General features: G+C 38.2%; 1 protein-coding gene across 1 annotated transcript; it reads left to right on the top strand.

Moving 5' to 3' along the window:
* Nucleotides 1-13,889: 13,889 nt before the first annotated feature.
* LOC121375855 (zinc finger protein GLIS3-like) lies at nt 13,890-102,897 on the top strand. Its single transcript, XM_041503527.1, has 11 exons — nt 13,890-13,993; nt 37,877-38,256; nt 60,102-61,687; nt 73,075-73,236; nt 77,420-77,530; nt 88,046-88,181; nt 92,423-92,570; nt 93,436-93,590; nt 94,924-95,112; nt 101,217-102,293; nt 102,338-102,897. The coding sequence occupies exons 2-10, from the start codon at nt 37,881-37,883 to the stop codon at nt 101,372-101,374; spliced, it is 3,021 nt and encodes a 1,006-aa protein (XP_041359461.1). The 5' UTR covers nt 13,890-13,993; nt 37,877-37,880; the 3' UTR covers nt 101,375-102,293; nt 102,338-102,897.
* The last annotated feature ends 489 nt before the right edge of the window (nt 102,898-103,386 follow it).

Here is a 103,386-nt window from a genome sequence, read left to right as displayed (position 1 = left end):
GGGGATGTAATGTTTAAAAAAGGGTACCTCCAGTATTCAGGGAGGGGGTGTCATGTTTTACAAAGGTACCTCCAGTATTCAGGGAGGGGGTGTCATGTTTAAAAAAAGGTATTCCAGTATTCAGGGAGGGGGTGTCATGTTGTACAAAGGTACCTCCAGTATTCAGGGATGGGGTGTCATGTTTTACAAAGGTACCTCCAGTATTCAGGGAGGGGGTGTCATGTTTTACAAAGGTACCTCCAGTATTCAGGGAGGCGGTGTCATGTTTAAAAAAAAGGTATTCCAGTATTCATGGAGGGGGTGTCATGTTTAAAAAGGGAATCTACAGTATTCACAAATACACTAAAATACACGGTGAAACCTGTCTAAACCGGACCCTGAATATACCGAAAACCTGTCAAAACCGGCCAAATTTCGTGGTGCCGAATTGTACATGTACATGTATTATTCATATGATAATTTTGCTAAAAAAAATGTCATGTTAACCACTAAAACCCAATAAAGTTACAGTTTGTTCTGGTTAACGACACCACTAGAGAAAACTGATTTATTAATCATCGGCTATTGGATGTCAAACAACTAAAACCCAATAAATGCATTATACTAGTATATTTGAATCATACTGATGACACCCAATATCCGATCTCTATTTTTGTGCTGGGGTGTCGTTAAACATCCATCCATTCATTCATTACTAGTATATTCATCTGCTAAACACTGTATTTTTTCAGGACACTTCAAATTTTGAGGGGGATGAGTGCACCCCAGCACCTTCGCCTTGGGTCCGCGCCTGCCGTAAATAGTTTAAAGTGTGTTTTGTTTAACGACACCACTAGAGCACATTGATTAATTAATCATCAGCTATTGGATGTCAAACATTTGTTGATTTAGATACGTAGTCATCAGAGGAAACCCGCTACATTGTTTCTAATGCAGAAAGGGATCTTTTATATGCACTGTTCTCATATAAAGGAAAGCCTTTGACCAGTTGTTGTGCACTGAATGGAACAAGAAAAACACAGTCAGTTGAATGGATCCACCCCTATGATTCGATCCTGCGACGCAAGTACCTCAAGCGACCGACTGAATGAATGAATGAATGTTTAACGACACCCCAGAGCGAAAAATACATCGGCTATTGGGTGTCAAACTATGGAAATGCAAACAAATAAGGTGATAATCAACATCAATATAAAAATTGAAGATTTAAATAAAAAGTGTAAAGAACTGTACAAAAATACAAATATCACAGATAGATACTGACTTTTACTCAAAATTTCAATTTGTGCTGTATTGGCCATTCTCAAAGAGAATGTTACACCCCTGCACCACGGTGAGGTTACAGCACGCGCAGAGGCGACCGACCGAGTTAAATCCCGCCGTAAATAAAAACAATTTCTTCATTTGTTCGTTCCTTGCAGGAGAAGATGATTTTTTTTTTTTTAAATATTCGAAATTAAGATAGATTTTCGTAAATATTTTTTGTTTACCCCTGCCCCCAACCCCCATAAAAAACCCCAATAAAACCCCTAAATAAACCCAAAACAAATAGAAAAAAAAAAACCAGAAAAAAAACAAAAAAAAAAAAAAAACCTCAACATTAACCAAAACAAACAAGCAGTAAGTGAAGTGTGTGTGTGTGTGTATATATATATATATACCTGTATTGACGCTGTCCATAGGACCATGCCCTATATTGTGGCACCACGTTAAAACCCCGGTTGTTTTCACTAGACTGGTTTAAATGCGCTTCACGGTAAACGAAATGGCCATGTCGGGAACCAATCAAATAGTTCGCGAACGTCTGCCATAAGCCCCCCCCCCCCCCCCCCCCAAGGAGCCCGTACGTCTATGACGTTAGCGAAACGTTCCCTGGCTAAAGTTGGGTCAAATATATAGCAGCTGCAGGCAAACTTTTAGACAGCGAATACGTCATAGATATATAAATGTTCAAACACCTCATCCTTAAAATAAATCATAGAAACAGGGATGGGTGTTCAGGCTGCTTCTTTCGGAAATAACAGAAATACATTTTAATGACACATATACGATTGATAACTCTGTGGCGTATATAGGTCATCTTGAAACTGGGTTTTTTTTACACACCCCGTTGGTGAGAATATACTTCTTTATTTTCGATAACCCATACCAATAACACACATACGTATGATAACAATTTAATGACATACGACTGGCAGCTCCTTGGTTATGACCAGGGCCCCGTTCCACGAAGAGATCATAGTGCTCACAAAGAACACCTTAAGTGGTTCATTTACTACAAGGATGGTTAATTGCTACAGACACCAAATATTGAATTCTCAAAATAATATAGATTACTTGCCCCGTGTTAGACCGGCCTCGGTGGCGCAGTGGTTAAGCCATCATACTACAGGCTGGTAGGTACAGGGTTCGCTGCCCGGTACCGGCTCCAACCGAGAGTGAGTTCTTAAGGGCTCAATGGATAGGTGTAAGGCCACTACACCCTCTTCTCTCTCACTAACCCACTGTGCTGGACAGACAGCCCAAATAGCTGAGGCGTGTGCCCAGGACAGCGTGCTTGAACTTTAATTGGATATAAGCACAAAAATAAGTTGAAATGAAATTAATACCCCATGTTCAGCGACAGCGAGCGACGATAACGTTCGCAAATTATTTGATTTGTCCCCGATATGGTCATGTAGTTTAACCGTGAAATCAATTTAGCAAACGTTTTTCTGCTCGGTCTGGCTGAACTGAAGTCCATAAATGGAAGGGATATCACGATACACCCACCTCACGATACGATACGTTACACGATACACCCACCTCACGACACGATACGTTACACGATACACCCACCTCACGACACGATAGGTTACACGATACACCAACTTCACGACACGATACGTTACACGATACACCCACCTCACGATACGATACGTTACACGATACACCCACCTCACGATACGATACGTTACACGATACACCCACCTCACGATACGATACGTACCACGATACACCCACCTCACGATACGATACGTTACACGATACATAGACCACGATACGATACGTACCACGATACCTGATTCACAGCGTTTGCCCCCAAAAAATCTCACGATACATAGACCACGATACGATACGTGCCACGATACACCCACCTCACGATATGATACGTTACACGATACACCCACCTCACGATATGATACGTTACACGGTACACCCACCTCACGATACGATACGTTACACGATACACCCACCTCACGATACGATACGTACCACGATACACCCACCTCACGATACGATACGATACGCACCACGATACATGATTCACAGCGTTTGCCCCCAAAAAATCTTAAACGTAGGTGAAATGATTTCAAAATAAGAAATAAACATGATAAAAAACCCCATTGACTAACACAGTTTTAGAGTAGAAATACCACATAATAGACATACACATATAAGCAGTTACATAATATTATTTCTCCACTTTTCTGTCTGTCTTTCCTTGACGGAAATAACCTGTCAATAATTACATCTCAGTTAGTGTTAGTAAATATATACGAAATGAAAATAGGAATATGTACATGGTCAAAATAAGAATTGATACATAAACAAGGGTATCGTATATCGTATTGTCAGCAGTAGTATCGTGATGCATCTGTACATCGGTGTATCGTGACACCTCTGATAAATAGTATATTAAATCACATGATACCTGCATGTGCTGTAACGACTGTGGGGAAAGTGCGTTTACCCAACCCCATAATCAGCATATTGTTGTTTAGTAAAAGTAGTCTATATAATTTTATGACAACAGCCAGTTCCTGTCAACCCATTTATGTATTTTGTAATGGGCGGGTAGTCAGGTAAGCTCGAAATGAAATCATGATGATAATTATCATCATGATCATATCACTTACGTCGTCAGCATCATAATCATTATAATTATAATTACCGCCATCACCACCATCACCACCATCACCACCACCTTAAACATCATGATCACATCATTATTAATATTATAAAATGATCATCATTACCACCATCACCACAACCATCATCATAACAACCACCACAACCATCACCATCATCACAACCACCACAACCATCATCATCATCACAACCACCACCGCCATCATCATCACCAACAACACAACCATCATCATCATCATCACAACCACCACAACCATCATCATCATCAACACCACAACCATCATCATAACCATCACAACCATCACCATCATCAACACCACAACCATTATCATCATCACAACCACCACAACCATCACCACAACTATCATCATCATCATCACAACCACCACAACCATCACCAACACCACAACCATCATCATCATCATCATTATTATCACAACCACCACAATCATCACCATCATCACCACAACCATCATCATCACAACCACCACAACCAATATCATCATCACCACCACAACCATCATCACCATCATCACTGTCATAATCGCCATCATCTTCATTATAATCATCATCACCACCGTTCGTCATCATTACCTACACCATCATCGTCACTGCCATCATTATTATAGCACCATCATATTAATCAAACGGTTATTGTGATCGGCTAGGTGTGTCAGATATTATACGTTTCAATCTTTTGTCTGGCTGGTGGTGACACGTGCGCTTCATATTATTTATTACAGGCGTTGCACAAATCAGACTATTGTGGAATCGCTACGCTATACCGTCAGTTCCAATATTCAGTAACATTACGGTTCCACGCCCCTGCCCGATAGTATCAGCATGTCTAATGCTGTTGTAATCGCCGAGAGAACATAATGACTGGGGCTTTGTTTTCCGCCGATGTTTCACACTTCACAACCTGGGACTGACAGCCTCAAGTCGCAGACAGAGGGTGGGTGATGCACGCGCGATTTCGCGGTTCACGTCCGCTGCACAACAGTCGGTTGTTGCAACGCAGGCGTGCGCAAAATGAAGCATATTCATGCATTATCACTACGAACGCCATACACGTTAATCGTTTGATAAACGTCAGTTAGGCTATTTGATTCGATTGAAAGCGCGCAAAACGCAAAAGCAGGTGATATTTTTTTTTTTACACAAACAACACCCCCCCCCCCCCCCGCCAAAACAAAAACAAAATAAAAACAAAACAAAACAAATCATGTTCGTTTTGTTTAACGACACCACTAGAGCATATTGATTTGTTTATGATCGGCTATTGGATGTCAAACATTTAATAAATCTGACAAGGAACCGCGACATATTTTTTCCATCAGTAGCATCGGATCTTTTATATGTACCATCCAACAGACAGGATAGGGGAAAATATATAGTACTCCCGGCCGACGCACTATATGTATGCACCATCCCACAGACAGAATAGCACATACCACGACCTTTGATATACCAGTCATGGTGCACTGGCTGGAACGAGAAATAGCCCAATGGGCTCACCCGATGGGAATCAAACGTAGACCGACTGCGCATCAAACGAGCGCTTTACCACTGGCCGGTCCCTTTAATTGATAATGAAGTCTCTGCGATGCGTTTGCATTCGAACTATGCAATATCTGGCCCGGTCGGCGGAATATTCGCTGAAGGTTTTTGGGTCGTATGTTCGATCCGCCTCGGTGTACCCACTGGAGTTTTCTAATCTCAACAAGTGTCTCGTGTCATGTATATCAAATGTCATGCATATGGTCCGTGCTGTCATATAAAAGACTCCTTGCTGCTAATGGGAAACCAACAACGACGGCTACCAATAGGTTAGATTCCAATATGAGCTACCATTCGACAAACTAAATCAAAATTAAACAGTAGCTCTCATTTCTGTTTCGATGAATCATTTCAAAATGTGCCGAAATTACTTTAAGAAATTTGCGCACAATTTTATCTTTTTGACTTAATCCTTAAAATTTTCAATAGCACCAAACATTTTCCCGCCCGCTACCAACCCCGGTCGGACTGCTGGTGCTCTTTTGCACCTGCCAGCGCGGGCGGTCCCTTCATCCCACTCACCCCAACCCTCTTCCTGTCCTGGACGGAGGTGCCGGCCCAGGCCAACACCTGCGCCCATGACAGACGTGCTCTACAACAGCTTGTTCCGAATGTGCACGTTGAACCCTATGACCTGACATGATGTGAAAAATAGCAGATTTTAAAATCAATAGAACACGCTGGTGATCGGTTTTGGTTTTTAAAATTATCTTTAACAATTTTATTTAAATTTTATCTTAACAATGCTAGGTATGTGTAATGTAGACAACAGCTATCTGTTATTATTATCTCTTTTTTCTAAAACGTTTACAAAATGTTTTCCACTGAAACCATATTGAAATGAACATAAAAACATTTAAAATATTCGACGTTTCGTCAGTGTAACATTAACATCCTCAGGAGAACAAACAAACAAAATGGTCGGTAAAAAGGGGATGCGAACCTTAGCCCCCCCCCCCCCCCCATGCCTGACCCTCGAATATTTTATACGTACCATCCAACAGACAGGATAGTACATACCACATATCCATTAGTAGCAAGGGATCTTTTATATGCACCATCCCACAGACATGGTAGTAGTCATGGTGCACTGGCTGGAACAAGAAATAGCCCAAATGGGCCCAGCGACGCGCGCTACCATCTTTAACGTATTTTTAAAAAGACGACGAAGCGCCTGATACGATCATTGTTATTTTTTAAAAGCAAACGCATTACTTGAAGCGTGCCACTGGTAATAGACACCCTAATTCTTACGTCCTGGACAAAGAGGTACGCATTTGATAAGTATTGAGTGCTATATCGTGATTTATTGTGGCCATATAACATAACAAATAGGACTTGGCGTTCAAAGGGGTCTAAAGTACATATACTATAGCTATACATATTGCAAAACAGAATCGGCTGACACATAGGTAAGCACTATTAAAATTGCTAACAGTAAAAGTGGATATATAGAAGTTTACATTCATATTCCTTTACGTATATATATATATATATATTTGAAAGCACATAAAGTATATATATATATATATATATATATATATATATATATATATATATATGTATGTATGTATGTATGTATGTATATATATTTATTTATATATATCTAATATTTTATGTTCTTTCAAATTCTTCCACGAATGTGGACCACAATATTTGTCAAAACATTGATGTATATCGTCATATATATATAATATTTCAATAATTAAATAAATAATATAAAATGTGCATTAAAATTTCTGTGTAAATGTAATGACGGCAACCTGTTTTGAAACATGATCATAGATATTTAATAAATGCATTTTATTTTCGAACTTTATTCTTTAACATTCAAAAGCCGCAATGTCACATTCGTGAAAACATATGAACTTGTAATACTATAGCAGCAAGATTTGTAGTTGTAAAAATAGTTACCTAGTAAATCCATGATATCCAAAAACATATACAAGTATCTTTATTTTACATATACTTAACCAAAAGAAGAAAGTATAATTGTAATGATAATATATTGGTTTTACCACCTGACGAACTCCAACGATGGATGTTTGGGAAGTGCACCACCACGAAGGAGGTTTGTGTCATTACATGTGACTTTGCGGGTCTATGTCTCCAATGATGGATGTCTGGGAAGTGCAAGTGCACCGCCACGAAGGAGGTTTGTGTCATTACATGTGACTTTGCGGGTCTATGTCTCCAATGATGGATGTCTGGGAAGTGCAAGTGCACCGCCACGAAGGAGGTTTGTGTCATGAAATGTGACTTTGCGGGTCTATGTCTCCAATGATGGATGTCTGGGAAGTGCAAGTGCACCGCCACGAAGGAGGTTTGTGTCATGAAATGTGACTTTGCGGGTCTATGTCTCCAATGATGGATGTCTGGGAAGTGCAAGTGCACCGCCACGAAGGAGGTTTGTGTCATGAAATGTGACTTTGCGGGTCTATGTCTCCAATGATGGATGTCTGGGAAGTGCAAGTGCACAGCCACGAAGGAGGTTTGTGTCATGAAATATGACTTTGCGGGTCTATGTCTCCAATGATGGATGTCTGGGAAGTGCAAGTGTACCGCCACGAAGGAGGTTTGTGTCATGAAATGTGACTTTGCGGGTCTATGTCTCCAATGAAGGATGTCTGGGAAGTGCAAGTGCACCGCCACGAAGGAGGTTTGTGTCATGAAATGTGACTTTGCGGGTATATGTCTCCAGTGATGGATGTCTGGGAAGTGCAAGTGCACCGCCACGAAGGAGGTTTGTGTCATGAAATGTGACTTTGCGGGTCTATGTCTCCAATGATGGATGTCTGGGAAGTGCAAGTGCACCGCCACGAAGGAGGTTTGTGTCATTACATGTGACTTTGCGGGTCTATGTCTCCAATGATGGATGTTTGGGAAGTGCAAGTGCACCGCCACGAAGGAGGTTTGTGTCATGAAATGTGACTTTGCGGGTATATGTGTACCTCACAATGATCGTCAACACCACTACACCCCCCACCCCTCCCCCACCAGAAAAAAAATCACAGTCCTCAGTAACTGTTGCAACAATCCACACACTGTTAAAGGGACTATCCAGAGTTTTCCGCCCAAGCAACACTTCCGTTTTATCCCCTCCAATAAAATAAACACACATCCAGCTTTCTTTCTTTCCTTAACCCCCACAAAAAACAAAACAAAACAAAACAAACAAACAAAAACTATCTATAGGCGTACGGGCTCCCAATTTTGTAGGGGGCTGGGGTGGGGTGGAGAGCAGGCTGGTGTTAACACGAATTAAATAAAAATGCGCCAAAAAAAAAATTAATATTAACATTACTACCAAACAACTATATACGGTTGCAAAAGAATCACCACGGAGTTTTACATGGATTACAACTAATTTTGCGGGTAGAATACAATGGTAAAAAGGCCTCATGTTAGCACATTTCCCCCAAATAACTCTATATTTTTTGCCCAAATTTTAGGATTTGCTCCACCACTACCTCTCCCCCCCTAAAATACTATCTTACCGTAACATGTTTTAAATATAAAGCATTATACGAATAAGTACGTTTGAAATCACCTTTAGCCGAATTATTAAAATTTTCGTTTGTCAAACATTTGGTAATTCTGACTCGTAGTCATCATCCATTAGCAGAAAGGGATCTTTTGTATGCACTTTGCCACAGACAGGAAAACACATGCCACAGCTTTTGAGCAGTTGTGGTGCACTGGTTGGAATGAGAAAAACCCAGTCGGTTGAATGGATTCACCGAGGTGATTCGATCCTGCAACGCGAGCGCTCAGGCAACTGAACTAACCCCCCACCCCCACCCCCGCATGTGTCAAATACACCGTGATACAGGGGTGACAAGCGTGTAATGTTTTTATTTTCTTGAGATAATACATCACATATTCGTTCTCCTTTATCTCGTAAATTATTTTTTAATTAGTTCTGTAATAACGTTTTCAAATCTATACGTTTTTCGGTTTGTACTGATAGTTGGGTGCAGTACTGGTTTATATTTACACAGACCCATGGGACGTTTCCATGGTTAAACAATGTTTTACTTTTGTCTTTTTGAAGATTTTATTTCGAGTATGTTATAATGGTATGCGTCATTGTCCTTTCACAAACGTGACTCTCACAGCTGTTTTATCCGTTATTGGTGTTTTTCCTTTTAATGGTGTATTGATGTTGATCCTCATGTTAAATAAACTCCACTGAGTTTGCTGCCATTGTAATAAGGTTACAACTAACAGATTCTTGTTGATGACTAAAATTACATATTAATTTATTTTTTTCTGTTTAAAATATCATTATCTGTATTTACATGGTCTTTGTCATCTGAAAGTTTGTAATAACTCAAACCAGATCTTGCCTTAAAAAAAAAAAAAAAAAAAAAAAAAAAAAATATAATATATATATATATATATATATATATTACGAAGTAAAATGAAAAGTGACTGCTAGAGTGATTAGCACACCAGTTGCCCGTCCAGTTGCTAGCATGTTAGATTGGTCACTGACATTCATTCATTCATAGTTATCTTCGTGTTTATATCAAATTAAGGTTAAAACACGCTGACCTGGGCACGTACATTAGCGATCTGAACTATCTGGATAATATGTTAGTAGTTTATGAGATAGAAATAGGTGTAGCGATTTACACCTACCTGAGTGTCTTTTATATTAATTAACCATTTAAATCTACACCCATGATTAATAGTTTCACATATCATGATTCTGTATAATATTGCTGATATTTTAAAGGTTTTTCCAGTTATAAGCGAGGCCCACAAATTTAGCATCCTGGTTTTAATCTTAATACTTAGGGGGAAAACTCCCAATTCACCATAAATCATAGGGAGTGGGGTACTCTTTCTAAGTCTTAGTATGTCTTTTCTGTTATATAAGGTTCAAACACCTAGGAACACACCCTATACCTCTCTGGGTGATCCATCCAAGAGAGTTGTTAATTGATTGTTAACGGTTAGGTACACTATCTTATATACAGAAGCAAAATTCGGTTTAGTTGTCTACGAACTAGGAGTGGTTAGTACCGAAATTGGGGCGTGGGTTTCACGAGGCCAAGAGATTCAGGTAATTTAACAGAAATAACTAAAATGAGTATTTGTGCATAGATTACATACTCAAGCTGTTAAGTATAAAATATTGAAAGGATAGTGGGGCAATGGACGCAGCTCAGCGCAAGAGTGTCTGCGATTCGAGAGGTGGAAGGATCGTGTGTGCTATCCTGAATGTTTCCATAAAATAGCCCTTGCTGCTATTCGGTACAGCAGCATGTATGGGGGTAATTGGTGTCTTCTGAGTAGTGTTCAGTGCGAATATTTGAATATTCGCTCGCTTATTTGCTATTCGAAATATTCGAATAATATTTTCAAGTATTCGAATATCTTAAGTTTTTAGGTCGTATGGGGAAAATTACTCTTAATGAATTGTATAATGTGGTTTCTTTTAATTATAAGATGGGTTCTGTATGCCGCTTGTCTCATGCATTAAGTCGGGAACATAAAGTATGTCTGACTTTCACAATCGAGTATTAGTAGTGACGTCATGCGGGTGGCTGAAATTCAGACACAAAAAAGTATTTTCAATAACACGGGATCGGGGTTCATCTACACTAACCAATATGTCGATTTTAAATCGCATAAACAAGAAATAAACCAAATCTCTGGGATCAATAGTACAACAGTAGTTTTTCGGAGAGTATACACTTTTCTAAGGGCCAATTTCACACATTATTCAAAGCAAAATTTTACTTCGAAACTTATTTGACGAAAGTATAGTGCCAAAATAGACACTATCACTAAATGACCAACGTCAGATTTAACATTACCACTATAAACGGGTTTAACATTCCTTAGTGTCGTGCTTATATTCAATTAAAGTACAAGCACGCTGTCCTGGGCACACATCTCAGCTATTTGGGCTGTCTGTCCAGAACAGTGGGTTAGTTGTTAGTGAGAGAAAAGAAGAAGTAGTGGTCTTTAGGTCGTTAAAACTCGCTCTGGGTGGGAGCCGATGCCGGGCTGCGAACACTGTACCTACCAGCCTTATACCCGATGGCTTACATATGAAACCACCGAGGCCGATTTAACAGTCCTAAAGAAAACATGCTAGGTAAACTTTGTAAATAGCGTTGCGAGATATGTAGCAATTGGCGTTGCGACTTTTATGGGTGAAACATTTGTGGTCGTGTGACATTTGTCGATAATTAAAGTATATGTGGCAGTGAAATTGCGACAGTTGTCGTCAAAATTACATTTGTCAATTTTGCGAAATTTGTGGACACTACATAAGTACACTATGTGATTGGGGATGCGTTTTATTTTTATTCTTCAGTGTCCATGATAAGAAACATTAATAAATAAATAATTTTTAAAATGTACCTCCCCCCCCACCCCCCCGAAAAAAAAAAACCCAACAAAAACCCCAAAACAAAACAAAACAAAAACAAACAACAACAACAACAAAGAAACAAACAACAAAAAACATCCTATTTCAAACACCTTAACACTAATCCAGATGTCGTTCCCACGGGCCAGCACCAATCAGAAATGATCAGTTCGATATTACACTATACTGTAAATTATAAAATATTAGCAGTGTCAGAATGTAGCGGAATCTAAATAAATGACATATTAGTGACCAATGTTTTTAAAAGGTCGTCATAACCGAAACTAAAGGCAAAAAGTTTAAGTTGTAGGGTCAGCTGAAATACAGACAACTTAAATATAGTAGAAAATTGCAATAATAACTGCTATTGTTTGCTATCCTTTTGGTTTAATCACAGTATGTATCCATTGGTTTGTGTTTGGTTAATCACCAACAAAACAATGTCATACATTTTTTTCGGAACGATCTAGTGTACGTCTCTTTAAATTTAGCGTCATGACAAATCAGTATCTTGTATAGCCTCGATAAATTCGCTGAAATTTTATGCTCATGATTTACATACATATATATACAGTCAAACCTGTCCTAGCGGCCACCTGTAATCCACGGTCACCTGCCTTAAGCGGCCACTTTTTTCCCTCCCAAACGATTTATAATGTAAATGCACCTGTAATAAACGGTTACCTGTCTAACGCGGCCAGCGGCCACCTAAATCGGGTCCCAAATCGCTAAAATACCTGTATTAAGTGGCCACAGTAAATTTTTACTATTATATAAAGGACTCCTTGCGGATTTCCTCTAAGACTACATTACCAAAAATTATCAAACTAACTTTTTTTGTGTAAAACTGTTTTTACAACTGTGGACACAGATGCAGTTAAGGACTATCCTATCGCCTGATGGATATCGGTGATTTAATGATAACGCTGGTAATTATATAGCATATCATTTTATTTTGCAGGAAAATGTGCAGGGGGGGGGGGGGGGTCTGCTCATGCAATTTATGTTTTAACATATAATTTTCATGGGAACATGACTCGACCCCACTAGGAACTTAATTCGCTCACCACCGTTTAGACTCCTAAACTCACGCCTGTTTTGTTTACTATTTTATTACCTTTTTTTTAGCTTAAATATTCCTGGATAACAATAGTATATATATATATATATATATGTAAAGACAGAAAAAAGTATATTGTGAATGTATTTTAAGTCAATGTACCTTTCTTTATTTTGCATATTATTATCACATGGTACACAATAAACTGTTACACAATTAGCATGGTCCGCGGCCGTTGCGGTTTGTAAAACTGATATCATCATATTGAAGTAACTCTGATATTGCAACTTGCAATAACGAAAACATTAAATTAAAATTAAACTAATGGTAGCTGAATTTATTTTATTCTCATAGTAAATTATTATAGAACGCTTTGGTTGTTTCTCAGTGTATTTGTAACTGACCTTCTTGAAGTTACATCGATTGTAAATACATCCATAAACTAATTATTATTATAAATTAGTTGATAGGTAATAATTTATATCAATATTAATATTAAAGACATTAATAAGTGTCACACGGAATTGATCTAAATCGATAGTAAAAACCTTTCCAAGCTTGTCCAATATATGTCATATGTCACTCCCAACCATGCAATAATCTGTATACCAGACAAAAATTAACTTTGTTGTAATCTGTATATATCAATACGTCTTTACAACAATAACAGTTTTTGAAATAAACAGTTTTCAATGTTTAATATAATTTTGGGAAAACTAGTTTGAATATTTAACATTTTGTAACAAGATATTAAAAAATAAACTAGTTTGTATCCTATGCGTCTTTAAAATGCAAATTATTCTACTTAAAAGCACGGTGTTTTGATTTGCCGCCTCCGGTATCGCGTTTAATCTAGATCAAAGTAAACGAATAGGAAGCCGTATTTTGATACAGACCATAACTGTCTGAACTGACAGCACCACCTAGCGGGCAACATTTCTTCAATGTGGTAACGGGAGACTATACTACGCGGACTTGGAAACTTCACAATTTCGCTATCAAGGATTGTTATTCAACGATGATTATTATTCCAAAATGTGAGAGATAACGTAACAAGAAGAGAAGAATTTTCGGTAAGAGCTGTTTCTCTAGAGATGTACTGCTGAATGTCGGTGTATATAAATAAGTCGTCTGCCTGTCAACAAGCGCAGGCAGGTTTGTTGTCTATGACATCAGAACACGTTCTCGCGCTATCCAGGAAGTGGCAACGGGACACCAAAGATAATGTGTACCGCATTACAAGTTTCGTTTACTAAACAGAGCATCAGTTGAATTCTATTATTTATGCAATACGAAATGTTACGTTTTAAACACAATGAAATTGTATCTGCCACTGAATTTGTTTTCTTATGAATGTGAAATATTTACATATCGAAATATGGCAGATTATGAATAAATCAAAAGATAAACGGGATGTCTAAAACACCTTTAATTATCTTTATCATTTCTATCTTCTCCCAATTTTATACATACACACATTAAATAAAACAACAATCGACAGTAGTAACCCAGTTTTCCAATGTGGTCCTATTCATACATTTAATTTTAGTTTCATTGCATAATAAAACTTTAAAAAAATTATTATTATCATAGGCTCAAGCAATCAACTAACAAAAAAGTATGATTCATTGACAGTTGTTTAATTTTAAATTGTGTATATAGTTATACATAATCTAAAAAAAAAAAAAAAACTAATTTTTTTATTAATAAAGCAGCAAAATTTGAAATTGAAACAAAACCAAAACCAAACAAATCAGAAAAAAGTCATGTAAAACTTTATTAAATATCGAGTCCACTTCTTCGTAAAAAAAAAAAAAAAAAAAAAAATGTTGCTGTGGGTTGGTTTTGTTATTTTGTTTTCTTTAAAATGTTATGCTTTAAATCCTATTTTTGACTTGAAATAATCACAGGTGAGACTGAGCTCAGATTTAGAAGATTTATTTCACTATAAACCAACAATTTAAATATTATATTAATTAATTAATAAATAAATAAACAAGTTATTTTGCTAACAAAAAATATCCAAGATATTTAAGTTTCAAATAATCTGTTTTGATTGATTCAGACATACATTGTAGCAGTTGCTTTGAACTAAATGTAGAAGTGAAGAGTGATCTACATTCATAATGATTAAATATTGATCAATATGCATGTTAAGAAGTTAAAACTTTGTTTTCCTTAAGGACACCATTAGAGCACATTAATTTACTAATCATATGCTGGGCTAAAACTACCAACTGTCACGATGGTGTTGTCTAACTCACTGATCTCACGACTTCTATGACTGTCCAGTTGCTAGTCTAAGCACTCTTACAACTCAGTTCTCATTGTATACAACTTCTACGACCAATATTATAGTTGAGATGTTAAAAAAAAAAACGAGAATGGGTCCACCTAAGGGGTTAGATCCATCAACCTCAATACCTCGGTGAGCGCTGTACCGATTTAGCTAAATCCAGCCACTAACAACACTTGGCTAACTTGTATGTATTCATGTGCATGCACCAAAAGCAACTGATAATGACAGGTATGGACTGGCGATTTATTTGTATGATTATATCCTGTTAAAAACAGGATCTTCAGTAGGGTCTCATAATCTGATGGGATTGGCAGGGCTCGAAACTCACCAAAACATATGGTGACCCAAAAAATAATAATGGATATTGGCAAATTAAGGAAATTAATGAACCATGAACCACGAGCAAGATTTTAATGTGGAATAAATATATGAATACAAATATTAATAATGGCTCATATGTTATAGCTCTAAAGAAGATTGCCCAAACAATATTATTTGGGCAAGTAACCATTAGGACATCCTAGGTGGCAGCACCTGACATTTAAATCTTGAATGGCTGATAGACGTGCTATGGATCGAATTTGAACATTTTATTACTATGGTTTTTTTAATAAAAAGGGAGGTTGGTGTGATATCATTTTAAATGGGCTTGTGGGAATGATCACCAACAAATGTTTTAAGTGGCCAAATATAATACTTGTATTATATTTTTTCCAAAAAGATAAAAATGAACCTTAAAATTAAAGCCTTAAAAGCAGATTTTCACAAGTTATGGTCTACTTCTACAGTAGCTAAATGTACATGTAGTTACTGTCGATTAGGACAATCTTAATATGCATTTACCAGTGAACATGACCGCACATACCTAGAGTGTTTGATGTTTCTATATCTGTATTGTCATCTAATGTGTGTGCAGAAAATTGGGGGGGGGGGGGGGGGGGGTCAAGACTGTGGTAAGCAAATATTTTAGTTAGTTTTGGGTTATTATATTATATGCTCCCTCAGAAAATACATTGAAAAAAAAAGGAAAATTCATTTGGAGCAGGAGGGGGGTTTCCACCTGGTCACGTAGGAAGCATATCTGTAACATTAATATGTTCATGTATTTCTCTTATAGCAAGATAGGAGAATATATATATACACAGTAAAACCTGTGTTAAACAGCCACCAAATAAAGGTATGGAAATGTCCTATTAACACAGGTGGCTGCTTAATACTGTTAGCTGCTAAATAAAGGTTTGTCTGTATATTGTACATTGTACTTTGTATGGTGTGTATTCTGCAAAATTAAAAATACATTAAAAAAGTGTTTCCAGAGTTTTAAACTTTCAATCACAAACTTTAAGCTCACTGACATAATGAAACAAAATTGTTCCAGCATGATACAGGCTCATAGGAATGGTATGTTCAGGGATGGGGGAAAAATTTCTAGTGGAGGGGACACAGTCTCTAGTGGTGGGGTGGGTGTGCAGAAAACCATATTTTTATCTTTATTCATAAAGAATAGGACAAAACCCCCCCATATATTTTCATCCTCGAGTGGGTGGGGCACAGACCCCTCCCCCATTCCCCGATTCCTATGGGCCTCTGGTACAGCCGTAACTCTGCTAGTATTACCATACCAGAACATGTTTTGCTATTCACATTGAAAAGTGTTTGTATATGCACGGAAATGCCAATCGAAGTAGCCTGAATCAAGCTGACAAGTTGACGATAACTGGAAGATAATTATCTTTCCATGCCAGGTCATTGGTCTTGTCTCATAACGTCAAGCGGGCTGTTTCCTTGGCGACATCTCCCGCTTGACATAGGGACATGTTCCCAACTTTAAAGGAGCCTAGAGACATCCTGTGAACAAAATCCTTTTATCTAAATACATGTGTACATGGTCGGAAAATTTGGAAGCATGTTTTCAAGTAGGTTTCAAAGTCCTGTATGATAAATTAAAACTGTAAAAGTGTGTTTTATTACACAAAGTTTTAATTTATATTTTCTGTTTATTTATTTTTTAGCAGCAGCTATATGAAAAATATGCAGTATAATATGCTCTATAGGAAACCAAGGCAGGGGGTGGCACACATGCACACACACACACACACACACACACACACATACACACACACACACACACACATAGACACACAAACACACACATATAAAGTAATGTTTTGAATGACACCCACCCCCCCTCCCCAAGCTCACACATGTTTATTAAATTAATGTAGTAATTGTGATACATGTACTTGGTCTCAAAACGACTAGAAGCTCATTGCTACCTTGCACTAAACACTGGCATAGGAAGCTGGCGGTGGGGGCATGTGCACCTCACTTTTCTTGATCCAGTAGCAGCAGCGATGGTTTATATCTATATCTATATCTATATCTATATCTAAATATATATATCTATATATATATATATATTTTGTGTGTGTGTCACCCCCCACTTTTTGACACCTTCCTGCACCACTGCTAAATCATGGACTTCAGGGTTGTAGCAGGGTCTATAATTTTATTTTCCCTAGTCTCCTGTATAACCTAATGTTGCTTTATATAAAAAATATTTTAGTCTCATCGCAGAAGACTAAACCCCCTCCCAACATATACCCCTGGACTCTGCTGTCATGAAGTAAAAGCAATTTTGATTCTGTGACCTGTGGTACTCGTTATATATTTTAAGTGTTTTTCCACTAAGCTTTAGTACATCTTACACCATGGATAACTACATGCTAGTACATGAATAAAAGAATGTCCATTTTGTTATTAGATAGAAAAATATCTTTTTTCCCACTTTCCAGTACAGATTTGCCCACAATAAAGATACACAGAATAACAATGTATTACATTTATTCAAACATGTAGATACATATTTATTATTTATTGGTTCATTTGATCCTTCACCATGTGTATAAAGTATAATGTAAGACTGACAGGTTTTTTGTTCTGATTAACAAAGTCAGTATCTGTTCATGACATTGCATTTTGAGAACAGATCACGGCTACATGCCACAAGTTCAGCCGGTTTTGTAATACAGCAAGCTTGTATACATGCACATTATATCCTTAGCATAATGCCTGCAATACATTTAGTGTTACAGTTACATACCCATTTGCAATACACAGGCCACTTGGAATGATATATGGAGGTAGGGGTGGGGGGTAGGGGTGGGTGGGGGTTTCTGTAGTCAGGGGGCCAATCTAGTTTTTATAGGGTAGGGGGGAAAAAACCCTTAAATTTTTCGTCCTCATGTATGTATGTGTGTGTGTGTGAGTGGGTGGATGGGTAGGGTAGGGTGATTATTGCAAAAACATTTTTAAATAACCTGATGTAGTACCATAACAGTGTTTCTGCCAGAAAGAAATTTTTGGGTATGGTGCTATGGAAAATGCAACCACAGTCAGCAGGGGGTATGGGGTGGGGGCCTCCTCCAGAAAGAAAATGAGTTACTTTAGGGTTATAGTTAAGAAAATCATACAGTAATGATAAGAGTAGTTAATTTTGTCAAACAGTTAACTTTAAAAACAAAATCGGCAAAAATAATTGGGTATGGCGCTATACCCATTTTACCCTCTGGCAGAAACCCTGCTGATAATGCCCATTGTTTTCATGAGCATAGTGTGATCTAGACCTGGGGGAGACGTAGTGTGATCAAGACATGGGGAGACATAGTGTGATCTAGACATGGGGAGACGTAGTGTGATCTAGACATGGGGAGACGTAGTGTGATCTAGACATGGGGAGACGTAGTGTGATCAAGACATGGGGAGACATAGTGTGATCTAGACATGGGGAGACGTAGTGTGATCTAGACATGGGGAGACGTAGTGTGATCTAGACATGGGGAGACGTAGTGTGATCTAGACCTGGGGAGACGTAGTGTGATCTAGACCTGGGGGAGACGTAGTGTGATCTAGACATGGGGAGACGTAGTGTGATCTAGACATGGGGAGACGTAGTGTGATCTAGACATGGGGGAGACGTAGTGTGATCTAGACCTGGGGGAGACGTAGTGTGATCTAGACCTGGGGGAGACGTAGTGTGATCTAGACCTGGGGGAGACGTAGTGTGATCTAGACCTGGGGGAGACGTAGTGTGATCTAGACCTGGGGGAGACGTAGTGTGATCTAGACCTGGGGGAGACGTAGTGTGATCTAGACCTGGGGGAGACGTAGTGTGATCAAGACATGGGGAGACGTAGTGTGATCTAGACATGGGGAGACGTAGTGTGATCTAGACCTGGGGGAGACGTAGTGTGATCTAGACCTGGGGGAGACGTAGTGTGATCTAGACATGGGGAGACGTAGTGTGATCTAGACATGGGGAGACGTAGTGTGATCTAGACATGGGGGAGACGTAGTGTGATCTAGACATGGGGAGACGTAGTGTGATCTAGACATGGGGAGACGTAGTGTGATCTAGACATGGGGAGACGTAGTGTGATCTAGACATGGGGAGACGTAGTGTGATCTAGACATGGGGGAGACGTAGTGTGATCTAGACCTGGGGGAGACATAGTGTGATCTAGACATGGGGGGGGGGAGACATAGTGTGATCAAGACATGGGGGAGACATAGTGTGATCTAGACATGGGGAGACGTAGTGTGATTTAGACATGGGGAGACATAGTGTGATCTAGACATGGGGAGACGTAGTGTGATCTAGACATGGGGAGACGTAGTGTGATCTAGACCTGGGGGAGACATAGTGTGATCTAGACCTGGGGGAGACGTAGTGTGATCTAGACCTGGGGGAGACATAGTGTGATCTAGACCTGGGGGAGACATAGTGTGATCTAGACATGGGGGGGGGGAGACATAGTGTGATCAAGACATGGGGGAGACATAGTGTGATCTAGACATGGGGAGACGTAGTGTGATCTAGACATGGGGAGACATAGTGTGATCTAGACATGGGGAGACGTAGTGTGATCTAGACATGGGGAGACGTAGTGTGATCTAGACCTGGGGGAGACATAGTGTGATCTAGACCTGGGGGAGACGTAGTGTGATCAAGACATGGGGGGGGGGGAGACATAGTGTGATCAAGACATGGGGAGACGTAGTGTGATCTAGACATGGGGAGACGTAGTGTGATCTAGACATGGGGGAGACGTAGTGTGATCTAGACATGGGGAGACGTAGTGTGATCTAGACATGGGGAGACGTAGTGTGATCTAGACATGGGGGAGACGTAGTGTGATCTAGACCTGGGGGGAGACGTAGTGTGATCTAGACCTGGGGGAGACGTAGTGTGATCTAGACCTGGGGGAGACGTAGTGTGATCTAGACCTGGGGGAGACGTAGTGTGATCTAGACATGGGGGAGACGTAGTGTGATCTAGACATGGGGGAGACGTAGTGTGATCTAGACATGGGGGAGACGTAGTGTGATCTAGACCTGGGGGAGACATAGTGTGATCTAGACATGGGGGAGACGTAGTGTGATCAAGACATGGGGGGGGGGAGACATAGTGTGATCAAGACATGGGGAGACGTAGTGTGATCAAGACATGGGGGGGGGGGAGACATAGTGTGATCTAGACATGGGGAGACGTAGTGTGATCAAGACATGAGGGAGACGTAGTGTGATCAAGACATGGGGGGGGGAGACATAGTGTGATCAAGACATGGGGGAGACGTAGTGTGATCAAGACATGGGGGAGACATGTGATTTAGACATGGGGGAGACGTAGTGTGATCTAGACATGGGGGAGACGTAGTGTGATTTAGACATGGGGGAGACGTAGTGTGATCAAGACATGGGGGAGATGTAGTGTGATCAAGACATGGGGGAGACGGTGAATATGATTATGAACCTAGCAGACCTTTTTGTCTACTTTTTCCCTGGACACATATATGTATATGCATGGCCTAATATTGCACCATAAGAACATTGTTTTAACCTCAGTGGGGAGGGGACATGTGTCCGAATCACCCCCAACCCTCCCCAGACTACATCCCAGTGTCTGAATCACCCACAACCCTCCCCAGACTACACACCTGTGTCTGAATCACCCACAACCCTCCCCAGACTACATACCTGTGTCTGAAACGCCCTCAACCCTCCCCAGACTACATCCCTGTGTCTGAATCACCCCCAACCATCCCCAGACTACATCCCAGTGTCTGAATCACCCCCAACCCTCTCCAGACTACATCCCAGTGTCTGAATCACCCCCAACCCTCCCCTGTGTCTGTGTCCCAGTGTCTGAATCACCCCCAACCCTCCCCAGACTACATCCCTGTGTCTGAATCGCCCCCAACCCTCCCCAGACTACATCCCTGTGTCTGAATCGCCCCCAACCCTCCCCAGACTACATCCCTGTGTCTGAATCACCCCCAACCCTGACTACATCCCTGTGTCTGAATCACCCCCAACCCTCTCCAGACTACATCCCAGTGTCTGAATCGCCCCGACCCTCCCCAGACTACATCCCTGTGTCTGAATCACCCCCAACCATCCCCAGACTACATCCCTGTGTCTGAATCGCCCCCAACCCTCTCCAGACTACATCCCAGTGTCTGAATCGCCCCCAACCCTCTCCAGACTACATCCCTGTGTCTGAATCGCCCCCAACCCTCCCCAGACTACATCCCTGTGTCGGAATCACCCCCAACCATCCCCAGACTACATCCCTGTGTCTGAATCACCCCCAACCCTCTCCAGACTACATCCCAGTGTCTGAATCACCCCCAACCCTCCCCAGACTACATACTTGTGTCCGAATCACCCCCAACCCTCCCCAGACTACATCCTTGTGTCCGAATCACCCCCAAACCCATGAACAATGAATAATAATGTGTAAGTAACAAAACATTTATTTTTAATTATTGTTAACTGCTTATTTTTATTGGACTTTTAACACATTTTGTTTAGAAGTTAGAACCAAGTATAACCGACCTATCACTTCATATGCATGACCGCGCTTGATGTGATTGTTACATTTCCTGTCATCACTAATTAATAAAATGATGGGGTTTTTGTTTGTTTGCCTATTTCAAGTCAAATAAGATACAAGGAAAAAATAGCATGTAAAAATCGTGATACACAAAACTGTACCACGGTTCATATCTAGCTGATCAATTATCGCGATATACTGGTTTACCGGTTTATCATTGCAGCACTAACCAATACTAAGTAAATGACCCCAAAAATACCGATACTGATACTGAACCTCAAATTTCAATACCGCCCAGCTCTACTACATGTAAAACTTTGTGAAACACTGGTTGGAATTATAAGTAAGTCATTTCCAAATGGGTCGTTGAAAGCAACTTACAGTACAGTACACCTCAGTCAGTTTTTTTCATAACCACAAACCCACCAATATGTCCTACTCATAATCCTGGACAATTAATTGTACGGCATTCTTGTGTATTTCAACAGAGCTTGACGTCATCCTTGAACACTTATTATATTATTATTGAGCATACAGGAATATCTGCGTTGAGAATGTTTTTAATTGTTTGCTATTGTGCCGGCCATATTCAAGTCAGATTTGTAATAGGTGTACCTACGTATACATTTGTTTGATTAAGCTCGCCAAGGACCCAGTCAAACATAAAAAGCATGGAAAGAGTTTGGCACGAGTGTTTGGAGTACCGTGTACACTGTCCACAACAAGTTCCTTAAAAAGACAACTCATCTCAGGTGTTCATAGTTAATGCTTGTTATTTATTTAATTTTTTCGGTTGGGTACAAGTCTGTCAATATTTGTTGTTCTTCAGGGTTATATAAATGTGTTATATCTGTTAATTTAAGAAGGTTTGATGTTTGTTTTATAGTAGTGTTTATTTCCTTGATTGATTTTTGGTGATAGAAGAGGAATATTTGGTTAACGACTGTAATAATGTTGTGGCTTAGTGGTTAGAGTGCATGCCTGAAATGCTGATATATATATAGGTCATAGGATTGATTACAGTTTTACTCAGGTTTTTAAAATGTTTTTGTTTTTTAATTAATTATTTTTTTTTTTATATATTTTTTTTAATTTAATTTAATTTAATTTTATTTTATTTTATTTTATGTATTTTATTTTATTTATTTTATTTATTTATTTATATTTATTTATATTTATTTATTAAATTATTAATTAATTAATTAATTAATTTTATTTATCAGTATTAATTAAATCTAACTTAAAACTATAAATATATGTCTGTATTAAAAAATTAATGTTTGGGCACAACTTGGGAAATGTCACACCACTCTAGTTTTAGAAAGCTGTTGAAAAAGCCTAATTCTAAGACACTTTTAAACAGCATGCATGTCTTATTTTCTCTTCATATTACTAAACAGACAGCATATTTTGGCTCTTCAAGAAAATTGCATGGAGAGGCAACCATATTATGTATTTAAAAGTTTTAACCTACTGAGGAAACTGTTTTAATTATGTAATTCTCTAAATGAGATGGTCTTATGGAATATAGTATGAAATATTAAAGGAATCTGGTGTTTGACAAATGCTTTTTACCAGGTTTGAAAAAAACCCTGTCTACCAGTTATATGGATTGATTATGTTTTCTCTATTAAGCATTTGAAAGCCATCATGGCTTTGTCATTCTAGTTAATTCTTTAATGGTCAAATTCCATTCATGTTTATAAATAAATACCCCACCCCCAGTTACATGTTTTCATGTTTCTTCTCGATTGCGGTCTGACCCTGCAAGTCAAGTTTATTATCTTAATTACCAATCTGTTAATGTTTGTTTAAATTGCCATTAATTAACCTCTCTTTCAATGTTTTAATACAGATGGACCTAGTTTCATTCTTTAGAGGTACATGTAGAAGGAAGGAAATGTTTTATTTAACGATGCACTCAACACATTTTATTTATGGTTATATGGCGTCAGACATATGGTTAAGGACCACACACAGATATTGAGAGAGGAAACTCGCTGTCGCCACTTCATGGGCAACTCTTTTTTTGATTAGCAGCAATGGATCTTTTATATGCACCATCCTACAGACAGGATAGTACATACCACAACCTTTGTTACACCAGTTGTGGAGCACTGACATCTTTAGAGGTAGAGTGCTTGCCAGAAGACTGCATGTGTGCGGGGGGGGGGGGGGGGGGCTCGAAACTCTGCTGCACCATGCACATTTTCTTCCTTTTTTCTCTCAATGCATTTTGGTAGGAGCATGCATAACCTGACCCTCCTAAAAAACACAGTCTGGACCCCCTACACAATTTCCTACACACACACCTTTGAAGTGCAGTAGGTCATAGGGTTGATCCTCATCAGTGGACTAAAATGTTCACCCGTCAGTGTTTCTTCCAGAAAGAAACTTTTGGGTATGGCGCTATGGAATTGAATGCAACCACAGTCAACTCCCTGGTATGGGGGACTCTCCCAGAAAGAAAATGGGTTAGGTTTAGGGTTATGGTTAGGGTTAAGAAAATCGTAGTTATGATAAGAGTAATTAATTTTGTCAAAAGGTTAACTAAAAAAACTAAATTTGCAAAGCAGTTTGGGTATGGTGCCCTACCCGTTTTACCCTCTGGCAGAAACCCAGCTGCCCCTATGCCAGTTCCCCCATGAATAAAAAAAACCATGGTATGTGTATGTTCTGTCCTGTCTGTGGGAATTCGTGGGCACACTGCCCTGAACAAACCGAGAACTATAGTGCTTCCCACATGGAACGCCATTCTTCATACTATGGAATTTCAATTTTATTTTTCAGCTGATTGTTTTCTAAATTGCACACAAAAATAGTAAAAAAAAAAAAAATTATTTACAAAACATATTTACTGTTTCTTCTTACATCAAATCAAACTGAAATTATTAAAAAAAACATTTTGTAGGAGGATGGGATGTTCTGAAATGCATTTTACAGTATTAATGCAAAAAACATTCATCATTATACAAATGCTGACAAATACAACACTTTGTAATGCATTGTTTCACAATGTCTAACATTTGTATACATGCTGAATGTATAAACACTGCAGTCATGTACCAAATAGTTGGATCAAGTGAAATCATTACTGAAATCAGTGTTCGAGATTAAAATTTTTGGCCAGTATCCCAGTTGGATACTAACATTTCAAAATCTGGTATCCCACCTGAGAATTTAGTATTATATGGCATCCCAGTGGGATACTGGGTTCTTGAAGTCTGGTATCCAAAATTAAATTCTGGTATCCCCGGGATATCGGATACCGTTAATCTCGAACACTGACTGAAATGAACAACTGTATTTTTTACTGTTACAATTGCAAATATCATGAATGTAAACAAACAATCTAATTACTGTGTAGAACTTTGTATTAAAAATCTTCAGCTGAGCAGTTACTGTGGTCTATTAAGGATTGTCTGTTTACATGAATGTAAAAGAAATAACAGGCAATCCTTAAAGGGACATTCCTTAGTTTGCTGCATTATAAGATGTTTCTGACTAATAAAATATTTCTACGATTAAACTTACATGTTAAATATATTTTCTTGTTTAGAATATCAATGTCTGTATATTCAATGTGTTTCTGGTCATCTTAATATTTGTAAGAAGCCCAAACTGGATTTGGTCTTCAAATATTTTTTAGGAAATAAAATGAAAATTAACCTAGTAAAAATATTAGAATGATCAAAAACTAATATTCTAAACAAGAAAATATATTTAATATGTAAATTTAATCGTAGAACTATTTTATTAATCGATAACATTTTAAAACTTTGCAGCAAACTCAGGAATGTCCCTTTAAATGAATTCATTATCGAGGTATGAAAAAAGGAAAATCATCTGCAAACTGTGAATCTGCAAAGCCATTCAAACATACTTAATGAGAACAGGGGTGTAGCCAGAACATATTTTGCATTACGCATGCAGAAGGCATGCCCGAGCGGGGAGATTCGGGGGGTCTCCCCCCGTTAATATATTGAAACTCAGGAAGCCTGTAGATACATTCTGAGCCTTTTCTGAGGCATTTTTTTCTATCTTTTTTCGAGTCAATTTTAAGAGGATGTTTTATAAACCAATTACTGACAGTCTCGACCTATTCCTGGATTTTTTTTTGCATTACGCACGTGTACTGTGTAATGAGTGCTACGCCTTTGAATAATAACGCTAAAATTTCATATTTTATTTTGAATTTTTTTTTTGGTTCATAAACAACAACACCCAATAAGACCAAGTACCAATAAAAAGTGACATCATCAGATATGACAGTCCTTGACATTATATTTTTGTTCATCAAGGAATTAACGAATTCACGTTGCTGCAACTGGACTAAGAGGATGACTATATATTGTAATGACCGGCCTCGGTGGCGTCGTGGCAGGCCATCGGTCTACAGGCTGGTAGGTACTGGGTTCGGATCCCAGACAAGGCATGGGATTTTTAATTCAGATACCGACTCCAAACCCTGAGTGAGTGCTCCGCAAGGCTCAATGGGTAGGTGTAAACCACTTGCACCGACCAGTGATCCATAACTGGTTCAACAAAGGCCATGGTTTGTGCTATCCTGCCTGTGGGAAGCGCAAATAAAAGATCCCTTGCTACCTGTCATAAAAGAGTAGCCTATGTGGCGACAGTGGGTTTCCTCTCCAAATCTGTGTGGTCCTTAACCATATGTCTGACGCCATATAACCGTAAATAAAATGTGTTGAGTGCGTTGTTAAATAAAACATTTCTTTCTTTCTTTCCAAACCCTGAGTGAGTGTTCCGCAAGGCTCAATGAGTAGGTGTAAACCACTTGTACCGACCAGTGATCCATAACTGGTTCAACAAAGGCCATGGTTTGTGCTATTCTGCCTGTGTGGTGACAGCGGGTTTCCTCTAAAAAACAGTGTCAGAATGACCATATGTTTGATGTCCAATAGCCGATGATAAGATAAAAAAATCAATGTGCTCTAGTGGCATCGTTAAGTAAAACAAATTTTACTTTTTTTTAATATTGTAATGAATGTAACAGAAATTTAATTATACTGCCTTGGCAGGACATTCTAGAGGGGTTCAGGGCATGATTCCATGGAAACGTTGAAAACTTGATCTTTTAAAATGCAGTTATACTGGCACCCCCTTTTCCCGTCCTCCCGCAGACGCCCATACGTCATTTTCCTCTGTCTATAATACTTCAAAATACTTCAACAGCTAAGCCTTATTTCTCTACCAGGGTGGCATTTAGCTTTGTCGGTTGAATGCTCGCCTGAGGTGCTTGCGTCGCAGGATCAAATCACCTCAGTGCATCCATTCAACTGATTGGATTTTTTCTCGTTCTAACTAGTGCACCACAACTGGGCAAAGGCCGTGGGCATGTGCTTTCCTGTCTGTGGGAAAGTGCATATAAAAGATCCCTTGCTGCATTAAGAAAAATGTAGCGGGTTTCCTCTGATGACTGCGAGTCAAAATTACCAAATGTTTGACATCCAATCGCCGATGATAAATTAATCAATGTGCTCCATTGGTGTCATTAAAGAAAACAAAGTTTTTTTATTTCTCTACCATTGAGATCATGTAAATATAATTTAGGACGCTATCCATTAATACTAAATTAACACTTAATGTATTCATTTATACCATTTATATAGGACGTGATATATATGTCTGTATTGTACAGGTACACATAGGCTTCCATTTAATATTTTACCTTTTGTACTGTAACTTATTGATGATTTATGTAAAAAACAACAAAAAACATGGAATATGGCAAGCAAAGATCCTTATTTATATACCAGCACTAAAAGGTTGTTTTGCGAGTTCAGGAGATAATGATCGCTTTACTTTTCGTTTTTTATGGTCTTGAATTTATGAGAAGGAATTAAAGTGAACAGGCACTGAAGGGAGTGATCATTGGGTATTGTAACACAATTTGTCAGTCGCTTTGACGTCAGAGCATTGTGTTCCGGCATCGACGTTTCCAGGACCAGGATTGAGCGGCTTAGAATGTGTCAGAATATTGTACGTTGACCACTGAATGAAGCGGCCACTCGGATGTCTTGTTATTAATACACCCGATCATATCTTCTAGTCCTGTCTAGTCACCTTGTACACAGCCCAGGTATTCTAAACACATTTTGATTGGGAGTTCAGATGTAGGGTATCACACTGACACTTCACTTTAATCATATATGAATATGTATATATAGCTGTATAAAATTAATGTACTTTAGGATTTAAGCTTTTTATTTCATAAATTGCAACTGGCGAAATGTGAATTGAAGTTGATTTGGCAATCATATTTTAAAGTTGCCTTGACAGTATAAAACAAAAACAACAACACACACATATCACTGAAAAACTCTACGGATCCCTGTTGGTGGGCCAATTGGGCTATTTGTCGTTCCAGCCAGTGCACTATGACTGGTATATTAAAGACCATGGTATGTCCTATCCTGTCTGTGGCATGGTGCATATAAAAGATCCCTTGCTACTTTGGGAAAATGTAGACTGTTTGACATCCAATAGCCAATGATTAATAAATCAATGTCCTCTAGTGGTGTCGTTAAACAAAACAAACTTTCTTTCCAATGCCAATTACAATATCAGTGTTAGCCACCAGCAGCAAATGTAACAGATCAATATTCGTAGATGTTATTATGACAGTGACCATTGTTTCTAAGGTACACATGTACTTTTTTAGTCCCACTAAAAAGCACCAGGATGAAAATTTTACAAAATTTTAAATTAAATATTATGTACTAAGAAGTTGTAAGTATGTGTTAATTACAGGTTTTTTTAAAATTCATTTTGAAAAGGCTATGACAATAACTGCAAAAAATATACTGAACTAAAGAGAAGTGAATATTAATTTACTTTTCTTATATTTATATAAAATTATTCACTTTCTAGTTCCATTAGTTTTGTGTCTGTTAAAATTAGAAATGGTTTGTGAACTTTTAAAGCCAGTTTTTACAGTCTTTTTACCAAATTATTTTTATCACAAAAAAACCCCCAAAAAACTAATAAAAATTAAAAATTAATATATATATATATATTTGTGTTTCTTTAGTAATGTTTTTAAAGTATATTTTATATTGGTTAATAACTATAGTCAGTGCCTATCAACGCACATTGATTTTCTGAATGCTGCAGTTAATTATAATTGTGTGTGAATGGACTTTGACACTGTACACTGTGAACCAAAGACAGGTCCTGCCTCGGTTAACCCTTGGTCATGGCCGTAACATGAGGTCAGAGCTCACCCACTCAAAAAAGTTTGATTTCATTGAAAAGCCACTGATTTATTGCTATTGAACTTGGCACGGGTCCTGACATAATGGCTATTTTCAGTTCTGCCCTGCACATGTACTTCGATAAGGTGATCAGAATTAAAAAGTCGGCTGATCTACGGCCTGATCTACGGCCTGATACACGTGTCATTACAGCTGGATTCTTGATGAAGTCCGGTTTGTCAAGTGTTTGTCTATCAAATGGGAAGTACATATAGCTGATTGTCATGAAACGTGTGTCCCGTAACTACAACTAGTTTTGTGGAAAATACCATGGATTGTGGACCAATACTCTGTCAGTCTTGGGTCACTGGTTAACTTTTTTATCAGCTACCTGTGTACATAATATGTAAATAAGATTTTTGTTATTAAAGGTGCCATTTCGAGTATATTTTTAAAAATTGTGTAATTATTTAGAGTAGACCATTTACATTAACTGTTTTACTGTCAAGCAGTGAAAGTTTGTTTTAGCAACATCTCTAAAGCACATTAATTAATAAATCATTGGCTGTTGGATGTCCAGGGCTAGCTGTGGCAATTGTCAAATTAAACCAATTGCAAATTTCAAAAACAACTGACAAATTTTATTTTACATTCGCGAAATAATTTCAAGTAATAATTGATATTTTGTTACAAAATAATTGGGTTTCTGTAATTGTTTTAATTTAATAGATAATTTGGTGAAATGCTCTGCTTACCGAGAGCTAGCTCTGATGTCACACGTGATAGTACATTCCATGGTGATTGTCATACCAGTTGTGGTGTTATGGCTGGAATGACAAATAGCCTAATGGGGATCAATCCCCCTCCCCCTTCCCGTCACCTTTCATGCGGTTCAGTTTGAAACCTGGTATATAATTGAACAACAGCAACCCCCACAAAATGGTTTATCAGCCGGTTTCGACTCTCTTGAACACTACATGTCTCACTTACAAGTATCAAGCTGATAATTAACAATGTGCTGGGGGCACACACATACAAATGTCAATGCCAGTTATACTGAATGGTTTACCATAAAATTTGTTTTGTTTCATGACACCACTAGATCATATTAATTTATTAATCATCAGCTATTGCATGTAAAGACATTTGGTAATTTTTGACATATAGTCTTCGAGAGGAAACCTGCTACATTTGTCATCAAGGGATCATTTACAGGGTTTCCGCCAGAAAAAAAATGATGGGGGGGGGGGGGGATCAAGAAAGAAGTGTTTTATTTAACGACGCACTCAACACATTTTATTTACGGTTATATGGCGTCAGACATATGGTTAAGGACCACACAGATTTTGAGAGGAAACCCGCTGTCGCCACTACATGGGCTACTCTTCCGATTAGCAACAAGGGATCTTTTATTTGCACTTCCCACAGGCAGGATAGCACAAACCATGGCCTTTGTTGAACCAGTTATGGATAACTGGTCGGTGCAAGTGGTTTACACCTACCCATTGAGCCTTGCGGAGCACTCACTCAGGGTTTGGAGTCGGTATCTGGATTAAAAATCCCATGCCTCGACTGGGATCCAAACCCAGTACCTACCAGCCTATAGACCGATGGCTTGCCACGACGCCACTGAGGCCGGGGGGGGGGGGGGGGGGGGGGGGGGGGGGGGGGGGGGGGGGGGGGGATCAGACCAGTGGAGGGGGCGAAGCCCCTGACCGTGCGCCATAGGCTAGATAATTAACATTTGCTAATTAACATATTCTCTCTACCTAACATTTTCTTAGAAAATGTTATGCTAAGAGCTAAAAATGACCTTAAAACCCCCACTGCTTTGCAGATTGATGGGTGGGATATCCCTCCCATGTCAAAATCAGGGTTCCCCTCTGTATGAAACCCTGATTTATGTACACTTTCCCTCAGACAGGGCATCACATACCACATCCTGTGATATACCAGTTGTGGTGCACTGGTTGAGATGAGAAAAAACCCCAATCAGAGAATGAGTCCACTAAGGTGATTCGATCCTACGATGCAAGCACGTCAGGCCAGCTTGAATGGTTTACCAGCGCTTGTTCTCTTAACAGTTCCTGGTGGCTGTGGCGTCTTCTAACGTTCATTGATACTTCTTAATTCATCAATAAATATCTTCCTGGCTCGACTCGACACACTTGTCAGGCAGCAATTATTGGTGTGTGGTATGTTAAGTCTGAAACGTAATTACTCACATGTATCACCTGTTTATTTGTCAGGGCATTGACCACCTCTGTTCAGCGGAGGGTGGAGGGCTGGGGTGGATCTAGCTCAATTGGTAGAACTCTCCTGAGGTGCCTGCATGGGTCATAGGATCAAACCCCCTTGGTAGATCCATTCTTTATTTGTTTTTTCCCATCCCACCCAGAGCCCATTGACTGGTATATTAAAGGTTGTGGTATAACATGTCCTAGCTGTCTTTGACAAAGTGCAAAGATCCTTTGCTGCTAATTCTAGTAAATGTAGTGTTTTTCTTCTAAGAATATTTGTTATCAAATGTATATTATCAAATATATTATCAAATGTTTGACATCCAATAGCCATTGGTTGATAAATCAAGGTTCTCTAGCAGTGTCGTTAAACAAAACAAACTTTAACTTTTAAATGTTAAGCAGAAACAGAATGATCTGTATTCATATACCCCAAACCCATCTCTTTCATTTCTTTCAGCTAGACCTGCATTCATTTATGCAGTATTGTGCTCATGATTAAACATGCATTTATTCCAATTTTTTCTGTCCTAACAAATATCCCACGGATGTAATATCAAAGGCCATGGTATGTGCTGTCCTATACATGGGAAAGTGCATATAAAAGATCCTTTGCTGATAATGAAAAAAATGTAGCAGGTTTCTTCTAAAAGCTATGTAACTGAATTACCAAACATTAACTCATGATTAATTAATCACTGTGCCCTAGTTTGTTTATGTACTTATTTTTGTGCTTATATCCAATTAAGGTTCAAACATGCTTTCCTGGACACTCACTTTACCTATCTGGGTTATCTGTGTCTGGGCTCTGATGATGTCATCAACAAAACAAATTTTATCTATAATTCTTTCTTACTGCCATCCTAGAATAGCTGCTGTTAAGCAGGCATTCATTTCCATCTCATAGTTTTACACCCAATAGCCGATGTATTTTTCATGCTGGGGTATCGTTAAACATTCAATCATTTATTTCCCTTTTTAAATATTGATTGCTGTAGTGTACTGTGTACGTGAGACTTATATTAGTACCAGTACCTATACGTGTGTCAATATATAATTGATGTTTATTTGTAGCCTGTGTTAATATTGCCTTCACAGTAGAACATATACAGTGCTAGATGCTTGTTTACCAAAATGCTATTGTTTTAATCATTGTTTATCAATATATCCATTGTATTTTCCTCAGATTTTTTGTTTATCAACACTAATATTACATAATGATACATAACCAGTATTCTTATTGGTTGAAAACTAATCACATGACCTTCCTTAAATAAGGATATTGCTGTCAGTTGGTCCTATCAGTCCAATTAAAAGTGATATTGCCCTTGGAGATTTAAGAGAAAAACATTTCTATTCAATTAATGATTAGGTAACGTAATGCAACATCAACTGCTAATTCTAATGTAAACAACCACAAACTTGTAACAAAACGCTTTGCTGTCCTTCAACAAAAATATAACAACATTATTCATGCTGAGTTTAATTCCAGGCCAGGTCAGTACTCGTCACATTTTGTAAGGCATATCTCGCAGATTTAGAAACGTACATTGATACTTCAAAACACAGTTGGATTCGGCACTCCCTGGATTTTATGTTATAAATAAAGAATGCATTTGGAGGTAGTAACTGTTCAGTATAACTGTATGTTCAGATTGATCACATTTCATTTTGTTAATTTGTTATTACATGTAGTATGATTTTGACATTATAGCTGGTCATAGTGTCTCTAATTTAATTTTTGACTTGGTGATGTTCCAACTGTTTATTAACACATTACTCTGCTTGTCATACAATGTCATAGCCATTAACCTCGGTCAGTATCAATTTCTTTGGTGTATAAAACCTGATTTTGCCCTCATTGATGGTCAATAATTGATAAATATCAAACAACAACATTATGTACAAAATGTACATGTATACAATAATTACTATATCCATTTTGTTTTTTGTTTTTTGGAAAATTAACTTGTTTTTAAACTGCCATATAGACAATGTTTCTTCTGTTATTAGGATGGAATATTTTTTTTAGAAATCAGCAATTAACTTAAAGTTTATTAATTCTGTAGATACATATGTGTTCAAAAAGGTTTACTCACAAACATGTGCTAATTTACCGGTCAAATATGTAGGTACATCCTATAGTATACATGATGATGATATATCACACAAATATGTAGGTTTACTCACAAACATCCTACGGTAGTAGTACAGTGCATACATGCACATGTACACGCACTATATCACACAAATATGTAGGTTTACTCACAAACATCCTACGGTAGTAGTACAGTGCATACATGCACATGTACACGCACTATATCACACAAATATGTAGGTTTACTCACAAACATCCTACGGTAGTAGTACAGTGCATACATGCACATGTACACGCACTATATCACACAAATATGTAGGTTTACTCACAAACATCCTACGGGTAAGCATAAATACACGCACTATATTAATGTAGGTTTATACATCCTACGGTAGTAGTACAGTGCATACATCTTGCCACAAATATGTAGGTTTACTCACAAACATCCTACGGTAGTAGTACAGTGCATACATGCACATGTACACGCACTATATCACACAAATATGTAGGTTTACTCACAAACATCCTACGGTAGTAGTACAGTGCATACATGCACATGTACACGCACTATATCACACAAATATGTAGGTTTACTCACAAACATCCTACGGTAGTAGTACAGTGCATACATGCACATGTACACGCACTATATCACACAAACAACGGTAGTGTACAGTGCATAATGCACAGTACACGCACTATATCAAACAAATATGTATACTCACAAACATCCTACGGTAGTAGTAACATAAACATGTACACGCACTATGTCTACTGTAGGATGGCGAGTACAGTGGGTGCATCACACAAATTTAGGTTTACTCACAAACAAGGTAGGACAGTGCATACATTGTACACGCACTAACAGCAAAAATTACTATATACGGTAGTAGTACAGTTTACATTACGCTATATTAAGTTCAATGACACCAGCACTATATCACACAAATATGTAGGTTAAAACGGTAGTAGTTGATACATGCACATGTACACGCACTATATCACACAAATATGTAGGTTTACTATTAGTATCAGCATGCTGTTGCATATATGAAACATCCTTAGTAGTAATTCATGCACATGTGTCACACAAAATGTAGGTTTTACAAAAGTACAGTTTTTACACGCAAATCCCATGAGAAGGGCATGCATGCAACACATCACACCTGCCCTGTGTGTGTATGAGTGTGACATAATACCAAGTCACCATTGTTTTTCAGCAGTTTGATCTGTTTTACAAAATAGCACACAAGTGGGTCGGACATACCTGTATATAGGCTTTCTATTATACATGTAGGTGCATCATAACATTTGGTTAACAAAATATATTTTTTTAGGGAAAATGTATAAAGCCCCTTTTTTAGAAAAAAATATTAAAAGTATGAAAATGCCATGTAATGTTTTAAAAAGAATTTTTAAATATTTTACCTGCCCTGTTTTATGATGACATAATAAAGAATGTCTATTGAGAGTATTTTATTTTACACAAGGTGGATGATAGATACAAATTATTTTATTTTAATGAAAAACAATATTTTATTTTACACAAGGTGGATGATAGATACAAAACAATATTCATTCATTCATATTCATTTTTGATGAATTTAAAAATAACTTTTCTTTCTTCATATGATAATTTCTATAGAAAAGTCCGTACAGGGCAGGATGTGGCCCAGTGGTAAATCGCTCACTTTATGCGAGTTAGGATCGATCTCCATCAGTGGGCCCATTGGGTCATTTCTCGTTTCAACCAGTGCACCACAACTGGTATATTATAGGCGTGATATGTGCTATCCTGTCTGTGGGAAAGTGCATATAAAAGATCTCTTGCTACTAAAGACAAAATGTAGCAGGTTTCTTCTCTAAGACTATATGTTAGAATTACCAAATGTTTGACATCCAATAGCTGATGATTAATAAATCTAGTGGTGTCGTTAAACAAAACAAACTTTAACATTTAACTTTTTCTCATATGATAATTTCTATACAAGAGTCATTACAGTTTAACTTTTACCCGTTCATTAGTTAGTGTGCTGTGACCAGCCAGCACCTCACATATACACCTGAATCGTCGAAGACACACACAAATCAATAATGGCCGTCTCACACGCCAGATCGACAGTCATTGATCATCATTTGGCAATCAATGAAAATTGAGCCACTCTGATTCAGGCTAATGTTTACGGTCTTGTAATAGCATAATATCCGCAATTACCACTTCACAGCCTTGATGTAAGCAGCCTAGATCGCAGAGAACAGTCGTATCAAAACGTCATGTAGGTAGAAACAAACATGGCTGCCACGTACAACCACACAGTACATAATATCCTCAATTACCACTTTACAGCCTTGATGTAAGCAGCCTAGATTGTAGCGAACAGTCTTGTCAAAATGTCATGTAGGTAGAAACAATTACCACTTCACAGCCTTGATGTAAGCAGCCTAGATTGCACTTCACAGCCTTGATGTAAGCAGCCTAGATCGCACTTCACAGCCTTGATGTAAGCAGCCTAGATCATAGCGAACAGTCATGTCAAAACGTCATGTAGGTAGAAACAATTACCACTTCACAGCCTTGATGTAAGCAGCCTAGATCGCAGAGAACAGTCGTATCAAAACGTCATGTAGGTAGAAACAAACATGGCTGCCACGTACAACCACACAGTACATAATATCCTCAATTACCACTTCACAGCCTTGATGTAAGCAGCCTAGATTGTAGCGAACAGTCTTGTCAAAATGTCATGTAGGTAGAAACAATTACCACTTCACAGCCTTGATGTAAGCAGCCTAGATCGTAGCGAACAGTCATGTCAAAATGTCATGTAGGTAGAAACAATTACCACTTCACAGCCTTGATGTAAGCAGCCTAGATCGCAGCGAACAGTTGTGTCAAAATGTCATGTAGGTAGAAACAAACATGGCTGCCATGTACAACCACACTGTGCAAAATACTGTAGGAATCACCTGCTAGTCAAATGTGGAAGGAAATAGCATGATCTTTGGTTTTCTTTTTGTTGATTTGGTTTGGTTTTTACTATTTTGATACTGGAAATAAATTAATAATTTAGGGATGAATTTACAAAAGCTGTTTTTTGTCTCATACATGTGTGACTACATATATATGTATATTTACAATACTTACAATACATCTCCTGCATTTACAATTATTTATACAACTCATGCATTTAAGAAAAACAAGCTTCATAAATGTGTGTTTTAATGGAAGATTTCATCCCAAATGTGTATGTATGCATGTAGAGTGCTGGCCCCTGTTTGTAGTCCAGTTTCACCTACATACAATATTGTAGCCCAGTGGTAAAGTGCTCACTTGATGCATGGTCGGTCTAGGATCGATCCCCATTCGGCTATTTCTCGCTCTAGCCAGTGCTGGTATATCAAAGGCCATGGTATGTGCTGTCCTGCCTGTGGGACGGTGCATATAAAAGATCCCTTGCTATTAATGAAAAAATGTAGCAGGTTTTCTTTTTAAGACTGAAAATTACAATTTGTTTGACATCCAGTAGCCGATGATTAATAAACCAGTGTGCTCTAGTGGTGTCGTTAAACAAAGCAAACTTTAATATGATAACACACTGTAAATAAATAGTTTTACTTGTGTTATTTTCTCCTTTTTTCATAAATAAATGAATGTCTCAGTGGGCAGGTATATGACTTCTCTCTCATGAACCACTAACAACTAACCACTAACTCACTGTCCTGGACAGACAGCCCAAATAGCTCAAGGTGTGTACCCAGGAGAATGTGCTTGAACTTTAACTAATTGGATATATGCACAGAAAGAAAGAGAAATGAATAAAATTAATGTTGTAATGATGTCATTAAGGTTATAATTTGGCGACGTCATCCAATCAGAATCTAGTAAACCAGTATATCAGCAGGAGGTTTGTAATTGTAATCTGTTTACTGTATTTTCCCATGTGATATATAGGTCTATGTACGCAAGTACCTAACTTAAATTTTGTTTCTCGAATATACCGCTGCTTTCGCTTTTAAGTTTGATGACAGGTGGAAAACGGTACATCTTGCATTCACCGTCAATTTTGTGGTTTAAAATAATGGTACGCATTATATTGTGGTTCATGTTTTTTTTCTTGGAATAAACTTTCAAAGTGGGGGGGGTGCACATTATACACCGGTGCGCATAATACACAGTATTTAACACATATTTGTTTTACTATTTCAGGAGAATGAATGGACAGAATTCTAGTCGAAACCAAAACAGCCACAATGTGCCACAACAGACTAAGGGCAGTCACATGGATATACCAACCTTACGTATTCAGGCCGAAACGCCTGTTCCTTCTGCATCGGGGAACACTCCAATCCCTCAACAGAACTCTACGACACACAATGCGGATAAAGTGAAAGGCGTGTCGCTTCCTTCTATATCACCAAACCCATCGCTGGTCAGTGGGGTCAGCGGAGGCAGCCCAGCACTGCGCCGACCGGGGCCCGGCTTTGAACTCAAGACCTCATTCAACACACCACGCACAAATGTTACACAAAATCGACAGCCGCTTTCTGGAATTACGCACGGCATGGTCAACCTACCTCCTAAACATGGTAAGTCATTCAGTGGACTTCTATCTAAGATATTGGGATCGATCTCTGTCAGTGGGCCCATTGCTCTATTTCTTGCACCATGACTAGTACATCAAAGGCTGTGGTATGTGCTATTCTGTCTATGGGATGGTGCATATAAAAGATTCCTTGCTGCTTATTGAAAAGAGTAGCCCATGAAGTGGCGACAGTGGGTTTTCACCCTCAATATCTGTGTGGTCTTTAACCATATGTCTGACGCCATATAATCATAAATAAAATGTGTTGAGTGCATCATTAAATAAAACATTTCCTTCCTTCCTTCTATCTAAGATATGCAGAGTTAATGGGTCACATGGGTCACAAATATGTACCTTTGATGGTATAATATCCGCCCGGTCCCCTCCATTATTATTTTTAGTTAGGGTTGAGGGTTAGGGTTAGGGTTAGGGTTAGGGTTATGGCTGGGGTTAGGACTAGGGTTGGGGTTGGGGTTGGGGTTGGGGTTAGGGTTAGGGTTAGGGTTAGGGGAAGGGGGGACCGGGCGGATATTTTTCCGTGAACTTCTCTGGGTCAAAAATATGTACCTCTGATTATAAGGCTTGGTCAAGCTACCTCCAAAACATGGTAAGTCATTGAGTGAACTTCTCTGGGTCAAAAATATGTACCTCTGATTATAAGGCTTGGTCAAGCTACCTCCTAAACATGGTAAGTCATTGAGTGAACTTCTCTGGGTCAAAAATATGTACCTTTGATTACAAGGCTCTTTTAGTTTGTTTGTATATTTGTTTTGTTTTAACAACACCACTAGAGCACACTGATTAATTAATCATCGGCTATTGGATGTCAAACATTTGGTACTTCTGACACGTCATCAGAGGAAACCCGCTACTTTTTTTTAAAGGGATCTTTTATATGCACTTTCCCACAGACAGGAAATCACATACCATGGCCTTTGACCAGTTGTGGTGCAGTTCTTAGAATGAGAAAAAAATCCAATCTGTTGAATGGATCCACTGATGTGGTTCAATTCTGCGATGCAAGCACCTCAAGCGAGCATTCAACCAACTGAGCTGAATCCTGCCACCAAGGCACTATTAAGTCTAAGAATTAACATTTTTATAGACTTCTATTAAATTCAACTGTCTACTGATTACATTCAGTTTGGTTGGTGTTTTAGGCCTATTAGTACCAAATTCAAACAATCTTTGTCTTGCCTTTACGAAGTAAAAAGGCAAGATTTAGGTATTACTTTTTCCAATGGCGAGGATGGCAACTTTTGTGTTAAAGTTTAATATTAAAGTTTCAAGTTTAGAACAGTTTCTCTCAAACTATAAGTCCTAGATCAGTGAAACTTGGTTTATTGTTGATCACAGTGCACCATTTGTTATGTTAGGTGAGACGTTTAATTGCACAGAATTCTTGTTCACCATGCCTATATCTTATTACAGTTCAGGCATGTTCCTCTCCCTTCATACTTCCTCTGACATTGCCAGGGGTGAGACGTTTAATTCCACAGAATTCTTGTTCACCATGCCTATATCTTATTACAGTTCAGGCATGTTCCTCTCCCTTCATACTTCCTCTGACATTGCCAGGGGTGAGACGTTTAATTCCACAGAATTCTTGTTCACCATGCCTATATCTTATTACAGTTCAGGCATGTTCCTCTCCCTTCATACTTCCTCTGACATTGCCAGGGGTGAGACGTTTAATTCCACAGAATTCTTGTTCACCATGCCTATATCTTATTACAGTTCAGGCATGTTCCTCTCCCTTCATACTTCCTCTGACATTGCCAGGGGTGAGACGTTTAATTCCACAGAATTCTTGTTCACCATGCCTATATCTTATTACAGTTCAGGCATGTTCCTCTCCCTTCATACTTCCTCTGACATTGCCAGGGGTGAGACGTTTAATTCCACAGAATTCTTGTTCACCATGCCTATATCTTATTACAGTTCAGGCATGTTCCTCTCCCTTCATACTTCCTCTGACATTGCCAGGGGTGAGACGTTTAATTCCACAGAATTCTTGTTCACCATGCCTATATCTTATTACAGTTCAGGCATGTTCCTCTCCCTTCATACTTCCTCTGACATTGCCAGGGGTGAGACGTTTAATTCCACAGAATTCTTGTTCACCATGCCTATATCTTATTACAGTTCAGGCATGTTCCTCTCCCTTCATACTTCCTCTGACATTGCCAGGGGTGAGACGTTTAATTCCACAGAATTCTTGTTCACCATGCCTATATCTTATTACAGTTCAGGCATGTTCCTCTCCCTTCATACTTCCTCTGACATTGCCAGGGGTGAGACGTTTAATTCCACAGAATTCTTGTTCACCATGCCTATATCTTATTACAGTTCAGGCATGTTCCTCTCCCTTCATACTTCCTCTGACATTGCCAGGGGTGAGACGTTTAATTCCACAGAATTCTTGTTCACCATGCCTATATCTTATTACAGTTCAGGCATGTTCCTCTCCCTTCATACTTCCTCTGACATTGCCAGGGGTGAGACGTTTAATTCCACAGAATTCTTGTTCACCATGCCTATATCTTATTACAGTTCAGGCATGTTCCTCTCCCTTCATACTTCCTCTGACATTGCCAGGGGTGGGACGTAGCCCAGTGGTAAGCGCCGGCTTGATGTGCGGTCGGTTTGGGATTGATCTCCGTCGGTGGGCCCATTAGGCTATTTCTCATTCCAGCCACTGCACCATGACTGGTATATCAAAGGTTGTGGTATGTGCTATCCTGTCTGTGGGATGGTGCATATAAAAAATCCCTTGCTACTAACTGAAAAATGTAGCGGGTTTCCTGTCTGTGAGGGGCAGGATTTAGCTCAGTTGGTTGAGTGCTCGCTTCAGGTGCTTGTGTCACAGGATCGAATCACCTCAGTGGATCCATTCAGTTGATAGGGTTTTTTTCTTGTTCATACCAGTGCACCATAACTGGTCAAAGGCTGTGGTATGTGCTTTCCTGTCTGTGGGAAGTGCATATAAAAGATTGCTGCATTAGGAAAAATGTAGCGAGTTTCCTCTGATAACTACGAGTCAGAATTACCAAATGTTTGACATCCAATAGCCGATGATTAATTAATCAATGTGCTCTAGTGGTGTTGTTAAACAAAACAAACTTCTGACATTGCCAGTGATTGTGTCCAGGACAAACTCCTCACTTGGTTTTCAATTTTTTAGTCCCCTACCAGAGAGAATTATAAGTTTTGTATCTATCTATTCATCTATCCATCCATCCATCTGTCCATCCATCCATCTGTCCATTCCCATGTCTTTGTCTCTGCCCATCCATCCATCCATCTGTCTGTCTGCCTGTTCATCCATCTATCCATCTGCCTGTCCATCCATCCATCCATCCATCCATCCATCCATCCATCCATCCATCCATCCGTCGATCAATCCATCTGTCCATTCCCATGTCCGTCTCTCCACCCATCTCTCCATCCATCTGTCTGTCTGCCCATCCATCCATCCTTCCATTCATCCATCCATCATCCTTCCATCCATCCATCCATCCATCCATCCATCCTTCCATCCATCCATCCATCCATCCATCCATCCATCCATCCATTGTGGCCTATTAGAGTGCACATTGCAGCCAATACCTCTTACTAAACAACTCCAGGTTTTCACCAATCCAGCTTCGGTATCCCTAGCAGGAGCCGAAACTCCAGTCATAGCTCTTTGGATCATTGAGACATACAAGCTTCATCACCAGATCAAGGAATGGACCATGAACTCAGTCAGTCATCCCCCACCCCCTCACCCCCAATGTTCACTTGCTTTCACTGTATCTGCCTTCAAGAACTCGATTCATTTGCCTTTCTCAAATTTGAAATTGTCCTTTTTACAATTTTGGGATAGACCCCTAATAGATTTTAGGCCTGACCACTCTCAGTTTTCAGGGACTGATACACATATTTGTAGATTTATTTACGATATACATGCATGGGGTTGTGATTTACACCCATTTTTACAAAGCAGTTTTAAGTTCATGTACCTATTGATTGACTTCTATGACATTCAGAATTAAAAGGTCACAAGTCTCTGTCTCGAGACAGACCGGCCTCGGGACAGACATGCTCGAAGCTCTAGTGGCATATGAGCATGTTTAAAACGTACCCAACCCAAGGTCACAAGTCTATCCCCTTACTTACAGGGTAGTTTAAGTCCAAGCACCTGCTTATAGAATCTTGTTACATTCAAATGTATGGAATCAAAAGAATACATCCTTGATTACAAAACTGGTATGCATATATTTACAGAACTTTATATGTACCTGTTGTATATTTATAGACCCTAAATTAAATTCTAGACCCACAATTGTAAATCGATCTTTATACAAATGTTTAGATTTGTATATTGGATTCATTTGTTTGGGATTAATATAAACTAAATTTGAGGTCAAAGGTTAGGGGGATTAGATCTGCCAGAACATTTTTATGTAAGTATATATATATAAAATTAAGGCTGGCATTGGCATAGTCATGCAGGCTCCCATTTTTATTGGAGGGCAAGCTGATTTTTTGCCTGAATTAAATGAAAATGCCTGAATCTGGATAACAATGTTTAAGCCCATTCATACCAAATAGATATATAGGTTTTGAAATGAATCAGTGCATTCTTACATGGATTACACCTAATATTGTGAGTAGAATGATGGAAATACATGGTGAAAACATTCCAAGCCGGTTCATTTTGTCTGAATGTCCCCATTATTTTTACCCAAGTGTGAAGTTTTGCTCCTGCACTAGGGGGGCAGTTCATCCCCTTGACCAACCCCCATCCCCCAACCACCCCATTATGTATGATTATGGGTAATGGCAGGACATAAAGTCTTCGACAGAAAAACTGGTACATTGTTCCATTAGGAGCAAAGGATTTTTTTATGCACCATCCCACATACCACGACCTTTGATATGCCAGTTGTGGTGCACTGGCTGGAGTGAAAAATTGTCCAATGGGCCCACCGATGGGGATCGATCCCAGACCGACCGCACATCAGGCGAGCATTTAACCACTGGGGTACATCCTACCCCTAACCACTGACAAATGTCCTAGACAGACAGGAAATGTTTTATTTAACGACGCACTCAACACATTTTATTTACGGTATCGAAGATATGGAAGGTGTTTGTTCATGACAATATGCCTGAACCCTAATTGGCTATATAAGCAGGGAAAAAATGACAGTGCCTGTAAGTGAGAACACATACATGTACACAACAACTCTTCTGCTCTGATCTCATCTCCATTATTCATTTATATAGATCTCTGCTACATGGCGTATGTACTGTAAACATATACACTTGTTAAATTGATCTTGTTTTCAAGTGAAGTTTTGTCGTCGATGTTTGTACCTGAAGTAAGCCATTCTTTGTGTTCGGTAATCACCATGCGTTTGTTGTGACTGATAGGCTCAGGGGGCAGGCTGTGTCATGTCTGATGTGTAGACATTATATTGCTATGCCAGGCATTGTGTCAAAATTGTCTTGTTTTATATTCCCTATCTGATCAGAGCTGTCTGTATTTATGTGGGTCAGTCCATGGCACACACTCTTGTGTGTGTGTTTGTTTATGGGTGTTTGTGTGTATGTATGTATGTATGTATTGATGTATGAATATCTATATATTGTATGTATGTCGAGGTTGACTATTACATACATAGATATTAACGCACTGGCGCAGGGGATAATTAAATCCTTTCTGGCCTAAAAAATTGTCCCATGCTGTTGCTGGGACTCGAACCTGTAGCACCGATTCGCCCGCAAATTGCAAGACTAACCATGATATGCTCTGAGCTATCGAAGCTTCTTTAACACAACCATATGCATGGGGCCTACAATCTACGCGGTCGATCCCACTTACGTGCATGAAACAGTGGGCAGACCTGGCACTGGCTAGTATGTACTGATGTATGAATATCTATATATTGTATGTATGTCGATGTGTATGTCGATGTGTATGTATGTGTGTGTGTACATGTGGTGTGTGTGTGTGTATGTATGTATGTGTATTTTTTGTGTGTGTATGTGTGTGTGTGTGTATGTATCTGTGTATGTCATGTGTGTGTGATGTATATTGTGTGGTATGTGTGTACATATGTACATATGTATGTACGTTTGTGTGTACATATGTATGTTGTATGTGTGTGGTGTATATTGTGTTCTATGTGTGTACATACATACATTTGTGTGTATATGTGTGTGTGGTGTGTGTGTGGTGTGTATATGTGTGGTATGTGTATGTTTACATGTATGTGTACGTGTGGTGTGTGTCCATGTATATATGTGTGTGTGTGTATGTATGTATGTTTGTGTGTGTGTGCTTGTGTGTGTGTATATTTGTGTGTGTGTGTGTTAAATTGGAGGATCAAAAGCTGCGAGCTTAATGACCTTCCTTACAAACATGCAGGCAAAAAGTAATAAAACATCAATTTATATTTGAAGTGCATGATTTGATATTTTTATAATAAAATAATAGTACAGCACATTTTGTTTACAGTACATATATATATATATAAATATATATATGTTCCTGTAGTGTTCACATGTATATACGGGTGTATGGCCATGTGTCTGTTTATATAGCATATATGAAGTATAAAATAGTGGAAATTAGAGATAGCCACTAAGCCATATAAAATTCTTAAATATGGTTAAATATGCACAGTAGTTGTTCCAAGTGGGATACATCCTTGTGGGTTTTTTGGGGGCGGAACGTAGCTCAGTTGGTCTGGGATCAATCCCCATTGGTCGGCCCACTGGGCTATTTCTCATTCCAGCCAGTGCACCACGACTGGTATATCAAAGGCCATGGTATGTACTACTCTGTCTGTGGGATGGTGCATATAAAAGATTCCTTGCTGCTAATCAAAAAGAGTAGCCCATAATGTGGCGACAGCGGGTTTCCTTCCTCAATATCTGTGTGGTCCTTAACCATATGTCTGACTCCATACAACCGTAAATAAAATGTGTTGAGTGCATCGTTAAATAAACCATTTTCCTTCCTTCCTTGTGTACTGTTGATATTAAGCAGAGATGAAATGAAGTCATAATTGTTAGAATCATAAATCATTGTTTTGCTCAAATTGATGTCTTATGGACTTAAAAATATGTTTCATATCGAAGTCTCTCCATTGCTCACTATGCAAGAAATTTCAAATATATATAGAAGAGAAGTTCCCCACATCTAAAATGCCATGTATTTATAATATAATATCATCTGCACTGCCAACTGCCTTTAGGTCTTTTCATCTGCACTACCAACTGCCTTTAGGTCTTTTCATCTGCACTACCAACTGCCTTTAGGTCTTTTCATCTGCACTACCAACTGCCTTTAGGTCTTTTCATCTGCACTACCAACTGCCTTTATGTCTTTTCATCTGCACTACCAACTGCCTATAGGTCTTTTCATCTGCACTGCCAACTGCCTGTTTTGCACACAAAGATTAATTCCATTTATCCTATAACTTGCCCATGATATCCATGTCATAAACCCATATGATAATTTAATGTATTAACCCAGTTAATAATGGTATGCAAATTTAATAGTATACTCTTCAAAAGAAGAAACGCAAAACCACATTGTCGTAACATTTGGAGAATTGATTTAATTATTGAATGGTGAGTCCGATAATAGTTATTGTCACAATTCATTCTAGTCAAAAGTGATAGGACACAATCGTCAATAACCACATGTGTTTGTAACATTGAAGCAACCAGAGTAATTGATGGTGGCCCACTTGCAATGCTAGGGTCTGGGGCTGTGGTTGTCGCTGTTGAACTCGTCCCATAGATGATCAAATCCGGTGATATCGATGGCCAAGGAAGGACATTAATGTTGTTGTTCTGTAGGAAAGCCGTTGTGAGACGTGCTGTGTGAGGCCTGGCGTTGTCATGTTGGAACACTGCGTTGGCGTTGGCCATAACTGGAACGATGTGTGGCCGGAGGATCTGGTCAATGTAGCCCTGTGCATTCAGGTTGCCCTGCACGTGGACCAGGTCAGTTCTGCCAGTGTGTGAGATGGCTGCCCACACCATGACACTACCCCCGCCGAATCTGTCCACTTCCTGCACGCAGTTTGCCGCATAACGTTCACCACGACGCCTATACACGCGACATCTTCCATCATGATGTCGGAGCAGAAATCGGGACTCGTCACTGAACCACACCTGTCTCCATCGCAGTTGAGGCCATTGTCGATGAATCTGGCACCACTGCAGTCGGAGTCGACGGTGTTGTGGTGTTAAGATGACACCTCGAACTGGACGTCTGGCACGAATTTCTACCTCACGTAGGCGGTTCTGTACGGTCTGGTCGGATATCCTGCGCAAACCTGATATTGCTGCGGCTGTGGAGGTGGCAGTAGTCAATCGTTCCCGAAGGTGGCGTACCCGGATGTAGCGGTCCTGCCCGGGGGTAGTGACCTGTGGTCGACCGGATCTAGCGAGGTCACGTGTTGATCCATGTTGCTGGTAACGGTCCCACAGTCTGGAGATGGTGCTTGGGGACACATGGAATGCCCTGGCAACGGCCGTTCTGGATTCGCCTGTGTCTAGTCGGCCGATGGCATTGTTTCTCTGCGGTTCACTGAGACGTGGCATGTCCTGGATTGTCAACTGTCGGCCAGATACAGAGGCCAGGCAAGCGAACACCCTGCACTTTTATACTGTCGGTGTTCATGTTGCACGTGCAGACAACGCACGTGCAGTGGTGACATGGTTTGCACGTGGCTGCGTTTTTGCGAATATTCACATTTTGGAACTTTATTGTACAGTAGCTGCGTTTTAACGAATGTAACCGTGGGAATGTGTTTGGGACATGCAATGACCTTATATTCACAAAGCATGAACCGGTAGGAAACATAAAATCGGAGTTATAACCCATTTGTACCCTTTTGCGTTTCTTTTTTGGAAGAGTATATATGCAAATTTGCAGGGTCTGTAGTTAATACAGTTTTGCTGTCAATGGGTCATTTGCTTACAAGCCAACATGACCTGTATACCTGAGCGTGATGTTTTCATAAGATTTAATTAAAGTGTGACGTCACAGTAATTTGTGCTAATCGAGGTGACTTCATATTACCGATGGAGGCCACTTTAGTAATTTACTAAATATTGAATGAAAATGTTATTTTAGAAGTGTTATAGGATAAATGGAATTCGCTACTCATGTTTTTTAACACATAAACATTTTTCTTGTCTTGTTAATTGGTATTTGTCGAGGCTCTGTAGACTCGGTTGATATTTTCATGTTAGACAATCATTTGTGACGAATCCTCTATATATACAACTGTAACAGTTATCAACACTCTGGTCTAGTGTAAGGCCAGCACACCCCATCTAAACATTTCCATACGTAGAACAAAATGAAAGGCATGTAGGGAAAGACTAACCACTTTCCTTCTTTGAGTGAGTGAGGTGAGCTGAATGTGAGATGAGTGTGAGTCATTGCATGCTCACCTGTGAGTATGGGTAATGTTTGGCATGCTTCCATCATAGAAGTGTCCAAGCATGCCTGTCATGGACTCAACCTCAGAGTTTGCCAGAGAGTTCTGTCCAAGACATTTCATTCATTCATGTATAGGAATATTCCTGTATATATCCATTTATGGCACGCTGTCCTGGGCACACACCTCAGCTATTTGGACTGTGTCCTGAACACACATCTCATCCATCTGGACTGTCTGTCCAGGACAGTGGGTTAGTGGTAAAGTGAGAAAGAATTAAGTTAGTGTAGTGGCCTTACACCTACCCATTGAGTCCTTAAAACTCACCGTGGGTGGGAGCTGGTACCGGGCTGCGAACCCAGTACCTACCAGCCTTATGTCTCATGGCTTAACCACAGCACCACTGAGGCCAGTGTCTACGACCATCAGCCAGTGGTATTTGAATTAATCACAACAGCTTCGGTGGTGTTGTCATTAAGTCATCAGACATCAGGCTGGTAGGTATTGGGTTCGCAGCCCGGTACCAGCTCCCACGCAGAGCGAGTTTTAACAACTCAATGGGTAGGTGTAAGACCACTACACCCTCTTTTTCTCTCACTAACCACTAACAACTAACCTGCTGTCCTGGACAGACAGCCCAGATAGCTGAGGTGTGTACCGAGGACAGCATGCTTGAACCTTGATTGGATATAAGCACGAAAATAAGTTGACATGAAATGAAAAGATAAATCATGTATGTCGAGTATTGCTTCTTTGACCCAGTTGACCAATTAACCGAGTACATGTTTCATGGTTGACTAAACCTCGGTACAAAACAGTTACTTCTCTTCTAACCGGCCTCAGTCGTGTCGTGGTTCAGCCATCGGACATAAGGCTGGTAGGTACAGGGTTCGCAGACTGGTACCGGCTCCCGCCCGTAGCAAATTTTAACGACTCAGTGGGTAGGTGTAAAACCACTACACCCTCTTCTCTCTCACTAACCACTAACAACTAACCCACTGTTCTGGACGGACAGCCCAGATAGCTGAGGTGTGTGCCCAGGACAACGTGCTTGAACCGTAATTGAATATAAGCACAAAAATAATTTGAAATAACTAAATACTTCTCTTCTAGTCCAGTGATCATTGAATGATACATTAATGAATAATCTTACGTTTATAAGGACAGAACAAATATATATTGCTGGTCTCTGGTCAGTGCACATCAATTTTAACCTTGTATGTTAGTATTTAAAAACAAATTTCAAATGTTTTTTGTTAACTACAGCAATGCCATCTATGCCAGAAATAACACTGTGCCACCTTATGTAGTAATATTGTGATGTCAAATGTCCCTCGGTAACTACAGCAATGCCATCTCTACCAGAAATAACACTGTGCCACCTTATGTAGTAATATTGTGATGTCAAATGTCCCTCGGTAACTACAGCAATGCCATCTCTACCAGAAATAACACTGTGCCACCTTATGTAGTAATATTGTGATGTCAAATGTCCCTCGGTAACTACAGCAATGCCATCTCTACCAGAAATAACACTGTGCCACCGTATGTAGTAATATTGTGATGTCAAATGTCCCTCGGTAACTATAGCAATGCCATCTCTACCAGAAATAACACTGTGCCACCTTATGTAGTAATATTGTGATGCTTAATGACATTTTGGGTTGAAATGAGGTCAAAGTTGAAGTCAAAAAAGTTGCCGTGACTGTGTGGAAAGCATTTATGGTACCAAGGCAGATGGCGAGGACAAAACACAAAATATATTCACGTTTTCTGTGCAATCCATGCTTTTTAAAAATACCCCCCCCCCAAACCCCCACATCACTGTATCATAGTATGTAGCTCAGTCTTTCTACAGGCGAGAGGCGGGACCTAGCCCAGTGGTACAGCGCTAGCTTGATGCGCAGTTGGTCTGGGATCGATCCCCGTCAGTGGCCCCATTGGGCTATTTCTCATTCCAGCTAGTGCACCACGACTGGTATATCAAAGGCCGTGGTATATGCTTTCCTGTGCATTAGAAAAAATGTAGCGGGTTTCCTCTGTTGACTACGAGTCAGAATTACCAAGTGTTTGACATCCAATAGCTGACGATTAATTAATCAGTGTGCTCTAGAGATGTCGTTAAACAAAACAAACTTCTTCTACAGGCGAAGTAGGAACTATAAATAGCCTTTTGGGAAGTGGCAGTCCTCTTAATGGCAGCTGACAGTGATTTGTAGGTGCAGTCATGATATTGTCAAAATATCCTTTTGATTCTGTCTTTATCTAAATGCTAATGCTTTACACGATCAGATGTTCAAAGTGTATGGTCATGTGGTTTTCATGTTCATGTACACACAAACTAAACATTCACACGTATACATAACATTTGGTGTGTGGTCATGTACACACAAACTAAACGTTCACACATATACATAACATTGGATGATGGTGTGTGGTCATGTCCACACAAACTAAATGTTCACACGTATACATAACATTGGATGATGGTGTGTGGTCATGTACACACAAACTAAACGTTCACATGTATACATAACATTTGGTGTGTGGTCATGTACACACAAACTAAATGTTCACACATATACATAACATTGGATGATGGTGTGTGGTCATGTCCACACAAACTAAATGTTCACATGTATACATAACACTGGATGATGGTGTGTGGTCATGTACACACAAACTAAACGTTCACATGTATACATAACACTGGATGATGGTGTGTGGTCATGTACACACAAACTAAATGTTCACACGTATACATAACACTGGATGATGGTGTGTGGTCATGTACACACAAACTAAACGTTCACACGTTCACATAACATTGGATGATGGTGTGTGGTCATGTACACACAAACTAAACGTTCACATGTATACATAACATTGGATGATGGTGTGTGGTCATGTACACACAAACTAAACGTTCACACGTTCACATAACATTGGATGATGGTGTGTGGTCATGTACACACAAACTAAACGTTCACATAACATTGGATGATGGTGTGTGGTCATGTTTAAAATCTGAGTGTTTTGTTTAACAGTGCTACCAGATGACATTGATTAATTAATCACCGGCTGTTGGAAGCCAAACAGTTGGTCATTCTGATACATAATCTTCAGAGGAAACCTGCAACATTTTTACATGGCAGCAAGACATCTTCTATAAACAGGACAGCATATTCCATAGCCTTTGATATACCAGTCCTGGGGGGAAGAGAAAAAGTCCAATAAGTCCACAGAGGTGGTTTGATCCTTCCATCTGAGCACCTTAGGCGAGGTCATGCAGGGTCTTCATACACATCAATATTCATGCACATACATACAGTGTTCACATATATAACATACAGTGTTCACATATATAACATACAGTGTTCACATATATAACATACAGTGTTCACACATATAACATACAGTGTTCACACATATAACATACAGTGTTCACACATATAACATACAGTGTTCACACATATAACATACAGTGTTCACACATATAACATACAGTGTTCACATATATAACATACAGGGTTCACATATATAACATAGTGTTCACATATATAACATAGTGTTCACATATATATCATACAGTGTTCACATATATAATGTATTATGGGGTATATGTAGTATATTCATACACATACATATGGTGTTCACATATACATTTATAACATTGTATTATGGGGTATATGTAGTATATTCATACACATACATATGGTGTTCACATATACATTTATAACATTGTATTATGGAATATATGTAGTATATTCATACACATCCAATGTTCATGATAAATTAACACTTGATATATATAATTATGTGATAGTCATGTTTTCATGTGCATACTAAGCATTCTTACAGATAAAATACACTTGCTTATTTATGAGCATAATAATATTTATTTTTAGTTTAGTGACAGACCCTAGTTTTTAAATGCTACGGTATATTTTTCACAGTTAAAGCCAAAGATTTTTATAACTAAAATCAGCCATTACTCAGATGTTATTGTTTAGATTGTCCATGTCCATACATTCGAAGTGTTTCTGGTCATCTTAATAACACAAGATCCATTTTTCATATTTTATAAAATGTGCATATCTCTGAGAAGTAACAGTTATGGAGACAAGCTGTAGCCTATTTTTTAAGGGTATTTCCCCTTTTCTACATCACAGACTCTTGTTTCACTCTGTTGATGATACAGTTGTTAACCAAAGTTAAGTGTCGATTTCCACAGGTTGAAACTAGTGTCTGCGTCTTTAAGATCGAACAGCATGTTCGTACTGGAACCGACACAACAATAGGACACCAATTGTGTTCATGTGACATGTTTTAAAAAAACACAACTCTAGCCCTTTGTGAACCTGTCTTCTATTTGCAGTTAAAAGCGTGAACATTTATTACATCTGTATCAGTACAGTGTAAATAATGGCCGTTTTGCATTGCAGGCACCTCTATTAAGTCTTTATGGTATACTGAATGCTTCGTTGATTCCCACTTGGTTTTTATGCTTGTTTTGAAGCTCTTTTTATGACAATATTGTAATGTCACAGACATGTAATTAACTGTGCCTGCTATTGTTGCCTGTCAGAATAGACTAGAAGGAAGTGGTATTTTGTATGTGGTTAGCTTGCTATTTGTGTAAGAGTTTTAATATGCTAATTACCAACCAGCTCCAGTTACATTATACATACACTGTGTAGTACACTAGTGACAACCACCGACTAATACAAAACACCTCATCATTATTTTAATAGTTATTTATATACAGCGTATTGAATCAATTTTGCATGGGCCTTGTAATAATATATATTAATATAATTCCTTAAACAGAAGTATCCAACCATTGTTCTATATATTTGGTTGATTGGTTGGTTGGTTGGTTGGTTGGTTGGTTGGTTGGTTGGCTGGTTGGTTGGTTCATTCATTCATCCAATCAATCCATCCATCCATCCATGTACCTTGTGGATTACCCACTGATATATTCATCAATTTTTCTTTTCTATTCAAACAAATGCATCCATCTGTCCATTCTTCATCTGTCACATTTCTACTCGAACAAATCCATCCATCCATCCATCCATCCATCCATCCATCCATCCACCTGTCAGTCCACCTGTCAGTCCATCTATCCATTCATCCTTCTGTCTATCCGTCAGTCCACCCATCCATCCATCAATCCATCCATCCACCTGTCAGTCCACCTGTCAGTCCATCTATCCATTCATCCTTCTGTCTATCCATCAGTCCACCCATCTATCCGTCCATCCATCCATCTGGCTGTCTGTCAGTCCGTCCATCAATTCATTATCCATCCATCCATTCATTATCCATCCATCTATCCGTCTGTCCATCTGTCTGTCCATCCATCCATCCATCCATCCATCCATCCATCCATCCATCCATCCATCCATCCATCCATCCATCCATCCATCCATCCATCCATCCATCCATTCATTATCCATCCATCCATTCATTATCCATCCATCCATCCAACTACCTACTTTGCTTGATTACTTGTCCATCCACCTATCCATCCATCCATTTGTCCATCCATCCATCCACTTATCCATTGGTCCATTGGTCCATTTGTCTGTTCATCCATCCATCCATCCATCCATCCATCCATCCATCCATCCATCCATCCATCCATCCATCCATCCATCTATCAACCTACATGCACCTTGATTACTTGTCCATACATGTTTGTACAAACCCACATATTTTATAACTTGATAATTTATAACTATATAATAATGTTTGTTTGTCTTGGTAGTCAGAAGCTTAGAAAATATCATCACCCATTGCACTGCCATACCAGAACATTTTGTTTTAAAAATTGTGATTTAAATTTTTATCATGATTGCTGAAACTTGCATTCATTCATTCCAACTTATTTTCATGCTTATATCCAATTAAGGTTCAAGCATGTTGTCCAGGACAGTGGGTTAGTTGTTAGTGGTTATTGAGAGAGAAGAGGGTGTAGTGGCCGTACACCTACCCACTGAGTCATTATAATTCACTCTGGGTGGACCGGCCTCGGTGGCGTCGTGGCAGGCCATCGGTCTACAGGCTGGTAGGTACTGGGTTCGGATCTCAGTCGAGGCATGGGATTTTTAATCCAGATACCGACTCCAAACCCTGAGTGAGTGCTCCGCAAGGCTCAATGGGTAGGTGTAAACCACTTGCACTGACCAGTGATCCATAACTGGTTCAACAAAGGCCATGGTTTGTGCTATCCTGTCTGTGGGAAGCGCAAATAAAAGATCCCTTGCTGCCTGTCATAAAAAAGAGTAGCCTATGTGGCGACAGCGGGTTTCCTCTAAAAACAGTGTCAGAATGACCGTATGTTTGACGTCCAATAGCCGATGATAAGATTAAAAATCAATGTGCTCTAGTGGCGTCGTTAAATAAAACAAACTTTACTTTCACTCTGGGTGGGGGCCAGTATTGGGCTGTGAACCCAATACCTACCAGCTTTAAAACACGACACCACCAATTTTGAACAAAATGTTGCCTGCAGATATCTTCACAGTTTAGACGGGGCAAGATGTGGCCCAGTGGTAAAGAGCTTGCTTGATACGCGGTCTGTTTGGGATCAATCCCCGTCAATGGGCGCATTGGGCTATTTCTTGCTCCATCCAGTGCACCACGACTGGTACATCAAAGGCTGTGGTATGTGCTATCCTGTCTGTGGGATGGTACATATAAAAGATCCCTTGCTGCTAATCGAAAAGAGTAGTCAATGAAGAGGTGACAGTGGGTTTGCTCCCTCTATATCTGTGTGGTCCTTAACCATAAGTCCATCACCATATAACCGTAAATAAAATGTGTTGAGTGCGTCGTTAAATAAACCATTTCCTTCCTTCATCAGTAAGTTCAGCTTCCTCAGTGGAGTGCAGTGAGTGCAATGCTAACAATTAATGTTCTACACCACAGAGATCAGATCTGGGATGTTTTGATGGTTTCATCATTTTGACAAAACCTTGTGGAGAATATTTAACCAAATGCATGCAGAGCACCATAGGATATCTGCTGGCGTGGGGCTTTTCATGTTGGTGATAATGATGAAAATTACACTGATATTATGACTGTGCGATTGATTTCTACCAGACATTCTTGTCGCTTCATGTATGAAAAAAGCCTAAAATACCTAGCTTATCACTTGATCAGAATCTGGGTGTGCAATTTTAGACCACACAGTAAGATAGGAGGCTGTACAGTAAAGCCCCTGTCACACTGTCAAGGATCAGGACACCGGGTTAGCCACGGATACGGTCCGGCATCATTTGTCACAATCCGTTGTGGTCCATAGAGGTCCGTAGCTGTCCGTATTAAATCCTTGATCAATCTTAGTAGTACTTTTATGTCCGTAAATTTTTTGAACATGTTCAAAAATTCATCACGGATCAAACAACCATAGTATATCTTTAATGATCCGAAGAAGAACGTAATAATCCGTTCTAATCCATAATAAACCGTACTTAAACCATATCTATTCGTACTTAATTGTAGTAATCCCAGGCCTCAAGCCCCGGTCACACTGTCAAGGATCAGGACGCCGGGTTAGCCACGGATATGATCTGGCATCATTCGTGACAATCTGTTGTGGTCCGTACTAAACTGTACTGATTCTTAGCGATCCGTAGCACTCCCCTTTGTTAACTAACCCCTATCCTGAATAATCCATAGTTAAATTGTGGTGCATCTGTAGGGGACCGTGGATAGACTACTATCCAGGGTCATCCATGAGGTTTTCATCCATCGTGGATACGGCCGGACAATTCTTGTCAGTGTGACCAGGGCTTAACACACTCAGTTCTCAGAGATCTGCATAGAGAAAATCCAGTAATATCAGTCAAATTATGTCAGGGATCATGTGTGTATGTGGAGAGAGGGGTGGGGTGGGGGGGGCTATTGGTCAGTGTTAATTTTAGAGAGGGGGTGGTCTTAGTGCATGAAAGAGAGGGTATAAAAATGTCAGATTTTGCATTACATCATTGTTGAAAGGCCCGTAAGAAAGAATGTAAGCAGTATTCAAAGATGAAAATGTTACAGATTTTTCAATATATGGTTGTGGATGACATCCTTTCTTTAATTCAATTAAAATTGCTATTAATATCTATAATTTCACCACCCAGGGCTCAAAATAGGAAGTACAATAGTATGGCCTGCGGTTATTTTTTATAATTAGCAGGCTAAAAAATATAGCCTGCTAAAACAAATATGGTCTGCCGAAAATAAGACAACACGGGGTGAGTGGAGGGTCTGAGATAGAAAGAAAGAAAGGAATGTTTTATTTAACGAACACATTTTATTTACGGTTATATGGCGTCAGACATATGGTTAAGGACCACACAGATTTTTTTAGAGGAAACCCGCTGTTGCCACATAGACTACTCTTTTACGACAGGCAGCAAGGGATCTTTTATTTGCGCTTCCCACAGGCAGGATAGCACAAACCATGGCCTTTGTTGAACCAGTTATGGATCAATGGTCGGTGCAAGTGGTTTACACCTACCCATTGAGCCTTGCGGAGTACTCACTCAGGGTTTGGAGTCGGTATCTGGATTAAAAATTCCATGCCTCGACTGGGATCCGAACCCAGTACCTACCAGCCTGTAGACCGATGGCCTGCCGCGACGCCACCGAGGCCGGTGGTCTGGGATAGTGTGAGGAAAACTAGGATGTAGATTTAGACCATTATAAAATTAAAATATAACAGATTCACAAGCTCAGCTTCAGCTAAATAGAAGGTGAGATAATTGTACGTACGTCTCTTGAAAAATAACCTGCAATTGCTGATTGCATCTTTGTTTTAGGAAGGAAATGGTTTATTTAACGACGCACTCAACACATTTTATTTACAGTTATATGGCATCAGACATATAGTTAAGGACCACACAGATATTGAGGGAGGAAAACCGCTGTTGCCACTTCATGGACTACTCTTTTCGATTAGCAGCAAGGGATCTTTTATATGCACCATCCCATTGAACATCTCCCGATTAGTCCATATTAATGTTGTGTTTTAGTCTAACCTAAACACTTGCCTCTCTTTGTTCGCTGAGAGGGTGGGATGTAGCTCAGTCAGGAGAGGATGCGCCGGATATCTTTGTTTGAGTTTTCCCCCATCCCAATTGGTGCCCCTTGACGTATATATCTGTGGAAAACTATGTATAACAGATCCCTTAATACTAATAGAAATGAGTAGCAGGTTTTCTGTGAGGAATATGTGTCGTAATCACCAAATGTTTAAATTAACACCTGATAACTGATGATTAATTAGTCAGCGAGGTCAAGTAGTGTTTCTAAACTAAACAAACTTTTTAACTTTTCATTTATTCCAACCATTCAATGAAAATTGTTATCAGTATGTAGAATTTCATCTATTGAAATGAGAATTATAGTTTTTGCTGGTTGAATTTTAAAATCTACTGATTTTCTCATACTTGCTGATTTTAGTGTTATCTGAAAGTTGTTTCTCTCTTTGTTCTTTGACACCATAACTGGTATATCAAAGGCTGTGGTATGTACTATCCTGTCTATGTGATGGTGCATATCAAATATCACTTGCTACTAATGGAAAAATATAACCAGTTTCTTCTCTAAAATTTTACATCTAATAGCCATTGATATATAATTACAAACTTTCCGAATTTATACGATTTACTGTATTCTGATTGGCTGACGTCACTAAAAAACCAAGCGTTATCCTTCCATAAACCTCATAAAAATACGTCATCACGGAAGACCAAGATCGATTGAAACTATTTTTAGCTGAATGGGCGAGAAGCCCAATGACCCAGTTCGGTGATCGTTTTAAAAATAGAACAAGGAAGTGACCTGTTTTCTCGATTAAAAAAATAAGGGAAACTGGATGAGATATTCATGTTATAAATAAAAAAAAATTACAATATATTTTTTATTTGTTTTTATTCTGTTAAAAAAACCAAACCCAAAACATCCAATAGTATGTATACATGTATTCCTACGCTTATTTACAGAACATGGTTGACGGTAATAATGAAAGAAATTATTTTTGAGTGTTTTAAGGTACACTTCTTGTACTGTTTGTAATTATAAGAATTGTTTCTCATTTTTTAGGAATTTATCGATGTATAAAAGTCACAAATGTAGTATAAAATCGCTTCGCTACGCTACGCGATTTTATACCATTTGTGACTTTTATACATCGATAAATTCCTAAAAAATGAGAAACAATTGTTATATAAAACAATGTGCCCCAGTGGTGTCACTAAACAAAACAAACTTTATGATGAAACAAACACTCACAGTAGCTACCATTTCTGAAGTCCTTGAAAACAGTTCCACATTTTGTGTCAGTGTTATTTTCATCTTGAAATATAATATATAATATTCAGTTTTGCTTAAACTAGAGATAATAGAATTTGTATAGTATTTATTATAAGCAAGATGTGTATAATTATATTTGGTTTTCTTAAGTTTAAAGACTGATAAGTTAAATGTACATGTATATATGGAAGTAAAATAAAACCCAAAAACAATATTTTCTTGAGTGGATACTAGTAAACATAACCACTACTTCATGTATTGACTTAAGTGTCTATGTTACCACATGGTGTGCACCAAACATAAACCGTGAGTTGTGCACCTATAATCCCCGAGTCCTCTGTGGAGAGAAAAACACGACTCTAACTCTTATTGGAACAAAACACTCTGAGAACAAAACATGTCTTTAACCCTTGTGCGAACAAACAGCACTATATTTTTCACACTTGGGCTTACGCGCTAAGCCAAATGTGTTACAAACGAAGGTAAATTTAAGATTCTGTTTTAACTGTCGCCATGATAAGGTTTTCAAAATGATTGCTTAAGTGGCAGCATGCTTTTCATCAGTTCTCCCACCGAGCTGATAAGCATACACCTGGCCACAGGGATAGAAACTTATATAGGGTATGTTTTATTTACAATGTATACTCCTGTTGTTACTCTTGTACTTCTATAAAGTTTAGCGCTGTAATCTCACCACTCACACTCCATACACCAGGGACCTACCGTAAATCCTTGGGTAGAAGCCCAGGCTTGCTCTTTTTGTGTGACACAGACTTAATTCTATTCTTTTCAAATTGTTATCAATCTGTAGAATTTCATCTATTGAAATGGGAATTCTAGTTTTGCTGGTTGAATCTTAAAATCTCCAGATTTTGTCATACTTGCTGATTTTAGTGCTACCTAAAAATTATTTCTGTCTTTGTTCTTTGATACCACGACTGGTATATCAAAGGCTATGGTATGTGCTGTCCTGTCTATGGGAAGGTGCATATAAAGATCCCTTTCTACTAATGGAATAGTGTAGCAGGTTTTGTCTCTAAGTCTATATGTTGAAATTACTGCAAGTTTGACATCCAATAGCCGATGATTAATAAATTAATGTGCTCTAGTGGTGTCATTAAACGAAACAAACTTCTTCTTCTTCTCTCCCCCACCACTTTCAGACATTGCTGTATGTGCGGGTGAAACCTCTGTAAATTGGACACCCATGGGACCAAGTCAAAGGGTCAGTTTTAAGGGATATCTGGTTTAGAAAGTTTCTGTTCTGCACTGATACTTGAAAAAGGACCATTAAAAATATCTGGATTTGGGAGAATTCTAGTTTACCGAGGGTCTGTATTTGAGAAGTTTCACTGAATTAATTATTTATCTTCTAGAATGATGTTAATTCAAGAAAGGTTTGAATATTTTCAGCACCAAAGATTCAGTTGAATCAGTTAATGGATCAATTTAACATAATCGTAGAGTCTGCACACATTTGATGAAAGACCAGTTCGGTGTGTAGGCCCCATCTACATTCAAGTGCATGCATTCACTAAATTAATGTTGAAAAATAAGTTCTCAATAATAATTCAGAAACAGATGTTAATTTTTTATGAAGTATTTATATAGATTTAAGAGTTTTGAAATCTTTTGTTCACACCATTAAATCATTTATAGGATATTAAAAAAGCTTCCGTTTTGCATCATGTTTACGTCCCGAGTGAAATAATTTTCAAGAGCTTTAGCAAGTGACAATGAAAAGTATTTGATGAGGGACATAAACATTATACAGAATGGTAGTGAGTTTAATATCCTATTTATCTATTTATTACCCATAATTGATTTTAATTTATATCACTGAAGTTGTTTGAATTACACTCTGGTAAGGTTGCTGTGTGCCGGTAGTATGATGTTATCATAAGATGTCGAAGTGTTACGTCCCACTTGACATTCTGTACCAAGATATTTTTTAACCATATGGGTAATAATACATGTCATAAACCAAATAAACTACAAATCACTGAAGTCCAGTGTATGAACTATTTTCGAAATGTTTTTGTATTTTAACTTTTATCATTTAATGTTTCTATTTTCACAGAACCTGGCGTCCAACATGGTGGGTATGGGCCTCAGTGTATTGGTATTGGCACCAGTCGAATCTTCAGCCAGAGCTTACGGCACCCCCAGGTATCGAAACTACAAAATGGCGGCTCCCACCTGCACCTTCCGAACCGCCTTCAAACGCACACCCCAACGCCGAGCGAAGTGTCGAGTATCCGTTCGTCCAACAGTCCACGACACAGCCTGCACACCCCGACACTGTCCATTGTCTCCAACGAACGCAACATGATTGGAACGCCCAGCGGCTTCAGCACGAGTTCCGACAAACATGTGTTCCTCGAGCCATTCCCCAAACAGCAGGACTGGATGCACTACAAACCGTTACCGAGCGTCACTCCGACAGGGGGTGCCAGCACGACGGGGGATAATGAGGACAGCGAGATGGCAGCCGAACAGAGCTTCGCGCCATCGGGGAGCGCAACGTCCCACTACCCAGACAGCTCCAACCTGTCACCCTACCAGGCAGCCAACATGTCCCCGTACACATCCTTCTACACGAGTCCTCATAACTCGGCCAATATGCATGGGCGTGGGGCGTCGAAGCGGGCGCTGTCCATATCGCCGTCCATCTCCGAGGGTCTGGATCTGAACCAGATCATCCGGATCTCGCCCACCTCCCTGGTGGGATACCTGAACAACTCGCGCGGCTCCTCGACCAGTGTGTCTCCTCAACCCGGCATGATGCCCGGCTCCTTCTGCCACCTGTCAGCTCGCAACAGTCCGTACTCGGTCACGGGGTCCGGAGGTAGTCGCCTGACGAGCTTCACCCCACAGAGCATGGCTCAGGGAATCAAGCAGGAGCACACGGACTACTTCCACATGGGTCCTCCTGAGAGCAACGGCTTTGCGGATCTGATGACGAATCAGTATGTCGCGCCGCAGAACGAAATCCCATATATCGAGCAGAACTACATGTCACAGGTGCATATGGTTAACCATCAACCCATGCAGCAGCAGCAACAACAGCAGCAGCAACAGCAGTCGGTACCCAGTTACATGAACAATGGTATTACCGGTAACATGGAAACCAATATGAATGATGGCATGGGTGGAAGCCTGGCCGCGAACATGAGCGGTGGGTTTGGGAGAAGCATGGGGAACACCATTCCGTTCAAAGCTCCACCGCCGTATGACCAGGCTGTGGAACAGCAGCACCACCATATATCCAACTCTCAGACGCAACATCATCATCATCAACAACATCCTCATCAGCAGCAGCAGCAACAACAACAACATCATCATCAACAGCAACAGCAGCAGCAGCAGTCGGTGTTCTCGAACATCCCCGTGTCTCAGAATCAAACGAACACTTCGGAGGACTTTGAGAATGATGAGAGTGGTGAGCGGCACCACGTGTGTCGGTGGATCGACTGTAACAGTCTGTTCAAGGAGCAGGAGGAGCTGGTCCGCCACATAGAGAAGGTGCACATTGACCAGCGCAAGGGCGAGGACTTCACGTGTTTCTGGGCCGGCTGTCAGCGGCGTTACCGCCCCTTCAACGCACGGTACAAGCTCCTCATACACATGAGAGTCCACTCGGGAGAGAAACCCAACAAGTGCACAGTAAGATTTAGTTATTTATTTATTATTTTTTTCTTTACATTCATGGCATTTTCTTCTTTTTTTTCCTTTTTTTAATATAGCATTCATTACTCACTGTTATCTCATCAGTTTCTCTCTAATATGTCAAAATAACAATAATATGGTAGAGACCAACTTGCTGGGAGGAGGGGCGATTAGCTCAGTTGGTACAGCGTTCATATTATAGGATTTGAAACACCTCAGTGGATCTATTCTCTGATTCTCCCAACCAGTGCTCTATGAAGGATATATCAAAGGCTGTGGTATGTGCTGTCCTGTCATCGGGTAAAAAGTTAAATGACACCACTAGAGGACATTGGTTAATTAATCATTGGCTATTGGATGTTGTCTGTGGGGGAAGTGCATACAAAAAGTCCTTTGCTGCCAATGGAAAAATTAAAAGAGCTAATTCGTCATAAGACTTTGTCACAATTATACGCAGTTAATCAGTGGCTAGTGCTTTTGTGATGGCATTAAACAAAACAAAATGGTACAATTTTGAAATGCTCAGGGGTTTTTTGTGTTTAAAATTAAATGAATATGATAGAACAGAAGTAATTCAGTTATGTTACTCATGAGCACTCACTATAAATAAAACTGTAAAAAATAAATGCTCATTTATTTTTGTGTTTAAAATTAAATGAATATGATAGGACAGAATTAATTCAAACTCCGCTAGTACAAGTATGGTAATCTTTGTCATGTAAGGTTACTCTCCATTCCGCTGATCCTTTCACTCTGCATGTGTTTTCAACAAAAGAGAAAGGCATTAAGTCTGATACCCGTTATGTATGCATGACATTGCCGTGGGTGTGCTGGATGGGTTCATCAAAGAATAACCTAACAAATCTGCCAGCACTGTACCCTGAAAGGAAAAAGAGTGGGAACGTGACAATGACTTGTGTTTTGGGGTCGTGTCGTATGCTAATCCTAGTGCCACTGTCGGATCTTGAAAGTGTGATTGTGTGCCGACAAAGGAATTAAACCTATTGCTCTTTAGCCCTGTTCATAAGATGGTGGTTACCTCATTCTGGAGACTGCCCCGCTTGTTGTCACATTCTGAATTGTACATGGAGTATTCAGCAACATTGCTTTTCTGTTAAGATCATTTGGGGTTAAATGGTTCAATATCCGAAGGGTTTTCCTTCCCTTTCTTTTCACTTAAAATGTTTTTTAACTTTGACATAATAATGCCCAAGATATTATAGTGGTAAGTGACAAGAATATATTAATTTGTTTTGAGTCCAGTTGAGGTATACATGTATAGATCTGCATTTGTTAGAAAAGAAAGGAATGATAAACCACACACCCAGCACATTGTGTGTCATGTGGTTCATGTAAGACGTGGTCCAGCTATAGATAAATGTTAAGACTACATGTGCAATATAGAAGAAAAAGAAATCATGTTTTGCACTGACAATACGGTGGATATGTACCAAGTGCACTACGACACTCAGTGGGAGTAAGGTCTTTGACCTTGATTCACTAACTACTGTGTGCTCCATGACTGGTATATATTGCTGGTTTTGGCATGTGCTGTCCTGTATGGAGGGAGGGGAAGTGTATTTTTTAAAAGCACCAATCTAATAGACCACTGTGTGCGATTTATGATATGTAAGTTTAACAATAATATTCAATATATTCTAGGAATAAATTTAAGGTTATTTCATTGGTTGGTTCCATGATCATGGTGATGATCTAGACATGAAAGCCCATCCATCCACTGATATTAACACAACTGACACCACTTACTGTACAGGAATTCTTGGGAAAAGCCAGTTTATGCTGACTGATAGCACATTAGTGAGAACATTTTATTCAGTATCACACAATGATTCACTACGCAAGTTTCAGAGATTGCTACACAATTTTAAAACATTAAACAGTAGAAAACTAGAAATATATTTTATCGAGATTTTGAAAGCAAAATGATCCCTGCATTGCATTTTCGATATTGTCCACAGTGACTGAATCATGCAATGATGATGTCAGACTGATTAATTTGCTGTTATTTTGTTAAGATATGGCATTTGCTATAAAACTGATAATGTTCACTTAACCCATTGCTAGCACTGAAGTTGATTAATTGATCTCGCGGAATGTGATAATTGATCTCCAGGCATGTGACCATGCCGATACAGGTACATATGTCTCCATTGTGTTACAGTGTGAGTATCGAATACCTGAATACTCGTTACAGGTAATCGACTGCAGGTACATGCAGGTACACACTAATCAAAAGTGCAAAAGTTAAAATTGTTTTGTTTAACAAAACTATCGGATCACCTTGATACATTAATCATGGGGGGGGGGGGGGAGGAATTGTTTTGTTTAATGACACCACTAGAGCACATTGATTTATTAATCATCAGCTGTTTGATGTCAAAATTTGATAAATGTGACATATATTCTTAGAGAGGAAACCCGCTACATTTTTGTATTAGTAGGAAGGGATCTTATATATGCTTCATCCCACAGACAGGATAGCACATACCACATACAAGTATTAATTATTGGCTGCTGGAATGTCAAACATTGGATAATTCTGACATAAATCTTCAGAGGAAACCTACCACATTGATCCATTAAGAAGGGATCTTTTAGTTACACTTTGCCACAGGCAGGGCAGCACATACCACAGACTTTGACAATTATACCAGTCATGGATGGAGAAAACCCAGTGGGTGGGTCCACAAAAAACGTTTGATTCATTGACCCAGGCACATCACATCTACTGACTAAGCTAAATCCCCCCCTCCCCCTCCCCCTTGGTTAAGATCAATGATTAATGGTGTTTTTGTTTTGGGTTGTGGGGTTTTAAAGTTAAAAGAAATTTTAGTTTATTTTATTTAATGACACCACTGATTAATTAATCATTGACTTTTGAATGTCAAACATTTACATTAGTAATTCTGACATGTAGTCATCAGATGAAACCTGCTACATTTTTCCATTAGCAGCAAGAGACAGACAGGAAAGCACATACCACAGCCTTTGTCCAATTGTGGTGCACTGGTTGGAATGAGAAAAAACCCAATCAGTTAAATGGATCCACTGAGGTGGTTCAATCCTGCGACGCAAGCACCTCAAGCGAGCACTCAACCGACTGAGCTAAATCCCGCCAAAAGTTGATATATAGTAAAACCCTTCTAAACACCCATAGGACAAAGTGAAAAGACCAGTTATAATGTTTACAGTGGTTCTAGTCTGTACAGATATTTAAAACCCTTCTAAACACCCATAGGACAAAGTGAAAAGACCAGTTATAATGTTTACAGTGGTTCTAGTCTGTACAGATATTTAAAACCCTTCTAAACACCCATAGGACAAAGTGAAAAGACCAGTTATAATGTTTACAGTGGTTCTAGTCTGTACAGATATTTAAAACCCTTCTAAACACCCATAGGACAAAGTGAAAAGACCAGTTATAATGTTTACAGTGGTTCTAGTCTGTACATATATTTAAAACCCTTCTAAACACCCATAGGACAAAGTGAAAAGACCAGTTATAATGTTTACAGTGGTTCTAGTTTGTACATATATTTAAAACCCTTCTAAACACCCATAGGACAAAGTGAAAAGACCAGTTATAATGTTTACAGTGGTTCTAGTCTGTACATATATTTAAAACCCTTCTAAACACCCATAGGACAAAGTGAAAAGACCAGTTATAATGTTTACATACAGTGGTGTAGTCTGTACAGATATTTAAAACCCTTCTAAACACCCATAGGACAAAGTGAAAAGACCAGTTATAATGTTTACAGTGGTTCTAGTCTGTACATATATTTAAAACCCTTCTAAACACCCATAGGACAAAGTGAAAAGACCAGTTATAATGTTTACAGTGGTTCTAGTCTGTACATATATTTAAAACCCTTCTAAACACCCATAGGACAAAGTGAAAAGACCAGTTATAATGTTTACAGTGGTTCTAGTCTGTACATATATTTAAAACCCTTCTAAACACCCATAGGACAAAGTGAAAAGACCAGTTACAAATGTTTACAGTGGTTCTAGTCTGTACATAGTCTGTACAGATATTTAAAACCCTTCTAAACACCCATAGGACAAAGTGAAAAGACCAGTTATAATGTTTACAGTGGTTCTAGTCTGTACATATATTTAAAACCCTTCTAAACACCCATAGGACAAAGTGAAAAGACCAGTTATAATGTTTACAGTGGTTCTAGTCTGTACATATATTTAAAACCCTTCTAAACACCCATAGGACAAAGTGAAAAGACCAGTTATAATGTTTACAGTGGTTCTAGTCTGTACATATATTTAAAACCCTTCTAAACACCCATAGGACAAAGTGAAAAGACCAGTTATAATGTTTACAGTGGTTCTAGTCTGTACATATATTTAAAACCCTTCTAAACACCCATAGGACAAAGTGAAAAGACCAGTTATAATGTTTACAGTGGTTCTAGTTTGTACAGATATTTAAAACCCTTCTAAACACCCATAGGACAAAGTGAAAAGACCAGTTATAATGTTTACAGTGGTTCTAGTCTGTACAGATATTTAAAACCCTTCTAAACACCCATAGGACAAAGTGAAAAGACCAGTTATAATGTTTACATTGGTGTAGTCTGTACAGATATTTAAAACCCTTCTAAACACCCATAGGACAAAGTGAAAAGACCAGTTATAATGTTTACAGTGGTTCTAGTCTGTACAGATATTTAAAACCCTTCTAAACACCCATAGGACAAAGTGAAAAGACCAGTTATAATGTTTACAGTGGTTCTAGTCTGTACATATATTTAAAACCCTTCTAAACACCCATAGGACAAAGTGAAAAGACCAGTTATAATGTTTACAGTGGTTCTAGTCTGTACATATATTTAAAACCCTTCTAAACACCCATAGGACAAAGTGAAAAGACCAGTTATAATGTTTACAGTGGTTCTAGTCTGTACATATATTTAAAACCCTTCTAAACACCCATAGGACAAAGTGAAAAGACCAGTTATAATGTTTACAGTGGTTCTAGTCTGTACAGATATTTAAAACCCTTCTAAACACCCATAGGACAAAGTGAAAAGACCAGTTATAATGTTTACAGTGGTTCTAGTCTGTACATATATTTAAAACCCTTCTAAACACCCATAGGACAAAGTGAAAAGACCAGTTATAATGTTTACAGTGGTTCTAGTCTGTACATATATTTAAAACCCTTCTAAACACCCATAGGACAAAGTGAAAAGACCAGTTATAATGTTTTCAGTGGTTCTAGTCTGTACATATATTTAAAACCCTTCTAAACACCCATAGGACAAAGTGAAAAGACCAGTTATAATGTTTACATTGGTGTAGTCTGTACAGATATTTAAAACCCTTCTAAACACCCATAGGACAAAGTGAAAAGACCAGTTATAATGTTTTCAGTGGTTCTAGTCTGTACAGATATTTAAAACCCTTCTAAACACCCATAGGACAAAGTGAAAAGACCAGTTATAATATGTACAGTGGTTCTAGTTTGTACAGATATTTAAAAAGAGAGGGAATTCTGGTTTACTGAGGTCTAGTTTCTTTCTTTTTTTCTTTTTGAAGGAGAAGATCTGACATGAAAGTCTTATGTCTGTCAGAAGGAATTAGATTTAAAAAAACTTAAAATATATGTTCAGACCTACTTACATGTGTATGTCACTTATACAGTTAAACTGTCATAGCAAAGCTGTGGTGCTAATTAATGACGTGTGTCATCTCCATGGAGCAGCCAACCAGATATCTTGAAATTGATCTGGAACATACATGTGTGTGTTGGAGATTGCCATGTAATGTTATAAATCAAATGCAGTGTTATTTCTGAAATGGTTGTGTAAGAAAGATTTCATCCCTGGGTTTGTAAGTACAGTAAAACATCTGTAAACCAAACACCCTCGGGACCAAGTAAAAAGTCAGGTTTTAAGAGGTATCTGGTTTAGAGAGATTCCCTTCTGTACAGATATTTAAAAAGGGACCATGAAAAATGTCCGGTTTTGAGGGGATTCTGGTTTACAGAGGGTCTGGTTTTGAGGGGATTCTGGTTTATAGAGGGTCCGGTTTTAAGAGGTTTCACTGTACATGTAGGCCATAATCTTGTTTTAAATATCAATGAAGTAAAAGAATATTGGAATACCAGTGAATATAATGAAATGGCACTTTTTAAACATTTAGTTTATACCAGGGTAGAAATAAAATATTTCACTGCACTTGAACAGACAAACAAAAGAGAAAAATTACTAATATACTGGTGCTTCGAAGGAGTCATTGCCACATGCACAAACTCCTTCAAAATCACATATAACTTATGTAATTAAATGGTTAAAATTGCACAAAAATGTAGAGAAAATAAGCCTGGATCCCTTCGCTTGTAGCTTTGGGGGCCAGGCCCGCCAACCAGGGATCCTTTTAAAATTGTTTTTTTAAAAGAATGCACTAAATGTTTAAAAAATAACAAGCATGCAGGCAGACACTATAAAATATATGTCTTATATACAAGAACTGACAACCCAGAAATTGTACATATAGGTAGGCAAATTGTCAGGTGGTGCAAGAAACATAAAAAACAAGACAAAACAAAAAGTAAATAAAAAAGACATTCAAAATCATAACCTCATTTCAGTTGAACTGTTTTGGGTTTGTCAGCTGGATAAAGGCAATCCAAGTATTTGTTTTGTTTTTGGCTTCTTTTTATATTTCTTATTCTGGCCTTGGTGATTATCACTGGGTTGCTATTCTGCTATAAATAGATATTTCTTGACCTCGGTTCACCTCGTAGACCCGAGATACCCTTTAACCTCTGTGTTCCGCTGGTAATGGCCTGCAATTGGTTTATGTCAATAATGATTATAGCAGGATTTAACAGTAATCTCGTTATTGTTCCTGATATTTTCGTAACTCTGGCCGTGTGACTGTGTGACTGGTGATGATCATACGAGATAAATCAAGTCAACACAATCAGGTGTGTTCAAGAAAATTGAAAAAGAAAATTCTGATATATTGGAATCGCTTGTGACAGACCATTCGAGTGACTTTGTAAGAGTTAAGTATGTGTCCAGATAGCCAGGTAGTTTAAGGTGATTTAAAGGACTGTCCTCAGTTGCTTGCCATTTGTTAAGATGCTGCTGACTTAAAAGAGATGTTTTACTGACTACATTTACATTCAACTGTTTTTTTTCATTCCAACCACTGCACCACAACTGGTCAAAGGCTGTGGTATGTGCTTTCCTGTATGTGGGAAAGTGCATATAAAAGATCCCTTGCTGCTAATGGAAAAATGTAGTAGGTTTCCTCTGATGACTACATGTCAGAATTACCAAATGTTTAATATCTAATAGCCGATGATTAATTAATCAATGTGCTCTAGTGTGGTGTCTTTAAACAAAACAAACTTTAAAACTTTACATATTAAATATATTTTGTTCTACTTAAAATATCAATCCAGTAGCTGTATATTAGATGTTTTTTGATCATCCAAGTGTTTGTACTAGGTCAAACATTTTATTCCTTAATATTTTTTTGTTCATAAGTAATTATGAAATTATTGTTTGGGCTACTTACAAACATTATAGGATGATCAGAAACATATTGAATGTAAAGACATTAATATTTCACAGGGGTGTAGAAATGGAAAATATTTCACTAGCCCGCCGGACCAGAACCAACAAAAAATTACTTGCCCGCCAGAATGTCTATTAGTCTACCAGCCTATAAAAGAATATTTTATTGTGTAGTAATATTATGTAATAATAACACCATATTCACTTCAAATGATATATTTGACAAAAGCATTATTAAGGACACTTGGTAGGCTAAGTGATCAACATCACGTGGCAAACGAAATCAAGCCCCAAACCGTGAATGACAAAAAAATACATTTGGAACTATGTGTACTATGGTAAAGGTACATTTTTTTCACATTTCTTTCATATTGATTTACAAATTTCAAGTGACATCCCGCAAGTATTCAAAACATAGTTTCAATGTAAACAAGCCATTTCTTTGACTGGCTGTTTCTGGAATGTCGCGCTTAAATTGCGCAGTTCGAAATTCAGAATTCGTCTATTGTCAATTTGGTACATGTATTGTTGTGTATTTTGTCATCATTCTGAACCATTTGTTTGAATGGTTTAGAATTCTGGCATGGCTGATGTGGAGTTGATGCCAAAAAAAATATGGTCAGTCAGAAAAAGACAGATCGCCCATTGGACTTGTGGTTGCATTTTTAAACTCGTCCGTCAGAATTTGTACTCGCATTTGGCGAGTGGGTGACTACTTTCTGCACCCATGATTCCAATTAAAGAAACTATATAATTTTAGTCATTAAAAGATTCTATTAGTCGCAAATATGTTTCAACGGCAGCAAACTCCAGACATGCAGTCTCTTTAACACTGAGAGCATCATTATTGTATGTAATATTGGAAAAGACAAATTAGAATTATTCAGGAAAAAAAAAACATGGCTCGTCATTTGTTTTATGCATTTACAGTATGTAGATCTTAAATGTAGACAGAATTAGATGGGTCTGAACCGGCGCCATGCCTGCATTTGTTTATTAAATATACATGGCTGTTTGGCTTGAAAAGACAACTATCCAAGGGATATAGATTTTTGGTAAATTCAGCATAATGTTTTAAAAAGATGTTTTATAGAAATGAGAGATGCAAAAAGGATACATTGTAATTAATTATTCCACAATTAATCCTTTTGGGTTTTTTTGTATTGTTTGATGATGCCACATTGATTAATTAATTATCAGCTATTGGATGTCAGACAGTTGGTAATTGTAACAGATAATCTTTAACAGAGACCTGCTACACTTTCCCTCCAGGAGCAAGGGATCTTTTGTATTGTTCCCACTGGGATTTTAGACTATACCACATGGTAACTGGAAACCACTACTGTTCTTGTTCTGTGGTAAAAAAAAAAAATCGCTATTGAAGGCTTTGCAAAGTTTTCTGGATGTTTTTTGTCTAATGTCATATTGATCAATGAACTGTAAAAGACCGAAATATCACACTTAGATGTTTAGAAAGTATTTTAGGAACAAACTGATCTTTGGTGTTTGTGTTTGCGGAGTACAGTACAACATGGAAAGAAAAAAGAAGTGTTTAGTACAAAATGGATTAAAATTATTATTAATATCTAGGCAAATACCTTGTTGAATTTGGAATCCAGAATTTAATGATAGTATGACTGCAGTTTAATTCTTTTTGATTACCATAGTTGTAAAATTGTGCAGAAAAAAATTGTTGATATATGTGCCCAAGCTCAATGTTTATTAATTAAACATAAAACAAAAGCTAAAACAAAAATAACATATTTTATATTTTATAGCTATTCTATTATCAAAGTGATTTTATATTTTGTAGTAAATATGAAGATGTTACAGGGAAAACATTTTTTTTTTAGTCCCCTACCAGTTCAACTGGAGGGGACTATAAGTTTTGTCTCAATCTGTGTGTGTGTGTGTCTGTGTGTGTGTGTGTGTGTGTGTGTGTCTGTCTGTGTGTGTGTCTGTGTGTGTGTGTCTGTCTGTGTTTGTGTGTGTCTGTGTGTGTCTGTCTGTCTGTGTGTGTGTGTGTGTCTGTGTCTGTGTGTGTGTGTTTGTCTGTGTGTGTGTGTGTCTGTGTGTGTGTGTGTGTCTGTGTGTGTGTGTCTGTCTGTGTGTGTGTGTGTGTCTGTGTGTGTGTGTCTGTGTGTGTGTGTCATTCTGTCTGTCTCTCTGTGTTTTTGCCGTATGCCTCAAGATATTGATCTAAACTTTCGTGTATAGCTTTATCATGCAGAGTTACAGATCAGGTTTTTATGTTCATGGGCATTTGCCCTTTTTAGGCAGAGAAATTTGAATTTAGAAGATTTGTTGTGCCTGGTAGGGGACACATAGACCTATATTGCTTTCGCAATACTCTCAGAATGCTTGCTATTTGTGACCTGACTCTTATTAGTGGTTGGTGTTTTGGATTAAGGGTATCAATTACCGTATATCTTTGCCTAAAGTCGAATTTTTTTCACCAAAAAATTATTTTATATCTTGAACCTATATCGACTTATAAGAGGGTAAAAAAATTTCACCAAAAAATATTACCGTTTTGGGGATTATTTTACAAGTTTTATTGTTGAATTATGCCCTGTACTTATACTCAAATATGTTAATTCGACAAATTTGTTTTTCATAACCTCTTTTTTTTTGCATTAGACCGGTTTTGGCAATGCGAAAAGGCATGCGATCTCACTCACATGCCAAGACAGCAGTCCACTAAGTTAAAATAACAGCCAACACTAATAGCAAAATGTAAACAATACTAACTACCTGTTGCCGGAGTTTATTTTGAAATCTGATCACTGGCATTAATCGTTGTTCAAACAATCTTTTGTCGATGATTAGCTTCATGAATATTAATGAGCTTTCCCTTAAATTAGCTTAGACTGGTCTCTGCAGTTCACTAGAGCAACAGGGACACACATCATTTGGTACAAAAACCAGTGTACTTTCCAGAGTTATCCTCCTTACATATATTAATATGGCGGTAAAACGTGATTAACTGATGATACTTTTAGTTTTATCGTAGTGATCTGTTGTCAGTGTTGATAAATAAAATTGTTGTCTGTGCACAAAACCATGCTGTACAGTGCCATACAGTAACAGTGAAACAGCTTTCACTATCAACTAAAGGAATATTTCATTTTGATGCTATGTAGTTTGATTGGAATATTGCGATATGTACAAAACGTGAAAACCGAAGTTTGTAAAATAATTTTCTTTTGTTCAAATATTGTACATTATTGTTCTCATGTGCTGAAAATAAAAAATACTTCAATATTTATAAGTTGTTTTTCATGGGTCGACTTATAGTCGAGATCGACTTTAAAGCAAAGATATATGGTAGGCATCAAGATTTATTTCAACTTATTTCCGTGCTTATATCCAATTAAGGTTCAAGCACGCTGTCCTGAGCACACACCTCAGCTATCTGGGCTGTCTGTCCAGGACAGTGGGTTAGTTGTTAGTTGGTTAGTGAGAAAGAAGTCGCTCTGGGTTGGAGCCGGTACCGGGCTGCGAACCCTGTACCTACCAGCCTGTAGTCCGATGGCTTAACCACTGCACCACCGAGGCCGGTTGGCATCAAGAGCAGCAGTAGGGGACATGTATTGCTTCAGCAGTACACTCGTATTGCTTGTTGGTCCTCAATCAGTCCATCCGGATAGCTTTATCATGTACTGTTGCAGATCAAGTTTAACTTTCATCATGATTTACCCATTTTCCACAGAGTTTTGGCCCTTGTACTTAGAAGATGAGAGGATTTTTTGGGCCTTGTAAGGAACACGTGTTGCTTTAGCAGTGCTCTCAGAATGCTTGTTTGTTTTCTTTCAGTTCGAAGGCTGCAACAAAGCATTCTCACGTCTCGAGAACCTGAAGATCCACCTGCGTTCGCACACGGGGGAGAGACCGTACGTGTGTCAACACAACGGCTGTACGAAGGCCTTCAGCAACTCCTCGGACCGCGCCAAGCACCAGAGGACACATCTGGATACGGTATGTGGCACAGCTTCACTCTTCACCCCATTGGGCTATTTCTTATTCCAGCATACTTGGAGCAAAGTGATGAAACATAGCCCATAAAGTGATTGCCTGATGTGTGGTTGGTCTGGGATAGATCCCCGTCGGTGGACCCATTGGGCTATTTCTTATTCCAGCATACTTGGAGCAATGGGACGGGACATAGCCCAGTAGTAAAGTGATCGCCTGGCGTATGGTTGGTCTGGGATAGATCCCTGTCCGGTTGACCCTTTGTGTTATTTCTCATTCCAGCCAGTCCACCACTACTGGTATATCAAAAATGCTGTGGTATGTTCTATCCTGTCTGTGCGATGGTGCATGTAACAGATCATATAATGTGCTCTGGTGGTGTCACTAAACAAATCAAACTCTGTACCCCATCAAGCACTGCATCTCTTTCATTTCTGCAGTTCATTCATTTTCATGTTTATAGCCAATTAAAAGTTCAAGCACACTGTCCTGGGCATACGCTATCTGGGTTGTCTGGCCAGGACAGTGATTACTGGTTAATTGTTAAAAGTCAGTGAAAGAGCAGTTGACCGTACAGCTTAATTAAATCGTACTAATCACAATGCTTGTTAATACAAAATACAATTAATTAAAGTGGGCTTTCTTTAAGATGCATCGAAATAAAAATCCATATATGTAACTATTAACTACATGTAATTTCACTGATGTAGAACTTATTGTTTGTAAGAAATGGAACTAAATGTAAAAACTTAAAATTGGAGCTAACAACAAATGTTGACAGTGTAGCCATCAATTCCTCTGCCGCTATCACTGGAAAAGTAATTTTTATATCTTGCCTCTTGACATCATCAGTAAGATCGGGGCGGGATGTAGCTCAGTGGTACAGCACTCACCTGATACTCGATCGATCTAGGATCGATTCCCGTAGGTGGGCCCATTGGGCTATTTCTTGTTCCAACCAGTGCTCCACAAATGGTGTAACAAAGGCTGTGGTATGTACTATCCTGTCTGTGGGATGGTGCATATAAAAGATCCCTTGCATCTCTCAATATCTGTGTGGTCCTTAACCATATGTCAGACGCCATATAACCGTAAATAAAATGTGTTGAGTGCGTCGTTAAATAAACCATTTCCTTCCTTCATCAGTAAGATCAGCCGCCTCATTGGACCCATTCTGTGATTGGGATTTTCCTGTCCCAACCAGTCTCCCATGACTGGTATATCAAAGGTTGTGGTATGTGCTGTCCTGTCTGTAGGAAAGCAGGGTTCCACAAATCCAGTAGCCCTTGGTCCTAGCTAGTGAATGTTAGGTCTGGGCTAGTGGAAATCACCATCTGTATTACTATAATACGCAGGGCACTAGCTAAAGCTTCTGTGAGGGCTAGTGACTTTCTAAACCATTTGCTGAACACTGGGAAAATGTATAAAAGATCCCTTGCTACTAATGGAAATATGTAGCAGGTTTCAAGACTACAAGTAAAAAATTACCATACGTTTGACATCCAATTTATAAATCAATCTCCTCTAGTGGTGTCATTAAACAAAACAAACTTTAACCTTTTTTATGTTTGACGTCATCAAGGAAAAACATTAAACTGCTGGTTACAAAGAATCAGGCAGCTCAAATTTCAATGACTGCCATTAACAACAATCACTGATGACCATAAAAGGTAATCACACAGGTGTATATACAGTTTTCCTCTGTGACCAGTTCCACTGTACTGACAATGTTGTCACACTGATCTAAACTGCTTTACACTTAAATCAATTATTTTCTGCTTCAGCGGATTTCACGGTGTACTGTTATTCTCTGCGGGTGTACGTCAGTAAATCCTTATCTAAACCTTTAATTGCTAACGACATGAACGTTTGATGCAACATATATTTAATTATCATACACTGTGGCTTGGGAAGCACACACCACATGCCTGTTGTGTGCAGACTAATGAGCGTGTGCATTGTTTATGACGTGTAGTTTTTCATATGGGCTGAGACACACTATGTAGAGTGCGACGCACCGTTTGTACAGAGTTGTAACTTCTCTGAATGGCGAGTCACCGTGGTTCAGTGTGGAGCGGGTTCTAACAGAGTTTCTCAGGGATTGAATTTCTACATGCAAACCAAATCTAATGTACACATGGGAAAGAACGTGTTTTTAACAAAAAGATCCCTTGCTGCTTATCATTAGGAAGGAAGGAAGGAAATGTTTTATTTAATGATGCACTCAACACATTTTATTTACGGTTATATGGTGTCAGACATATGGTTAAGGACCATGCAGATATTGAGAGAGGAAACCAGCTGTCGCCACTTCATGGGCTACTCTATTTAGTTAGCAGCAAAGGATCTTTTATATGCACCATCCCACAGACTGGGGTACCGAAAGTACTGATCCACTCACAAAATGTGTGTGAAATGTCTGATGGATTAAATGAACAGTGAATCCTCTCTAAACAGAACCCTCTGTAAACTGGACGTTTTTCACAGTCGCTTTTTAAATATCAGTGTAAAAAAGAATCTTTCTAAACAGAACCCTCTGTAAACTGGACGTTTTTCACAGTCCCTTTTTAAATATCAGTGTAAAAAAGAATCTCTCTAAACCAGATACCCCTAAAAACACCCCTAAATTAATGCAAGTGACGGTGGGCAGACATGAAATTAATGCGAGTGGCCTCCTTTTGAAATATTACTTTCCTAACAACATATACGTCTGTGTACTTTTCAGTTAAATCCGAGTTACAGGCATCGTTAATGAGATCAAGTGACTAACATGTCTGTATACACATCAGTTAACCTGTTTAGTCCTTAGTGTTTTGGGTGAGATTGACTATTCAACAATTTGTGTGTCTTGCCTATAATGCATTGTTTTTGAGTTGTGTTTTATAAATATATTTTGATTTTAATCTGTGTTTGTTTTGTTGTAAACCAGCGAAATTTAGTTTTTCCTGCCCGCCTGTAATCCTACATGTATGTTATAGATCTATATCAAATAGCCTCAGTTTAACTTGCACTGAGTTGTCATTAAGACTTCCCTTCCTTTCCCTTCATCATAAAATGCATGGACTTATGGTGACACCGTTAATTGTGACCATTCTCTGCACACTTTAAAAAAAAGCTTTCTGGTTATTAATTGGCCGTAGTGGTTCTTGTAATCTCAACAAAGGCAGCATCAAGTCTGTACAGACCCCATACTAATTACTCAAGCTATGCCATATCAGTTTAATACATCCCAACACAAACATGAGGTGATGCAGTCATTATAAGATATCTCTTGCATGTTTGACCTTGTCAGTGTAGGAAAACACTTCTGATGACCATTGTTAAGTTCGAGCATAATGCAAGACTTCCAGGCAAACATGGTTCTAAAAGAGTACAGTTATTTCATCCATGAACACATACAGGAAAAAAATGTTGGATCATTTGCAAACATTCCAGTTTATGAATGATAACCTTGGTTATTTCTGTTGACTTAGGTCAGTATGAACTTTAAAAGTATACTTGAGCTGGGAGAACAAGAGCTGGGTTTTTTTATAGCTTATATACTAAATAATATATAGCATATTATTATGAGATTTCTACTCTTGGTGCCGAATATAGGCTCAACTAAAAGTATTTTCCAAACTTTAAATGCCCATGTTTGACATGAGCAACCTAGACTGTAAAATTAATATGCTAATAGTTAATTGTTTTTGAGCATGACATTTGTGTTAAACTGAAGGTACACAAATGTTTTTGTACTGATTGTTTGTACTATTTTGCACACTGTTCCAATGTGAAATGTGTATCTGTAATAAAATTGATCTTATCGTATCATCTAATCGTCCATCCATTTACCTTTTTATTTTATATTCAGAGGAAAACTGCCATAAGCATTTGTCATTTAATGTGCTATGAAGTGTAATTTGTTTTTTAATTGCCACCTGCAAGAGAGCAATAGGTTTAGTCTGTCACTCTAAGCCATAATCAGTTATAATCATATATTTGACACCCTATTTTAGTGACTGTAAGTCATATATGCTGGGGTGTCATTAAAATATGTCTTGCCACACAATGGTGTTGAAATGGTCATAACAAAAACCTAACTTGCCATTGACCAAAGTGTCAGTGATATAATTCTGACCTAAAGTAAAATGAACAGTGTTTGGTTCTAATAACTGTGTTTTTAATGTTATTTCTCTGTTTTGTTTAGAAACCCTACGCATGCCAGTATCCCAGTTGCAACAAACGTTACACAGATCCCAGCTCACTTCGCAAACACGTCAAGAATCACAGCCAGAGAGACCAGCAGCAGAAGAAGAAGGTAAGAATCAGATCACCATTGTGTTAATTAATTGTATCAAATCACCATTGTGTTCATTCAGACTGATATCACCATCATGTTCATTCAGACTGATATCACCATCATGTTCATTCATAATGATATCACCATCATGTTCATTCATAATGATATCACCATCATGTTCATTCATAATCAGATCACCATCATGTTCATTCATAATCAGATCACCATTGTGTTCATTTAGAATGAGATCATCATCATGTTCATTCAGACTGATATCACCATCATGTTCATTCATAATGATATCACCATCATGTTCATTCATAATCAGATCACCATTGTGTTCATTTAGAATGAGATCACCATCGTATTCATTCATAATGATATCACCATCATGTTCATTCATAATCAGATCACCATCATGTTCATTCAGACTGATATCACCATCATGTTCATTCATAATGATATCACCATCATGTTCATTCATAATGATATCACCATCATGTTCATTCATAATCAGATCACCATTGTGTTCATTCAGAATGAGATCACCATCGTATTCATTCATAATGATATCACCATCGTGTTCATTCAGAATCAGATCACCATCGTGTTCATTCAGAATCAGATCACCATTGTTTTAATTCAGAATCAGATCACCATTGTGTTCATTCAGTGTCTGACTGTATTCAGTGAAACCTGTTTAAACTGGATCATGCTGGGGACTCAATGTTTGTCTCATTTAGGTGTTTAGAGGGTACACATTTTAGAATTTAGAACATTTGGTACCATGAAACTTGGCCAGTGGTTACAGGATTCTGGTTTGTTCAGGGTCTGGTTTAGACAGGTTTCACTGTACATATTATACATTATATATTTGCTTTAAACTGTACATTTTTATTTAATTTATTTTTTAATGTGGTATACCCGGTAAAAAACGAAAGAGCTCTGCTGATCTTCAAAGAAATTACACAAAGAAATTATACTGGCTCTATTGCATGTCCTGTTCAGCATATACTGACCCCCCTCCCCAATGTCCATCCCCAAAAATGTGTTTTATTAACCCAGTTATTTTTTTTCCTTAGCAATGCAAATTGAGGAAGAATTTTCTGCAATATATTTTGTGTTAATTAGTAAATTAGTACTGTTAGTCTAATCGGACCAATTCTCTCCCCTTAACAGCTCTCTTTTCATGTGCCGTGTCTATGTGTGTGTGTTTACATGCATGTGTGTACATGACTGGTAAGTCTCCACGACTACTAAAGTACTCATGTACCCGTACAAGTGAGACATTGTAGGGCATTAATTTCATCAGTAACTAACCAGTAATACAAGTTACACAATAATTATAATGTCATATGATCATGTGCTAGTTTCTCTTTTTAATCTGGCTGTCCGTCCATTACAGTACTGAATATATCAACCGGTTTCTAAATCCAATTTACAATGGCATGATTAGGTATTCATGTTCAGTGCTGGAATTAAGATGCATACTGCTATTTTACTTTATTCCTTAGTCTCACCATCATCTACTGTAAGTGTTGGATACTCGGGTCTGGGTTGAGTTTGACCCCCAAGTACTCAACTCCCAATATTTTAGACTCGTGAAGGTCCTACTGGTAGGGGAGACTAGATCTGATCTCCTTTTTTTATCATAGCAAACTGTTAAACCTTTTCTGCGATAATGTTAAACAATCTTTTTATACATTTTAAGTAATGTGTGTCAAAATGTATGTTACACACATGTTTATAGTAATGTATGTAATTAATTTACCGGTGTTACTCTGTCACACACAGCTATTAATAGATTTTTAGATAATAGTATTTGTACTGCATTCACATATATGACCTCTGTTTTAGATAGTAGTATCATATTCCAGCACAAGAACTAAATCATTTAATCGTATGTTTTTTGTTGCCATCAAATAAACCTTGAATAGGGCATACTCAACTGCATAGATGTCTAAGATAAGGAAAAGGTAAAAAAAAGGAATATTCACAAATATTTCAACCATTTTTATGATGAAAACTACTTTCAGAACATGAACGTAAGATTTGGTTAAATACGGCAATTTTTAAAGGCTTTTGTCATAGGCAAACTGTTCACCTATAGCAGGTCAGGTGAGGTCATAGAGTTTAATGTGCACATTCAGAGCAAGCTATTGTAGTGCACGCCTGTCATGGGTGCAGTTGTCGACTTGCGCCGACTCCTTCATCCAGGACAGGAAAAGGGTTGAGGTGGGTGGGAGAAGGAACCACCCACACTTGGCAAGTGAAAGAAAGCACAAGCAGCCCGACCAGAGTCAGTAGCTGGCAGGGGTTTATCTATAGCAAAAACATTAAAGTTTGGTTTGTTTAATGACACCACTAGAGCACATTGATTTAGTAATCATTTGCTATTGGATGTCAAACATGTGGTAATTTTGACATATAGTCTTAGAGAGAAAGCCTGCTGCATTTTTTCATCAGAAGCAAGGGATTTTTAAATTGCACCATCCCACAGACAGGATAGTACATACCATGAATTTTGTTTCCCCAGTTGTGGAGCACTGGCTGGAACAACAAATAGCTCAATGGACCCATGGACGTCCAATAAGTTCAAGCCCTGATTTTGGTTGTGGGTTTAGGTGTCTATAGCTTTTAGCATGCTACCATCAGAAAACTGTTCAAGTATGCCTGCCACGGACACAAACCTCAGACTTTGCCAAAGAGTTCTGTTCAAGAGTAACTTAGCTGTATCTTAAAAAAGTTGTGTTGGTTTTTTAATGGTTGCAGACATTAATCCCGCAAACAGGTGAATTACAAATGAGCTACTTTAGCATATGTGATGAGGTTGTCAAACTAAAGAAATACGAATGTTTGTGAGTGAACAATCAATACCGGAGCTGGTGCCATTTGCATGGGTTGCACAATTACTTGACGACGTCTGTGAATGCCTTGATGTGTGTCAACACCAAACCGGTGACAGTGCTTGGGCCACTTAGCAGTATGGATCAAGTTTCTTGCCGACTTATGCTAATGTCTGTTTTGCATGTAATGGGCCATATTCCTAATCCCCTTAAACAGTCACCTGACTTGTTGCATACGTCAGAGAAAGTGTGTCTCAGATATTGGTGGGATTTTTTCCTCTTGTCTTTGAATACAACAAGAGCTTGATACACAGTATTGATCCCCACTTGTGGGGTGATTGGGCTATTTTTTATTCCAGCCATTGCACCACGACTGGTATATCAAAGGCTGTGGTATGTGCTATCCTGTCTGTGGGATCCCTTGCTACTAATGGAAAAATGTAGCAGGTTTCCTAAGTATACATATCAGAATTACAAAATGGTTGACATCCAAGAGCCATTGATTAATAAATCAATGGGCTGTAGTTAATTCATCCATCCATCCACACATCCATCCATCCATCCATCCATCCATCCATCCATCCATCCATCGATCCATCCATTGATCCATCCATCCATCCATCCATCCATCCATCCATCCATCCATCCATCCATCCATCCATCCATCCATCCATCCATCCATCCATCCAACCACATATCCATCCATCCACACATCCATCCATCCATCCATTGATCCATCCATCCATCCATCCATCCATCCATCCATCCATCCAACCACATATCCATCCATCTACACATCCATCCATCCATCCATCCATCCATCCATCCAACCACATATCCATCCATCCACACATCCATCCATCCATCCATTGATCCATCCATCCATTGATCCATCCATCCATCCATCCATCCATCCATCTAACCACATATCCATCCATCTACACATCCATCCATCCATCCATCCATCCATCCATCCACACATCCATCCACACATCCATCCATCCATCCATCTATCTATCCATCCAATCACCCATCCATCCATGCATCCATCCACAAGTCCATCTGTCCATCCGTCCATCCATCCATCCATCCATCCATCCATCCATTGATCCATCCATCCATCCATCCATCCATCCATCCATCCATCCATCCATCCATCCATCCATCCATTCATCCATCCATCCATCCAACTACATATCCATCCATCCACACATCCATCCATCCATCCATTGATCCATCCATCCATTGATCCATCCATCCATCCATCCATCCATCCATCCATCCATCCATCCAACCACATATCCATCCATCTACACATCCATCCATCCATCCATCCATCCATCCACACATCCATCCACACATCCATCCATCCATCTATCTATCCATCCAATCACCCATCCATCCATGCATCCATCCACAAGTCCATCTGTCCGTTCGTCTGTCCATCCATCCATCCATCCATCCATCCATCCATCCATCCATCCATCCATCCATCCATCCATCCATCCATCCATCCATCCATCCATCCATCCAACCACATATCCATCCATCCACACATCCATCCATCCATCCATTGATCCATCCATCCATTGATCCATCCATCCATCCATCCATCCATCCAACCACATATCCATCCATCTACACATCCATCCATCCATCCACCCATCCATCCACAGATCCATCCACACATCCATCCATCCATCTATCTATCCATCCAAACACCCATCCATCCATGCATCCATCCACAAGTCCATCTGTCCGTTCGTCTGTCCATCCATCCATCCATCCATCCATCCATCCATCCATCCATCCATCCATCCATCCATCCATCCATGCATGCATCCATCCATTCATTTTAGTATTAAAAAAGTGATTCACTTAATGTATTGTAAGACAAAAGTGAGTTATAGCTCAGTTGTAGACTGTTTTACTGAGGTGCAGTAGGTCGCAGGATCAATTACCCATGATTGTCTTAGATTTTCTCACGTCCCAGGGGTGGGATTAAGATCATTTGGTAGATCCCTTATCTGCTAATAAGAAAAAGATACCAGGTTAAATTCCTCTGAAGACTATATCATAATTACCATATGTTTGACATCCAATAACTAATGTGTTCTAGTGGGTGTTATTAAAGAAATATTGGTTCCCTATCACAACCAGTTCCCCAGAACTTGCACTTCTGAATGCTTGGTATGTACTGTCCTGTCTATGGGAATGTGTCATCAGGAATAGACTGTGTGGCAGCAGCAGGTTTTCTCTTTCTCTGTTGACCAAGTGTCAAAATAATAAAATACCAGATGCCAAATAGCTGTAATTTAAAATGAGCTGAGATTTTGTTTAACAAATATTCCTTTCCTTTTTTTTTTTTTGCTTATAATATATTACTTTATTTTATTAACAAATGCTCTAAAACTGTTTAACATTCCATTTCTTAAGACCGCAGATTTTCACTTGCATGTAACACCTTAGTTTTTAATAGTCTACCATTACTATATGTTAACTGTGCTGTCGATTGTTTTTAATAGTCTACCATTACTATATGTTAACTGTGCTGTTGATAGGCTATCCCAGGGTTGAGTGTCAAAACACTCCCCCCCCCCCCCAATCACCCTCCCCACTCTGTGACCTCCACCTTTAAAACAAAATGTTAATCCACATTCAATATATAATGTGTAATGACAGTGCAAAAAAAGCCCCAAAAAACCACACCAGTATTTACATTATGTACTACATGACATGACTTGTATGAGTGTAAACATATCACACAAATAATAATAAGAAAACTCAACTCAGCCGAATGACAAGATTTTCAAAAGAAACACACAACCATGAAAAGCAAATTGTCCTCTGTTGTGAGTTTTCCATTAGAGGTGCACCGAGGGGCAGAAAATCAAACCTGCCTTTAGTGTAGGAGGTCAAATAGGTGGCACTTAGCTAACGTCTGCCAAGATCCAGTTTCATGACACACTGGCAACTTTCTTGGAAATCGGAAATATGATGCATCAGTTCAAAATGAAAGCAAAGGAGATGTGTATTTGTTTAACAATACTTCATCAAGTGGTGAAGTGCAGTCTTGATGCACTGTCGCTCTGGGATCGATCCCCATTGGTGGGCCCCTTGGGCTGGTTGTTGTTCCAACCAGTGTATGCATCACGACTGGTATATTAAAGGTTGTTGCATTTGCTATCCTATCTGTGGGATGGTGCATATAAACGATCCCTTGCTCCAATAGCCAATACATGTATTTGTTTTCATGAACAGCAAGCTAGATGGTAAAGATGGTAATGAATTCAATCATGGACTTGATGACCAGGCTAGGAACAGACATACATGTATTTGTTTTCATGAACAGCAAGCTAGATGGTAATGAATTCAGTCATGGACTTGATGACCAGGCTAGGAACAGACATACATGTATTTGTTTTCATGAACAGCAAGCTAGATGGTAAAGAATTCAGTCATGGACTTGATGATCAGGCTAGGAACAGACATACATGTATTTGTTTTCATGAACAGCAAGCTAGATGGTAAAGAATTCAGTCATGGCCTTGATGACCAGGCTAGGAACAGACATACATGTATTTGTTTTCATGAACAGCAAGCTAGATGGTAAAGAATTTAGTCATGGACTTGATGACCAGGCTAGGAACAGACATACATGTATTTGTTTTCATGAACAGCAAGCTAGATGGTAATGAATTCAGTCATGGACTTGATGACCAGGCTAGGAACAGACATACATGTATTTGTTTTCATGAACAGCAAGCTAGATGGTAAAGAATTTAGTCATGGACTTGATCACCAGGCTAGGAACAGACATACATGTATTTGTTTTCATGAACAGCAAGCTAGATGGTAATGAATTCAGTCATGGCCTTGATGACCAGGCTAGGAACAGACATACATGTATTTGTTTTCATGAACAGCAAGCTAGATGGTAATGAATTCAGTCATGGACTTGATGACCAGGCTAGGAACAGACATACATGTATTTGTTTTCATGAACAGCAAGCTAGATGGTAATGAATTCAGTCATGGACTTGATGACCAGGCTAGGAACAGACATACATGTATTTGTTTTCATGAACAGCAAGCTAGATGGTAATGAATTCAGTCATGGACTTGATGACCAGGCTAGGAACAGACATACATGTATTTGTTTTCATGAACAGCAAGCTAGATGGTAATGAATTCAGTCATGGACTTGATGACCAGGCTAGGAACAGACATACATGTATTTGTTTTCATGAACAGCAAGCTAGATGGTAATGAATTCAGTCATGGACTTGATGACCAGGCTAGGAACAGACATACATGTATTTGTTTTCATGAACAGCAAGCTAGATGGTAAAGAATTCAGTCATGGACTTGATGACCAGTCTAGAACAGACATATTAGATTATTATGTTAACATGCAAAGGATCAGTTTGTATGCTCTAACAGGATCAAATCCTTATTAAAAAAAACCCACATCCAATAACACGTATACCCTCATTGAAATATAATTGCTTTATATGCATGTTCACGGAAACCAAATCCACCTTGCGCGATATAGGATGTTTTTACACACCGTGTACTACAGAACTGACCGGTACATGTATGGAACTGATGATTGTTACCCTTAGCTTTGACAAGCTTTGAAATGCTTAAAATACTTGTTTCGAGGAGTGGTACAATACAAGGCCAAATCAGACGGACAATACACCCACTTGGGGTAAAAAGTGACATGAAATACTTGCTGTCAACTTGATAGAGCCTATAGCATGACTCACGCTGGTACCTACACTTATTAAGCCTCTGATCTGGGAATCAACTGACTGAATAAACACTCGACTTGTTGGCGAAGCCGCGCAATATACGTAAGATATAGGTCTTGATCAACATTTATGGCATGTGCGGAGAATTTACTGCTTCCAACTATATACTTTTATATTCATACAAGTGGCCATTTTACAGTGTGAAAGTAATTTTGAGAATATATGTGCGTGTATGCCTCTGTGTATTCCTCTTAAAGGAACTGTTCAGAGTTTGCTGCCATTGTCAAATGTTTATGACTAGCAGATCCGTTTTAATGACTAAAATTGCATGAATATATTTTTCTGTTTAGCATATTAATATCTGTATTATTATGGTGTTTGTCATCATTCTAATGTTTGTAGTAGCCCAAACCAGATTTTACCTTCGAATAATTTCATACGTATGAAAAAATATATATCACGAAGAAAATTAACTATGATTTCTACAAATATTAGCACACAACTACAGACACATAGGATATGAATACATTGGTATTCTAAATGAGAAAATGTATTGAATATGTAATTTTAGTTGACGAAAAAGCTCTGTTAGAAGGAACGAGTTTTCTGTTATGGTCCATGTTAGAATGTCTGCAAACTCAGGGCAGTTCCTCTAACAGAAAGCTCCATGTCATTCTGACACACTATGGTTGTGCACAAACATAATTGTTTGAAAATGATTTAGAATAAATTGTGTTAATACTGTGATCATGCATTTAGAAACATGTTCAAATGAGAGGAATAAAAGCTAAAAAGTTTGTTTTGTTTAAAGACACTACTAGAGCACATTGATTAATTAATCATCGGCTATTGGATGTCAAACATTTGGTAATTTTGACATATACAAAATGTATTAATCAGAGGAAACTTGCTACATTTTTCTATTAGCAGCAATGGGTCTTTTATTTGCATTTTCCAACAAATAGGACAGCATATACCACAAATCATGGTGCACTGGTTGGGATCGAGGTGGGGCGGGGGGAGGGGGGCAGTCAGATTCCACTGATGGGGTTTGATCCTAGATCAAGAAGAGCACTGTACTAGATCTCACCCCCCAGAAGGGAATGAGTAGTCAGGGCAGTGTTAAATTTTATCACTTCAATTAAGGAGACAATTGTTTTAATATTTACTAATCACCCATAATATAAATTTTTATAATCAACTATGCATAGAACAAATTTTACAGATTCATTAGGCTTAAATAATAACCACCTTTTGATTTGTGGCTAATTTGTCATGAAAACTATATATGGTCCATCCACCATTCAATGTGAAAAAAATTTGTAAAAAAAAAAGAGAAAAAAGTATACATTAAATGGTGAATTTTAGTTTTCTTGGGACAGTCATTGAAGTAAGTGTGTGTGTTATACATGCTTAATATCTGGAGGAAATACGGTACTTGCACTAGATGGGAAAACTTTATTTAATGGAAATGTACTTGAGTTGAGAAATTTTAACTTGTCTCTAGTCAAACATGGTACAGGCACAATGTACTTGTCTTAGTCTGCTACGGTAACCGTTTTTTAGTTGACACGTATTTAGGACACTGGCACCTGAAATGTCTAACTCTAAATCTGTTACATGATTGGGTAATCAGAAAGCCAAGTGCAGAAAGTAAATCAAAAGTATTGATTATTTTATCATACCATTATTGACAGCTGGTTACCAGTATTGACTTTCTCAATGTAATAAATTTCTAGAAAGCAATTTATGCTGTGTGTGAAAACCAATGTCAATAGCGGAATCAGTAATTGCAATATTAAGTAACTGCATGTGCAGGTTGTGGTGGTTTTCTGTGTGGATAAACTGTCCATTTAGTTTTAAAATGTTTATTGAGAGGGGTGAGGGTTACAGCTAGGGTTGACAGTGGGGGTGGGGTTGCAGATCACACCATGTAAGGGGAGCTATACCTTGCTGCTCCCCACCACTCCCCTGAAACTGATCAAGGAGTATAATTGTAAGCTAGCCTTAGCTTGAGAATTAATATGGTATCAATATGGTAACATCTTAAATGGCTCCCATGTAATCTCCCCTCAGGTGTTTTCTGGTTTTAAAGGGATTAGTCTTCTATAGGGTACCTAATCATTTGAAACCGATAAGGAAAGCTAAATCTGGCAATAGAAATGTGGTAGAATCTTTTAAATTCCACTCAAAATCAGGGGTGGGGTGGGGTGGGGGGGTTGGGCAAGGGGGCAATTGCTCACCCCTAAAAATCTGCTAAAAATAATAGAAACTTAAAGAAAATCTTCCTCTTAACCTTTTGTGGAGTTTTAGGTATGCACAGAATTAATCTGCCCTCACCTCCCCCAAAACAAACCAATTCCTAGTTACAGCCCTGAGAATTAATTTAATATTAAAAAAAAAAAAAATCATCTTAATTTGTTTGTATTGTATTGTCTTTTTCTCCACAGCTCTTTGCACTCTTTTTACACAATTATATAATTTTTAAATGTAAATATTTAATAATCATATTCATATACTTACGTTTTTATTATTTCCTTCCTTCCTTCCTTCCTTCCTTCCTTCCTTCCTTCCTTCCTTCCTTCCTTCCTTCCTTCATTTTAAAGAGGACCAGCCAGTGTACCATGACTGGTACATCAAAGGCCATGGTATGTGCTATCCTGTCTGTGGGATGGTGCATATAAAAGATCCCTTGCCGCTACTGTAATCAAAAAGAGTAGCCCATGAAGTGGCAAAAGCAGGTTTCCTCTCTCAATATCTGTGTGGTCCTTAACCATATGTCTGATGCCATATAACTGTAAATAACATGTGTTGAGTGTGTCGTTAAATAAAACATTTCCTTCCTTCCTATATATCTGCCGTTGCTCAGTGTGTTATTTATACATACATTTGTCAAACTATGTTGATGTTTGTGTTTGTTGTTGTTTCAGTTGAAGAAGGAGGACTGTCCTGACATACTGAACGACTGTCTGACCATCCAGCAGATTCGACCCGACGGCTCCCCGATGGAGCACACCGACAGCGGACTGGGCCGGTCGCCTCACACCACGTCCGATATCTACCCAAGTAAGCAGATTCATCATGTAGACCAGTCTAGTACAAGTAAAATACAATACCTGATACCAAGCTACATCCTAGGTACAGACAGACAGACAGACACACACACACACAAACACCCACTCATCAATCTACCTATTCATCATCGATCCATCCATCCATCCATCCATCCATCCATCCATCCATCCATCCATCCATCCATCCATCCATCCATCCATCCATCCATCCATCTATCTATCCATCCACTAATCCACCCACCCCCTCTGCTCTGGCACCCATTACTCACCATTTTGTCTAACTACACCTACCTGCTATATTCAACTGTGCATCAATCAACCATCATACATACCATCTAGTGAACCATTTAGTCATTTCACCCACTTACCTTCCAACCAACTCATTCATTCATCCATCCTTCCATCCATTCATCCATCCATCCATCCATCAGTTCTTCCATCTGTTCATTCATTCATTTGTTCGTTGTTCGTTCATTTAATAATTTATTTATTCATTCATTCACTAACTCACTCACTTTATTCACCTACCTACTCACACAACTCTCAGCCATTCATCTATCCATCCATCCCATCCCATCCCATCCATCCCATCCAATTGCATCTCATCCCATCCCATCCCATCCCATCCCATCCATCCCATCCAGTTGCATCTCATCCCATCCCATCCAATTGCATCTCATCCCATCCCATTCAGTGTAAAACAATGTAGATATGTGGCTGACTTAAGTACAGAAACATTAAAATACAGGGCTGTAGTATTATCTTGAAGATTTCATATCTCGTATATATACAAAAGAAGCGGCAAACATGTTTGCTAATTTTGTTACCTGATAGTGCCTTGTTTTATGTTTATAGTTAGAAACTATGTGTTAAGTGTCCTCACTACAAAAGCCATCCCAGGAAAATCCGTGAGTCAGAGACAGTCAAAGGGTGGAATTTCACTGATAACCATATTGTTATTAGAGGGCATCTTCCATAGCTTGTTTACCTTTGTCATAACACAAATAGTCCTAATCAGCCTAATGGCTATCCGAGGGGTTCACCAAGTTTAATAGCCTTTTCATAGGGCTGTAGCTATGGCAAGAACACAAACAAATTCACTGATGTACCATTTTGTACATTCTAAACATAGTTTTAAGAAGGGTTATTTCAATTTTTGACATATTTGGAATTTAATATTTGGGTTTCCGCCAGAGGATATGAAGAGTAAAATTACATATATAAAAATCTTGGAAATTAATGGATACATTAAAAAAAGAAGAAGATAGATTATGGTAAGAAAACTGCTATTTAAAATTTGTCAAAGTATATGAATCAGTCTGATTAAAATTAGCTCTACTGGTCTATCAGTAGATGTAACAGCATTGCGTGGACTCCCATGTCCAGGTGACATTTCATCTATAAATAACAATTTAAATATCAACCAATTACACTTCGCCTTTTATAGCGTTATTCGGGAGCATACAAATTCTAAAAATATCGGGCGAGACTATTTATGTAATAGGCAAACTTGTTGGTCTATTTCAACATTGAAAAAACAGGGTTAAAAGTGCAGTAATAAACTCTGGATTGTATACCAGTATAAACCAATTTTATGGCGATACCATCAAGGGTTGTTTTTTTTCATCTTGAAACGAATTTTATATAGAATTTTATATTGAAATTAGTTTCCGGCATACTTCGTAATTCACCCGAATCATTTCATGTACCCTCGGCATAATCCCGAATGTTTTCAAATTATTTTCAAATCACTGGCATGATTTTGCAAGTAAGGTTTTGATTGGTTGAATGAAAGGTCAACTGGACATGAGCCCCAATGGGCTGCTGTTAGATCCACATGTAATAGTGGAGCTAATTTTAATTAGATTGTATATGAATGAACTCTTCAAGTTCTTTTTAGATAGATTATGGTAAAAGAACTTATTCAAGTCCATAGCCACCTAGTAGGGCCACTTATGATGTTTTGGTTTTATTATGTACACTCAAACTATTTTCTGGCAGAAAGCCTGAATATATACATGTACTGGGGTTTAGCAAGTTTGCTTGCGTAAGTTCAAATAATAAACAAATATAAATCATCTTATGTTTAACAAAAATAACTATTTCTATAATAGATGTCAATATTGAATAAACTGGTATTAAAAAGTGATATTATAAATATTATCAATAAATTAATTAATTAAATAATATAAATTAATTAATATAAAGAAATAAAATAAATAAATAACAACATAAATAAATAGATAAATAAATTAATAAATAGATAAATATATAAAATAAATAAATAAATACAGTTTATACAATTATTTTTATGTATGTGTTGCTGAGATCTATTTATGGTTGGTTGACAAACAAACGACCTAACAAAATGTCAAAAACAAGTATGAACTCATTTGTGCTGCAGGTATGTAATTATATGTAACACCTATACAAGAATTAACCCAGGAAATATTTTAGGGAAAGGACCAGTTGCAAAAGGGCACACGAACCAACTCTCAGAAAAGGGCACATCAATGAAAATTGTAATCAATTCATTAAAAAAAGGGGCACTTTAATTTGTTTAAGGGGGACCTGTACCCCTAGATCCCTCCCTTTGATCGGACTTTGCAGTATAATGTTTCCACACATGTACATACAGTATTGGAAGGCAGTATAGTACTGTCAGGACTGTATGGTGTGTCAGTTAGCACAGAAGTGTATTTATGTAATTGCCAAGGGTGAGCGTAATTCAAGCCGTGTGTATTCTAGGAAATCCGTGTTTGTGAGTAATTACCTGTGAACAGGTTAAAAAGCCCATGTCCTGTTCTTCGGGACAGACGACAAACAACATTCATGTGTAGCTAGGAAAGTAAACCATCTCTCGATTAGATTCGTAGTATATCACCGGACAATCTCTGTCATTATTATTGGCACACTTAAAGACAAAATCGTAAGAGCTGACTGGTTGATTTTTGTTTCGTCTCGCCTGTACGAGTTAAAAAGGCGAGATATAGGTATTATTTTACCGACTGTGGTGGCGACGTCGTCAACTTTTACATTAAAATTTAACAATAAAGTTTCGAGATTAGATCAGTTTCTAATAAATTATAAGTCCTAGGTCACTGAAACTTGGTTTATAGTTCTGTCTATGGATATTCATCATCACAGTGCATGTGAAAAGAATAAAATATTTATTTATAAAACATTTTTAATTAAAATACTTTTTCAGTTAACTTAAGGTTAAAGTTTAATTTGCATTTATCTCTGTTTCTCACAAACTATAAGTCCTAGATTGATGAAACTTTTTTTTGTAGTTGTCCCTGTGGATGTTCATCATAATCCATGTGAAAAGAATTCAAAATTAATTAAATTAAACATTTTGAATTCCTGTTTGCTCAATGTTATAGTTTTGTGTTTATATCAGTTTCTGACAAACTATAAGTCCTATGTCAAATAAACTTGGTTTATAGTTGCACATATGTATGTTCATGTTTGGTTAAACAGCTGTAGTACATGTATAAAATGTGCTGAGGCATCGTTACAGAGAACATTTTGTTCAGTATCACATCGCGATTTGCTACACAAATTTCAGAAATTGCTACACAATTCTAAAACGTTAAACGTTAGCTACTAAATTTTCAACTGATCACCAACTATCTCTGATCAAAATTTTAAAAACAAAATGTTCCCTGTGCTATAAGGACTGTTCTAGAATTGATCATGGGGGTGGATAGAGGTGGGTGGAAGATGTTTTTTTAAGATACCAACTGCACACAAATAATCAGTCATCAGTTTACAACAGATATCATAAATTCAAAATGTTTCATATATGGCCAAGATTAATAAAATAATAATTTAATAATTACAGACATACAGAGAGGGAGAGAGAGAGGGGGGAGGTGTCAAGTGGTACTAAATGATTCTCTGTATGATTTGACCATTTATTTAATAAAGATGTTAATTAATGAAGAAAAACAGTTGTTATCTTAATGAAATCTGTTGCCTTGGTAATATGAAAAATACCTGTAATTCCACCTACATTTTGCACATTTAGCGACTGTGCATCAAGCGAGCACTATACCACTAGGCTACATCCTGTCCCAATGCGTTATTGAGAAAGAAGTCAATGAAGGGACTGTTTATAATACTTACTTTAGGTTGGAGCTATTACTGGGATGTGAACCTGTACCTACCAGTCTGAGGACAGACTTGCATGCAATACCATTGATTTTTTTTTTGATTTTTTTATTTCAGCTTTCACTTTCTCGAGTTCTCACTCAAGCCGGTGCGGCACTGCAAATGGCCCCGCCTCTAGTTTGAGCAACCACCAGTCACCAGTGAGCATGCAGGGCAGTCCCATGAACACGGGAGGACTCAGCATCGTAGAGGAGGCCAATGAGAGGTGAGTTAAACACAAACACGCTACATTTTACCATTAATCTTCATCTGTCTATTAATGAAAATCTGTCTGTCTGTCTGTCTGTCTGTCTGTCTGTCTGTCTGTCTGTCTGTTCGTCCATCCGTCCGTCTGTTCGGCTGTCTGTCCACCTGTCTGTCCCACATATTGTTTGCCAGCCATTTGTTTCCACCATGCTGCAAGATACTGAGTATAGTTTTATTGTGTACTGTGACAGATCAAGTTTGATTTCCATGGTGATTTACACATTCTTGACAGAGTTATGGCACTTGAGTAGCAAATTCTATTTTGTGTCTATAACACTTTTAAAATAATAGTTTAATTTAATATTTAGTAAATGTAAGTCACCTCCACCAGTAATAATATATGATGTAATCATGATTACCACACATGTAGTTTAACGTCACACACTTTTAACTAAATCTTACGAAAACATTACGCTCAGGTTTACAGGCCTTGTTGGTTTGTAGACAAATGACCCATTGAGAGCAAATAAATATTAATTGGGTTAATAAATAGACATTATTATCAAAGCTTGTGTGTCATACTGATTTTATGAAACGAGTGTCAGGATTTTTGTAAAACATGAATCCTGACACGAGTTTTGTAAAATCAGTATGACACACACGCGAGTGTAATAATTTCTTTATTATCCATATTATTATTGTAATTTTTTTATGAATAACAAGGCCCAAGGGCCGTCTCAAAATGTTTCAACCACATCTAGAAGGAGACAACGAAATGGCATCATATTTCACATGCACAGTCTGGGCTAGGACTGGGGAAGCAATGTCATGTAAGTAAGTTATAGGATTAAAACAAACATTAATTCTTCTTTTTTTTGTTTCAGTATGGGCGGCTACTCCCCAGCTCCTCAACAGAACATGTTGAGTCCCGGCTGCCCGCTGCCCTCGATTCCTCGCCGTGGGTTCAACATGGCCGGCATGCAGATGGCACCCTACCCCAGCAGCTCCTACCATGGCTACTCCAGTGGACAGATGCAAGGTAACGCAGTAACCATTACACTTCACTTCACAGTTTTGTGTCAGATGTAGTCCACTGCCTTGTGTGGTCAGGTTAAACTAAACAAACACGAATTTCATTTGATAGTGTAGTTTTCACATCAGCCAGGGACATGTTTATCCTAAATGAACTCTGGTACAGTTATATACAATATTCTCAAGCTTAATAGAAAGAGCACTTTCAAACCAAAAAGAAAACTCAGGGGTTTATTTCTCAAATTTGACTTGACGTCCATGGCTTTGACTTTGGTAATTTTAGCGTTGTTTTTTTATTATAAAACGAAGGGAGGGAAGTTTCAGTTTCATTTCAAAAACATCTCATTAAGCTAACTCAAAATATAAAATAGTAATATTATACAAATACTTCTATTTATTAAAACTAATATAATCTCTATTTTGCATTCTAAAATGTTATAGGGGAGGGAAGGGGTGTTTGTCAAGTGTTTAAAGTCAAGTGTCAAAATATATCTTTATATAATAATAACAAAAGTGAATTATTTACATTCAGATTCGGAATCTTTTACTCCAAAAATGGGAATACAAAATGACATAACCTTTGGAGAATGATGGGGAATGGTGCTGATTGTCTGAATCTAGAAATAGCTGATAAAACCCTTAAGCTTTTTCTTATTTTTCCTATTTCCTCAAACTAAGAATATAACCCTGCAAGCTCATTTTAAAATTTTACATTAAAGATTAATTTAGTAATGTTCCAGTGATCAATTGTAATCCAAAATAGATGGATTGAAGTCGCCACACCAGTAATATGACGTCATCGTGATTAGCATAAATGTAGTTTGACGTCACACACTTCAACTAACTCTCATCAAAACGTTATGCTCAGGTATACAAGTCTTGTTGGCAGAAAACAAGTGACTCATTGACAGTAAAATATTATTAACCGAATTAATAATGGTAAATATCAAATGGGTTTATGACATGGATATTATGGACAAGTTATAAAATAAATGATTTTCATGTGCAGTAAATTTCAATATCCTGAAAATAAAAGATAAAATTCCAGCTCAACCTCATTTTGAAAAAACAATTTAATGAAAAGCTTGTATTTATTTGATTATTACTTACATGTATTTATTTATTTTAACATCTAAGAAAGAAAAACAGAAGAAGAAAAACTAGCATTTATCTTATTATGACCTTATTATTTCTGTTTACATCTAAGAAAAACCCCAAGAAAAACTAGCATTTATTTTATTATGACCGTATTATTTCTTTTTACATCTAAGAAAAACAACAAGAAAAACTAGCATTTAATTTGCTATGGCCTATTTATTTGTGTTTTTTTCCATCATCAGACATGCAGAATGGTGGTCAGCAGTTCCAGCGTAACATGTTTTACCACGCCAACATGTACGCAAACGTCAACAGTTGTCGGATGGGCGCCATGCAGGCCCAGAAATTACCCATGAACCTGCAGAACTTCACCCAGGAGCAGCTGGTCAACATGCCTGTGGACATGCAGCGGGCTCTACACGGTCCCACAGGTAAACGCCAATGTCAGGTGCCAAACCTCCAGGGTTTCTGCTTGGAGGGTACAGAGGGTAAACTTATGTACCCTAAAATCGTGGAATTTAATGGATATATTTTTATGATTTTGAGATAGATGATAGTAAGAGAAGTGCTGTTTAAAATTGGTCAAAGCATGTTAAGTGTGTTCAAAACATTCGAACATGACCACCCTATCGTCCATCTCCATCCTCCTACAATTTTTTTTTTTTTATTAATAATTTTGGTCTGATTTGATGTAAGAAGAAAAGTAAAAGTGTTTTAGAAATAACAAAACCCCCCAACTATTTTCGTGTCCAATTCAGAAAACAGTTGGCTCAGAAATAAATAACTGGTAGTAAATTCTATAGCATGAAAAAAAGGCATTCCACGTGGGATGGACTATAGTAGGGGCACTTGTAGTGTGTTTTGTTTTTATTACATTCCACGTGGGATGGACTATAGTAGGGACACTTCTAGTGTGTTTTGTTTTTATTACATACCATCAAATTATTTTCTGGCAGAAAGCCTGAAAACCTCAGGTCATTTCATTTCCAAGGGTGAAAATTATTTCATCATCAGATTTTTTTTTAATTTCACAATTCTAGATTTTAATGTTATCTATCTGAGAACTATTCATGTTTTTGATGTTTGATAAAAAGGTCAAGGTATCCCGGTATATTTTGTTTTGAGTCCATGCACTTTCCATGACATATATTTTGATATTTCATCTTTAAAAATGTTAATAATTTGAACATCTCCTTCAGTGACAGTGAATAGAAATTAATTTGTAATTACTAAGACAGTGTATTTAAGAATTTGGTAATGGCTAAGTCCTATAGATAGCCAAGTCAATGTTGATCTTAAATAATAGTAAAAACAGAGAATCTCAGACTTAAAAACCCCAAATAATAGTTTAGATTTGACTTGAACTTGTGTAATATGCAGTAAACATAAACAGTATATTTGTGTTAAAGTGGGTTGCATGTATATGCAGTAAACATAAACAGTATATTTGTGTTAAAGTGGGTTGCATGTATATGCAGTAAACATAAACAGTATATTTGTGTTAAAGTGGGTTGCATGTATATGCAGTAAACATAAACAGTATATTTGTGTTAAAGTGGGTTGCATGTATATGCAGTAAACATAAACAGTATATTTGTGTTAAAGTGGGTTGCATGTATAATAATGACTGTTTACAAATGTATAACTTTCAGTTGACAATCAATTGACCACTAAGTTAGAGTAAGGTATGAGGAAGTAAGTGTTTTTACATAGAAAATTCTTTCTAGGATGACAGTTTGCACTTACATAACTTGTAGTACAAATTTGAACATAGTAGTCACTTGTAGTACAATATATTAGTACAACTAATAATTAGTAGTACAAACATACACTTTTTATAAACATACACTTTTTAATGCAACTTTAACTAACTGTAGTATAAATAATGTTTGATGCTATACAAAGCATCTCTACCTGTAGCTACTTGACACATACAAGAAAATGCACCAGCAATATATATTCAGCTTTTATAAATATGTTTACTTATATGCACTTATTGTTTGCTTGCCATCATTAGAATTAACTTTTAAAGTATTTTAGATTTTGTTTTTCATTATTACAATTTTTATATGCCCGTCTTTGATGGGTCATGTTATCTGTAAAACTTGGGATGTTGGTGTGTCACGTTACATAATTAGGATTACAGGCTGGTAGGTAGAGGGTTCGCAGCCCGGTACCGGCTCTAACCCAGAGCGAGTTCTTGAGGGCTCAGTGGGTAGCTGTGAGGCCACTACACCCTCTTCTCTCTCACTAACCAACAAACAACTAACCCACTGTCCTGGACAGACAGCCCAGATAGCTGAGTTGTGTACCCAGGACAGCATGGTTCAACCTTCATTGGATATAAGCACGAAAATAAGTTGAAATGAAATGAAATAATTAGGTCACCACGACCTACTTTTCATACATTATTGCACATTAAAGGAAATCAATGTCCGGGCCTTATCTTCCTTATCAATTTATACAGGATAATGAAATCTTCCATGTGAGTACAACTTGAGATGGTAGTGTGTCGTGTAACATAACTTAATCACTGTGACCTATTTTTCCACGCTATAGGTTGTACTATACCAAATAAACTCCCATAGGCGACCATGTTAATGTTTGTGCTTATATAACACTATATGCAATATATCAACCAAACTATGACCCATAAATATCAGTACTACAACCCCCACCACCTCAAAGAATTAACTGCAGAAAATCATACCTTTCATGGCTCATTTTCAGTATAACTAGATGTTTTTACAACACCCCTAGTTTCACACAAAATTTTAGTACTCTTTTTTTTTTTTACAGGTAGCCATACAGGTTTTCTAGCACAAGGCTACTTGACACAGTGGTACTAGATGACATAAAATTGCATACATTTTTTGCCCAGATGAAACTAATTTTTTTTTACAACCAACACTCTCAGCCAGAAGTTATTTGGTTTAGTACAACCATTACTGCACATAAAAGGAAATCTTTATCTTTGTTATCTTTACATACAGGATCATCAAATCTTACATGCAAGTACAACTTGGGATGGGTGTGTGTTATGTACCATAACTAGGTGACTGCGACCTAATTTTGATGGGTGTATCATGTACTTCACTGGTAGTCTTGTTAAGATTGTTGTTGATTTGTATACTTAGTTTCTTCTATAGCTCTATAGCCCTAGCTTTCTAATTAATTAGAGTGTGATCTTCATATACATGTCTTCTTTGTATTAAAACAAAATAATAACCAAAAATAAATAAATAAACAGCATTATTATAGATATATAATATTACTTTCTAGAGTTAGTCTTGAAATAACCTTTAAAAGCTGTTGTAAGACATCATAAAGAAAATGTCCAGGAGTAAATTAAAATATATATATTTAAATTAAACTTACGAGTAATATCATAATTAGAGAATAACTAAAGAGCTACAAGGAATTATAAAGGCTCGGGTGTACAACATTCATTCATTCGGGACAGATAATTCGTAACTCCTCGTAGCAAGTTGGTTATTCTCTTTAGTACCCATTGTCAATTTTAACTGATTTTTAATATAAAAATTCCTCTGCAGTCTACAACAAAGTCATAGCATAACAGCATTCTTTTTACAGCCAAATGTTTACAATACAAAATAATACAACCGTATTTGCATTAGAAAATAATTATTTTTATATATTGCTAAAGCTGCTGCTTATGAAAATATACCATTTCATTATTATGAAACAAGTGAGTCCATTTTGTTTTCTGTAAATCTTTGTAGATCGTATAACGTATGTGTAATTTGACTCATGAATGGAAACATTATATAAATGAAAGTGAAGTTCCGGCCATGGCAAGCAGCCAGCCAAACTTTGTGATTTTTAAGCCAGACAATCAGTGTCTATAGAAGCAATCTGCACACTGGTACGTACAGGGTTCACAGCGTGGTACCGGCTCCCACCCAGAGCAAATTTTAACAACTCGATGAGTAGGTGTAAGGCCACTACGCCCTCTTCTCTCACTAACAATTAACAACTATCCCACTGTCCTGGACAGACAGTCCAGATAGCTGAGGTGTGTGCCCAGGACAGCGTGCTTGAACCTTAATTGGATATAAGCACGAAAATAATTGAAATAAAATGAAATTAAATGTGCCACAAAGGAACCTTCATAGTAAATAATGCTAAAATTTGTATATAATTAAAAACATTATTGTTAAGTTTTAAACCGAAATCAAGTATCACAGTGTTATTATTTACATTACATTATATGTAAATTTTAAAAATATTACAGATTACTATCAAATTGTATAGATTAACCTTTTGGTGCCTGCTGCAATGATGTCTTTTCATGATATCATTGGGAATAGCTGGGTACCATCATGTCAATAACATTATTAGTGCCCTACCGGTCCAAACAGGTGACTATAGGTTTCATTTCTGTCCTGTTTAGTCCCCTACCGGTCCAAACAGGTGACTATAGGTTTCATCTCTGTCCTGTTTAGTCCCCTACCGGTCCAAACAGGTGACTATAGGTTTCATCTCTGTCCTGTTTAGTCCCCTACCGGTCCAAACAGGTGACTATAGGTTTCATCTCTGTCCTGTTTAGTCCCCTACCGGTCCAAACAGGTGACTATAGGTTTCATTTCTGTCCTGTTTAGTCCCCTACCGGTCCAAACAGGTGACTATAGGTTTTATCTCTGTCCTGTTTAGTCCCCTACCGGTCCAAACAGGTGACTATAGGTTTCATCTCTGTCCTGTCCGTCTGTCTGTCTGTCTATCCATCCCACGTACATTTTTCCTGATGTGTTTTGTTTTTTCACAATGTCTTGAATTGATCTGAGTTGAAAGTTTGTGTATAACTTTATCATGTACTGTTACAGATCATGTTTGCCTTTCATGGAGATTTACCCATTTTTATATGCCCATCTATGATGGATCATATTATGGTATGGCGTTGTCCGTCCGTCCATCCGTCCGTCTATCTGTCTGTCAACTTTTTCTTGTCCGGACCATATATTGCATACAGATGCATACAGGTCCATCAAACCTCATAATATGTAGGAACAACTTGGGATGGCGGTGTGTCGTGTACTATTACTAGGTCACTGTGACCTACTTTTCATGATCTACTGCACATAACGGTAAATCCTTGTTCGGATCATATCTTGCATACAGATGCATACAGGGCCATCAAACCTCACATGTAGGAAAATTTTTGGATGGCACGTGGTGTGTCACATACAATTAATAGGTCACTGTGATACAAATAAATCAAATAATTTGTCTATATTCACATAATTAGAATTGAATCATACCTGTAACATGTTCATTAATATCTATGGTTTTCCAACAAACTCCTGATGGGCGTATCATGTACCTCACCGGTACTCTTGTTGACAGAGTTATGGCCCCGTGCTTATAAACCTTAAAGTCCAGACTTTATCGTCAAGGCAATGCCATTCAAATAGCATAACGTTAAAGTCTGGACTTTATTAAAATCTAGACTTTAAGTTTTATAACCATGGGCCATGGTCCTTGAACTAAGGAGATTAAAAAACATTAGTTTTCCAGACTTTTCTTTGGCAATGCCTCAAGATAGTGAGCTGAATTTTTTTGTATAGCTTTAATTATCATTAGTAACTAATTACAGATCAACTTTGACTCTCATGGTGATTTACTCTTTTTTGATAGAGTTATGGCCCTAGAACTTAGGCAGTACGGAAATGTGTTAGGCCCAATAATTGAATATGTATTGCTTTAGCAGTACTCTCAGAATGCTTGTAAATTGATGGCACACAATGGACCATAATGATTACAATTTAACCTGAATTGTTAGTAGTTTTACTAGTTTATGCATTTCATATGCAATAGTAATTTGTATCTAATTTTAATTATTATTCATACTTATTTCGGACTTTCAATTGAGGATAAGGTTATTGGTGTACCAGGTTTGGTCAGGTCAGGTCATAGGGTTTTACGTGCACATTCAGAACAAGCTGTTGTAGCACATGCCTGTCATGGGCACAGGTGTCTTGTGCACATCCGGCAAGGGAGACAATTCTGCAGTGATGGTTATGAATAGATGTTGGTTGTGCTAACACTACATGTAGGTAAGTATGAATAATAATGAAAATTAGATACAAATTTTCTAAATTTAGTTCCATGATTTATTAAAAGTGAAAGACTGATGAGAAGGAAGAAAACCATGTTAACGTGTTTATGTCCACTGAAGGTTTGATTTCATTCATTTATAGTTATTTTTGTGCTTTTATCCAGTTAAAGTTCAAACACGCTGTCTTAGGCACACACTTCAGCTATCTGGACTGTCTGTCCAGGACCGTAGGTTAGTGGTTGGTAAGAAAAAAGTCAATGTAGTGGTCTTACACCTACACATTGAGTCGTTAAACTTGTTCTGGATGGGAGCCGGTACCAGGATGCAAACCCTGTACCTATTAGTCTTATGTCTGATGGCTCAACCACTACACCACTGAGGTCCGTTGAAGGTCCATGGATTCCATGTCACCATGTAAATATCCACACACAAGTATAATATGTGCTCTTTAATTTTCAGGTTATGTCGACCAGCAGATGTTGCCCCCACCGATCGAGTCGCTCGCTCTAACCGCTGGTCCTGATGAACACAACCTGCAGCAGTACCTCCAGCACAGTGCGGTCGATCGCTGCAACAGTCGACTGTCTGCCGTCTATGCCGCTGACGGGTCCACGTGAACACGACAGCACCAGAGCCAACTGCAGGCTTTTTCTATAGGGGAAGGCAGTGTCATAAAACAGACATCTACAGTATTCTAACGTACACTGACTTGTGTTGTGTTTAAACAATTTTCATCCAAAAACATCCAGCCGATCAAGATTTTTGTTTTTGTTATATGAAAAGAATCTTTTAATAGAAACACACAGCTTATAAAGATCTTACAGATTTCCCTTTCAAAAGATATAAAATTCCTTTTATCAAGGCATTAAAAATGGTATTTTCAGAACTTAAAATTTTGAGACAGAACTTTAGATTTTGAGACAGGAGCCTGCACCCCCAGAACCTCCTTCCCCTCTGGATCCAGGTGTGGACAGCAAAGCTTAACTTTCGTTTCGTTAATCTCTGGACCCATTGCTATTAAATCTGTAGAGTCTAGACTCAAATCTTGAATGACGTCACATGCATACATGTATGGTGTTATCATGACAATAAAGTCTCAGACTCTGTTAGAGTCTAGGCTAGAGATTTGAGAAGCCATCTTAGTACTATGAAACCATAAAACTGTCATAAGCTATGATGTTACTACAATACATGCCATAGTGACATCATAACCTACAATGGTTTTACAATATCTTAGCGTTAAGATAGCTCTGTAAATCAGGGTCCTGACTTCTAAAAGATTTTCAAGCTCAAGGCCAGATTAGCCATGTTTGTCCTGTGATTAAGCTGACAGCCCATCTCCCTGGCATCCTCAAGGTTTGGAGAGAGACCTGCAGTTTTGATAGCAGACGACGTCTACTTGTTTAGTTAGAGCATCTGTAGAGCTGTTTGTGAATCTGTGGCAAAATATTTGTGGTGTGTGGCAGAAAAGGTTTATTGTGATACAGTAGAGATTTAGGACAAAGTTGAGGCATAAATACAGGATTTCCAAAGGAGGTGGGAGACTTTGGACAGGCATGTATATAGGATTTCTAAAGGAGGTGGGAGACTTTGGACAGGCATGTATATAGGATTTCTAAAGGAGGTGGGAGACTTTGGACAGGCATGTATATAGGATTTCTAAAGGAGGTGGGAGACTTTGGACAGGCATGTATATAGGATTTCTAAATGAGGGACGGTTGTGGCATAATGTCTGCTTGAACCTTGATTGGATATAAGCATGAAAATAAATTAAAATAAAATGAATCCCTTATTTCTTTCTGTCAGTATATATGTGTAGTACTAGTTTGTAATTAAGGCTCAGACAAAGTCGGTATGTGACACTAGACCATACAATGTAGCTTGTGTGAAAATTCACACTTCGATGTTCTGTTTTGCAGAGACAATTTACACAAGCATTGTTTTAATTAAAGCAAAGATGCAAGGTTTCCATGGTAGCCTACTGCATATATTTGAGCTTGGACTGTTTCAAGAGCTACTGTATGAATTTATCTATAAGATGCAATTTTTTTTTTCTTTGTTCAATAGTTGTACCACAAAAGAGATTTTTTTTAAATAGTTACATTAGAATATACTATAGTCCATCCCACACTCCTACGAAAATGTGTATTTGTAAATAATTTCAGTTTGGTTTGACGTAAGAAGAAAAGTAAATGTCCGAAAGAACAAAAAAGAAGAAGAAAACCCCACTATTTTTGTGTGCAATTTAAAAAACAATTTTCTCTGTTGATTTGAATTTATGTTTTGTAAATCTATAGCTTTCTTAGAAACATTAAAATAACTATCAACGTTATGACTTCTGGATGCCTAATAAGGTGTACTACATGTATAAACTAAAGTAATGTTTTAAATAGTGCCCTCTGTAGGATAACAGCTATAAACTAACACACTCTGCCATGTTGTTCATCCTTGGTGCCCTTCCAAGCAGATGAAATCATATTAAGGGAAATAACTCTACTAGTTTTGCCTATTTTGGCTAGATCAGGGGAAAGAACTCTTACTGAAAATTAAGAAATACTTGTAAAACAACAATGATTGTAATCCATTTAACCACAAATGCTTTGCCATGTCTCACAAAATTCTATAAATA

The sequence above is a fragment of the Gigantopelta aegis genome, chromosome 6, assembly GCF_016097555.1.
Source record: "Gigantopelta aegis isolate Gae_Host chromosome 6, Gae_host_genome, whole genome shotgun sequence".
Classification (NCBI taxonomy): domain Eukaryota; kingdom Metazoa; phylum Mollusca; class Gastropoda; order Neomphalida; family Peltospiridae; genus Gigantopelta; species Gigantopelta aegis.
Note: the sequence above shows the minus strand (reverse complement) of the source record. Positions and strands in the feature narration are given on the sequence as shown.

What these genes read in the sequence shown, in the direction of transcription:
- LOC121375855 (XM_041503527.1), top strand. Translation starts at nt 37,881, where the DNA reads ATGAATGGACAGAATTCTAGTCGAAACCAAAACAGCCACAATGTGCCA. An exon ending in AGAAACCCAACAAGTGCACA is followed by an intron (nt 61,688 to 73,074) that starts GTAAGATTTAGT and finishes GTTTTCTTTCAG; the next exon opens with TTCGAAGGCTGCAACAAAGC. An exon ending in CTCCAGTGGACAGATGCAAG is followed by an intron (nt 93,591 to 94,923) that starts GTAACGCAGTAA and finishes TTCCATCATCAG; the next exon opens with ACATGCAGAATGGTGGTCAG.